General features: G+C 36.2%; 1 protein-coding gene across 1 annotated transcript; it reads right to left on the bottom strand.

Moving 5' to 3' along the window:
* Positions 1-53,174: 53,174 nt before the first annotated feature.
* Positions 53,175-131,613, bottom strand: SLCO4C1 (solute carrier organic anion transporter family member 4C1). The gene is made up of 13 exons (XM_041753871.1): positions 131,241-131,613; positions 127,538-127,801; positions 85,471-85,653; positions 80,828-80,924; positions 79,272-79,393; positions 77,814-77,932; positions 75,626-75,770; positions 75,027-75,222; positions 69,761-69,914; positions 67,274-67,464; positions 65,947-66,011; positions 63,917-64,054; positions 53,175-55,685 (listed from the first exon to the last, which is right to left on the bottom strand). Exons 1-13 carry the CDS (start codon positions 131,557-131,559, stop codon positions 55,525-55,527), a joined length of 2,154 nt encoding a protein of 717 aa, XP_041609805.1. The 5' UTR covers positions 131,560-131,613; the 3' UTR covers positions 53,175-55,524.
* Between the last annotated feature and the right edge of the window lie 12,566 nt (positions 131,614-144,179).

The raw sequence follows: 144,179 nt of genomic DNA, 5'->3' as shown, positions 1-144,179 counted from the left end.
ATTAAGCAGGGAAGTTGCAAAAAGGGATACACTGGCTTACTAACTAGCACTTCCACACGTATGAATGCACTTCAGACATGACTGGATCTAGGCTTTCCAACAAGGTCATCAAGAATCTGTTTCTTCCCTCGCCCCCATCTGTCACTTCTTTTTCCCCTCCTACATCTTCATTTTGAAGTGTGTTCTTTCCCCTTTGGTGACAAGTATTTATCATCATAAGAACTTTGTTAAATCAACGTTTCCAAAAATGACTGGATTCACCTGGCTTAGGTCACGAGCCCATTCTTCAATCAGACCTTGTGGATAGACAATGTGAGAGATTCTTACAGAGAGACCTAAGAGCACTAGGAGACGGTCATCATCAAAGCAGGGAAAAAGGAGTTGCCCGTGAAATACAGGTGTCCCATTATTTTGACAAAAAAATATCTGATGGATTAAAATGAACAAAGGGGATTAAATATATTTTTGGGAATTTTGTCACCACTTCTCCCAGTTTGTATCACATTCTTAGGCTCTGCTGAGGGATGTAAGGGTCACAGAGTGTCTCACATTTTCTCCTAAGCCTCTTTTATCTCTTAATATGCAACCCCTGGTAGCCAATTTTCCTCCAAGAATGAGCATGCCGGGGCACCTGGGTGGCTCAGTCCACTAAGCATCTGCCTTCAGCTCAAGTCATGATCCCAGGGTGCTGGTTCTTCTTCTCCCTCTGCCTGGGTCTCTGTCTCTACCTCCCACTCAGGCTCTCTCCCTCGCTCTATCTCAAATAAATAAAATCTTTAAAAAAACGAGCATGCCAATAAAATTTTTCTTCTCCAGATAAACTGTAGCTTGAATTTTCTACCTTACTCATTATCAGTTTTCTGTACAAGTGCCCTACAGCAGATACAGAAGTAAACATAGAAAAATTACTGACTGTAATTGTAGTCCTCATATGAGTTACTTGATTGGCAATTTGTTTGCTCTTTTCTATACGATTTCAAATATCCGGACAATACTGTCAGAAGCACTTACTGCCCTTTCTCTTTCTTGGCCTCGCTGCTAAGCTGCTGCTTCTGGTTTTATGTTAATGTTTGCATGATCACTGGAAAGTTTTCATTTTGGCCATCACTGGCAGTGTCACTACCTTATTGCATAGCAGCTTCCTAAAGTGGCCTGGAAGGCCTTATTTCTCAGTTATAATAAAAGAGGTAAAGTAACTTTGGCATTTCATATAATCCAATTTACCAAGATAGTTAGTTCGGCAAATCCTTAATGATACAACCATTGACAAGATTTAAGGAAGACATTCACTATACCATTTTAAACTGGTGCCTCAATATTGGACCACAGTGACTAGAGTGACTGCAATTAATATTCTTATACTGCGAGTAACAACTCCACTAGATTCCATTATATGCAAGGGAATTATAAGATGTGTATATTAAAGAATATTTGTATATTAAAGGTGTTATTTTAATAGTTTTGTTTAACCAATCGCAATTTTTATTTTTTTTATTTTTTTTTTTTAATTAACTTTTATTGGTGTTTAATTTACCAACATACAGAAAAACACCCAGTGCTCATCCCGTCAAGTGTCCACCTCAGTGCCCGTCACCCATTCCCCTCCAACACCCGCCCTCCTCCCCTTCCACCACCCCTAGTTCGTTTCCCCGAGTTAGGAGTCTTTATGTTCTGTCTCCCTTCCTGATATTTCCCAACATTTCTTTTCCCTTCCTTTATATTCCCTTTCACTATTATTCATATGATTAGCAATTCTTCATTTTTTAAAAAAAGATTTATTTGACAAAAAGAGAAGGAGCACAAGTAGGCAGAGCTGCAGGCAGAGGGAGAGGGAGAAGCAGGCCCTCCACTGAATGGAGAGCCCAATGCCAGGCTCGATCCCAGGACCCTGGTGCTTAACCAACTGAGCTATCCAGATGCCCCGCATTTCTTTTTTAATAATCTTTTTATTTCAATAATTTAAGATTTTCAACAAAGACATGGAGTAGACAATTCACATATGCCACTCATGTAGTTTCAAGACTTTCTTCTGTAGGCTGAGGTTCAGACTTGGAGAGCTTGATATAGACCTACACAATGGGGAAAACAGAACCCTTAAGCAACAGAGACCAGATGGTGCCCTGTAGTCCTCAGAAGCCATGTAGTTTTACAAGAAGGGGCAAGGTCAGCAGGAATAGAGGGATTACGTGACGATGACTAACGGAATCTGAGGTCTCCAATATATGGGAAACCAATAAGGATATACATCTACAGGCATCATCAAGACAAAAAGGGATAGTCAGGAGGCTGAAGGTAGGTACCCCAATAAAAGATCTTCAATTTTCACACCTGTTTTCAGATGTGGACCTACCGACTGAAGGAGAGGCCAGTTTCTCAGGAAGCAGCAGCTATCAAGACCCTGGTCAATGTTTATTATAATAATTTCCCCAATCCTTCTTCAAGGAGACCTGCGATCACTTACTGAAGGAACTAAACACTCAGGGAAGACCATGAAAACATATTGAGGATCGTTAGACGCAGGATTCAAACCAGTATTTGCGTATCGATGCACACAGGGCTCAGATCTGAACTCAGAAGCCTCATTCCAGAGGTTTCTGTTCTTAACTGTTACCCTGTATGGATTTTTGCCAAATGAGCAAAGAATTCTCCATCCTTTCCTGTCCTTGTTCTTCCCTCTTGTTTTCTCACCGTTTTTTTTAGCACCTTGCTCTCATTCTCCTTGATCCTGGTTTAAACGGCCATGTGGAGAACAGAGAAACTATCAGGCTTGAATAGTGATCTTGTTTCAAGCGTGGTCTTGGGTTTTTCTGTATATATTATTTAACTTTATATCCATTTATTGAGGTATAGGTTGTTTACTCCACTGCATAAAAGAACTACAAATCATGGTTAAGGGTTGAGCAAAGCTTTATGGGCTCAAATCTTAGCACTGTACCTTTTCTCTCAATAGAAATAATGGCCCCAAAGACTGGGCACTTTGGGATTCATTATTCCCATTTCCTAAGTCGTCTTCTTTTTTGAATATATATTTCATCCTAAATGCTTTATTTAAAATAAAGGTAGACTGAAACATTGCTCTTTCACTGCTTTGCCCAGAGCTGTGACCATCAATACCAACAGCGATCTTTGAGGTATTGTCCTCCTTAGTTCAAAGCATGAGGAAGACCGAAAAATGGCCCTATAGATGTCCATATCCACATTCCTGAAATTTGCGAATATCTCACCTTACACGTTCATCTAGGTAGGCCCTATAGGAGTTCTAAAATTCAGAGAACCTTTCCTGTGGAATGCAGGTAGCCTCTAGAAGGTGGAAAAGACAAGAAAATGAACTCTCCACTAGAGTCTCTAGAAGTCTACCAAGGCTCTGATTTTAACCCCATGAGACCAATGTTGGATTTCCAGTCTACAGGACTGTAAAAAAATAAATGTGTACTCTTTTAAGCCACTAAATGTTTGCTAGTTTGTTATAGCAATGATAGACAAATAATACAAAAGTTAAAAGGAAAGGTACAACTTCCAAGTTCACAGCACTGCCAGCAGTAATCACAGGTAGAAAAGGACTCATTTTTTTTTGTTTTTGTTTACCTTTAGAATAAACCAAAGCCAAAGAAGAAAATCTTACCAGCTAAGAAAGGGCATTAAGTGCATCTATTTATATCTGTATAATTATTGCTCCTTAATTCCATTGTGGAGAAGAATCCATTTCATGCTAAGGGTTCAGCTATCATTATCTTTTAAATTTGTCAAGGTTTGGATATATTTTTAAAAAACTGGAAGCAGGGGATCCCTGGGTGTCTCAGTGGTTTAGCGCCTGCCTTTGGCCCAGGATGTGATCCTGGGGTCCCAGGATCGAGTCGGGCTCCCTGCACGGAGCCTGCTTCTCCCTCTGCCTGTGTCTCTGCCCCTCTCTCTCTCTGTCTCTCTCTCTCTCTCAAATAAATAAATAAATAAATAATCTTTAAAAAAAACTGGAAGCATTATTCTTTGATTTTTATAATAAGAAACATCAGGATTTGCTTTTTTTAAATTAATTTTTATTGGTGTTCAATTTACCAACATACAGAAAAACACCCAGTGCTCATCCCGTCAAGTGTCCACCTCAGTGCCCATCACCCATTCCCCTCCAACACCCGCCCTCCTCCCCCCTTCCACCACCCCTAGTTCGTTTCCCCGAGTTAGGAGTCTTTATGTTCTGTCTCCCTTCCTGATATTTCCCTCTCTACCACAGAGTTACAAAATATGGATTACAATTCAATGTCAGGATTTGTTTTTAAATCAACTTCCAAAGCTGCTTACTAAGTGTATAAGGTTACTCAAAATACAGTAATGATACCAGGAGGAATTTCGACATGCATGGACACATTTATTAGCCATTTACCATTATTCGACTCTGATCTCTTTGAGTGTAATAGCCTTCTGCTGTCCTGATGGGAATGGATCCAATTGTACAGAGTATGTGTCAGGTCATTAGAGAAGCACTTACTTTAGCAAATTTTAGTGTGCTCTGCACTCCATTTCAAGCAAAAACTAAATATGCATAAACACAATTTTGTTCTTTATGGAAGCTTTTATATGATCATTATTAAAGTTTCTAGTTAAGGCCTCCTTAGGCTCTATAGTCTCTTAAAAAAATTAACTTCAGTAATTTGTGTGTCAATGTTATAACAACTTGAAAATAATGACGATGTATAGTCTCCCTCTGTTAATTAACAAACCAGTTTCATAAAAACAGCTCTTCTCTAGGGAAAACAAAACAAAACCTCATCCAGTATTTATACTAATTATAATTTTTTAAAACTGAAAGAAATCACATGCAATAAAAGACAAAAACACCTTTTTTTATTTTCCCTTATATGTGTATACTTTTCATTTCCTTTAAAAATGTTAGAATAAATTTTTATTCACAAAAGAGAAAATAGAAGAAATCTTGGTGGGAGAATTTTAAAATTTAGATCTTCCAGACAGAGTTATCAGCAGATGGAGATGAGAAAATCGCAGAAAACAGCTTTTAAAAAATAGATAATTCTGAGAGTTTCAATTTACTGATCAACTACTTTGCTCCAGTGTTAGTATTTTAGTCCTTTAATTTCATTTTACTTTTTTTTTTTTTAGAACACAAAAAGTTAGGTGAAACTATATCCAGCTTACGGATTAGGAAACTGATGTAGGATGTCGTAAAACATGACCCAGGATCACCAATCAAGTATTTCAATTGTACACTGAACATGCGAAGATACGCTCCAGATCTACTTGACAGCAAATACAATGTGCTTTGCACCATAAAACAGAAGAGCACTTCCTAGCAGTTTATGTTATGGTCCTTTTCTGTTATTTGGCAAGAGACAGACATTGTGCCAGAGTGATATAAAGTCTCCTTTTAAATAAGTCTTTTAAAATACGTAAGATTTTTTTTAATAAAATTTACAGAGCAAACAGGAACATAGGACATATGCAGATATGGTCAGAATTATGATCGTGAAACTCAAGAAATCTGGGTCACACTTCAATATGTGGTGCCATTCAAAGCACCCCACCCTTTAACATCCAGTGCTCTACACCAATCATAGTTATATGAAGTCTAAGATGGGGTCTGGCCTCTAACATGACACACTTCAGTATCAGACAACTTCACACCAAAATTAACTCCTGACTTGTCTTGACACAAGACATCTTTGAAAAACTAAATGTGTCCTAAGTTTGTAAAATTGTTCAGGACGCTACTGTCGACATTCAAAGAAATCAAACTCTGTTCTACCATTTGATATTTCTGCGGACTAGAAATGTTCAGCATTTTTTTGGAGATCCAGCATTCATGCTCTGCATTTCTATACTGTTCTAAACCATGGAATCCACAGAGGTCATGGACTTTAGATCCATGGGACCTTCCTCTTTTCATCTTAAGAAAAATAGATGAATTTCTTTTTCAGGGAAGGGAAATGGTGTATTCTTTTGATAAATATGACATGAAATATCAACTGACCCTTACATACACTTGGGATATGGTGTTAAAGTGCCTATCAGAGCTACTAAAAAAAAAAAAAAAAAATCAAAATAAGTCTTCAAGCCTTCCTAGGGTTACTTATAGTTTTGCATAAAATGCAAAAACTCTTGTGGGTTTTCCTCATCCACTAGGGAGTATACTCTGTGGCCCTCAATGCCACCAATGTGAGGCACACACTGTTAAACAAAGTTGTTCACAATAAGCTCAGTGACTCATCTACCACTGGGGGATTTGCCTGTTGAGTACCTAAGGAACCATGACTTTCAGCCTGAATCTTCTCACTGGAACATCACCTGAAAATGTTCCTTAGTCACAAATTTGCCTGGGATACTGATAATTCAATCTTAAATTATAGGCTTCTATTATGAAGTCAAGAATCTTTAGTTTTTTGAGAAGCACCCTTAATAGTCCCAAATGCACACCACAAACAGAAATAATAATTACTTCCTCTCTATTTCTCTCTCTTCTTCTCCCCCTCTCTCTCTTTCTCACATATACACACACATATGTACTTACCCCTGGAAGAAATAACTTCTAACAACCATGATAAGGAAATCTGATGCCAGGGTTTAAAATGTTCATTTTTCTAGAAGTTGATCACTTGACACCATTTAGTAAAATGATACCTGCATATTTTAAATTGTACCTGCAGATTCAAAAAAAAAATCAATAAATTACCAAAGTACAGCATTTCTTCCATAGAGTCAGTGAGTAGTACAATAATCCCTTATCTTAACAACTAAGTATACAAATAGGACATCCCTGAGGCTGACTGGATCATGTAACACCCAAGTTTCTGAAACCTTTGGAAAGACCAGAGGGAACAAGGAGATGTAATCTAGGGAAATCAAATAATTTCAGTCTCTAAGTGACTATTTTTGAGTAACTGTAGGCAAAGTACTAGTATGACCATAGATGAACTAGACCAACTTTCTGTCTTGTTTGCCTTTGCCACAAGTCTTCAGTGACTAAAGGGAATACTTGGAGATGCACAGGCCATTAGTATTTACTGAAGCCTAAAAATACCTATGTTTCTTCCTGTAAAACTAAATTTATCATTTATATAAATCCTATTATGGGAAAGATACATTCAAGTTCCACACATTCCATAGTCCCACTGTTGTCATAAAATACTTTCATTACTCTAGGTTGTAATATAAAAGTAGTGTGTTACGATTTCTGGGAATTTACTACTTTGAATATTAGTATATAAAATCTATTTTTTCCCTCATTAAATGATCACTGAAAAATCTTCAGCCAAAATTACTAATTGGCCTCACAGGATGCACCCATCTCTTTATTACAGCATGAATAACAAGACACAGAGTGTAAGTTGCAATTAAGACTACCAAAAACATTTCCTATTTTTAAACAATCTCAAATTTTTAACACCCCAAAAATGTTTATACTGTTTTAGTTGACATGCTACTCTTCCCCAAATGCTTAAGTGTGCTCCTCACCTATGAAGACTTTTTTTTTTAAACATAATCCAATATGGAAAGTGAAGAAGGAAATTAACAATTACGTATAACTGATGCGATGTCCCTTACTTTGCATCCTATCCAGAGTCTCAGGATTTAAAATTGTCCCATCATTTATATGCTCACTTTGATCATTTGATTAAAATAGTGTTTGCCAGGAGTCACTGGGTGGCTAAGTAGGTGAAGCGTTTGCCTTCGGCTCAGGTCATGATCTCATGGTCCTGGGATTAACTGTAAAAATCCCATTCTAATCAAACACTCAAATTACTAGCTTGCTTATATCAGTAGGAGCATAAGGATATCTATTTTACTCAATAGGTCATGATCCTTATTTTTACTATTTAAGTCTCAAATTTTTCCAGTTTTGACTTTTAGAAACCCATCAAAGCCAGCTCTCATGTACTTTCAATATATTCCCATTGTTCTTAAACACTTATTTTTATGGTTAAAAACAAAGTCCCAGTCTCCTCTGGTTTATCTCCTCCCCAGCCCTGGCACTTCTTCATGGTACTTTGGTTCCTTTCTGGTGGAGTGATGTTTAGAAATCAAGGATACTATGTTACTAATTGTCATTGGGGTGAAGTTGTTGTTAGTCATTTTCAGGGATAAGAGCTAGGGAACATAGGCAGGCGAAGACCTATACATGCATTTGTATACCTGTACATACAAACATACATATACATATTTCTACATCCCATATTGTGCTTTTGTCATCATTACTTTCACATATCCTATGAAACCAAAGTATTGTTACTTCGTCTTTTTGCTTTACTCATTTACTTTTTATAGCAATTAAGAACAAGGACATTACTCGTTCTTTTATCTCTGCCTCATTGCTAGCAGGCAGTATGGTCAGATTTTTTTTTTTTTTGTCATACTAATAAGCACATATCTCACTGCTGCTTGAATTTCAAATTTTTCAAATGATACTATTGAACATCTTTTCATATGCATACTTGCCATTCATATATCTTCTATTGCGTTCAAGCCTTTTGCTCTTTTTCTAAAAATTAGGTCATTTTCTTGAGTTTTAAGAATTCTTTACATGTTGTGGTTATGAATCTTTTAACAGGTGACTTACAAATATTGCTCCTACTCTTGTCATGTCCTGCTTGCAACAGTTGTCTTTTTCACAGCATTTTTTTTTATTTTGATAAAGTCCAATTACCTTTCTCTCTCTCTCTCTCTGACAACACATTTTAATTTGGGGTCTAAAATTGATCTTTACTTGCGCCCTTGAGGGTTGCATGTCTGCTTTTCTCTCAGAAACTAAAGCTTTCATTTCACGAGGGAGTGGAAGCCCCTAAAGCCTTTCACACAGTGCTGGTTGCTCTTTTCAGGACTTCATCACAGAGGCGGGCTTTCCTTAGTCTCCCCTCCTACCTCCAACCATTCTTGTGCGTACCTGTTGGAGCCCATAGGTAAGTTCTGAGAGTGGGTACAAATATTCCTTTTGTTTTCAGCAGAATGGGTTATCTTCTCACTGGTTGTCTACATTTAGCCTCTAGCAATTTGTTTCAAAGTTTAAGTGGATTCTTACATAACTATTAAGTGTCCAGGATCTCCCCCTCCCATACTGTGTACAGTTAAGACTATTCTTGGGTCCTATATCTCTAGAGGGACATGGGATTTTTTGTTTTTTGTTTTTGTTTTTTGTGGGGTTTTGGTATCAGGTAATTTTTCCTGTGACAAAAAAAGTTATGACTTTTTAGGTTTCTTTTTAGCTTGTTCTTATATTTTGTTGAAAGTAACCCACTGTTTCCAACTTTCTATACCCCAAGCAGAAGCAAAACTCTGAATAATCTTTTAAATTGTCTTTTCATTAAAAATCCAGCAATAAAGTCCTCAAAGGATCAAGTGTGCTATATAGGTGTTTGTATATGTATACATATGTATACATGAAAACGAGAAAAGTTTCCATTTTATTCTTACAGTAAGTTACAAAAAGGTTAATGAAGATTTTCAAAAACTAAAGTGTAATGCAATTTATTACACAATTTAGGCTAATTTCATAGTTGATTTATACATTGGCATTTTATATTAGATGCCAGTGAGCATAATGAGATATAAAATTACGAGACTGCATAAAGCTTGTGAAGAGGACAGGAATATATATCAAATATAAGTTACTGTTAAAGGAATTGCTGATTACCTGTCCTTTACCCTGGGCTATTAAAGATTAACGTTTTCAAGCATAACCTCAGAAAAATATAGTCTGGGGATCCCATCTCTGCTCGCTCTATATACTAAATGAACAAATAGCAATACTTAATGAATTTTGCTCTTCATTGTGCTTTCAGTATTTTGCCTCATAGCATAAATTTTATAGCTTTACCTAAGCCAACTACTGAAATAGAACCTCCCTCCAGAAACAAAATTCTTTTAAAAACATGCCAAAAAACCATAAAGAAATAAAAAATAAAATAAAAATAAAAATAAAAATAAAAATTATGGTGTCATCTCCTTGAAAATGCAGCCAATGATAACGTCAACACAGCATTGGCTATAGATGGCAGACCAGCAATGGGACTGCCCACTGCTCATATGCCAAGTAGAAAACCCAGTGAGAAAGACCTAACCATCAGAATAGATGGAAAGGTAAAATAAAGAGTAACATGAGCACTCAAACTTCTTATGTGAAGAATACAATATAGTAAAGGTATGCTTTGGGGTCTTGAATCATTCCTCACACAGATAAGTGGGATTCCAGCCTGACTTCCAGTGACAGCTTGGCATAATACATTCCATTGGCTAAAATAAGCTGTTCATCAGATCTATTTCATGGCTAACAACTCTTCATTGTGATCCCTCCACAAAACGCCAGTTTAAGTCATTAGAGAAAAACCAGCATCTTACCTCATCACAAAGGACTTTTAAGTATGGAAAAGTATGTGGATTTAGGATTATACAACAGTTTATCCAGGGTGACAAAGATCCACGTACAAAACCCACTGAAGGAGAGCTTCATTCTTCAACTCTCTTAAGTTACATAGAATTCATGAAATTTACCCTTTATTTTTCCAGTCTAGTTCCTACCAATCCTGTTTCTTTCAAAAAGAACACCTTTTGTCCAACTCTAGCTTTTAAACGGTCTCAATTTTCAAATTTTTTAGAGTCTATCAATAGACTCGTCATTCGCTGAGTTAATCCTTTCTCATCAGACGTGCATCTTCTCCCCATTGGGCTGCTGGCTTCTTTAGATGTTCCCTTTCTTAGAATCAAACTTTTGTTTTCCTCTTAACTCCCTAGATTCTCGATTGTCTGCCTCTTTTGCCTATCTATCCAAAGATGCTGATGTTTGAAACTGGAATGAAGTGTAGCCTAGATCACTGCTGAATGAATAGGAATGAAAAATTTTCCTGAAAGTTAAAGAGTTAAGGACTAGGATGGAAAGGCAGCCCTTATGGAGACCTTAGACTCAGAGATTGAGTTTACTTTGGTTCAATGATGGATATTTAATCTATTTCTCTCAAACCAGATGACTTCAATCTTATTACATTGCTAATCAAATAAAATTATTCAGAAATTGTAGTATTCACCAATTAGGCTATTGTAGTTTTAAATTCAACCCAGAGAAAAATCTTGTATTTCTATTATAACAATTTTACAGAAACTAAGTAGCCTTATTTTCCTGCAAACCCTGCCTTCAAACACACTGTTTAAAACCTATCCCATTTCATACATCTTCCAGGACTTCTGAGTCATTTTAAAGAATCAAAATCCACATTCAGCAACTAAGATTCACCTTCCGGTACTAAAAATCCTCATCTGGTCTAAATGAAAACTTTAACCTCCCATTCAACCCAAAACTTTCCTCCTCCAGCACAAACCTGAACTATTGTTCATATCCGTAGTGGGAGATATACAATCATCTTTCACTTCCACTGGACTCCTTTCCCCTCCATTTTCTGGCTTTTCTAGCGCCAATGAGAAACTTTGAGAAACCAGATACAATTTTATATTTACACTTCTCTGACTCCTACTGGATGACCTCCAATATTCTAAATGGTAGATAAAGAACGTAGTCTTTTTTGTGCAGGATGGATAAAGTTCCTTAAAAGTCTCATGAGGACTCGGGCCTTTCACTTTTTCTAGGTATAGGCTATCACACTTGACGTGAAGTCTTATGATCCATCCCTGTTTGACACTTGCAGAAGCATGCGATACAACCTACTTTTGGACTGTGACCCAGCAGGTTACCATCTATGGCTTTTAAAGGACTATCTTTGCCAGAAAGATTAAAGGACGAGGCAGTCCTTTTCCATTATGCCACTCAATTCATGTGGCTTCCTGGTTTTTAAGCATAATGATAGGTCTTGAATAAATGTGTTTATTAAAGATTCTCTTATGTGAATCTGGTTATTAAAGATTCTCTTATGTTGGGTGCCTGGGTGGCTCAGTTAGTTAAACATCTGCCTTCAGCTCAGGTCATGTTCCCAGGGCCCTGGGATGAGTGCAGCATCAGATTCCCTGCTCAGAGGGAGTCTGCTTCTCCCTTTCCCTTCCCCTGCTCGTGTTCTCCCTCTCTTTCTCTCACATTCTCTCTCAGAAATCTTTGGGGAAAAAAAAAAGATTTGCTCATGTAAAGAAAGTACAATAATGATAAAGGATTGATACTGGCATATTCTAAAGACGCAAAAATTGGTTATTCTCAAATATACCACTGTAGTAAATAAATGCATCATTGAACAGAGTCTGCCCCCTTTTCTTTGAAAGTATTTTATTAATGTTTATCTGTAAAACATCTAGAAAGATTGAAGTCTTCAGCTCTTTACAATCTAGATCTATCCTTCCAGGATACTGAAAACACTACCAATGTCAAGGAGAGTCTTCTTTGACAGTATTAAATGTAAACACACAATCACAAATTCCCCTTACCTACATTTACTCTCCTTGTAATTTTTATATATTTTACTTTGTAACATACCAGCGGAGACATTGAATGTCAGTTGTATTCAGAATAATGAATTTGAAATTGCCAGTGACAAAAGTTTCCACTGTCAACTTCTATTTACACACCAAAAAAATAGAGGGTGGTGGATTTTACAGACCTGACACGGAAGCTTTTTTATATTGCAGACTCACAGCATCGTACAAAGCAAAAATGCCAAATAATTCACACATGGGCAAATATACGCCGCAATAAGAGGAAACAAAATTTATTCATGCAACCATTTTCTACTTAAATGCTTCTTTGCACATGCTGGAGTTTGCCTGAAGTGCCAGACTCCACAACACCAGGTAAATATATAAATGCAATTTGTATACTAGATTGAATACGGTTAACAAATATTTAGCTTTGTGTTATTCTATTTGTTTGTAAAATGCTTACTTCAAAGAGAAGAAGGTCTTAAAAAAAAAAAAAGAGAGAGAGAATGTGGTCCAGGGCTGCTTCTAAGGCAGAAATGACAAAGGGTGGAAAAACAAAATCCCAGTATAGTAATCCTTCTCCCTACCCACACTACCCAAGTTGAAACAAACACTAGATACGTTTTGGAAAGGATAAACACACGCACACACATACAGAGAAGTGCCTGGGGGTTTCCTGGCATTCTCTATACCTCTTGTATGCTCCTGCCAGTTAACTCTCCAAACTTCTGTACTAGGTCTTTTTGGTCCAGGATGAGCATCTGAATAGAAAGCATTATAAACACTGCCCCCATGCCTTTTGCCTTTTTGTTTGGTTGGGCTAACTGAGAACCCAGTGGGATACTGAAGGGAAGGATAGAGCAGAGAGGTGGAAGGGTAGTCAGGATATTTATTCTTCAGCTCGCTCTCTGAGAAATCACCACAGATTGGCAAGATCTTCCACCCCCCACTGAAGGTCACAGCTTCACTCAAGGTGGCTCCCCTCCACAAGGTGGTCTTCTTCCAGGTTGTAGAAACCATTCCCTTTCCTTGTTTCTCTAAGTCAAGAGTGACAACATCTGTTACTCACTCCAGGATACAACCTTCAACCACTTTTAAAAATATTCCTTTTATTAAGCCATTATTGAGTCATCCAATTTGGGATGTGTCACGGTTTCCTGCTGGAACCCTGCCTGCCAGACATGCGGGTAGTCATTATAGCTGCTTCATTCTCCATCATACACTAAGTTGTAGGAACAATGCATGACAAGGGCACATAGGAATTGTCTAAATCAAGAAAGGAAAGAAGGAAGAAAAGGAACTAGAGAGGGAAGAAAGAAGAAACCTGGATTTACATTTACATTTAAGATTAACAATGGAAAGGCTTACCTGCTTTTATGTTCCCTCTTTTAGTTATTACCTGGGAAGAGCATCCAGACTAATTTAGTGAGTCTCTGTCTTAAATCTTTCCTCCAATATCTCACCTGGACTCTTTTTTTTTTTTTTTTAAAGTCCTTTTCTTTTTTTTAAGATTTATTTATTTATTTCTGATAGACATAGAGAGAGAGAGAGAGAGAGGCAGAGACACAGGAGGAAGGAGAAGCAGGCTCCATGCCAGGAGCCTGACGTGGGACTCGATCCCGGGACTCCAGGATCGTGCCCTGGGCCAAAGGCAGGCACTAAACCGCTGAGCCACTCAGGGATCCCCTCTCACCTGGACTCTTAAGATGGCTTTGACTGCTTTCTCCTTTTTGACTTTAGATCTACAATTCATTCTCTGTATAGCAATTGGGTTGGTTTCCCTAAAAATGCATACTTTACCCCTGCAGCTTTCAAGCTACTCCCAGGCTTGTAGGTCAAGTCTAAACTCTTGAATGTACCACATAAAATTTGCTATCTCTAGTTCCAACCATCCACCTTACATTTATCAAATTATTGACAACCCTCAAACCTTGTTCCAGGATACAAAAGATACCACATGAAACAGCAAATATCCACTGAAATTATATTTAGCCATTTTTCTTAAACAGGAAGTCCAAACAAACAAAAGGTACATATACTAGTAAGAAAGATTAGGGACTTTAAAATGTGGGCCATAGAAATAAGCTGAGGTTGAAGAAGGACTAAAAGAATAATTTAAAAATGTCTTTTGGATCACAAAATCCCATTATTCCAGATACAAGTTACTATACCAAAACTAAAATTTCCTTGCATGCTTAAATTTTTAGTTTATAATATAAAAATACAGTTCCAATTTAAGGGGATTATTTTTTCATTTAAATATTTTAGAATTACTTTTCTTCTCCCCCCTCTGTAATTACCTATTTCAGTGGAGGAACCCAGCTAATCCAAGGGGAAGCCCAATGGAATGAATTTGATATACCAAAAAAAAAAAGTTATTAAAGGAACTGTTTAGAAAAGCAATTAATCAACAGAGTAGGACGCACTTATTGTGTTGTTCTTATCATGATGTTCAAGCTAAACACCGTGCTTTTTGGTGCTATTTCACATATCTTGCAGAACATAATTATAGAATTATAGACTATCTACCCAGGATGGATGTCTAATCTCCAACAGATCACATACATCTTGTCCCATTTGTTTTGCTCCCCTTTCATATCCATTACAATGACTGTCAGTTTGACACAATTTTAGAACAAAGATTATAAGATTATACCTGGTTATCTATCACCCACAGAAGGAAAATGCAATGTTTCTCATCTCTATTATACTAGCCTTTTTTCCATCCGCCTTCAACATTTATAGCTAAGGAAAGGAGGTGCCAAATTGATAAGGTCCTATCAGTGAATACCACAATAAGACAGCTGCACACTTCCATGTATAAGCTTCTCATCTATTGGTTGTACTTAGGATCTTCTTGACTATAAGCCAATTTACACAATCTCAAGTCAAAAGGCAATTGTTCACTGTAAGAATGTTGAGCATGACTTTGCATTTTGCCATCAAATCGTTGACTAGGACCCCAAATGAAAATCAGAGGCTTTAAACATTCCCCATTTTCCTACAATTGACCCAATTATTCATCAATGTTAGAGGTTCAGTTCTCCCAGAAAGTAGATTCTGAGACAGAGTTTAGCACACAAGGTATTTAGAAAAGATCACTGCCAGGATGTCCAACTGTGGAAGCCAGATGAAGAATCAGAATTGAGCAGAGGAAGAGATCAGATTGCCATACAGGTTTTAGAGGCTCACCAGACTCAAGAGTCAACTAGAGCTAAAGGGATTCTTCGGAGTAAGCCTGCTTTAGGAACAAAACAAGCGAGCCTTTATACCTCTGTCTCTATCACTTACTGCATGTAAATGAACCCTGAAAGGACATGTCTTTGGGTGAGACACCTCTACAGCTGAGACTCAACCTATCCTAGATTCCCCCTCACAGCTCCTACCTCTGCTGGTCTCCAGGGCTTATCTGGTGACATGACCCAAACTCTCATTCCAAAGCAGATTAGGCCCCAAATTGGCATGCTGTTTTCAAACTAGAATTGCTTTAACTGTTCATTTATAGTTAAAACAAAAACAATAAACAACAACAAAAACACCACACAAGGCAAGGCAACAAGAATATATTAATCTGTTCAGGCCTTCCTAAAAGACTGTCACAGACCAGGTTTGAACAATAGATTTCATTTCCTATAGTGCTGGAGGCTGGAAACCTAAGATCAAAGTCCAGTAGGGTTGATTGATGGTGAGGCCTCTCTTCCTGGCTTGCAGACAGCCGCCTCCTCACCAGGGCTTCACATGGCCTTTCTTCTTTACATGTACAGAGATAATACATACTCTGGTAGCACAGCTCTTCCTCTTCTAAGGATACCAGTCTTGTTGGGTCAGGGCTCTTCTTAGGGGCTCAGTTAACCTTAATTACCTTTGAGTACTCTATCTCCAAGTGTAGTCATATTGAGCATTAGGGCTTCAACATAAGCCTCGGGGGAAGGAATACAATTCAAACCATAAGGAGGAAGACCCAAGGGGTACCTAAAGACTTTACATTGCCCAGCCCAATTGTGTATCAAAAGCCCTACTTCCTTCTGATGGTCAGGATTATTCCTGCCAAGATGTTATCTCCACCTCTCATCTATTAGTCTCTGGACATAAAAGTCCAAAGTGCCCAGCTGCCTGATATAGATTGCAATCCATTTGGAACCAGGCAATTACTGCTCACTAAGGGGACAAGGATATCCAGCCCTGAAGTCTAGAGTTGCACGGATAGGAAGCATCCAGCCCCACTCAGATAATTTTAAGTAAGAGTAACTGAGATCACTCCTGCTTCTGCTCTTTGTTTCTGTCAAAAATAAACATAGCTAAGCATTGGTTAAAGTGGTGAAAACAGATTGTACTCAGTAATGAGTGACAGGAGGATAAAGGGTTGAGCACAATTCTGATTTGTGCAAAGGTACTTTGGACATCCTAAGTGAGAATGAGGGAGGGAGAAGACATTATGCATATAAAACACATTTTAAAATTTTAGTCATGGGGCACCTGGGTGGCTCAGTGGTTGAGTGTCTAACTTTGGCTCAGATCCAGGGTCGCAGAATCGAGTCCCAAATCAGGCTCCTCACAGGGATCCTGCTTCTCTCTCTGCCTAGGTCTCTGCCTCTGTGTCTTTCATGAATAAATCAATAAAATCTTTCAAAAAATAAAAAACATATACCTGCATATCTCAAACTGCATGGTCCTAAATATATTCAATATTTCTCTGTAATGAATCCCACATTCTACAATGCAGATTCAAGCACCTAAAAAATAAATTTTTCATAAAGTAAAGCTCACCATGTATTCTCTGAGAAAAACAATGAGCTTTTGATGAATTGTTAAATGACTTAGCTATAAAAGAACAAGATTTATTGCCCTACAAAAGCTAACTCCTTGATGGAATTTACTCTGTCTTCATTTCACAGAAAGAAAAATAAAATCAAAGTGTCTGCTATTGTCCTTCAGTACCTGTCAATGTCATTTGAAACCTCATTATTGTGTAAAGGCCAAATGCATGGGGTTGCATCAACCATTACACTAAAGTATGTCAGAGGAGAAGAGACAAAATATGTGGTTACAGAATCCTATATTGCCCTAGCTTTCATCACTCTGGTCGGAAGTCATCCATCTCCTGAACCATGGCACAAATATTAATATGTTGAGGGATATAGTTTCTAGTTCAACTTAAGCATTTGCTTAAAGTGGATTCTGGGATCTCTAAAATCCTCTGAACTCAGTAAAATAAAGCTCAATAATTTTTTAGTTTAAATTGTTGCATTGCCATCTTGTGCCTGCAGAAGAAATTGATGATCCCTGGGAGCCTCTCCCTCTGCTTGGAACTTGGGTTATAACCACCCCCCTGACTTATGGGAGGATGAAAGGGCTCTGTTGCTCTGACTGGCAGCCATCAGACCTGATAGAGGACAGAAATATAAACTGGGGATGTGACTGCTGAACAGGAAAAAAAAAAAAAAAAGCATCTCCTAAATTAAGGGTAAAAGTAGAAACCAAGTGAAAATCTGAAAGGGTCTTGGTATGAAGGATCATGCAGTGCTCCATAGAAGACAGGGAAGTCACATTTGCTCAGGAGCCTCTACTGTTTTCTCTAACTTGAGCAATTTCAGAATGAATGCTTTCAATAGCGTAACAGATTGAACATCCAATTCATGCAGTTAGATATCAACTTTAAGCAGAAACCACTGTGAGCAAAGGGTCCCTGTGTGGCTGATTTGAGAGCTCCACTAAGGCCCGCATCAAGGCAACTACTACCTATTAGCTGCTCCACATATATGGTGTTTATTTCCAAAATTCTGTTCATCATGGAAAAATGCTACTGATGAAATAGTTCTTGCTACCCTTCAGCTAGTCCCAACCAAACTGGAAAACACCTGAATTGCTTATTAGCTTCAAAGTACCATTTTCCACTTCCTTTAAATCCCTAAATGTCTATAAATCTTAAAAATGCTACATGTTTTCTTACTACAATCTCCCACTGGCTTGAGATATGTGGATTTTTATAAACAGCCGAAATGTAGGTCTAGCTCCACTTCAATAAAAGATATCTACCCCCCTGTATTTATTTTATTGCCTGTTAACGGGTAGGTATTCAAGATTACTATTTGGGGAAAATGCACTGTCCTTATACACATGGATGCTCACTTTAGATGCTAGCAGAGCCATCACTCCATCTCAGATAATGGTCTACATTTGAATCATCTGTAATTGCAGAGTGGTCAGCAGATCTCTACGGACATTTGGAAATGCACTTACAAAATTGCCTTGCTCTTGAAATAGAAGGCAACAATAAAGAGAAATCATTTTCATAGGAATCAAGATTGTACTCAATTATCAATCCTCTGAATACTTATTTTAAGGAATCCTTGTAGAGACAAATATCATTTCAGGAATTTTTAACTCAAGGAAATAGAAAATAATTTATAAAGAAGAGCTATGTGGCAAGTCAAACCCTGGTTTCAATTTTAATTGACATCTTTACTCAGGTGCAAGAATTGATGAAAGCAACAAACTGGTGAGACTACTGGGTCATTGTAAAACTTGCAGTATAAAAAAATCTACAAAATGCCAGCTTGGGTCAAAGTTTAAGAAGCATTTGTGCACATTTCTGTTATTGTGTTGCAGAGGACCCAGCTTGAGTCTTTTGCTAGAAATCAGAGTTAACCAGGCCTGATAGATGTTTCCCGAAGGAGGTGTGCAAGCAGGTTAATTTTTGCACCCTGCACTAATCTTTAAGAGACACAGATGCATGAAGTCTTAGTCTATTCTCAGACTGGAAACTGGGCCGAATGGTAGGCGGGGCTGCAGGCATGTGTAATTGAGCTATTGTCATGACATACTAGACTTGATGCTAGTCCTAAGAAAACAGAAGCTTGAATCAGAAGATGAACATTCTCGGCCACTCTGCTAAATACTCATCAAAGCTCTACAGTCTGTAGCACCTGCCACCTGGGTCCCATTTTTGAAAGGATCAGAATCCAGGCTCTGGCATAGACACTGGCCTTGTCAAGGGGGGGCATCAGCTCTAGTGATAGACACATACCCATGCTTTTCACAACCAACAGCCACCACAGAAAGGGCCAGAGCCGCTGAGGAAGAATACAGCAGATCTTCACAAGGTAATTGGAGAGAGATGAGCCTGCTACCTTTTCTGCCCTCTCTTCCTCTTCTGAAGGGTTGGCACGAGCACCATAATGAAGAGCAAGGCTTCTAACATATAGCAGTAGCCTATGGTTATCTGGTAAGGTAAAAATCCAGGCCAGAGAAATCCCCCTACTACTAACCCATAGTCTGTTCCCTCCTAACTGCCTTATAAAGGTATAGAGTAGTTGGGTGCAGGTTGTTCACCTCAAGTCTTTACCGAGAGAAGATGGAGTATTGCCAAGCCAGACTAGCCCTTTGTGTTCTAATCTTTATGTATCAGCATAATTGAAAACTTATTCAGACTTCAGGATTTTTATTGTTGGTGATATGTATTAATTTGAAAGCATGCAGCTTAATTTTGTGATAATCAGTTGATCTCAAAGTAGAGGCTCTGAAAAAAATAATATGCATTTAATGTGACAGCACAATTGATGTGAAAATTATAATTGGTTAATGAATACAGAACACTTGGATAATATTCATTTTTATGACTACCTTCATGGGTTTCCTTCAATTATGTTTACTATCAGATATTCCTTTTCATTTTTAACTTCCATTTACCACAATAGGAAAAATATACACGTTAACTGGAACAAACCTCAGAATAACAGGAGAATATACACCCACAAGTGTCCTGGACAATTAGCATGGGGGGTATTGTTCCTCAAGGCCAACATTCTTGAAGCCTTACGAGAACCAGATCTGAAATAAGGTCACTCTGACAGCTCCGAGAGCTCTCAGAAAACCCAAAAGCCTCATCAATTTCTAGCTCTAACTCTAGCATCTTGCTTGTACTCTCCTGTACTCTCATGTTGCCTTTCCTTCAGCAGCAGCCTGAATTGGCCTGGCACGCGAAACGGTAAATACAGGAAGAATAATGAAGACAAGATTTGTCAGGAAGACAACAGAGTCAAAGAAATTTGACCTTTACTTCAGGGAACCACTAAACTAACATGCAAAGGCATGTGTGATTGAAGATTAAGAGTGATTCACCTATCCCAGGAAAGCTACAGAAGCCTATGAAACTCTCAATCTCTCCACTCTGGTCTGAAAGAACAGTCTCTTCCCCTCTATCCTCTCCACAAGGCTTAGTAGGCCACCTCATACTTTCCAAATTCCACATGAGCTAGCCCGACACTTTTTTTTTTTCTCCAAATTTCACTCAAGATACACTGTATTTCAGTAAGAACCATCCAACCAAATAGTTCAAGGAAGTAGGGGGATAAAATCTAAGCCTGGAAATTATCTCAGACTGTCTAAACATATAGACTGAAAGAAATATAAACTGAATTACAACAAAAAAGCCGATTTGGTTTCCATGATTACAACAAAAAAAGCAGAAACACTTTCTCATTTACATCTAATATAAATAATATACTTTTTTTCCCCCAATTAGATTTTCCTCATCTTTTTGAAAATACATTTCCCCTGGTTATTAAGAACAAGTAGTTTTGAAGACATCTGTAGCTCCTGAACATAATTAAAACTATCATTTCACAATGATTCTTACTGCATTTTGTTATCCATGCTTTATTTTATATCCATGCTTTTATTTTAATTGAATTCACTTAACTACATCTGTCATTGTTACCCACTATTTTTTCAAAATCTCTTGATGGCAAACGCCATGTTGTTGAGTCACACTGAGTTCATATAATCAAATCTGGAACTCTTCACCATTAAGCACAAATATTTAGACTACTCTTATCTCCATAATTATATTAGGATTGATGTCACTTTCCTATTTATTACTTTCTACTTCACATACTCAAGACAGTGTCACACTTTGTCCTGAGTGATGGACTAGAACATATTTCTATTTTTATCATTATTTAAAAAGAAAATATCCTAGATTGCTTTGCTAAGATTTTAAAACATAGTTCACAAATATTTTTAATAAGTGGTGCATTTTTATAGTCTAAGAAAAGTTACTTGTAATTTACTTTTATTAATGGCTACTATCAAGAATTAAACTTGTAACGAACACTGGGTGTTCTATGCAACTGATAAATTATTGAACACTACATCTGAAGCTAATAATGTACTATATGTTGGCTAATTGAATCTAAATTAAAAAGAAACTGCTCTAGCACATATTATAATAGATCAACAGAAAAAAAAAGATCAACAGAAATAATGTGTTGAAGTCAGGCTAGCTAAATTTAAGACTGATTTGCCTTATTGTTGATCTTCATCCTTGGAAAACAATTTCATATTCATAGAAAAAACCATTAGCATTAGTATGATAGAGAACTCTACCTTCTGTCTTTCCTGGTGTTTACCATAGTTTTTTAAATATAAATTCATCTATCTAGTCATGCTATTGGAAATAGATCATTTTATCTTCATTCCCCAATTATATCCTATTTCTCTCATACAACAATGATTGCCATGTTCACTTTACTGCTCCGTTTCTATTTGATTAGGCAGCTGTTGCTAAATTATCCTAATTCTCACATTCATCCTACACAAAGGAAATCAAAAGTCTTTTGAACTTCATTTCAAATGGCTGATACCATGTATAGTCCTATGGTTTAGGAGTCTATCTTTTCCAAAAGTGCAAATAATCTTTCCACTATTAAAATTTTAAAAATGACGATCAGCCTTACAAAGTCCCTGAGCAGACAAAACCAATTTAGTCACACAAAGCTTTATTTAGCTTATTTTACAAGATCAACTTTGACCTACATCATTGCTTGTTTATGCCTCTGGAAATTATAAGCAAAACTCAGACTGTTTCCAAGACTGAAATGAGGTAACCACGAACCAATTTTCTATCATTTAAGAAAATTCTAATATTAGATCCAATCACTGGAGAATCACCGCTGCTTTTTCACTATATAACCTGCTTTATAACAATATACATCTGAGCCTCGTTCCATATTTTGGTTTCAGGGCTTCTAATTGTGAACTGTTTTCTTGTCATCTGCACAATAAATTCTTACGATTATGACTTCACCTATTCCTTTTTTTTTTTTTATTCTTGAACTTTTGATACCACCTCCTTCAAAAATTCAGGTTTTAAAAATATCACTGTAGGATATCTACATCTAGAGAAGGAGAATTGGATTGTACCAAACCAACCTTACTAATAAAAACAAGTCAAAACTATGAAGAAAAAAATTTTAGTCTATTTGATGACATGAAGGACCTACAAAAGCTTTAAGGTATTTGTGGTAGATGAATTTCCAACATGTCCTCAGTTCTCCACTCCTCCCTCCCTTGGGCGCCCACCTCTTTGCAATTTGAGTTAATAGATCAACGATGGGATCTCTTCCAAAGATGGCGTCCCCACATACAGGTGGATCTGTGACTTGCTTTTAGCCAACAGAATGTACATGATAGGTTGTTCCAGGCTTCAACTTTTTCTCTTTTCCCTCATGGATCCCTACCAATGCCATGTGAACAGGGCTAGTGAATGAGACACCCAGCCTTAGAGCCAACCAACCTTCAGGAAGAGAACCATTTAGTTACTTGTTCTTGGTTTAAGATAAATGAAGAAACCCAACTGAAACAAAAGAAGTCCTCAGCAGCATCCAGACTAATGTACAAATCTACAAAATCAAAGTTACATAAATGTTTGTTATTCGATGCTGCTCATTTGCAGAGTGGCTTGCTTTACACAAGGGGCTAAAATATCCCAAGAAAAAAAGTACCACAAACTCAGATCCAGTGACTCCATCCCTCAACAAATAAAGGAGGAGTAAAGACATTCTCAAACAAAGGAAGATCAAAAGAATTTGTCGCTAGACCTACCGTTGAAGAATGGCTAGGTGCACCTGTCCTCTGCTTGCACCCCAGCTGCCACCGCACGCCCACCCCCGGCTCCCTGCATCAAGGGCCTGGGTTACCTGTGCACCACGGCCTCCCCCGTCAAGGTGACCAGAGTTGCCTCTCGCCTGTCCTCCCGGATGCCAGCGGGTAGCTTCTGCTCCCAGGCCCTGTCCCCCGGCAATGTGCCTCTGTGGCCCCCCTGAAGTTTGGTCCTCTGGCTGGGCCTGGCCTGCACTGCGAGCTGCCCCCGGTATAAGATCATCTGCATCAACGAGGGGCAGCTGCGGAAATATTGGAGATAGCAACATCTACTGAGGAAACAGGAATCAAACATAAATGAAAAAAATTTTCAAGCCAAAAAAATATAGAATTCTGTTGCCAAATAATAATAATAATAATGCCTAAGAGGGAATAATATGCATTGGGCTTAGTAAACAGGCTACTCCTGAACCAAAACACCTGTCACCACTGTAAAATGGCTTCAAGGCTTCAGTCCCATATTTCACACTGAATACTTCACTTTCTCTAATGAGAAAATATACCGTAGGTTGGCGCTAACTGCAGTCCTAGAGCAATCTCAGAGAAGATATCTAAGGATGTTGCTTTCTCACCTAAAGCTCAGGTCTCACAGCTGTAGATGAATCAAGTACTGGGGAAGTACAAAGTAAGTTGCTAAATTGTGATCATGGTCATTTGCTGTGAATCGAAATTAAAACCTGATTTTTACCCATGACCCATGACCCAGCTAAAGAATCCCACTCTAGACACATCAAACATAAGATCACTGCCAAAGAGAAACCAAAGGTCCACAGGTGAAGCTAGAACTGCTTCACAAACGATAGGTGTCTATTTAATGGACACTTTCCCTCCCATTCTCCTCAATTCCATTATCCTCTTCTTCCATTCAGGAAAATAAACAAGCGATTAGTGTAGTTTTCTTCCTCTTTAAACACATTTAATTTCTTCTCAAAAGAACTTGCCCCCCCCTTATCTCTTTTTGCTTAATAAATATAATTAGATACATGTTGACCATTTCTATGACCACATTATTAACTTCCTCCTGCCCATTTCATATCCTTCTAATTCTGTAGGCTTAAAAAAAATGGCAGCTATAAATTTTAAAGGTTACTCCCAACAATAAAATCATGAAAAGAGTTTCTAAATTTTAGGCTTTCAATTTATTCAAATCCATTTAATTAGGAAAAAAACTACTTTTTTTACAATGTAACATTCATTTTTGCCTTAACCATAGATGCTCAAGAGTAGTTATCCCATATTATGATTTAGCTGACCTTAGGTTGAGTAGCGTAAACTAGAAGTGAGTATTTGTATGAATGGAAAATGGTGTAACTTATAATCCAATCAAAAATATCAAATATCTATGAATTAAACAATGAAAGATCTATAAGGCCTCTATGCATAAAGTTACAAACCATCACTGAGTAGAATTAAGACATAAATGAGTGGAGAGATAAAACACTTGTGAATCAGAAAACTCAATGCTGTGAATATATTATGTCTCTGTTCATTGATTTGTAGATTCAATGTCATACCAATCAGAATCCAGGCAGGTCTTTTTATGGAAATCGTACAGAAATATTTCATTGTCAATATGTCAATAAAGCCAAATGACACACATATTCTCAGTCTCCCTTCTATGAGACAACTCATTTTTAGTTATGGAAACTGAATTCACATTAAGCACTAAATAAGCACGTATCTACTAGCTTTTTAAGAAACCCATTGACAGAAAGAAATGAAGTCAATGAAGAGATTCCTGATCTCAACCCCTTTGGATGGCTTTGTTGATTTTATAATTGTTTTAAATTTGAGAGGAATAACTAGTTTGTATGTTGTTGTGTTTCTGCATGGCCTTAGGCAAAAAATTAGAATCTGCAGGCCATTTATCCCTCTTTTGTGTGTGGTTTTAAAGCCAAGAGTATAAAATATACTTGGTATTTTGCTTTTCATAATGAAGAGAGGTGCAATCTGTGCTGAAAGGGTTAAGTTCGGGGCACATTTCACTACACATTATAAAGCACTTATGGGATAATAACCATTTCAATTATATCCAGTCAGGGAATAATACTCAAAAATTATTTTAGTAAAATCTCATTTCTATTCTTCCAAATAAGCAACTCTTTCCTTCTAAAGCCATGTTTTTCAAAGTGGAGTCAAAACTTTCCCTGAACATATGAGCTTTTGCCAAGGCACAGAACTCTGAGGCAGGCCTGTATCCTCAATTTATCAACAATTTGTATTCTTTCTGTCTTCTCATTTTGCATTGCTCTCATAGATATCCTTGTTGCTTTGCTTTTTTTTTTTTTTTTTTTTTTTTAGTTTCTCCTTCTCTCTTCTTTTATTGGTATTGCCTTACTATCTTTTCTCTCTGCCTTCCTTCTTGTCCTTCTCTCTACTCCCTCTCTTCTTCACATATAGCCACAAGTGTTATTTCCCTCATTTCTCTTCCGGATGGTTGTTCCACTGATACAGTGAGATGTTGGGAGCAAAAGGAAGCTACTCACGAACAAATAATGATAATTTTGCAGCAACAGCAGTTCTTATTATCCAGATAATTTGTGGTGAGCAGATATGGGCTAATATGCACATGGCTGGGCCCATAAGAACGTCTCACTCTGCAGTTCAAACAGGGCCAAGTGTTGGACAAGGTACGTGAACCAGACTATATGGAATCCTTCTCTGGTGATTTTTATGTTGCTGTTAATGGAAAAGACCTTATACCTCTCTCAGGATGTTCACTAGACAAAACTCCAGAGATACTCAAGACCATGAAGTCTTGAGGCTCTTAAAGTCTTCACCTGATTGGATGAGGCTCATCTACATGATGATGAGTGTTCTGCTTTCATTAAAGCCTACTGGTTCTAAATATTAATCATATTTTAAAAATACTTTCCTGGCAACATCTGGACTAAGGTATAACCACAAAATTGGGCATCATTGCATTGTCCAGTTGACATATAATATTAACCATTGCAAAAGTATGTGAACAACTAAGTGTTTACAGATGATTTTAGTTAAGACATTGATAAACTTTCTGAAATAGCTATTTGTATCATGTTTTAATGTGACTTAAAGAAGCATAACTGAAATACTAAATCCATGATATTAAACAGATTATCACAAAGAATAATTCCAAGGTTATTTAAAGTAAAAATAAATGTATTAATTAAGTAATAGTACAAGTTGCATGCATCAAAAATTTGAAGGTAGGACTAAAATGACTGAAGTTTGGAAAATCCTGGCCTAAGAATTGCTGGTACCATTACAGATGAAAATATCCTTTAATGTTAATAAAACTTGGGATGCCTGAGTGGCTCAGTGGTTGAGCGTCTGCCTTTGGCTCAGGTTGTGATATCAGGGTCCTAGGATCAAGTCCCTCATCAGGCTCCCTGTGGGGAGCGTGCTTTTCCCTCTGCCTATGCTTCTCTCTCTCTCTCTCTCTCTCTCTCTTTCTGTCTCTCATGAATAAATAAATAAAATCTTTAAAAAATAATGTTAATAAAACTAGTAGATATTTTCCAAAGAGTAAATTTTGATCAATGAAAGCCATATGCTAAAAAATACCATAGGAGACACATTCTTTGCAGTTAGAAATGACCAATGAGGAGAAAAGCAGAGATTGGGTATGGCTTCTGGGAAATATTTTGCCCTTTGCCCTTCCTCTTTTCTATAGCTTAGAAAAAGGCTACAACTTCAACAGCCATACTGTTCTACAAGTCAAGCCTAGGATGAAAGCTACATGTTAAGGGTGGCAAAATAGAAAGACAGAAGTAGCCAGGGGCCCTGTTGTTCTTGACACCAACATACTATTCTGTGGCTGCCCACCTCTAATTTCTTACACGTAAAGAAAGAAATAAACCTTCCCCTTATTGAAGCCACTTTAAATGGATTGCTGCTCTGGCTGCTGAGTGCATCCTAACTGCTACAGGAAGGTCTTTCAGGAAATTGAAGAAGGAAAAACGCTTAACCAGCTGGAAAGTTAGAATGAGATGTTAGAAACAGGACATGAAAACAACTGCTAAAATCAGTTCTAAAACTGACAATAGCTCAGGTAAGAAACTGACAATTTTTGAAGTATTTAAGACTAGTTGACAATGTTATCATGGTATTTTTTTTTCCATTTTAAGATTTAATCCTTCTTGAGTCTTGTTTTAGTTGAAATGTGGTATAGAAATGTGAGTATATCAGGCTCCCGGTGCATGGAGCCTGCTTCTCCCTCTGCCTATGTCTCTGCCTCTCTGTCTCTCTCTCTCTCTGTGACTATCATAAATAAATAAAAATTAAAAAAAAAAAAAAAAGAAATGTGAGTATAGCCCCCTCACAATCAATAAGCTTCAATGTTGCACAGTTCTGGGTAGGGACAAGCCAAGACTGACAAACTGCAAAAGGAAACATCAGAGGGTCTATATAAGCTAAAGGATTAAAATGCAAATTATGAGGACACAGTAAAAAAACTAAAGAAAAAGATCACTAAAGAAAAATGAACACTATTCTTCCAGTTTATGGATAATTTAATGACTGTTAACCTTTCATGGTCTTTACCGTTATGTTAAATTCAGAATAATAAAATCTGAATTCGGGCAGCCTGGGTGGCTCAGTGGTTTAGCGCCACCTTCAGCCCAGGGCCTGTTCCTGGTGACCCAGGATGGAGTCCCATATGGGGCTCCCTGAATGGAGCTTGCTTCTCCCTCTGCCTGTGTCTCTGTCTCTGTCTCTCTCTCTCTCCCTCTCTCTCTCCCTGTCTCTCATGAATAAATGTTTAAAAAAATAAATAAAATCTGAATTCACCAAATAGGCTTATTTATATTTTCCTAATGACTTCTTCACTTTCCATAATAAATTATTATGAATACTTTAATAATGAAATTTTCTTGTGTATGGAATATCAAACAAAATAAGTAAAATGAAATAATTTTAAATAAGTACCCACTGGACAATTGAAGAGTACAATACTTTACTACACACAGAGTGATTATAAGCAGTTTCTTAATTGGAAATAAGATATGAGGTTAAGATAACGACTCTATAAATGGTAACAGCCATGAGGACAAGCTATTTCAATACTAAAACTTCCTCCTCTTTAGTTTTTAAAGCAAAATATGTCCTCCTTTTTAAAGAGATTTCATTTATTTTTTGAGAGAGAGAGACAGCATGAGCAGGGGGCAGGGGTAGAGGGAGAGGAAGAAGCAGACTCCCTGCTGAGCAGGGAGCCCTACGCAGGGCTCTATCCCAGAACTCTTGGATTGTGATCTGAGCTGAAGGCAGGCACTTAACCAACCAAACCACCCAGGCACCCTTGTCCTCGTTTTCTATAATGTTTGAGATACTATCTTGCTGCCCGGGATTCAGTGCTTATCCTATACTTTGTTTCTCAGTTCTCTTTCTTTCCTGTCTGGTTGCTTCTCAGGTTCTAACCTAAGGAGGTCAAGGAGAAATACTTGAGAAATGAAGGAGTTTTAAGTGAGATGTATCATTTAAAATTATAGAAATAAAGAAAGTCAAAGTTCTTAGCACAGAGCTCTCAAAGAGGACCTGGAAGGAATTGAGAGTAGTGGAGACATCTTCAGAAGCTCTCTTTCATGGATTTCTTCACTACTGCCTGGGGCCAGATATCAGGATGATTCACCTCAATGATTCAAAACCTCATCAGAGATGGATTATCCTAACTTGTTTCTAGTGGAAAAACAGATCATTCAGGATAAATTGGAATGTGTGAAAGTACAAGAAAGTACAAGAATGTGTGAAAGTATAAGAAAATACTTACCCAAAGTAAGTAGATTGGATCAGAATCATTATTGCCATCAGAAGGGAGCCTGGTGTATCAGAGCTTTTCATGAAATGTAGACACAGCATCCTGGGAGTAATTGCGTGAAGCATTAGTCCTTATAGTGGGAAAGTTATCCTAGAGAAGTAAAAATGTATTGATTAAATATATATATTAATTGCTCACACTTCACATAAACTTTAAAGTGATGCCCCACCTTCACACCTTACTTGTCATATTTAAGTCCAGAAACCTTTTCTTCCTAAATGTAGCATAAACAATGTAGTATTTGTCCCCTCAACTCTATAACTTAAATCACTTAGAACACTGAAAATTATTATTGAATGGAATTTCTGTCTTAAATCCTACTAGGGTTTGTAGTAGGGTGTGTAATACCCGGAGTGTTCAATCTAAAGTTATTCAAGTCATAAAAAATAATCTTTCATCCTGAGTTCTCATATATATAACGTCAGAAGTTAATAAGTATCATCACAAATGACCCTGTCCCCTCCATGTTTATTTTTCTGCTTTGCCTTACTCATACATCTTCTCCTAGTTAGCTGAATTACTTAAAGTTCTTGTGGCACGTTATCTGACTTTGGCTGAAGTTGCTACAGTACTCAGGTGAGAGGCTATGTGGCCTAGGCCAACATGGCAGCAGTGGAAGAAAAATTGGGAGTTAATCAAGTTCAGGGTATCATTTTGAAGATCGAGATGACTTCATTGCTCATGGTTTGGTTGTGAAATACAAGGTATCATTGATGGTGACTGAGGGATTCTCAGGTTTGTGGTGGGGGGAAAGGGTTAGAATAATGGAATTTAATAAAGAGATCTATTACACATTCAAGTATAAAAGTCAAACAAGCATTTGATTACTGAAATCTGAGTTCAGGAACACAATCAGTATTTGAGATACAAAGTGGGGGATTACAGGTATAGCTCTGAGATAAGATCAAATCACCCAGGGTGTGAGTCTGAATAGAAAAAGAAAAAGAAAGTTGTGCAGAGAAGCACCAGGTGCTCCAAGATTTAGTGATTCAAAAAAGAAGAAGAAAGTGTATGCAGTATGCTACACGAGTGGCAAGTCTTTCAAATCACCATGGGTCTCTGGCCTGATGAGTAGAGTTTAACAGTAGTACTTGCTACAAGTTTAAAAAAAAAAAAAAAAAAAGGAGAAGAAACCAGAGAAGTCTGAAAAGGAGCGATCCATGAAGTAAGAGGAAAAGTGTGCAGGGTTCTGAAGAGTTGTACTCCAGAAGTCAAGTACAGAAAGTATTTCAAAAAGGGAAGATAAATCAATGGTGTTAAACATTAGCTCTAGAAGAGCACTCTGTGGATTGTCCTTTGGGCTTTGGAGATAGATATCATAAGCCTTTATACAAGAATAATTTCAGTGAAGCAGTAGAAATGAAGCTGATTAGAGTGGGTTGAAGAGAGACTAGGAAATGAGTAAACAGAGAGAATGAGTATAAAAAAAGAGACTCAGTATCTGTAGATAGTGGTTTTGATCCTCACTATAGCATAAAATTATAAATTACAGTGGAAAATAAGTGCATATTGTGGCTACCTCATTCAGATCTTTCCTAAATGATCTGAGTCACAAACAGGCATGAATAAAGATATTTACTACCCTCTCAGCACTGAAGTCTGTTATAGTATTCTATATAAATCACCCGAAATATAATTGAATGTCTACTTCCAAATTGTGTGGTACTATACAATTTAGAGTTGAGAGATAGAAATAGAGATAAAATAGATATATATCCGAAAGTGTGAAGAATGGAAAGAGAAGAGCTGAAGGAACTCCATGTGTGGCAGACACACAGTTTGAGCATTCCACATGGTTGCCCATATCACAGTGTTAATTCTTAAAGTGTCTTTCTTGTTTTTCACTTATCTAGATCATTCAGACTCATGATGTTTTACTTAATTTATTTGAGAAAAGGAGAAAGAATATTCATGTGAATATTTTAGCATTACTAGGAAAAACAAAATGGCAATCTACTCTTTTTTCAAGGGCCTATTTATTGGCATTTATTTATACAAGTAGGAAAATAAAAGCAGGCCATGTGTAACAAGTACCACATTTATTGAATATCTACTGATTTCTATTCTTTTTTTTTTTTTTTTTTTTAAAGATTTTATTTATTTATTCATGATAGTCAGACAGAGAGAGAGAGAGAGAGAGAGAGGCAGAGACACAGGCAGAGGGAGAAGCAGGCTCCATGCACCGGGAGCCTGACGTGGGATTCGATCCCGGGTCTCCAGGATCGCGCCCTGGGCCAAAGGCAGGCGCCAAACCGCTGCGCCACCCAGGGATCCCTGATTTCTATTCTTCTCTTCATAAGCTTTCTTCTCCTCCCAATCCCTACCTACCACCTTAAGAAAAGAAGCAGGGCAAATATCATTACAGAAAGGAAACGCTGACTTGATTTCTCTAAGCTTAGATGATTAGAATATTGTGTAAAATGAAAAGAAAGGATCCCTGGATCCCCAAAGTTATGGGTAACTAATAGTGTATGAAAGAATAGGGACAAATTGTCAAAACAAAGAATGAATGCCATATTATTATTATTATTACGATAATTATTATTACTACAAAGAATATCATATGATTATGGTAATTAATACCATATTTAATAACATAAATCCATATTTTTTCTCACAATTTCTAATTGAAGGGAAGGCAAGCGGCATGCAAGCATCCAGGTTCTCATCTGCAGATACTCTTAACAAATCCTTTAAATCTCACCATTAAATAAAGGATGATAACTACACTTAAGAGCTCCTTTTATTTATGGACATAGTTAATTAAAAATAAAAGGGTGCATTAATTGAGGATTCCATTTCCTAACATTTATTCCTACCTAATTCCACAGAGCATAATGTGTCTAATCATGAGGGGAAAAAAGAGAAATCAGCAGAACTTTATTTTTCAGTTTGAATTTGTATTTTCAAGCAACTTTGTTCTCATACATAAGGAAACACAGGTGAGAATATTTGTGTTGTCTATAGTTTACCCTTTTCAATTTCAAGGCTTTACCCAGCTCTTCAGTATTTTCTCACTAAAAGAGTTTTGCACGGTAGGAAAACAAAATCTTCTTGAAGCCAAGTCTTTGTTCTGTCCTTTGAAGATCATTAGTCAAGTAGAAAGATTATTTTAAGTGTGATGGGGTTGGGGTGGTGGGTTGGAAGAGCCAAATCTTCCAGAGGTTACAACCCTCCATACAGGGAAGTAAACCAAAGGAAAAAGGAATCAAAATAATGCAATTTTCTTCCTCCTGAGAGGACAGAAATCCTGAAGAGTATTTTAAGCATTTTTCAACATTTCCCACCTCTTCATATTTGCCAGTAGTGATAAAAGCCAAGAGAATGGATTGAGAGGGTGGTAAGAAAGTCAATTGGAGATTAGAGGAAGATAAAGAGGCATCTAGGGGGGAAAGGAGCATTTCTATTTCCATTCGAAATTCCTTGCCAGTGGCAGCCCTGGCCTGGTAATCCTTGATGTGATATAACTTCGTTTCTGATTTATTTTGTGAAGAGAAGTAAAAGTCATAAAAGGTAAATAGTGATTACAATTGATTTATTTATACAGCTGTTTCTTTCATTTGATTTATCAGGGGCAAAAAAGTCAAATGTCAAACGAGCTAGATGATTTCCTATGGTCCTCCACTTACCCAGGGTTTCTGTTAGCATTCAGAAAAATTTAAGATTCATTCTATTATTTCTAAGTATTGAAACTCATTTCCTGGACCATGTTTACTTACAGGCTGTTCAGAACAATTATTTACCGGATCCAAGGCTGCCTCATAAAGATACTTTCTGCATCTGCTTTGTGCAGGGAAGAGAGGGTGCGCTTTCATGTTACTGTCCCTAAAGTGTATACTTCATCATTTTTTAGTGGTTAATTTGAATAACAAACAGTCACTTAATCTTCTCAAATCTCCATTTCCTCATCTATTAAACCCACCTGAAAAGGTTATGTGGCCTCAAGAATTTAACATATGTGAAGACATTTGGACTGGTTTTAGGAACATAGCGGGTTCTGAATACATCTGAAATGTATTGATTTCATTAAGTGCCAACTAGGAGATTAAGTGATTTGAATTCGTGCCTGTCCTGGACTCTAAATTTCTGAGGCACATTGAAGCTTAGGTCAGTAGCAGACCAATACAGCACAACCAATAAGCTTTTTACATATTAGGATTCTGTCCCTGACAATGACTTAGGAGAGGTCCCTTACGTTCTTGTTCTTCCTGTCTGGGCCATCGGGAGCCTTTCTACCAGGAGCACGGAATTCTTTCAGCACTTTCTGGTCAGCACACCAGCACTGTTGGCAATACAGGAGGGACTGGGGTCACTGGGCTAGAAGTCTGCGTCGGCACCATGGATCCAATCCCCCATGCTCTCTTCTCCCCAGCCATGGTGCTCTGTCATCACTTAGTCATGATCTTGCTCTGTTGCTTAGGGAAAAATTAGTAACAGGCCACACATAAGCCTCACAGAAAATAGCAGGCTCATAATAAATACATCATGGAGCAAAGTGACTGGCATATAATGCCCTGGTATGGGAACTAGGTGGATAGGGGACACATTCACTAGATTTGTGTGACAAGGAATGCAATTTTTATGATTTGTTTAAGGCAGAGATTTCCACATCTTCTTTAAAAGAATAGGCAATATGATAAAAGAAATGTATGTTTTATGCTAGTGCTATGAGGACACGTTGACATTTCTTTCCATTTTCTGACAGCTGTTTTTGCAAGTTTCTCTATAATACTTCCATAAATCAGTAGCCGAGAATATAAAATTATGCGGTCTCCATAAAACCACAGAAAACCTTCTTTAGGCGACTAACTTCAATATTTTCAAAGTCTTTGTTTTATACATTTTAAATGTTAGTTTAAAATGTTGGTTTAAATTATGAGCAGTCAAAAAAAAAATATGAGCAGTCAACTTCCTGGTACTTTCAGCCTGCTCCATATATGGACCAAACCTGCTCCCATGATCAGAGACTTCCCTCATGATGCCAGCAAGTAGGGCAAAAGTCTGTGAATCAGAAACCTAGAATGTGCTAAGGGGATGTAGCTGGGCATCAGAGTATCTTCGCACAGTAAGAAATGCTAGAGTCCAAAAGACTTAAGATGATTTGAATTTGTGTGATTTACAGGCAAGGAACAGAATAAGTATAGTCAACAAGAAGAGCAATGTGTAGACTGTAAATCCAGTTTTGGTAGCACTGAGTATGTGATTTTAGTAGGAGAATCAGAAATGTGTGTCTGGGACTTGAGAACTCATTCAGGCAACTTGTATGCAACATAAACAAGAAGACAGGTTGGGAACAGAGAAGAAGTGACATCCAGGAATCAAGAAGAAAAGCCAAAAAATAAAAAAATAATAATAAAAAATAAACCTAAAAGTTTGAGGAAGAACCAGTTGTTTAATGGAATGTTATTTTTATTGGCATTGTGCTAGCTTTGCAATATTAGAATTTTTTTATCCAAGATAATTTTCCTCTCACATTAATTTGCCAAAAGTTTATGGAATATTTGGTTTTCCAATATTAAGTTTCATCCATCAATGCTTTAGGGGTGGCTGTATGAGGAAATTTACAAACTAATATTCACAAAAATAGATATATATTCCAAGACCTTAGTTTTCAAATATTGCTGAATAAATTCTTTGGCTTTCAGACACAGTACCCTCAGGAAAGCCTGAGAACAAATGTCAAAAAGCTTAAGTCAAAACTAGGTTTTATTTTAGTTAATTCCTAGTGACTGAAAATGAGATTTCATTGAAAACTAGTTTGTAACCTTAGTTATTTGTATCCACTATCATATACCCCACTCTAGTCCTTTGGTCCAAATGACTTTCCCTTGCCTTCGTTTAATAGAAAAGCTGTTTCAATAGTCACTAATTCAGAAGTAACCCGAAATAACACTGCCACTACAAAGCTTGCCATTGTTGGGATTGCAAGCATTGCTCTTCTTTTTTTTTTTTTTTTTTTTAATTTTTATTTATTTATGATAGGCACACAGTGAGAGAGAGAGGCAGAGACACAGGCAGAGGGAGAAGCAGGCTCCATGCACCGGGAGCCCGACGTGGGATTCGATCCCAGATCTCCAGGATCGCGCCCTGGGCCAAAGGCAGGCGCCAAACCGCTGCGCCACCCAGGGATCCCAAGTATTGCTCTTCTAAGCAGTGTCATACTTCAGGTCCGGGAGCCTTGTATTTTGTGAGTAAAGAAAATATGATGTAGTAAAAAAGGCATGTCAGAAATGCCCTAGCAGGAGGAAAGAAAAAAAAAGACTGTGAGGTCTTTTTTGGGAGATTCTTCAGGCTTGTCATCTCTCATGGTTGTTCCTTAGCAACAAAATGAACCATTTTTCTTTTAGTTGAATGTTAAAGCTTTGATATCTAGATATTAAATGAATTCAGCAGGTGATTTCTCATTTTCTCCATCTTAAAACTTAAGACTTGATAAAATGAAGGAGATTTTCAACTTTTAATGTGTGTGGGCCCTGACTATGGGGTCCCAGAGAAACCACACTTTGACATTTACCAGAGTCCGCAAAACCTCACAACATGGGCTCAATTTCTGCCCAGAGCACACATTGTACATCTGCTTCAGTAACAAATAACCTAAAAAGAGACATTCTGAACATAAAGATCAGAGTAAAAACTCCGTAGTTCCCCTAAGATTGGTATCAAACCGTCGGGTACCTGCTATAAGCTTAAGATAAGGTCTGTAACTTTCTGCAAGGTCTTTTGTCACGATGATTTGTAACTCTTCCTGTAAAAAGGGTGTGTGACCCTGCCCTAAATGGTCCTTTCCTGAAATACTTTGCGAAGACTGTATACCCTGGGCAGCTGTCCTAACTTGGGCTTGAATTAAACTCTTTTCCTTTTTCTTTAAAGTTTTTGAAAAAGGTGCTCATTTGCATAACGCTTAAGACACACATTAACCTGAGATGTGTTCCACGTGAACAAATCATAGAGTCTTGCCTTTCTGACCGAGTCTAATTGCTTGTATGCCGGCCTCTGCCAATATTCACTTTTCAACAAGAATACTTCTATTGCTGTGGTCAAAAAAATTTTCTTAAAATTCAAGATTTGATGTTTCCTGGAAAAAAAAAAAGAATGCGTGTGTGTGCACCCACACAAAAACTTGGAGTTATATATAACCATTCCATAGCAAATGTATCTAAAATACTTTTCTATAAACTCTGGAAACCACTGAGTTTGTATCTACACAAGATGAGAAAAACTTGGCAATGAATCAAAAAAGACTTTTTGCATTGCCCTGACTGCCTTCTTCACTTTTTAGCTAATTATTCTGGCAACATGCGCAGACATAGAGTCAGTATATATTCCATATTTACAGACAAATCCCAAATCTCAGAAGTCAGGACTTTGAACAAAGTTCTCCAGCAGTGTACTTCCTCTTGAGATGTATCAGTTCCTGGGCATCTTTTTCATAAGCACATGGTTGGAGTTGCGTGAAACAGGATATGCTATCAAAGGTGTTTCAAAATTTAAGAAATTGTAACCGAAGGAGAATTTTAGGCATTCCACTAAAATACCCACAAAACCTTTTGTAAGTCAGTGTTTTTTTTTTCCTGAAAGTAAAAAGTTTCCCTGCATAAATCAAGAAGGTTTTTACTTTAATTGAACCACACACACACACACACACACAAACACACACAGTTTGAAATATCAAATAGTTCTGAGAGCTTAATAAACACTCTAGTTTCTGCTAACACTGACCTCCTCCACCTACTCCCCAGGCCCGTATGCCAATCTACTGACCAGAGGTAACTATCTTCAAGTCTGTTCTCTGTTCTTTCTTATTTATTTACCTCTTTGTTACTAAATAATACTATTTGTTGTAAATTCGTTGTCAATTTTAGACGGTATCGATTAACTTCTTATGTAGGCAGATGGAAATATCACATGACTTTTGTTGCAGTGACATTGAAACCAGGGTTACATTGGTTTCAGGGGTACAACATAGTGATTCCACAAATCTACATGTTGTGCCATGCTCCCCACAAGTGTGGCTACCATCTGTCACCACAATGTGACACCATTGCCTATGTTCTCTATGCTGTGCCTTTCACCTTCATGACTTAATTCATTCCATAACTGTGTACCTCCCACTCCCCCTCACTCATTTTGCCCACCCCCACCCCAAAGTATTATTATATTTCTTATAATGTGTCTTGCCCTACACTCATTACCCACTGTAATAAATTTTGTTCGGCCTCTATTCAGTCATTTATGATTTGTATTATTACATGTTTCTAAATCAAGTTTTATAATTATGTTTCTATCTATATCAATATTTGTGATGGTGGTATTTTTCTGGCAGTTATCTCCTCTCCTTTCCTTTTCTTTTTATTTGTATGTTGCTTATTTTTCAATCTTGGGCTGTTTTATCCATCACTGTGTCCATCAGGGTCTAAAACACATTATTAGATTTTATATACCAGGCTCATATTTTTCAGTTCCAGTCTCACAAGTTAACTACGCTGAATTTTGTATGTTTGTTTCCTTATCTTCAGCTCAGCTCCTCATCTCTGCCTTCCTCTTTGACTAGTTAGGATCTTCTCTGGTTAAATTTCTCTGGAGAATATACCTCCCTTATTCTGATTATTTTTAAAATACCTAGTTGAGGCTATTAGAACCTACTGTAACAGAATTTTGAAACAAGTCAGGAAATGTAAACAATTCAGTTAATCAATTTAGATGAGTCAATTTTTCAAAAGCCTGCTTGATATTCTGTGGGGGAGAATGGAAGGAATTTCTTGGACATGCTCAGCTGTATAAATAATAACAATGATAGTATCTTTCTCTTTAGTTCTAAAATGTACTACCAAACACCATGGTAAGCACTTTTCATGAAGTAGAATTGAGTTAAAAAGCCATCTGTTCTGAATAAACATTAGGGTCCTCATTTAAATTAACAGGTCTAGGAATAAACCTCAGACACAGCATTTTATATATCATCAGGAAAATCTAATGTACGAACCAGGTATGGAATTTGAGACCACAAGAACCTGGATGTGGATATCAGTTCTGCGAGTTAATTGCTGTATGACGTGCTTAAATTGTTTTAGTTCTTTCATCCATTAGAAAATTATATTAATTACATCTTTGAGTAATTTAAGAATCATACCTGAAATATAAAATAATGATTACTATTTATTGAGGATAAACATGTGCCAGGCACTGAACTAAGTAGTTTTACATTTAGCTTTTAATATACATCCCAACAGTAAATGGCAGATATCTATCTGATTTAAATTTAAAAAATAGAAGTTTAGAGATGTTGAAGGTGCCACCCAAGATCACACAAACAGTATTTTGAGAAATAGTCTCCAAACACTGCTCTTATCACTGTAGAACTTAAATTCTTAAATACTACATTGGCGGTAATAGGCACTAAAGTACTGGCTATTTTTATTTTATTTAAAGAAGTTAATTGGATTATTGGGATCTTCGGCTAATTCCAAAACAATAAAGGGACCTCCTGTTACACTAGCAGTGTGTCCCCCAGAGGACTCCCCTGCCAACCATTGAAGCTTCTGGCTAAGATTGGATTATCCTTACTGTTAAGCTTCAGAATGACCAGTTCCTCAGTCAAGTTCTTATATGTAAAGCAATAGAACTTATCTGAATCACTCCTAATGGAGCAAGTCATCTAAACTCTCTGAGCCCGAATTTAAAAGAAAATTAAAAAATAAGGTTTGCCTAAACGATTTTAGTTACACAAAATCTCCATCAAGTTGCATGATTTTCTATCATTTGTATATTTTCTTTTCTGTCTTATTTTAAAAAATAGAAAAAAGTATGCCTCACAGAAAGCCCAGAAAGCCTAGAAGTTGTATCAGAGATCCCTTGGTGCCTACGTGTTGGCATTCAATTGATGCATTGGGGCATAACATTGACTTATCTAGCCTCAGGTTGATGCACTTCATGATAGACTGTCATACACATATTATTTCACTGTTCTTCAGTGCAATTTAAAAATATCTTTAACTTTTATACTGCACGAAATAATTTGTCATAGAAAAGTGATTGAAAGGAGAAAGTTCTAAATGAAAAACAATTTCATAACTAAATTTTTTTTCATAGCTAAAAATTTAAATCACACCTGCGAAATAAAACCACCTATAATACTTCCAGGTGATGATAAACAATTTGACATTATTTTTGATTCTAGAATCAATTGGGATGTAAGACATCTGAGGTTAAAAAATACATTATTTTGGAGTAGTTCAATTCAAGAGTAACCCAACATGAAAAAACCCACAAATTTTTGTGTTCTGATTATTATGCCATATCTGCTTATAACTGAAGTTTTACATTGTATTTCAATAAAAATGGAATATGGAAATGAACTGGTTATTCTTCCTAAGGATCTATTACAATATTTATTCAATAAGAAAATTTAATAATATCGCTTTGTCCCAGAACCTACCTTGTAAATGAATTCCTGCATATTACAAACTTTAAAAACCCAAAAGTTGTTTTTCTCATATAACTTTTTTTTCTCACATAACTTTTAAAAGGCATGAAAATCATGTGCACTTTTTTAAAAACTTAAAATTTTCTGTGTCATATTTGGATGTAGTTTAACATTTCAAACTATTTGTTTTATTTTCAGTTTTGTAAAGATACATGATTCAAGTTATACAATTTCTTTCAAAATTATACAATTTTGAAAGTTATACAATTATACAATTATTTTATACAATTTCTTTAGAAATTATACAATTTCTTTCAAAATTTGTCTAACAGATCTTTTCCTATTTACTGACTACCTTAAACTCATGTGTCTCTTGGTATTCTATCTATATGTTATTTTTCATTATTTATTTTTCAAGTTATTATTTAAATTCTAGTTAGTTATATATAGTGTAATACTGGTTTTGGGAATAGAATTTGGAGATTGATCTAATGCTCATCACGAGTACTCTTCTTAATGTTCATTACTCATTTAGCCCATCCCCCACCCACCTTCCTCCATCAATGATGTTTGTTCTCTATAGTTAAGAATCTGTTATGGTTTGCTTCCTCTTTTTTCCTTTCCACTATGTTCATTTGTTTTGTTTCTTAAATTCCACAAATGAGTGAAATCATATGGTATTTGTCTTTCTCTGACTTATTTCCCTTAGCATTATATATTCTAGCTTCATCCATGGCATTGCAAATGGCAATATTTCATTTTGATGACTAATATTCCATAAATATATATATATATATGAACATTTTGAACTCTTCCCATAATTTGACTCTTTCCGTATAGTTGATAATGTTGCTATAAATATCAAGGTGCATGTGGCCCTTCAAATCTGTATTTTTCTATCCTTTGTATAAATACCTATCAGTGTAATTGCTGGATCATAGGGTATAGGTCTATTTTTAACTTTTTGAGGAAACTCCATACTGTTTTCCAGAGTGGCTGTACCAGTTTGCATTCCCACCAGCGATATAAGAGGGTTCCCCTTTATCCACACCCTTGCTAACATCTTTGTTTCCTGTATTGTTAATTTTAGCCATTCTGACATGTTGTGAGGCAGTTTCTCATCATGGTTTGATCTATATTTCCTTGATGATGAGTATTGTTGAACAACGTTTCTTGTGTCTGTTAGCCATCTGAATGTCTTCTTTGGAAATTTGTCTAAGTCCTCTGCCCATGTCTTAACTGTATTATATGTTTTTTAGATGTTGAGTTTTGTAAGTTTTTTAATCTTTTATTTATTCATTCATGAGAGACAGAGAGAGAGAGAGAGAGAGAGAGAGAGAGAGAGGCAGAAACACAGACAAAGGGAGAAGCAGGCTCCATGCAGGGAGCCGGACGTGGGACTCCATCCTGGGACTCCAGGATCACGCCCCAAGCTGAAGGCAGACGCTGAACTGCTGAGCCACCCAGGTGTCCCGGGTTTTTTAAGTTCTTTATCAGATATGTCATTTGCAAGTATCTTCTTCCATTCCATAGGTTGCCTTTTAGTCTTGTTGATGTTTCCTTTACTGTGCAGAAGCTTTTTATCTTGACAAGGTTCCAATAGTTCATTTTTGCTTTTGTTTCTGTTCCCTCAGGAGACATGTCTAATAAGAAGCTGCTATGCCCTATGTCAAAGAGGTTACTGCCTTTACAATTTTGATGATTTCCTGTCTCACATTTAGCTCTTTCATCCATTTTGAATTTATTTGTGTGTGTGTGTGTGTATGGTGTAAGAAAGTGGTCCAGTTTCATTCTTTTGCATGTAGCTGTCCAGTTTTTCCAACACCATTTGTTGAAGAGACTTTTTTCCAGCAGATATTCTTTCCTGCTTTGTTGAAGATGAGTTGACCCTATAGTTGTGCGTCCATTCCAGGGTTTTCTGTTCTGTTCCATTGATCTATGTGTCTGTTTCTGTGCCAGTGTCATACTGTCTTGATGATCACAGCTTTGTAATACAGCTTGAAGTCTGGAATTGTGACACCTTCAGCTTTGCTTTTCTTTTTCAATATTGCTTTGGTTATTCGGGAGCTTTTGTGGTTCCATACACATTTTAGGATAGTTTGTTCTAGTTTCATGGAAAGTGCTGGTGGTGTTTTGATAGGGATTGCATTAAATGTGTAGATTCCTTTGGGTATTATAGACATTTTAATAATATTTTTTTCTTCCAATCCATGAGCATGGAATGTATTCCCATTTCTTTGGGTCCTCTTCAATTTCTTTCATAACCATCTTATAGCTTTCAGAGTATAGATCTTTTACCTCTTTTGTTAGATTTATCCCTAGGTATATTATGGGTTTGGGTAAAGTCGTCAATGGGATTGAGTCTTGATTTCTCTTTCTTCTACTTCATTATTGGTGTATAGAAATGCAGCAGATTTCTGTATGTTGATTTTGCATACTGCAACTTTGCTGAATTCGTTTATCAGTTCCAGCAATTTTTTTGAGAGAGTCTTTGGGTTTTCTACATAGAGTATCATGTTGTCTGCATTTAGTGAAAGTTTTACTTCTTTGTCAATTTGGATGCCTTTTATTTCTTTTTGTTGCCTGGTCACTGAGGCTAGGACTTCTAGTACTATATTAAGTAGCAATGGTGAGAGTAAACATTCCTGTCTTGTTCCTGACCTTAGAGGAACAACTCTCAGTTTTTCCCCACTGAAGCTGATATTGGTTCTGAGTCTTGTATATATGGTCTTTATAATGTTGAGGTATCTCCCTCTATCCCTAGTTTGTTTAGGATTTTATCAAGAACGGATGCTGGACTTCGTCAAATACTTTTTTTTTTTTTAATCTATTGAGAGGATCATATGATTTTTATCATTTCTTGTACTGATGTGGTGTATTTTGTTGACAAGACAGGGTGAAGGCAGGGATCTGATAAACACCTGGGACACATGAGGGGAGATTGTTCGCTCTTCTACAAGGGATTCCTGGACAGGGGCTGGCATGAACTCCCCTCTCCAGGGATGAGGGAGGGGCTGGCACCATTTTTCTCCACCACATCAGCACAGACTGAGTTCAGAGAGCAGAACAGCACCAACAGTGGAGGCCTCACCTGCTTACACCAAGTCCCACCCTCCTGTGCTCCACAGGTGCTTCTTCACTAGGGTAAGCATGCTGAGAGTCAGTGGGGTCTTTGGTTTTTATCTGCAATCAAGATAATCCTGGCCTCGTAGAATGAGTTTGGAAGTTTTCCTTCAATTTCTATTTCTTGGAACAGTTTGAAAAGACTAGGTATTAACTCTTTAAATGTTTTGTAGGATCCCCCTGGGAAGCCATCTGGCCCTGGACTTTGTTGAGAGATTTTTGATTCCTGATTCCATTTCTTTACTGGTTATGAGTCTGTTTAAATTATCTGTTTCTTTCTGTTTCTGTTTTGGTAGTTTGCATGTTTCTAGGAATTTGCCCATTCCTTTCAGATTGCCCAATTTTTGTTGGTATATAATTTTTTGTAATATTCTTCTATCATTGTATTTCTGTGGTGTTGGTCATGATCTCTCTTCTTTCATTCCTAATTTTATTTTGGGGATCCCTTCTTTATTCTTTTTTGATAAAACTGGCTAGGAGTTTATCAATTTTGTTAATTTTCTCAAAGAACCCACTCCTATTTTTATTGATCTGTTCTACTGTTGTTGTTTTTTTCTGACCATATAAACACAATCTTATTCTCTTCGTCTTATGCTCAAAATGCGTTATTCCTTTGAAATTTTTCTAAGATACCAATCTCAGATCTATAAAGGTGAATGACGTGGTTTTAAAAATATTGACAAAGAAAACTGTTTATCTATTCTTTCAATTTCCTTCTAAAATCACTTTATGTCCTAAAGTATCAAATCTATCAGGAAGATCATGTTATATACTACCGTGTAAAATTGTTTAGTCTTCAGGTAACTGATAGACTCATCAAATTCATATCCTATATGACTAGAACTACATTCAAACCTAATTAAAGGTATTGGCCTGCCATAAGGAATGGTAAATCAATCATCATATTCATACATTGGAAATCTATGAGGATGTCTAAACGCTGGGTTAGATATACCTAGAGAGACATTGACTATGCCCATGACATAATAAATGAAAGGGGGGAAAAAGAAGTAGTATAAAATTCTGTGTAACACAACTGTGTTTCCTAGTTTTAGAAAATGAAATAAGCAAAGATTGAGAAAGGACTGAAGGGATGGTAGGATTATTTGATTTGTTTCAAAAGTCATATAACAATGTTATACTTTTAACTAATATGAAAAAATATCAATAAACTATAATCTCCTGAAAGGAAAATTCCAGAACATTACTTGAACATAATTTTTTAAGTCTTACAACTTTTACCACTTAATTATGAGTTTTTTCTCATAATTTAACCATATTTCTTTTTTATCAATCATTTAAATTTTTTTTCTTTTGTAAGACTATGGAAAGTAGAATGAAATATTGAAATTTAGGTGCTGAATTTGACTCTCTGAGAAATCACATATTCTATGTTTGTTAAGTAATGTAAAAAAAAAAAAAAAGTATCATACCTACCCTAGGTACTAACATTGGCATTTTCCTGGCATGCCACATAATCCCTGTTAGATTGTTCTTCATCTCTAAAATCAATTTTTAAAAATGAGTGTGATACCTGCAGTCTGACTTTTAGAAGGTTGTGGTAATGTTATGGAATACAAATAATTTATTCAACCTATAAAAAAGGTGAAAATGTCTTTAAGTGTAAATCTATAATGATCATAATTTATAATATTTGAATAGGTCAAAATTTGGAGGAAACTTGTGTCTGGGATCATATTCTAAAACAAAGGCCAAAGCTTCAGGAAATATAATTAAAAAGAGAATCTCCTCTCAATAGGAGGAGGCAGAAAGAAACTACAATTACAAGTTTTCTAAAGTAACTGCTCAAAGAAAACAGAGAAAAGAAATTCTTTCCCTTGTTTTCCACAGGAAGCATTAAGCCTTTTATTTTCAACTTGTATTTGCCTTTATATATATATATATATATATATATATATATATATATATATATATATCCCAGTAGGCCATAACAAATTCACAAAGGTCCTGTGGAATATTTTTAAAAATTTTTAAGTTTGTTTATCTTTTAATAATCTCTACAATGTGGGCCTCAAACTCGCATCCCCAAGATCAAGAGTCAAATATAGCAATACTCAGTATCGTATTCTATATAAACTGCTAACTTGAGGAACTCAAAATCTTAACATTTGACTACACTATATTCCTTGAGATGATGTCATATATTTGCAATGGTAAGTTTTCAGCAATCACTACAATAAAAAGTAAATACCTATGAAAATCATTTTGAGATGAGAAAAAAAAGGATGACAGTGTCCAATCTGATTCAAAGGTTTGAGAAGTTGTGCAATGTCCAAAAGGTGCATAATTATGTCAATAAATGTGATTAACAGGGGATCTCTGGGTGGCGCAGCGGTTTGGCGCCTGCCTTTGGCCCAGGGCGCGATCCTGGAGACCCAGGATCGAATCCCACATCAGGCTCCCAGTGCATGGAGCCTGCTTCTCCTTCTGCCTATGTCTCTGCCTCTCTCTCTCTCTCTCTGTGACTATCATAATTAAATTAAAAAAAAATAAATGTGATTAACAATGAAATAAAAATAAAAGTTTTCCTTCAATATATGTGCTGTTTCTTTCAAGTAACTATTAAACTTTTCAGGAATAAATATTTATTAAATTTTTGGGCCATTTAACTAACATTGCTGGCCACTTCTTTGAGTCTAGGTGTGGCATGAAAAAATTACTGAGACACTAAGTTCATTGTGAACTAAGAAAGTTTGGGAACCCCTCCCCTGGACCAATACTTAATTTCTGCAAAACTACTGTGAAATATAGGAATGCAGTAAACTCACTTCAGCCTGTGCCTCTTATCTTCGTTACCTTAATGATAGAAAGATATTTGCTCCCTCCCACCACTTAAGTGGATACTCATTAGAATGAGAATGATTCTAATACTTTTTATCTGGGACAGATCTGGGATTGCACCAGATACAGGTTTTCTTTCCTCTCCCTATCCTCAGAATCCAATGATGTCTTGTCATAGGAATAATAGGAATCATTATTATAATGGGAATAAGCATTTTGTTCAGTTATGAGAGCATGAGAATGAATTTGCCACCAAAGTGGAAGCATCTGCTCCATAAAGGGCCAGACTTCCTGGACTTCGAATTCACTGAAAATTGGGAAAATGCTGGCAATACCTCCTTCATTTAAACAATTATTAATGTATAAGTCCAAGCAGGTGTGTGACTGGCAAAGATGATGACATTGGAAAAGCCTTGTCTTCAACTAGATAAGCACAGCCTATTGCATCTCCATTCTTTTAGGTTCCATATGTATAGATTGTGTATTTGCAGTGTAGCTCATTATCTAGGCATTAAAGAGAAAAGGAGAAAAAGGCCAAAAGGAGTTAACCTGTATGCCATTGTATGTGTCTGTGTTCTCTTATAAATACTGGATTCATGAACCATTGCCAATGAAGGTCATTCACTTTAACTGGAATGAAACACAATAGCAATGTAATTTCTTTAATCTCCTGTATGACTTTCCTTCCATGCATTACATTTCCATCCCTCATTTCTTTTGTCTCATTTCATGTCTTCTATTATAGTGGCTTTAATATGCTTACTCCCCAGTCTCTTATTGGCCCACATTCAAACCATTTACTGTAGGTAATTAGCTTTAGTGTGTCTGAGCCTGTGTTATCTCTGCCTGTTCCATTCACAGCAGCCTTTTATGAGTATTCTTCTTATATCAGAATTTAAAAGAGTCAAAATAGGATCAATGTCTATGAGGACACTGTGGCTTACTTTTTCACAGTTTCTAACAACTAATTGTTCTGTTATACTCTTTTGAGTAAGAACACAAATCATTGACAGATGCACTGTTTAATTAAAAAAAATAATAGGATAAGTCAGATCAAATTTAAGAAGGGCTACTTTATTACAAAGTCTCTAAATCCAAAATCAAATACCAAGCAACCACAAAGATATGCTATATAATAAATGCGCTCAGAGAGGCTCCAGGGCAAATTGAAATGAAATCAAAGAATTTGCATCCCCTTGACCACGACAGCCTTAACATTTTTCTCAGCTTAACTAAACATTAGGAAATCTTCTTCCTGACTCTGGGCCCCTGCCTTTACGTTACTGAGAACATTGAGAATACTGGTCATTAAACTTTCTCCTGGCCCCTATGAAATGTAAATAATTTTAGAAGCTTGCCTATTTTACAACCTAAGAGTGTCTTTCTCAAGACTTGGGAGCCATCCCTTTGAAATATAGTTATCTAGAAAGATAGCACCCCTATCCCCACCATTTCTGTGGAAGGATGGAAGTAGGCTCCTTGATCTGAGTTGTAAAACTTCCTCCTGTCGTGAACATATGATTTCACTTATATGTGGAATCTAAAAAACAAAACAAATGAACAAACAACAAAAACCTAGAAACAGAGTCATAAATACAGATGATAAACCGGTGGTTGCCAGAGGTGAGGGTTGGGGAGCATGGCAAAAGGTGAAGGGGATGAAGAGTACAAATTTTGAGTTATAAAGTAAATAAATCACAGGGATGAAAAGTAGAGCACAGGAAATATAGTGAATAATACTGTAATAACATTGTGTGGTGACAGATGATGACTACTTATCCTAGTGAATATAACTTAATATATAGAACTGTCCAATCACTATGTTGTAAATATGAAACTAGTCTGACACTGTCAACTATACTTCAACTTAAAAAAAGAGAGAGAAAGTTTACTTTTCCTTTGGTGAAAACCGGGTGGCAAACACAGATGGCCTATGATCTTTCTCTCCCCCCACCTTTTAAAAACCATACTGTCTTTTGTTTCTACAGAGTTGAGTTCAGACTGAGCTCTGGTCTCTCTTCCTTATTAGAACAACCTGAACAAAGTCTTCCTTTTCCGTGAAACTTTGCCCAGTGCAATTTTTGCTTTGCCACACTAATGCTTGATAGAATTATTTTTTAAAATATTCAAAACCAGGCAGCCCAGGTGGCTCAGCAGTTTAGCGCCGCCTTCAGCCCAGGGCCTGATCCTGGACACCTGGGATTAAATCCCACGTCAGGCTTCCTGCATGGAGCCTGCTTCTCCCTCTGCCTGTGTCTCTGCCTCTCTCTCTCTCTCTCTCTCTCTCTCTCTCTCTCTCATGGATAAATAAAAAAATCTTAAAAAAAATAAAATATACAAAACCATCAATCTAATCTCACAGGTTTTCCTAGGGCTTGTTCTGGTCAATGAATTGGTATTCTAAAACTGGAAAAGAAGAATTCAAGAAAAGAAGCATTTTCCTTTTCCAGTTTGTATCAGCAAGTTACTCACCTCGGATTATTAAATTACCATAGACTCATGAAAGAATGTTTGAAAATAAAAATTAAGCCAGGAAATGAAATGTAATATTTTATCACTCTTGATTTTTTTCCTCAATTCAATTGCTTCTTGACAATAAACAAAGGTAATGGAGAAATAAAAAGGTCATCTAGATCTAGACATACGTGTTGATTCTGCTCTCATGTAATACAACCCAATACATATTTATTGAAGAAATTTAAAACTATGCTTACATGTTACCTTTTTGTTGAAATTATAGCCATTGTATATAATATTTGTTGCTGGTTTATAGTCAATCATCAACAAGGGGATTGTTCATGGGTTTGGAGTAGGATAGCTGATGGGCTTGGAACACAAAGGCAGGGGAGGCTGGTCAGCTGGGTACAGACATTCATCAAAATGGAGAAACAAGAGTGGGAAGAAAAGAAGTGGAGGAGGGCTGGGGCAGAAGGGTACGTGGTGAGTTCAGTTACTGACAAATTGAGTTTTGACACCTGTGATTTAGCCCAAGAAAGATGTCCACCATGAACCTGAATATGGGGAGGCCGATCAGAGCTGGTGCTGGGCATTTGGAAGGCATGAGGGAACAGAAAGAATTTTCTACAGAAGGAAGAACCGTGAACTCTTTAGATGTGAAAGGCATGAAAGACAGCAGAGATTAATATATTCTACAGAACAGAGGGAAATTGATTGAGCAAGATCCTGAGAAAGATCAGAGGGGTTGGGAATGGATGAAGGAACCAGGTTGGTAGTTCACCTTGAAGAATGAAGATGTCTTTCCCACTGAGTTGAGATGAAAGACAGACTGAGTTAATTTGTAAGCAGGATGTAAAGAGATGTGAATAGAAGCTGAGAATAGTCTTAGTCAATAATCTCCCTCTTCTCTGTAAAGTATGAAAGCAGTATTACCTGTGGAAAATGAGGTTAGGTGCATAATCAGGGCTTCTAAACGTCTGTTCCATTACAGAGGGAGCTCTGACTAAACCAGTTTGAGCATGAGCTGTGCAAGTCATTTGTGATCCAGCATTGCTTTGTAACATCACGTCAATTCATCACTTTCTGAACCACTAACACAGCTGTCACCCTCCTGCAGTAAAATCCCAGATAGAGTTGTTGAGTCACTTCCATTGTGTGTTCTGGAAACAATTTGAACCATCCATATTATATTTCTTTGTAGATTTACTAACTGTAAGCGCTGGTCTGAGAAGTGGACAGGAGGGGAGGGACTATATTTCCATAATAATGATCAGTGCTATGCTTGACGCCAGCTCCTCTAGGAAAGAAAAATAAAATGCCTGAGGATAAAATCAAACTGTATTTTAATAAAACTGATTAAACACAGTTCTATTTACAAAAGTCCCTGAGTCTCTGAAGAATACAGAGTGCCGCTCACTGTGTCCCCCTATCTCTTTTGTCTCCTCATTGTCACCCAATTTTTGGACCTCAAACGCCTGGCATTAAGGATCAATACATGTTTCTGAAGGCTGAATGTTTGGACATTTTGTTTAAATATTGAATTGCTTTACTCATTAACTTTTCATATACTTATGCTCTACTTTGTCAATTAGATACTAAGTTTTTGAGGAGAGTAATTCTAGTGACAACAGGGCATATTAAAGCCCCAAATGACTTAAAAAGAAAACTCTAAGAAAGGCAGTTTTGTCAGAAAACTAGCAAATGGGTTTGGGAATTATACAGTTGAGGTCTCCTTTTAATAGATTTTAATTAATTCTATTTTGGTCTTAGGGAGACGGATGGGAGGAAACTGTAGTATAAGAGTGAACAATGTTAATCGTTTTAATATGCAAAAAATTCATGCTTAACAATGGAAAGAGAAACCTGGTCAAAATTTTGAAATTTATTTTTTCACATTTCTTTTCTTTTTGAAGGATCAATACTTTTTTGAAAGGTAACTTTAATAGCTGCTTGCTCTTTAAAAATAAAATATAGGTTAATATGAAAAATCCACTCTTGGTCAATATCTAGAGAGGAAACCCATGGAATCAGAAATATGTATCACCCGTTTATGTTTCTAAACGAGAAAAGACATCAAAATAGCAAAAGCTGAATCCACCAAATGATTCTCATTAGTTACCAGTTTCTCTTCTAACAGGAGATCTTTCCAATGATCTGCAATGAGAAAATAATTCTGGAAAAATTACGCAAAGGATATGAAAAACGATAATGAAAAAAATGCAAATGAAATTTTTACCAAAGAGCCAGAAATCCTCCTCCAACAAAAAAAAAAAAAGTGAAAAGGCTCCTAAAGCAACACTTTCACTGCGGTAGTAAAACCAATACCGCCACCTGCTGGTAAAAATATAAATTGTAACCCTGGAAAGAATTTAATTGTAACACTTTTTAACAGAGAAGAGCACATTTTTGTCTAGTGCGCCTCAAATTTACTACCCATTAGCTATAACTCCAGAAAAGATAATTTTTAGAATTGAAAGAGATAGTATAATCCCCATAAACAAAAATTGTGTTTTGGGTTTAAAAAATATACCTATATAGTTAAGCTCAGCAAATTCCAGTAAAAACAAGAATAAGCATGAGTTTTGGGAGCTACGGACACCCAGATTCAAGTTACAGTTCTGACACTACTCTCCTTCTGGCCTTGAAAACTTATTTCCCTTGGCTTTAGTCGTCTCAGGTAAGAAACAACTGGTAGGATTGTAATGAGCATGAACATGTAATACCATCTAGCACATTTCCTCATACCAAGCAGATTAGCAAAAAGCAGTATTTTCACTAGAATTACCTTGTCTTTGCTTTTTTTTTTTTATTCTGAAGCGTTTTGCAAGTAGGATTACCCAACTGTTTTGCTGTTTATGATTTTCAGACTTCCAAATTGCCTGTCAAAGACATATGGTACTGTCTGCACAGCATTTACTCATGTAAAAGGAAAGCCAACAATAGATTGATCTAATCTAATCAATGCAGAAGCAGGATGATTTTATAAGACAGAAAAAGAGAGAGAAGGGGAAAAAAGAGCAGACATGTTTGATACAGTGATTCATTTGTTCTTTTCCTTCCGCAAGCTTCTGCTTTGTTGACAATTAGCAAAGAGACAAGCTATTCTATCATTGGGAAGCCAGATGGGTGAGCTGTTTCCACGTTCTTTCGAAGACCTCAAGAACGTGGCTGAGGAGCATGTACCAGGATGTCTTTGTTTTATGTCTGTGTCTTCAGCATCTCCACTAAGCTATGTCAATTCTGCTCTATTTTCCTTATTAGAATTTCTCACGTTACAGTAACACAAGATGCCGTGCATTCAGCGCAACTACTGTTGGCTCTCTCCATGCAATACCCCTGTAGTGGGTATTACATGGACATCATTACTGACATAGCTGACCCATGCAGGAAAAGAATCTAGGAGTGTTCTCTGATGTTTTGTATCTGAAATTAAGAGCTGTACGAAAAATTTAAGAACAAGTAAATTTCTTACCATTGCTTTCTGCCCCCCCCTCCCCCAACTCACTTTACTCCATCCAGAGACATACTTCTAGAAGAAGCCCCAGTAGTATCTCAACCCTCAAAATTACCCCATTATTCGTTTACAAGCCAAAATTTCCTTCTCTAAGAGATCAAAATTGGAAATCAGGAAACATAACTAAATCACTGACAACAAAATGTGATTTCACATCCTTCACCCACCTTCTTCAATGTGTTAGTTTATATCAGCAGTTTCCAGCCCTGATTTAACTTTAGAAAAACCTAGGAAATTTTTAACAAAGCAAATTTCATTGGTCCTGGATGGGATTGAACATTGTTGATTTTTAGAGCTCCACAGGCAACTGCCATTTTAGTCATTGCCAACCACTCGGGTCCAAGCACTAGTTAACAGATTTCAAAAAGTTAAGGAATATGTTCAAGGGTTAGAGAAGAAGAAATATAGTAAAATCATGTTTATTTCCTCTAAGTAAAATGATACAAAAATAGTAAAATAATGCAAATGAGGTGAAAATTGCAAAAAAAAAAAATACCTGTTATTTATTCTTATCCCATTGCTACCTTTAAATATATTTTGGTGGAATTACTAGCTCTACCCCTTTGACATTCTTGGATAAATTCCATAGCTCTGTGGTCATTTTTACGTATCACAAAGGTCTCATTTCTCATGCTCCCACGCGTGCCCATGGAGTAAAGGAAGAGGAAGACAGGTAAAAAACCCTTCACCACCTGGACCTACTTATTTTTTTCTTGACTGATACTGACCTCCATGCCATCCATTACAGCAGGACTCCAAAAGCTGGCTTAATCATGGGGTGCAATTGTGGGTTCATATTGACTTCTTAACTGATCAATTCCCAGAAAGATTGATGCTCCCTTGAGTTGGTTTATTACTGACCTACCCACCTTGGTTGCTGACACTATCTAGCAGGACCTCACAGAAGGCAGATGCATGGACAGAGTCCCACGAACACTGCTCTAGAATGTCACGTTTTGTGGCACAGAAATTCTCATCTTCAGATGTTATGATTGAAGCTATTCCTCGGAGGCGTCCTCGCTCCGTATTTTGGACCCTGGGCTTAAGTCAGAAATCTAATTCTAAAATCTAAATCTAAATCTAATTCCTTTCCCCTCACCGTAATGGGGATACATACTCCATTCTGTTGGGACGGAACTAAGAAAACATTCAATTAGGGAGGAAACACCAGCCTACTTTCTTAACAACATCCTCAACACTAGCAAGATCCTCTTAGGGCATTCTCATTAGACTTGGAAGGACCCAGCAACAGTTGCCTTCAAACGCTGTTTCTAATACCATTTCTTTTTACAAATCAACTATCCCAGGGCCTAAGTTACATTTAGTAAAATGCACCATTTTAAAATATACAATTCAACAATTAAAACGATGACGGGATGAGCACTGGGTGTTATTCTGTATGTTGGTAAATTGAACACCAATAAAAATTAATTTAAAAAAAAAAGATAGGCTGACATCACAGAAAATGTGATGCCCTTTTGCAGAGGTGGTATTAACTATTTCTTTAATGCTAATTTGCCGGTTTAGATCACTTTTCTATGGATGTTTGATATGTTAACACTAGAGAAGTGAGTAAAGCTTACAGAAGTATTGTGTGTACTATTCTTACAACTTTTTATTAAGTCTAAAATCATTATAGAATTTTAAAAAGAAAGTCAAACTAAAGCTAGAAAGAAAAAATTAAAATGCCATTTCTTTGAGGATGATTTTTATAAGCTGTGAATTTCAGTAAAAAACACTAAAATGTTTTGGTCCAATTTACCCATGCAGTTTTTAAAAACAGATTGTCTTTTATTTATTTCTGGTCACTTACATATAATGTGTAAGTTAATGTTTATTGCTTTGGGTACAAAAACAGCTGAAGAAGCTTAATGTTTAGAGGGGCATTGCCTCTAAAATTAATGTACAAACTGATTTCCTTAAAAATATTGTCATAAGTGTTTTGACAACCCGAGGACTTAAATATAACCTTTCCAAAACATATTACTTTCACAGTATCATATTTTTGACAACCAACTATCTATAACTGTATCCTACTCCTATAAATCTTGTCTATCCTTCAGTCATACATGAAAACTATTGTATGGAACAATTTTAGCATATATTTCATAGTGAAGGTGGTTTATATTGAATTAAACACATATGTTGAGATACCAGAAATCACTGAATTAAATTACATTCACCAAGTTCAAAAGTACACTGATTTTCCCTTTCCCAACCACCAAGTGTGTGTGTATTCATAAACAGATACAAATCCTATTGAAAATCTGTGCCATTTAATAAGGTTAAACATTTAACAATCTAGTACAAATATTCTCATTTTTAAAAAGATACACATATGAATTTTATACAATTGTTTAAATTAAATACTAAAGGACAATAGAGCTAAAATTGTCCTTATATTTTTCAATTTACAGAGTTAAATCAATTGTATACAGTTCTTTCCATCTATAAGAATTTTACATTTGTATGTCCTACAATTAAGAAAATCTAAATCTTAAAAATAAGTTTTAAGACATATATCCAATTATGTACAAAAATCACTGGTCAATTTATAGATTCAAGCTTACTTTAAAAATCAAATAAATCGTGAAAAAATATACTATGAAAAATTTTGTTCTTAAAGTAGGATATCAATACATATAACCTAGTTGATCCAAAAGTATAAATAATGTTCATAAATTATAGTAGTGTCTACACTGCCCTGTCATGAAAGGAGGTATTCTTTGTAAATATGTATGAGTCTGACTTCCTTCAAGTGTTGAAATTATTTTCACTTTACCTATTTTCATTAAGTTTGTAAAAATATATCATCTTATAAAATTGAGTACACTGACTACAATGAAACTCTTCATAACTAAAAAACATTATGAAATGAATGCCAATTATTAAGCAACTTGCTCATTAAACTATTTGTATATATAGGGTGATTTTTTTTCTTCCCTCTAAATTAAATATGAACTTAACACTTCCCTTATTCAGTAAAATTCTTGACCAAGTAGAAGCTTTTTGTTGTTGTTCACTGATCTATTTCTTCCACATTCTGAGTCAACAACATTGGCTTAAATCTGAGCTAAAGAAATGGGAGTGTTATGTTATCCGATATGAGAAATACTTTATCTTTCAAATAAATGGATCAATTAAAGAGTTTTGTAACACTAATACATGCCTACCATGAGCAAAGCACTCTTTTAGATACTATTAATAACATACTAGGTGGCAAATTTTTAAGATGAGAAAAACTAAATTACTGAGTATATAAACACTGATCAACAGTTCATTAAGAAATCTTTCAAAGAAAACCAATAAAATGCACCTAAGCCATTAAAAAAAAAATCTTTTCATATGTAACTGGCACTTTACTGAATCTGGTACTTTGTCCTGGAGGACGTATAATTGAATAATACTGTCTTGGAATCATGAAAAGAAAGTGTTAAAAATAAGCAAGATCAGCAAATTACCTCCTGGAATTCTTGAGTAAAGTGAAAATAGGCATATACAACGCTATTTCTGAATTCACTATAGATTGGGACACAAAGAAGATGATTATATTTTAGTCGTTCTGTAAACCTTTGTAATAAAGGACAGACTAAGTGTATATAAATTTAAAAACAAAATGTCTAGTTTTAAAGTCATGAGTTTTCAGTAATAGTTCTCAAAAATCATCACGTAAATTTAATTAGTTTACATTTTTATACCATATATTTTCTAAATAAGCTCAAACTACTGGCAATGATAAGTAAAATAAAACAAGTTGCAAGAAGAATAGAAATATGATTATTTTTAAAATGTAAACTTTTAACTAATAATTGGCTTTTTTTCTAATTTAGTTTATTAGTTTGTTATTTCATACTTGGACAATGGGAAACGTGTGTGTATGTGTGCACATGCATGAATGCATGTGTATTCTGAGGTTTTTGGTGGGCTCTGAAGGCACAAGTCTGTTTCTTACATTAAAACAAAACAAGTCCATAAATGTACAGAAAACACATTTAATTATAAAATGCCAACTTTTAAAATATGATTGTCCATATTGGGTAGATAATGCTGCAACGGCAATGTGCACTCTTGGAAATGATGGCCAATTTTCCAGCTGTAAAACAGTCTCCTTTTTCTATTTCATCCTTCATTTCCTGCATTGTTGAGATCACATTCTACTGAAACAGTACTCACAACTGTATTCTGATTTTGAAATGATACATCTGTGTCTAATGGTGGAGGCTTATACAAAAAGACTGCAAACCCATTGAAGAAAATGGTGATAGTTTTACAAGTAACACCTAAATATAAAAACAAAAATTAATCATGCATTTAGGCCTTTAAGTATCACAAAAATTAATTCTGAGAAATTCTTCACAGAAACCCACTTTAAAGAGCAGTAGTAGATAGGCATTATAGATCTATGTTTTAAATTTTTAAAATTTTAGAAAGGTGGTATTCTTCAGTAAAACATTTCTATACAACACAATGAAGCAGGCTTTAATTTTCTTCCCAAACATTAAAAATGTACAATAATTACTCTTTTCTTGGTTATGATTGTACATTCTAATAAAGTAAGTATTGCATACAATTAAATAAATCTATGTTCCACTTCTAATTTTATTAACACATCATATGTATAAAAGTTGTAAGAAATGAAGTCAATGACAAAATAAAATAGCTTATAATATCCTTGAACCTAAAAAATGAGTTGTGGAATGATCAAGTCCGTGATGGAAAATAATTCTAAAAATAAAAAGGCTTCGAGGTTCTTAGGAGAAAGCCTCCACAAAATGTATCACATTGAATACTCAACCAAATTTAAATATTGACTAAAAATGTGAACCAATGAGATTCACTTCACAAGCTTTGTTTTCAAAGGACTGTGATTTTGAGCTTGGCTTTATGAAAAGAAACTATTTCTGGCCAGAGTATAAGCATTTAAGTGACAGCTGAATAAACTAAATGGCCTTGCAGTATAGTTTCTGCAGTACCTAATTTGTGTTACCATTAGTAATTTACTCAAAATGTGTATTTGAAAAAACTGGAATTCTCATTGAACTAAGCATCTATAGATTTACAGGAAAATTAATTACATAGATACTATCATGACAATGTTTTTAGAAAATTTAAAGGCATATATGATTTAGGGGAAAAAATCTCACATTCATCACAGAGTAGGAAAAGGAACAATTCATTATCTCTATCTTTTGGTCAAAAAGTATACACAAAACCAATTAAATAATTTTTAAATGCAAAAACACAGTGAATAAAGAGTGTTTCATAAGTAAAAGCGTTGGAAAGATTAATTTTGCCTATTCTAGTCAATTTTTTCCCTCCAATTATATTTTTGGATTAACATATTTATTTCTTCAGTGGGTATTTCATTATTCTATCATCAAAAATTCCGACATCATTCTCTGGGTTGAAACACATTAAGATTAATAAGCTATCTTGATACATATGCCAAAATACAATCATAATCACGATGAAAATCACACATTATGTAATAATACATACATGTATGTTTGTGTGTATGTTTATTTAGAACATGTTTTTTTCTTGAATTATAATTGGTGTATAATTTATATTAGTTTCAGATGTACAAGAGTATTTTGATATTTTTAAACATTATGAAATGATCACCATAATAGGTCTAGTGACCACCTGTCTGCATTGAAAGTCCTTACAATATTACCATTTTTCATCTAAATTTTATCTTATTTTTTTAAAGAGGGTGCATGGGGGTGGGACTGAGAGAGAGGGAGAGAGAGAAACTTCAGCAAGTTTCAGGATCAGTGCAGAGCCCAACAGGGGGTTCGATTTCATAACCTTGAGATCATGACTTGAGCCAAAATCAAGAGTTAGATGCTTAACTGACGGAGGCGCCCCTACAATTTTACTAACTATACATCTTATGCTATAGGTTACATCATGTGACCTATTTTATGACTGGAAATTTGCACCTTTTGTTCCTTTTCATCTATTTTGCCCATCGGCTCAATCATGCCCCTCTGTCAACCACCAGGTTGTTCTCTGTATCCATCAGTCTGTTTTGTTTTGTTTCATTTCTTTGGCTTTTTAAAATTCCATTTATAAATGAAATCATATATGACTTATCTTTCTCTACTTGCCTTATGTCACTTAGCATAATACCATCTAGGTCCATTTATGGAATCACAAATAGTAAGATTTCATTCTTTTTATTGCCAAGTAATGTTCCACTGTATATATAAACCACATTTTCTTTATCCATCCATCTACCAGTGGACACTTAGATTACTTTCAGATATTATTATAAAAAATGCAGCAGTGAACACAGGGGTACATACATGTGTTTTTGTTTTTATCAGATAAATTCCCAGAAACATCCAGATGTAGAATTACTAGATCATATGGTAGTTCTATTTTTAATTTTCTGAGGAACCTCCACACTGTTTTCCATTCCTATAGACAGTGCATGAGAAAGATCGTTTTTCTCCAAATCTTTGCCAATACTCATTTGTTCTTTTTGATAATAGTCATTCTGACTGGTGTGAGGTGGCACCTCATTGTGGTTTTGATTTGCATCTCCCTGATGATGAGGGGTGGGAAGCATCTTTTCATGTGACTATTGGCCCTCTGGAGGTCTTCTTAGGAAAAATGTCTATCCGATCCTCTGCCCAACTTTTAATCAGGTTGTTCACTTTTGTTGTTGTTATTGAGTTGTGTAAGTTCTTAATAGAGTGTGGATATTAACCCTTTATTGGCCATCCATTTCCAAGTTTGCCTTTTCATTTGTTGATGATTTCCTTCACTGTACAAAAAAGCTTTTTAGTTTGATGTGGACCCTTTGTCTATTTTTGATTTGGTTTCCCTTGCCTGAAGAGACATATCCAAAGAAATATTGTTAAGGTCACTGTCAAAGAGCTTACTGTCTATGTTTTCTTCTAGGAGTTTTATGGTTTCAGGTCTTGCAGTTAAGTTTTTAACATATGTCAAGCTTATTGTTGTGTACAGTGTAAGAAAGTGGTCCAATTTCATTCTTTTGCATGTAGCTGCCCAGTTTTCCCAGCACCCCATTTATTGAAGAGACTGTCTTTGCTCCATTGAATGTTCTTGCCTCCTTTATTGTGGATTAACTGAGCATATAAATGTGGGTTTACTACTGGGCTCTCTTTGGTGCAATTGTAAAAGGAATTGTCTTAATCTCTCTTTCTCATATTGTGCTGTTAGTGTAGAGAAATGCAAACATTTCTGCATATTAATTTTGTATCCTGCAACCTTACTGAATTAATTTATTAGTTGCAACAATTTTTTTGGTGGATTTCCAACATTATGTTGAATAAAAGTAGCGAGAGGGAACATCCCTGTCATGTTCCTACTCTTGGAAGAAAAGCTTTTAGATTTTTACTGTTGAGTATTATGTTAGCTATAGGTTTGTCATATATGGTCTTTATTATATTGAGGTATATTCCCTCTATACCTACTTCAGTAAGAGTTTTTATTACAAATGGATGTTGACTTTTTAACAATGTTTTTCCTTCAATTTCTAAGATTGAATTCTTTAAAATGTTGAGTTTTTAAAGATGTTTTTCCTTTGAATTCAGAGAAAAAATATATGTATTTTTTATCCTTCATTTTGTTAATGTCATGTGTCACGTTGACTGGTTTGTGAGTGTTGAACAAACCTTGCATCCCTGGAATGAATCCCACTTAGTCACATTGTAAGATCCTTATAATACGTTGCTGAATTAATTTTGATATTTTGTTGAGGACTTTTGCATCTGCATTCATTGGGATATTGGCCTCTATTTTCTCTTTTGTAGTATCTTTGTCTGGTTTTAATATAAGGGTAATGCTGGGCTCACCAAATAAGTTTGGAAGTGTTCCTTCCTCTTCAATTTCGTTGGAATAATTTGATAAGGATCCACATTAATTATTTAAATCCTTGGTAAAATTCACCTGTGAAGCCATCTGGAACTGGACCTTTGGCAGTTTTTTGATTATTGATTTAATTTCTTTTTTTTTTTTATAATTTTTATTTTTATTTATGATAGTCACAGAGAGAGAGAGAGAGAGAGAGGCAGAGACATAGGCAGAGGGAGAAGCAGGCTCCATGCACAGGGAGCCCAACGTGGGATTCGATCCCGGGTCTCCAGGATCGCGCCCTGGGCCAAAGGCAGGCGCTAAACCACTGCGCCACCCAGGGATCCCATTGATTTCATTTCATCACCAGCAACTGGCCTATTTTCTATTCAGATTTTCTACTTCTTCAAGATTTAGCCTTGAAGATTATGTTTCTAGGAATTTATCCATTACTTCTGGGTTGACTAATTTGATAGTGTATAATCATTCGTAATATTCTCTTATGATCCTTTGTATTTCTGTGGTGTCCATTGTAATTTTTCTTCCATCATTTCTGATTCTCTCTGTTGGGCTCTCTCTCTTTTTTTCTGATGAGTCTAGTTAAAAGCCTGTTGATTTTGTTGATTTTTTCTAAGAACCAGCTCTTAGTTTCACTGATCATTTATATTGCTTTTTTAGTCTTTATTTCACTTATTTTTGTCTTGATCTTTATTATTTTCTTCCTTCTAGGAAGAAAGCTAAACTTTGGGCTTTGTTTTTTCTTCTTTTTCTAGTTCCCTTAAATGTAAAATTAGATTGTTTGAGATATTTATTGTTTCTTAATGTAGGCCTGTATCTGTATGACTACAAACTTCCCCTTTATAACTGTGCTGCATTCCAAATATTCTGGAACATTGTATTTCCATTTTTATTTTTCTCCAGCTATTTTTAAAATTTTTCTTTTGATTTTTTTCTTTGATCCACTGGTTGTTCAGTAGCATGTTTTTAAATCTTCACATATTAGTGTATTTTCTAGTTTTCTTATTGTAACTGATTTCTAGTTTTATATTTTTTGTCAGAAAATATGCCTGATATAATTTGAATCTTCTCAAATTTATTAAGACTCATTTGTGACCTTGCATATGATCTATTCTGGAGACTGTCCCATGTGCACTTGAAAAGAATGTGTATTGTGCTGTTTTGGAATGGAATATTCTCTATATATTTATTAGGTCGATCTGATCCAGATAAGGCTACAGTTATCTTATTGATTTTTTTTATTTGGATGATCTATCTATTGATATAAGTGAGGTATTAAAGGCCCTACTATTATTGTATTACTGCCTAGATCTCCGCTTACCACTGTTTTGCTTTATGTATTTATGTGTTACTATGTTAGGTTTACAAATGCTGTTACGTTGATTCCTTTATCATTATGTAATGCCCTTTTTGTCTTTTCTTACCATCTTTGTTTTAAAGTCTATTTTATCTGAGTAAGTATTACTATTCCAGCTTTGTTTTCATTTTCATTTTCGTGGAATGTCTTTTTCTATCCCTTCACTTTCAGTCTTTCACCAGCTTTAGACTGTGAGTCTCTTACAGGTAGCATATACAAGGGTCTTGTTCTTTAATCCATTCAGCCACTCTGTCTTCTGATTACAGAAATTAGTTCATTTATATTTAAAGCAATTATTGATAGGTATGTACTTATTGCCATTTTGTTAACTGTTTTCTAGCTGTTTTGTAGTTCCTCTATGATCCTTTACTTATTCTCTTTCTCCCTTCTCCTGTGGTTTATTTTCTTTATTGTTATGTTTACATTTCCTTCTTGAATTTACTATAATTATTTTATGTGTGTGGTTATCATGAAGTTCACATACCACATGTATTTAACAATCTCTTTTAAGCTGATAACTTAATTTTGAACACAAAAGTCTGATACTTTTACTTGTACCCCTCATGTTTTAGATTTTTGATGACACATTTTATATATTTTTTAAGTTCCCTTAACTAATAATTGTATTTTAAACTAACTTTACTAATTTTGTCTTTTACCCTTATAATTTGCTTTATAAGAGGCTGATCTACTACCTTTATTATTTATTTACCTTAACTGCTGAGATTTTTATTTTCATGTGTTATTAGATGCCTTTCTTTTTTAGCTTAGAGAAGTCCCTTCAGCATTTCTTATAAGGTCAGGAGTGATAAACTTCCTCCTTAGCTTTTGCTTACATGGAAGACTCTTCATCTCTCTTTCAATTCTGAATGATAACCTTGCTGGGTAGAGTATTCTTGTTAATTTTTTTTTTTTTTCCTTTCAGTGTTCTGAATATGCTATTCCACTTCTTTCTGGCCTATGCAGTTTCTGCTGAAAAATCTTCCGATAGCCTTATTGGGTTTCCCATATATGTAATTTTTTCTGCTTGCTGCTTTTTAGATTCTCTCTTTATCTTTATCATTTTAATTATGATTGGTCTTGGTATATTTCTCTTTGGGTTCATCTTATTTAGAACTCTCTGGGACTTCTGGACCTGGATGTCTGTTTCCTTTTCCAGATTAGGGAAGTTTTCAGTCATTATTTCTTCAAATAATTTTTGTAGCCCTTTTCTCCCACTTCTCCTTATGGGGCCCTTAGAATGCAAATGTTATTCCACCTGATGCTGTTCCAGAAGTTCCTTAAGGTATCTCATCTTTTAATTCTATTTTCATTTTGCTGTTGTTTTCCATTGCTGTCTTATAGCTCGCTAATTCATGCCTCTAATTCATCTATTCTACCATTGAACCCCCTAGATTATTTTTTAGTTCAGTTATAACTTATGTTTGGTACTTTCTTATATTTTCTACCCTTTTTTTTTTAAGTTCTCACTGTGTTCATCCATTCTTTCCCCAAAATTGGTAAGCATATTTATGACCATTGTTGAACTCTTTATCAAGTAGATTGCTTATCACCATTTCCTTAAGTTTTTTTTTTTTTTTTTTTTCTGAGATTTGCTTTGTTCTTTGGTTTGGAATCTGCCTTCTCATTTTGCCTGTCCTCTCTGTCTATATGTATTAGGTATAATGACTACCTCTTTCAGTCTTGAGATAGTGGATTTATGTAAGACCCAACCACTTCATGTTGCCCAAAACCACAATATCCCCTGGTTACAGAGCCAGGCTCTCTATGGATGATATCCCTCATGTAGTCTGCATGTCCTAGCTACCTATAATAGGGACACAGCTGCTGTATGGGGTAGGTGGGGCTCAGGGTGCTCAGCCAGCCCCCAGGGTGCTCAGTTTCAGCTTGGTGGGGTTGGGGTGTTCACCTGATCCAGTTGCAGCTTGTCTGCTACATTGGGAGGGTGGAGCTCAGGGAACCTACCCATCTGTTTGCATCTTGGCTGCTGAATGAGGATGGGGCTCAGGAAGCTTCCCCATACTAGTTGTGAGGTAGGTGAGCTAAAGATTATTTGCCCAGTCTACTTATAGTATAGGGTGGACAGAGGATGCCCTCTGGTGCTATCAGGTAAAAGAAGTGCATGGAAAATGGCAGTCATTGATTCTGACACCATAAGTTAGGATGAGACTGTAAAAGTGGTGCCAATCAGGGCTTCTGTCTCTGGATAGAGTCCCTGTAGGATCCTGCCTCTCTAGTAGTCACTTTAAAATTAGTAAATGGGTCTTCTGTCTCATGATCTGGATGTTTTTCATTCTATTACTTTTGTGCTGGATCTCAGGATAAGTGGGTTTGCACATGAACCCTTTAAGAGCGGGACCTCTGTTCCCTATAGTTCTGCATTTCTCTTGGTATTAATTCCTATTGATTTTCAAACCCAGATGTTTGGGGATCTTGTATTTCTAGTGTCAGTCCTTTGGGTCAGGGTGCCTGTTGTGGGACTCAAACCTTTCATTCACTGAGGAAGTGCTCTTTATTTTTGGGATCCCTCTCAATTGTGGAGTTATGTCTGGGGCAAGATCGTACACAAAGCCATGTCTCTGCCTTTCCTACTTCAGTGTGGGTTTTTTTTGTCCTTGGTTATGGGGTGCTGTGTCCAATGTTGAGATCCTTTTCTTTAGAAATTATTCTCTATATAGTTATAAATATGTTGCCCATGAGAGGAGATGAGTTCTGGGTTCTCCTGTGCCACTGTCTTGAAACCTCTACTTCTATTTCAATTTAAATATATTAATTCTTTAGGTTGTTTTAAATTTTTAGATATTAACTCTTACAAAATAGATACATTGGTCTACTTCCTCAATCTTCATTGTCATTTATTGCTTAACCAAGACTATCCAAGACAGACCACGAAGGCAAAAAGGGTTAATCATCACAGCTAACCTGTTAAGCTATAAAATAATTTCTTACAACACACTTTAGAGCCAAAGGATACTTCTCTACCTCAGCTCTAAGTGCTTTCCAAAGCCCAGGTAACTAGAAGACAATCATTCCAGAGAGTTTCTCAGAATTGTCTTTTAACTTTTTGTAGAAGTTCAAACAAATTTTTGAAAGAGGTTGTTTAAAAAAGTGTATGTGATTTAATGAAAGCTAAAATGTTATTCTCTTCTACTTTAGACTGAGCCTTATAACTCATTAAAGCCTTTCATAACTTGTTGTGATAACTGATTTCTGCTTCATAATTATAGGATAGCATGGACTCAACATTACAAAACTTAAAAGTACTTAATTATTTCATCAATCTAAATTTATCAAGAAATCACCACTTACTTATAGCTACTAGCATATGGGCCATCTTGATGTTATTATAAATCCAGCAAGCTCCTTTAGCTCCACATTCATTAATATCCCACAAAATACATGTGCTGTCTATTGTGACACCAAATATAATTGGTCCAGGTATTGTGCCTAGAAGAATTATATGTGACATAAACAATCAGTAAAGATTATAGTCTATAGTTAACAGGTTGTTATATACATAGTTATACATATATCTTATAAAAATAAGACTAGGAATTAATCTGCCCATATACAAATCAATCAGGTTATATACAAATAAAAGAGATAAGAAGAAATACAGATAAAACACTCTAATTATATAATTACTATATAATTCTAATCAATTCAAAGTTATTTTAATAAAAAAATTGGCATATATTGGGTTAACACTTAGCTAAGTAAATATTTTAATCCAGTTTTTCTAATTTAATGAATGTGCCTTTGAAATTAGTTATTCTCCCTTTTTTTGATATTTATTTTAAAAAAAGAAAGAGAGTGAATGCAGGGATGGGGAGAGGGAGAGAGAAACTTTAGCAGACTCTTCATTGAGCTCAGAGCCTGACATGGGGCTTGACCTCATGACCCTGAGATTAGGACCTGAGCCAAAAACAAGAGTTGGATGCTTAGCTGACTGAGCCACTCAGGGGCACTAACTATTCTACTTTTAAAATATCAAAAGTATTGATGTATAATATAAGTGCTGAACTACAGCATATGTGTTATGTGTTATGTGTATGTGCATGTGAATGCATTAGAGTGTACATGTGTATGCACAAATGTACACACAATCGTACTAACATACCTGGGAATATATCTTAAATCACACACCCTTTCCCTCACATTAAGTCATGAGGCACTAAACTTTCACATATTTAAAGAGTTTCCAACTGTTACAAGTCAAATATATTTCTTAGACAAAGATTTTAACTACTGGAGCACCTGGGTAGCTCAGTTGATTAAGTGTCTGCCTTTGGCTCAGGTCATGATCCCAGGATCCTGGGAACTAGCCCCACATCTGGCTCCCTACTCAGTGGAGAGCCTGTTTCTCCCTCTCCCCTTGTTATCCCCTCTGCTTATGTACTTGCTCTCATGCTCTCTGTCAAATAAAGAAAATCTTAAAAAAAAAAAAAAAAAAAAAAAAAAAAAAAAGGTTTCAACTACCTCCAGCATGACCTGCAGCATGATAGTGTCAAAAGAGCACTGGTGAGAGTAAGGATATCACTTCCCAGTCTTATTTTCACCAAGAATTGTGTACCTATGAGGAAATCTCTAAATCTCTCAGAGCCTTAATTTATTCATCTGAAAATGGAGAAATTGGTCCAGATGATCTCTAATTCTCCTGCTTTTGCTTTTCGTTTTTTATAAATGATCTCAATATTATGTGTATAATATTGTAGGTATAATTATATAATTTTATGTATAATACAGTATTTCTGTCCTTCTATTTCTTCCTACATCTGGAACCTTATAATTTTTTCCATAAAATCTTCCATCAATTTTTGACTAGCCATAATATCTATGCCAAATTTTCATTAAAATATTTCAACTCACTAATTTTCATTGTTAATACAATATAATTATGTCCCAAATGGAGATAAATGCTGGGAGAAAAGGAATTACCATAGTTATAAATAAGATTTCATCATAATTTATGTTGGTAATAGGTTTTACATGAATAGAAAAAATTTATGTATTTTACTATGCTCTATTAAACAAGTGTTCATGATCTTATGTTGTATTTTAAATAAATATGATATACTCTTTAAAGTTATATTTGTAACATAATTGAAAACAACAGTTAACCAATCAGGTAGGTGAAAAGTAAAGTAATTATTTTCTTATGTGATACATAAATATACATCTTGAATATTAGAAAACAGCTTTCTTCAGTGACAATTATGTAGTTTTCCATGGAATTTAAATTAATTATTTTCTTGGCATACACCATAAATGAGTACACCAATAACACTAATGGACAAAAATAACCAACAGTCACCAACGAATTAAGAAAAATGGCATACCTAATAGTCGAAGCAGCATAAACTGTATTCCCAATGCTAGGGACCGTTGCTTGTGATGAACACACCTGGAGATATCAAATACATATTAAACCAAAAGCAACCGTATAGTATATTTGCTCTTTGAGCAAATTTATTTCTACGACAGCTTAGCATTTCTAGATTAAAGTATATGTTATGTCCATTAAATAAACTATTTGTAACAGCTTATATACAGTTCAACCTTTCTGGAATTGTAAAAGAAGAAAAATGTTATGTGACCTAACACACTACAAATAATACCAAAAAATAAAGTTTAACAAATATATTGAACATGTATGAATTGTAATATGTAAAAAAGAAAAGACATTTATTAATAAGACTTATTTTTTACTATCCTTTAAGTCACAAGCAAATAATTCCTATTCTAACTTACTGACTTTGAGACAGAGGTCATACCTATGATATAAGGTACAAATTTGGGTCAGTGCAAAACAGTTGCTGAGGCTTAATCTGATTCAACAAGGATTATTTAAGTAATGATTATCAAGATGAAAGCTACATGACGCTGGCACACAAGAGTTAGGAGATAAAAGAGATCAACATGCAGTTGAAAGGTGATATAGATAATTTTTCAAAAACAAAGTTTTAAAAAGGCATTTTCTCAATTCTCTAAATAACTTGTATGTCCATGTAGGATAATATTAACAGACTATTTAATACTGTTGGACAGAATTTCTAAAATTTCTATTTGACAAAAAAGTATGTGAAAAAGTAGTGTAAGGGAACGAAAACTGAAGAATAAAAAAGCTAGAGTTTGTTAGGAAAGACATAGATAGGCTGATGACTTTATGAAAAGGCAGAAAAAATATTTTTATCAAGTGATGTAGAAGGAGAAAGAGCTATTTGAAAGCTTAAAACACTGCTCAGAGCCAGGTGGCAGTTAGCTTCTCATCTAGTAGAGCACTGTTTACAGGAAGGCTGAATAAAATTCTGCCATTCTGACTCTGACACATGTGGAATGCACTTTATTTCCATCAAGCTTAAATACAGTCAAACAGCTTAAACTGAAGCCTCATGAAAGAGGCAGAGAAACTAAAATCAGGTATATTCCATGTAGGCAATATTAAGACATTTTCATATGATCATATTTAAACCTCATTCACCTAGGGTTCAATGAAGTAGAACTTCATTAGGGTAGAATCCAATGCCATAGAACTAGTGACCTTATAAGAACCAAATTACGATTGGAACCAATGGTCAGTATAAACCCCAAATGAATCCTTGAGTCCATTTTCTATTCACCCAACATAAGTCTTAGGAACAGCAAATTTCACAATATAATATATACCTTAGGATGGACACAGTTATAGGAGTACCAGCCATAAATGTAAAGACAATTGTAGCAAACAAAATGCCAAGGAATATAGGCAAGTTTGCACAGCGATTTTCACATTTTCCAGCTTTAGCTTCAAAATCAAAACTTGCCAAAGTAGGTGTTATTTCTACATTCCTCTCAATACAGGAACAGTTGTGATATACCTAGAAATAGTAGACAAGAAAATATTGAAAGTACTTATCTTGAAAATATATATTTTTAAAATATTTATGTTAGAGAAAGAGAGCGTGAAAGGGGGAAGGGAAAAAGTGAGAAGGAGAGAGAGAATCCTCAAGCAGACTCCCCACTGAGCACAAAGCCCAACATGGGGCTTAATCCCAGAACCCTGGGATCATGACCTGAGGTGAAATCCAGAGTCAGTAATTTAACAGATTGAGCCATCTAGGTGCCCCTCTTGAAAATATATTTTATCATTTTAAGTGATCTCTATACATGGCAAACACTTTACATAGTCTTGATCTATACATAATAAATAATGCTGGGAAGGAGTAATTAACACTTAAAAAATTAAGCAAAAATTAAGAAAATAAGGGGTCATATTTTATGGCCTGTATTTGAGTTTTGAGTTCATTGTCTCAAGTTGTAACCTATTATTGACTCTTGACTTATGAAATAAATTGACAAGAATAAACAATTACCAGGTCTCACATTCTAAACTACTTTTAATGGATCATAATTGTTCAAATAGTTTTCCATTATAGAAGACAAAGAAGCAGGGAGAGTGACAATCTATTTACACTAGTTTCAAAGGACAAACACTGTAATTTTAACAAGTGCACAGTAACATAGACTAATACATCATAATTCTCTGGGGGGAGAAAGTCCTACTTTCAACTAAACCACTATAACTTTCTGAACTTTCTGTAACTGCGTTACTAAAAGCAAACTGTGTATCTTCTAGGATGACACTTATGACAATCAAAAACTTGAAGTTATTACTTCATTATCCAAAAGGTTATTTTATATATAAGCATAAAATATTAACTATTTAATATATACATATTTAATTAATAATATAAAGTGTTAGAAGGAAACATGTTAAAAGATCACAAGTATAACTTTCAAAGGAAAAGAACTGAGAGTTTAAGAAGTTCATTAGGCATAACTATTTTTTAAAGATTTTTTATATCTCAATTCTATCCTTACTATAAATCTTTTTACAAGTCTAACTCCTCAATAAAAGTCATATTAAAGCCAAAGAAGTCAAATGAAATCATTCTTTTATTATTCTGAAGGCCAGAAATCTTTTTTTTTTTTTTAGTGCTAAAGTCAGTCTAGGGTCCTGGGATCGAGTCCTGCGTCAGGCTCCCTGCGTGGAGCCTGCTTCTCCCTCTACCTGTGTCTCTGCCCCTCTTTCTCTCTCTGTCTCTCATGAATAAATAAATAAAATCTTTTAAAAATAATAAAAATAGTAAAAATCTGTAAGTTAAGTAATATGAAAAAATGTACATTGCTTCTCATATTCTCACACCTGCAGGAAGGAGTGACAAATATAGTAGGAGTACCTAACTGTATTTATTGCACATAAAATCATTAAAGATATATGTATATGTGTACACACACATACACAGATTTATGTGTGTATGTATGAACATGCAAACGTGTATAACCACACGTTATAACCAACAAATATATCCATGTTGGTTTTAGAAGAAATCTAAAGTAATTTTATGGATCATTCCAATTATCTATTTATACTTATTTACATAGAAATCTTTTCCTGCAATCTTAAACTTCTCTTTGTATGGGAAAAGGAATGCCATTTCATGATTCTACATTTCAAATAGTCAAGATTGTGCTCTTTTGTCATGTATTTCTGATTTATCTTATTTATTGTGATCCCTTATACTATAGCATGTATGTATTTCCCGCAGGTCTTCTCAAAGTTATCACATTATCTATTAATGTATAACATTATGTGCTACCGATAATTTGAATGTCATTTTCCCCCAAAATTCTTAAATTTAGCTAACATGAAATCTTTAGATTGTAGATGTAGTACAATAAAATTCTATTGGACTCTCTTAAACCATTTCATTTTTTAAAAAATCCTATGTAGGTAAACTAATATGCATTCTAATCTAGAATTAAAAGTAAATTTGTATTTGAGAATTAATTAATTTGGCTGAGAAAATTAAAATATAAAAAGGTAAATAATATTTCACTCTTATTTCACTCCACTTTGCCTGAGCTCTACCCTCTTAACCAATTTAAAGCATTCAATACATTATTGTTGACAATAGGCACAATGTTGTACAGCATATCTCTAGAGTTTATTCATCTAACTTGACTAAAACTTTATGTCTAGCTTCTGAATGGTCCCTCCTGGGCAGCAAGGAAGAACTAGAACCACTAAATTCCACTAGTGGGATAAAGATGGCCGTCCATAAATATACAAAGACACTGCCTCATTAAAGTAAAGCAGAAGACACGTGTTACCTTTGGATGTCTTTTTGAAGTATAATTTGCACAACCTGCAAAGCAGGGAGAAAAATACTGGATTCCATCTCCTCCGCAGATAGGATAATAATATGATCTCAAGCAGTGACAATTGCTATTACAAGGAGCGGTCAAGTTTCCCAGTTTTCCTGTCCTGTTAACAAGAAATTAAATGAGGGCAAATTATCTGTATTGTAACTTTTAATGAACAGTTCAGAAGCCTTGCTACATCTTCCATTCAGTCATTTATTTACTCACTTAACACATATTTAATTACTGAATGAGTAAAACAAATGTCTGTCTTTTCACGTAGAATTTAATTTCTTATGGGAGAGAGAGAGGAAGTATGAGCAATACTTGTATAACGCATGCCAGTGATTAGAAAAACAGGCAGAGAAAGCAAATAAAGCAAGGTTTCTCATTTGGTACATTACTTTTTTTTTTTTTTCTTTTCTTTTCTTTCTTTTTTTTTTTTTTTTTTTTTGTACATTACTCTTTCAAGGGGTGGTAGGGAGGAGAGTGCTGATTTTGTGGATTGTAGGATGCTTAGCAGCATCCCTGGTCTCTACCCACTAGATGCCAGTAACACTCCCTCAGTTATGACAACCAAAATTTCTACAGACGTTGCCTAATTTCCCTGGGGTGTAGGCAAAATTTTAAGTCTAGAAGGATGAATAAAATAATGGTATTCAGCATACTCATTTTATCAGTGGGAAAACTAGGGCCCAGAGAGATTAAATCACTTTTCCTGTCTTTGCCAAATATTCCTGGTTCCCAGACTCAGTTGTGTTCCAGACTGCCTCTTAATAGGATGCAATATGTTTGTTAAGATAAAGGGTTACCCTAATCAAAGATACTTCTCGAGTCCCTATTTATTCATTCATTCAACCAATAAACTGAGCAAATGCTAGGCTGCATGCTAGGTATCAGGAATACAAAGCTGAGTAAGGTAGTTGCTGTCCTCAAAGATTTCACAGTCTAGGAGTAGAGATGGACACAGAAAATTATACACTAATATGGTGAGTGGTTAAAAGTTTTTGCAAAATACACTTTAGAAGCATGGAAGAAAGGCAGGCAAAATTTGAGTGAGACTCTTTAGGAGCAAGGCACCTGGGTGGCTCAGGGTTGAGCATCTGCCTTTGGCTCAGGGTGTGATTCCAGGGGCCAGGGATCGAGTCCTGCATCAGGCTCCCTGCAGGGGCTTGCTTCTCCCTCTGCCTGTGTCTCTGCTTTTCTCTCTGTGTCTCTCATGAATAAATAAATAAAATCTTTTAAAAAAGAAAAGAAATAAAGAGATAGAGACAAAGACACAGAGAAAGGGAGGGAGGGAAGGAGGGAAAGGGAGGAAGAAGAAAAGGTGGGGGCAGGGGGAGCAGAGCAAAAGGGATAATAAAACCCCTCCTCATAGTAACCATGAAGCTAACACTCCTGCACTGGGAGGTCAAAATCAGTAAGTGAGTGATTTATCTAAAGATTAGAAGATAATAACCACTATGTTGGAAAATGATGATATTTAAGGGGTTGGTGGAGAATCAGGAGCTCATTCATGAAAGAAATAGACTGAAGGATAGAAAAAAAAAATTGGCACTGAGGCGGACACTTGACGGGATGAGCACTGGGTGTTTTTCTGTATGTTGGTAAATTGAACACCAATAAAAATTAATTAAAAAATTAAAAAAATAAAAAAATAAAAAATAAAAATTAAAAAAAAATTGGAAACAAATCAGTCCAAGTTTGAAGGAAAGGTGATCAGAGTGTAAAATCTAAGTAATTTGTCACTCTGCCTTGAGTCTCTTCTAATCTATTCCATAGGCTGCTGCTCAATTTTTTTTATCAAGCACTGTTTTACTCGCAAAAGAAAGCATTCAGGACTACCTATACCTAGCTTACAATATAGATATAGGAGTACAGCGACTAGAAAAATACTACCCCTTCAATTCTAGAAACAGCCTCTACACGGTTTTTAATTTAAATTTCCCAATATATAATTCTCATACTCTCAATAAGTGACTATTGAAAACATGAAAACAGTATGATACAAACTTCTCTTCAAGAAACAAAGAAATGTAGCATATATCCCTTATTATCAAGCCTACATATGCCACTTAAGCCTATATATTTTATAAACCTTTACTGCAAGAGGTAAAGGAAACTATTTTTAGGAAAATAGCCAATGCTTGCAAAGTATATTAAATGGACTTAATATACATAGTATTTTAAAAATGAATAAGTATTTTAAATTTTAAAATTTTTGAATATTTAAAAAATAGATATATGCACACATCTGTCTATATGAGCAATGTGTATATGACAAATAGAATTCAAATGCTGATTTCTTATTTGAATCCAAACTACTCTATAATTATGCCTCTACCATAAGCAAAGATTTCCCTAAATGTATTACAACATCCTAATAGGTATGCTTCTTTAAGGTGCTGTTTCAGATAAGAAAAGAAATTCTAGCTATAGACCAGACAGAGAAAAAATATTATGTGTACTTGGTACAGTATTTCATATTTTATGAGATTCTAAGTATAAAGTAAAACACAAATCACCATTATTAGCACTGATTAACAAAGCAGACTCAAATTGCCTATATCGTCAAGGCAGTAAAAGAACCATAGGGATTTTTAATAACTAATAGACTTTTAGAAATGACAGTCTCCTTTCAATTGTTGTGCCCACATTAAACATTTAAGAATGAATTCATGTAACATATTATAAATATTATTAATATCCACTAATCAGTATTGTTGATCTTAAGTTTTTTATGTATATCGTTTAACAGGGTTTTAATTAAACTTATCAATAAGCCTCACTAAATAATTCATAGTCAAAAAAGCTGTTTCTAACCACCTGTGATTACATGGCATGGGGAAAGCCTACAGCAATCTACTAAAAAATGCTCCATTTTCATAACTTCTTTCACTAACAAGTTATTTCTTGAGCTTCTTTTTTTTTAAGATTTTATTTATTTATTCATGAGAGACACAGAGAGAGAGAGAGAGGCAGGGACACAGGTAGAGGGAGAAGCAGGCTCCCCACAGGGAGCCCGATATAGTGCTTGATCCCAGAACCCTGGGATCATCATCTGAGCCGAAAGCAGATGCTCAATCACTGAGCCTCCAGGAGCCCCATATTTCTTGAGCTTCTTAGTCTATTCTTTATTCCATATACTACTTTTTCTTATACGCGTTTTTTTGTTTTTAAGATTTTATTTATTTATTCATGAGAGACACACAGAGAGAAGCAGAGACACAGGCAGAGGGAGAAGCAGGCTCCATGCAGGGAGCCGGATGTGGGACTCGATCCCAGGACTCTGGGATCAGGCTCTGAGTCAAAGGCAGATGCTCAACCGCTGAGCCACCTAGGCATCCCAATACACATGTTTCTTGAATGAGGCTACCCATAATATGTACATTTTAATATGCAGCACACAGAGCTAAAACTGAAAATTTGGGGCCACATACCCCTCAAACTAACACCTTCTCACTTGTCTTCCTTCCTGTCCATAGACTAAGGACAATTTATCTGGTAGTAACTCTTGTTTAAGGTTAAAAAAAAAAAAAAAGCAAATAGATTCACATCTGCATCATTCATTTTTCACGAAGATTAACAAGTGTTAACCTATCCAGAACTTTCTGTTCTTCTAAAAGGAACATAAAAAAAAAGTAGTTCCTCGGGATATGTTTGGGTGAAGTTTGTAGATATTAAAGTTAGGTCTGCAGAGCTTACCTCTACCTACCTTTCAGCATCTCCAGAAACTTTGATTTACAGTTACATAACCTAAGTCTCATTCAAACTGGTTCCTGAACCTAGCCTTTACTTTCTAGCATTTATGGCTAACATATTCCCCCTCAGCCTTTCTCTCTTCCCAAAACTCTTCGTATCCTTAAAGGATATGTAAGCCCATACTCTTCCTGAGTCTAATTAAAGGAAACTGAAAAGCCCTCCTTTTGAATTTCATAGCCTTTTGTATGTCTCTCATTACCTAATGCATTGTTCATTTACCATTTTGTTTCCCCCATCTCTCCTGCTACATTGTAAACTCATTTAGAGCAGGGATTTTGTCATAAAAGTCAGCCAGAAGATGTAGTCAACAAATGTGAATAAATGTAATAGAAATGAACTTAGCATTGCTTCAGAATGCTCAGCAACTCATTAATGTAAAAGAATGACAGAAATGAACAGCAATTGCAAATCATAATTGTTACTGGCAAACTCATGCAAACAAAGTACATTCTATTTAGGTTACCTGAATGTCATATTCTAAAAAAACTGTGGAGTCCTTGACCTGGATGGAGTACTGGCTCCCTCATCTGCCTCAAACACATGTAATGAAACAATGAAAGCAGCAATACAGGCTATAAATGCATCACAGTGCAATGCCAACCTGCCTGATCACCTAACTCACAGTTTGGGATTTCAAAACCAAACAAACAAGGCAAAGAAAGATAAAAATGATCACATCAGTTACAGGTAAAAACATGTTTATGAGTCAGAACAACAAGAAGTCATTTCTTTCTCTCCAATAAACATCCAATAAACATGTGCTTCTAAAATAGAAAAAAAAAATAAACAAAAAATAGAGTAGAAACAATAATAATTAGTATAACCTAGGACTAGTTTCATTTAATTTCTCTCCTAGATTATTTTCAACCCACCTAATACATGAATTTCACCATAGGAAATCACCTCTATTTTTCAAGACTTTCAATAGCAATATAAGATAAGAAATTCCCCCCTAGGATGTGAATCCCTTCAGCACAAAGATTCCATTATACTAATCTTTGTATCCCTCAACATAGTATCCAGGATAGATATCCAGGATAGAACAGATGTCCCTTAATTATTCTCTGAATAAATATCCAACATTTAATAAGATGTCAGTTATTTAAACTACAAAACAAGGGACACCTGGGTGGCTCATTGGTTGAGCCTCTGTCTTCGGCTAAGGGTGTGATCCCAGGTCCTGGGATCGAGTCCTACGTCGGATTCCCTGTGGGAAGCCTGCTTCTCCCTCTGCCTGTGTTTCCGCCTCTCTCTGTGTGTCTCTCATAGATAAATAAAATCTTTAAAAATAAATAAACAAGCAAACAAACTAAAAAAAAAAAAAACTATATATCCTTACATAGGAGAAAGCCTTCCAATTTAAAAAAAAAAAAAGCCAATCTTTCATTAATTTACTCAAGAAAGCATGTACTCTGAAATATACACATAGTTTATTACCCTGACATTAATATCAAAAGCACTGAAATATATTTACCCATTATATGATTCAGACACACCAGCAAATGGCTCATTTTCACAGTTGGCATAAACAAATACAAAACTCAGAGCAAATGCAACTAAAGATGTAAGCAAAGCAAACTTCATTGTGTTTTTACATGTCATTTTGAGTTTTGAAACAAGGACACCACCTAAAATCTGACCAAGAGCAGCTCCAGGAATTAAAACAGCCCCTGGTGAGAAAGAAGACACAGAGAGTGAGAAAACATACATGTGTACTCAGTTAACTCATATGAGAATTGGAAAACATCAAAAACAAGCACAGTATTAACATATGAATATTATTTAGCCATTTAGAAACACCTGAATAAATGATATAATGGTTATGTCAAGAGATTAATAAAATTAATGTTTTGAATATTAAGATTGACAAATATGCTCTTTAGCTCTACAGCTTCTGTATTTCTCATTCATAAAACAGACTGTCAAATGTCAGAAAATTAGAAACTTGTATGAAACTAATATAGTAAATTTTAAAAAGAGGGCTATCAAAAATGATAGACTATTCTGATAAGCATTTAATGTGGCAAAGTAAAATTATTAGATTAAATTCGAACAAAGAAGAAAATGGTTTACCTGCAAGGGTGGCTGCAAAGCTGGAAGACAATCCAAACTGATTTTCTATAAATTTAGGTAAAAATGTAGCAAACCCAGTAGTAATTAAGGCTTCTGAAGAAGTTGAAAGAACTAAACACATAAAGACAGTATTCCCCATCAAATTCTAAAGAAAAAATATAGTTCACCAAATGAATAACTATGCTTATATTATAAAATGTAGCATTAGAATCAGCAGCATGATGAAATGGCAAATTTTTAATAAATACAATATAATTATAAATTTCAGCATTTTCTCCAGTACCAAAGCGTAAGTACAGAATACTAATAGCTTTATATATACTACAACGAGAACATTTATACATGCAGCACCTAGAGAATTGATAGGTGATTCATCAAGAGGGTGACTGTGCCTTATCATATGCAGCGACTGGGTAAAGAAGGTAAAAGCCAGCTTGGAAAGGTTCCCTTTACCAGTCGATTATAAATCTCCATACATTAAATCTATCCCTTGCCTGATTTGTTGTAGTGTGCTCTGAATTTCCATGTCTAGTAAGCGAAGAACTCAATTACAAGTACAGATGAGAATGGTCTCTAAGTATAAGATCTGTAGTGTTCCATGAGTAAAGGACTCAATAGTTAAGAACCTTACATAGTAATAATTTTAAAGAGAGGTCCACATTGCTTGGTCTTTGAGAAAAGATTCTCAGAATCTTTTTTAATCTATTGGGGGAGAGAATAGAGATTAATTAGGTCAATTTAATCTAACCATAAAGTTAAAATCAAATTATAGTTCTGGAATATTAAATGCAAAAGAAATTTCATTAAGTCAAACAAAATACACACATGCACAGATCCACATAGACGAGTCACAAAAGGGCAAGATAAGAGAGTTTTAAATCAGATTCAGATGATCTAACATAAGAATAACAATAGTGACAAAAGGAGAAAAAGTGCCCAAATGAAAACATTCAATACTTTTTAAAAAGGATAATAGCAGAAAGTATTTAATCAGATTAAAAAAATAATGGATTCCTAGCAAGGATTAATGAAAAAAAAGATCACCTGACAAGGATTAATGAAAAAACACATACATAGAGGCATAACCTAACAAATTGACTGAAATTGCAAATAAATGAAAAAAATTTATAAATTTGCAGATGGAGATGAAAAAGAATCACATTGACATGGAACTTCTTAACTACAATACAATTAACCAGAAAAGAGCAAGGTAACACCCACAGATTTCTGGGACTAAAATAATGTGATCCGAAAGTGTTCATCCAGTCAGAAATATCATTCAGTATTCAAGGATACTTAGATGGCATCTTGTCTGAGGAAAACTAGCAATATAATAGTCTACCCAGAGGGTTCTGAATCGGAATCAAGACCATGAAGCATGAAACCTTGAAGCAGGAATTTTAAAAAGCAGTGGTGAGTTAACGCTTGATGGTAATACACACAAGAATTTATAAAAGAAAACAGAAGTTGGAATTAAAAATCATGAACAATCTCAGCAAAACACAAGATTGTGCCTACCTGGGAGAAAACAGAGAGTTGAAAAGTAGGATAAATGGAAATAAGAACATTTCAGGCTTTCATTTGAGGAGGAAAATGAAAATAATTGAAAGGTAAATAATTTTCAGATCTTGAAAAGGTAAAATTATAGACTCCTGTATGTACAAAATTTTTATGATGCTATATGGGAAGAATGTCTTTCTTAGAAGTACAACAGAATAGACCATACCATTTGTTTCTTTAACCTCAAATACAAACCAAGTAACCACTAACTGCCACTTCATTCACAAGGGAAAAATATCGGTTTGACATTCTCAAATAGGTATTAACAATTCAGTGATAACCAATTGATCCACTACATTAGGGAAATGGCATAGAATAATGATGGGCTGCAGTCCTAAGGAGGAACCACTGAATATTGATATTGCCAAGAAGATAACTCATGTTCTTTCAACCATTTTACCCTGGAATAGCTCTCATTTACTCCAAACATAATAAAATTAAATCTGAAGAGTTATTTATTTATAAAAGCTAGAACCATAGTAAATAGGCAAATGAAAATGAATTGTGAAATATTTGTCTGTGAATATGTATATATTTACTCGTGTTTATGTAATACATACATACATATATCTACCTATTTAAATGTGGAGGGTGTGCGTGTGTCTATGCATATACAGTGTTATTTTACCTTTAGCGCAGTTGGAAAATCTTTCAAACTTGTTCCAAAATTCTCCTCTGTGTCTTTTAAGGAACTACTCTTTTCCTTATGAGTCTGGCAAGTTCTCTCACTATGAAGTTTTGCTGTACCTAAAAAAAAAAAAAAAAGTAAATGTACTTGTTCTATCACTTCATTTTTCACTTTTTATTTTTTCATTATCTTTTAAATTTTTTTCATTCTCATTTTTTAAATGCTTACTTTTTAACTGACACATATTTCTACAAATATACAAATTCTGTAACGTAAGAAGCCAGTTTCTCTCTGTCAGCAAAATTGCACAAATATCTATGTATGTAATTTGTCTGTCCTGAGAGCTAGTATTATTCCTATTGGCTAAGGAGGTTCCAGCAAGTCTAATATTAAGATGAGACACTTTTGTTCCAATGACATATTCATTCCCTTTATTTAAAAATATCTCTTAAATTCTCTTCTTCCTCTAGAATGGATCTCTTTTTTTCATCCATTATATTGAAACAAAGTATGTTTGAGGCTCTTTCCCTTTACTCTCTTTAATATACTTTGCAGATGAAACATTTACCATGTATTACCATATCCCTTTGATTTTTAATAATGGCACCCTGAATAAATCTGAGAAAAAAGGCAATATATGGAATTATAAGTTGGATGGTCTAGGGTAGAAAAAAAAAAAAATCAATGAATTCACCTACTTCTACTCTGCTCACTTTTCTTTTGCCCATTCCGAAAAATTAATCATCTATCCTTCTGCATATGACAACAGAAAGAACTATTTAACCTTCTGCCTAGAGAAAAATATTTCAACAGATAATGTATTTGAACTATATGATTATATAGAAGCAAAATTTTACAAAGAAAGGAATGGATATTCTTTTCTATTAACCTTTTCTTTTTAGGAAACTAATATTGAAATATGGTGATAATGAGTATACTACAGTATTACTTTGATGACAAATGAAAAAAAAAGGTACTGGTACTCTCATCAACAAATAATATCAATGACTTAAGGCAGATTGACTATTGGTGAGTGAGGAACTGAACACAAACTAATAGTTTGAAAGATCTCGTATCTTGCATATACATAAAGCAAGATTCCAGAAAACAGACAGGAAACAAATTTATTATTAAGTATATTTATAATAATATATTATTACTCATATTACATATTATTATAGTATTATATATGTTATTACTATGTTATTAATATATATTATTAAGTATATAAATATAGTAAGAAAGTGAATACATATAGTTTTATTGCTTTTATTAATTGGAAATAAAGGAAAACCATGAGTATTTCGATAGCTACCCAGTATTTCCTAAAGACAAAAATATCCAAAAGTTTGCATAAGCAGACAAATGAAATTCTATAAAACAATGAATTTTCTAGGCATCTTACAAATTATAAGCAACCCTTGGCCTAACAATTGGTTTTAAAGAAGATATGTTTACCTGGTAAATGTTTCGGAAAACATAAAAAAGGTATTATCAAAGACCAAGCAAAGATCCAACACAGAAGAAATCCGATCCACCATGCCCCCAGCCATCGTGGATCATCTTCAGAGATACCTATGCTATGTGATAGAAAAACAAAATATAAAAAAAAAAAAGAAAAACAAAATATAAAAGTTAACTCTACCTTGTTCATTAAAATGCAGTTATGATAAGTATATACTTTGCAATTCAGCACATATATAGGGGAATAGTATTATAATATCCAACATTTAAACTAAGTCATTGCAATGAATCAGACAACAGACAGCAGGCATAAATGAGAGCTATAATGGCTTACAAAGTATTTCAAATGGCAATGTGACATAGAAATGTAAAATATTTAATAGTAAATATAAGTATGCTAAATATCTGGAAGCATACATAGAATTTCTGAACATTCTTTACCTAACTTTGGCTAAGTTTTTCTTCTCTACTATACTGAGTACATCTTATAGCAAATCACTGATCTGTGTTAAAAGTCCGTACACTGTGCTTCAATTAAGGCATTCATTTAAGCGTAAAATTCCTTTATTTAATTAATGTATTTATTAAAGTATAACTGACTTACAATATTATATTAGTCTCAGGTATGTAATACAGTGATGCATTATTTCTATATATCACGTTATGTATTTCTATATATTACAAAATGGCCAACACATTACCTATCACTGTATTTATAGAACTGTTTTTCTTGTTTTGAGAATTTGTAAGATTCACTCTAAACAACTTTCAAAAATGCAGTCCGATATTACTAACTATAGTTTCCATGTTGTATATTACACCCATGACTTAATTATTTTAAAATTAGAAATTCGTACCTTTTGACTCCCTTTACTCATTTCACCCATTCCCCCACCTACGGTAACCACAAATTTATTCTCTGTATCTATGAGCTTGTTTTTTGTTGTTGTTCGCATGGTTTTGTAGATTCCACATACACATGAAATCATATAGTATTTGTCTTTCTCTGACTATAAAGTTCTTCTTAAAATAATTTATTAACAGTGTTGTACAATGATTCTCATAGTTGTATATCAATCGGTTTCTCCCCAAACACACCAACCCTAAAACTCATGTAATTCTCCACTGAAATTAAAAACTTTTCTTAAAAACCCAGCTCTCTGTTTCAAGGACTTCCTTCATATCTTTTATATACTATCTAAAATAGTAAACTGGGACTAACAGCTCAAAGAACAAATCACATATCTATAAACACATTTTCAGGGGGCCTGGGTGGCTCAGTAGGTTAAGTGTCTGACTTTAGCTCAGGTCATGATCCCATAGTCTCGAGATGGAGCCCCACAGGGGGCTCCCTGCTCCATGGGGAGTCTGCTTCTCCCTTTCCCTCTGTCCCCCTCATTCCTATGCTCTCTCTCTCAAATAAATAAAATATTTTTAAAAAATAAAGTATAACCACATTTTCTTATTCATTATACCCAATCACATAGGAGTGTACAGTTTTAATTCCTAGTGGTAAATGAAATAAATAAAAGAAAAAGATATTGCCTTGCCTTTGTCCCATATCCACATCAATATACAAGGTTAGCAGCTGTCCTCCCAACACATAGCCAATAGCAGGGCCTAATATTGACATAGAATAGCCAATTCCTAGAAGAACAAAGACATTGAAAATGGTCAACTGTACAACTTCGTTATGAATGTCTTACAGTAGTGAAGAAATATTTTACTGTAGAAAAATTGAAATGATTAGAATTACAACAAAATTACACATATTTTCAATAAAAAATACAATTTGGTACCATTTGTTAAGTAAGGAGCTTGAAAATATTTTTAAAAATAAATATAACTATAAAATATATTTTAAATGTAAATATATATGTAATTCAATGTAAAAGTTGTTAGACTATAATAATAATTGCAATAAATCCAATAATTACATATTCATGGAAAGTTACATATGTTAAATAGCAACAGAAGTAGTACATCTGCTATTACCCTTCAGGGATGATGATAATAATTACTGTTTATAATTGTTATGTAAGAAAATAATGTGAAATGAGAAGTCTTTTCTACTCCGTACACATTCCAAACGCAATATGTATTTTGCACTACAGCAGCTGATTTTAAAACCTGGATGTGATGATTAGCCGTTTCATAAAAGTAAGCCATTAATTTAAAGTCCCATACTTAGTGAATCTTCCATTTCCACTTGCAGCAGAATTAAATTGACCTTATTTCTCTCAGATATTTAAAATTTTGCCATGCATTGTAACATTCAAATTTTTGCAAAAGATTATGCATATGTTAGTATCTTCATATATTACCACCTTCTGAATTTTTTTATTAACTACTAAGATTTTCATTCACATACACAAAAGAATGAATATATCATATCCAAAGCTAAGCATATGTCAATGGCAGAAATGATTTATGTCCTTGACCAAGTCTCCAATGTAGAGCTCATGCAAAATGATCTGAAAACATAACTTTTGAAGGACCACTGAGTCAAAATTCTGAGGAGAAAGATCTAAAGAACTGGGACTGATATTTTTCCTGAGTGTATTTGCTGATTCTACAAAATACACTGGGAAGGTTAGCAATCCTTGCTAGTCTCCAGAAAAGTAGGGAAACCAAAGTTACAGCCCAGGATCTCTAACTTGGAAGTTATACCTTATAGACTTTGCCCACCCTACATTTTATGTTGGTACCAGGAGGCCATACTCTAAAAGTAACAGTGAGTTAGAAGTTAGACTTGCCCACAGAGTACGTACAGCTTTGCTTCAAATAAACTCAATCTGTGAAGTTAGATAAAGGGAATCTCAGATTCCAGGGTTCCCCAAATACATCAGAGATAGGGAATTTATGAAAAAACAAAAAGGAAGGTTTGGAGAAATACTGTCAAATAAAACACCTTTGTCAAAGTTAAAATGGAAGAGATACATGGCAGATTACTCAGGACTAAACTGAGGATTACCACACTGGAAAATCAATTAAGTCAGTATATATTTACCAAGAAGCACAAAAAAATAAAAACAAAGGATAAAAAAAATACAGAAAAGAGTAATATATGAAGAATACATTTTTCAAAAAAAGGCTTAGCATACATGCAATGGGAGTCCTAAGAGAGGAGATAACAGGAAGAGGTTATATTTGAATAAATAATCATAGGAAATATCCTAAAGCCAATAAAAATATCAAAAAATATATTTATGAAGTCATATAAAATCCATAAAGGTTAAATAAAAGGAATTTTGCACCTATACACGTGATACAAACAAAACTGATGAAAATCAAATGCAAAGAGAAAAATCTTAAAATGGCAAACATATAAGAAAGAGTGGAAGTGAAAAGACAAAGAAAGAGTATTTTCAAAGTACTGAAAAAAAAAATCACTAGCCAGCTAGTCATATTCCTGTGAAAATATTCATCAGGGAAAAGGATTAAAAAGAACATTTTTAGTTAAAGGATTCTAGAACATTTGTGATGATCAAGTATGTGGTAAAAGTACCGATTAACATTAGAATTTCATAAAATCATGTTTACATATAAGGTCATTAGTAGATGAGAAATAAAAGAGTATATACCCAGGAAGTTAATAGAGAGAAGAAATGAAATAATATTAAATTAGCCAAAAGAAAGAAAAAAAAAGAGCAAGAAATAAGGACATAGAGTAAATAGAAAGCATAGGAAGCACATGTTAAGATGAAAGATTTAAACACAAAATGACATTAAATGAATTAAAAAGTTCAATGAAAGAAAAAAGATTGTTAACCCAAGGAAAGCATCAAAGAAGTAGAGGAATAAAGAGTGACTGCCTGGAAACATTTGTGAGGACAGAGATGTTGCATTAACCACTTTTTAAAATTTTTTCTAAAAGGTAGCAAATTTTGACCTTTTTCATTTTGCCCATTTTTGCATTGTTATGAATACAGTGTGTCTCATAGAAGAATGTATAGAAGAATGTATGCCACCAGTAATAGACACTGTTTTAAAAGAAAGAAAGAATGGAGGAAACATTTTGAAAGTGAGGGAAGTAAGAATATATAAAAAGAAAGGATTTTGTGCAATAAAACCTATATATCTGGTGAAAAACGTAGTTATCTGAAAGTGAAAAAAATAAACGTATATAAGATATATAACTGTTTGTATCTTCCTTAATGGAAAAATAAAATTAAGATTAAGTTTCCCAGTTTTGTTACTTTTTTTGCCCTTTACTCTCAAAAACTACCATTTGATGAGTTCCTACAGGATGGGAAAGAGTTAACACAGCAGGCCTGTGACTGCTAACTTCAGAAAGACCTGTTGGCAAGGTTGGCCCTTAGCTGGCATTTGGGATTTATTGAACTGCCCAGAGGGATGCCACCATTCCATAACTAATAAGGTTAGTGTGCCTACACTGTACAATGTGCTTTTGCTGACACCTTGTATTCCTTTTAGGAATCTAGAACTTTGATATATGCAAGGCACAGGGTCCCTATATGATCAACCTCCAGTGAAATCCTTGCTCACTGAATCTCTAATGAACTTGTAGAAAATATTCCAAACTCATTGCTGGCAGGATCAATTGCTAGCTGTATGGCTCCACTAGGAGGAGCTAAATCTTGGAAGCTTGCACCCAGTTTTTGGCTGTACTTTGCCTAATGCACCTTATCCCCTTGCTGATTTTGCTTGGTATCATTTTACTATAATAAATCATAGCTATGACCAAGAAAATATCTAAGTCAGTCCTCCTACAGATTTATGGAATCTGGGATGGTTCTATGGGCCTCTACCCCACCAACTGTGTTTAAATAATTTTTGAGAAACTTCCTATTTTTGTGCTACTAAAACATAAAGATTAGAGTTGTCTTAGAAGTACTGATCAGAAGAGGACTTCAGAAAGAAAATCTGTTGAACTGGAAGAGTGAAAAGCATCTTCACCAGCTAATTGCAAAAAAAAAAAAAAAGCACTCTTAAATTAGTAAATACAAGAAAAATTGTACAGATGAGCTGTAACTTACAAGGAGAGGGAATCAGACCTTGCAGAGAGACTAAGGCAAAACGAGTAGAGAAAACAAGTAGAAGTGTAGTGGTTTTCACATTACAGAAGAGCCTAGGTAGATCTAGTGGTCTCTATTAGGGCTACATTGAACATATTTGACTTCCAGAGACTATGGCAACAATCCTTACTACAGACTGAATGCTTGTGTCCTCCCAAAATTCCATTGTTGAAACCTAATCCCTAATGTGATGGTAGGAGGTGGGACCTTTGGAACTGATGACATCATGAGAGTGGAGACTTCATTAAATGAGATTAATGCCCTTATAAGAAGATGCCCCAGAAAGTCCTCTCTTCCCATCTGTCATATGAGGACACAGGAAAAAAGATGAATGATTATGAAGTAGTAAGTGCGCCTCACCAGACAATGATCTGTGGGTAGATACCCTGATCTTGGACTTCTCAGTCTCCAGAGCTGTGAGAAATAAATGTCTGTTGTTTATAAGCCAAGCGGTCTACAATATTCTGTTAGAGAAGACTGGAGGAACTAAGACAGTCCTCTACATTAGAATAATAAATTATTAAAATGAAAACTGATAAAATGAAATGTGAAACACATTGATTTAACGAAAGGCCATGCATAACCTAGTGAGCTCTACGTCGCAAGAGTATTAGAGAAGGAATTTAAGAGAAACTAGAAACTTATATTACCAAACATTAGATTCCCTCCCCCCCACCCCCAACAAGAATTAAGCCGTATATAAAAAGAATTCATCTGAAATGAAAAACTCCGCAGAATTTCTGGGTGGTTTATTTTGTTGACTCTAGTCAGGTCCATGTAGGATGTGGTAAATCAGGTGGAGTGGCACAGCTCCATCTCCCCACCCTGCGCAAATTAGCCTAGAATTCAAGTAATCTGGACAGCCTACTGCTTGGATGGCACTGCCAAGAAGGCTAGCATGCCCAGAACAGGAAACAGAGCAGGATGTCAACCAAACTCATAACCACATTCAACTGAAGGACATGTGTCAGTAAATAATGAAACAAAATGAAGAATATTGCTAGACCGAATATTTACTGGGAATCTAATGGAAATACCTAGGAAATTACAACTAACTTTTCAACAAGCATGCATTATGCTTTTATGTATAAATTAAAAAGCAATAAAATGAAATGATCCCAAAACATTGATACGTTAGGAAAGAGAAAACTTACCTATGTAGAGCGAAGACTTGTGTGTGGGCACAGAATCATCAATAAAAGCTGTTCCCAGAGTATAGAGAGGAGTTCCCCCAGTTCCCAGCAACAGTTGGCCCAAGATGAAGACATACAAGTAGTTAGAAAGCGAAGAATTTGAAGAGGTACAACTGCTTCTATTCCTTGTTGTTATGCAAGTATCTTTGGGGGGGAAAAAAGTAAATTGTGAATTTACAGAAATTTAGCTAACAATTGAAATATCTATTTTTATGAATTATACTTGCCTAACAGAACCTTATATTTCCTTCAATCATTTCTCTTTGATTAAACTATTCTTAAAACATAGACATTACTAAAGAAAATTTTAGAAATACTACCATGTTAAAATTTAGACAGTGGAGAACAAAATTGAGAAACATTACTTTAACAATCAAAATTAACAAGTTTTGGGGATAAACTAACACAAACACGATTTGCTAGGGAAGGAGTTTTCAGATTAAGGGGAAAAAAATCCAAAAAGTAGCCTTTATTTTTCTTTCCAAGTCATAAATATAGCATGACTACCATACCAAATTTATCAACCAATACCTTGAACACATGTGAAAAGTTTACTTAGGTTATAGGATATTTTGGTTAAAACAGTAATTTCTTAATATTCACTACAAAGCCATAATACTTGAAGTTATGTCCAGTTATTTTTTGAAGTCAAATTATTTTATTAAGTTTATTTATAGAATATTCTTCCGAATATCATCAAAAGAAAAATGGTAACTTTTAAGTTTTTATTAAAATCTTTTTAAAAACCACACCCGAAGGCTAAATATTATAGTAAACCCATATTGCCTAAATTCACCTGATAATATTAATGAATAAAGATGCTTGTTAAATATATATTCACAGACCTTTCCCTTTGAAGCTAGAGTTTCCAGGAAACTGAATTTTAACAATAGCTTTAGCTGATTCAATTTTCATTTCCTTAATATCAGATCAAGATTTATTACTTCCTGAATGATGAGATGAGTAAGACCCTCAAAGCACAAATCCTGAAGACTCTTAACTGGTCCATGGCCATGCAATTTTTAGATGCAAATTTTATGCATATTTATTTTATTTAAAAACTTAAAATATGCCGTCTAATTTTGTACATATTCATATTAAAAGAGGTTGATGAATATTTTAGCAGATAATTTGTATTTATAACTGGGCTAAGTCTGTATTATTTGTCTTACACACCCAGCCATGTCAGACATTTGAACTGCGATTTTTAGCTTCAATATTCACTTTTTTTGGAGGTAGTAGATTAGATTAAGAATAATCTCTTATTATTTGATACGTTGCAAAATTAAACATACATGCATTTTTTTATTTCTTCTTTTTTTAATAAAAGATAAATATATTTTGTAGTAATCCAGGAAATATCTTGACCATGTGAGTATTCTGTGGGGTTTTGATGTTTATTGTTTCCCAAGGGAAGTAATCCATGGAGTAAATTTTAAATAGCACAGAACAAGAGAAATATAAAACTCAACTCTCCTCCTTCTTGTCTTCTCTACATGTTCTCCATGTAACTCAGATGGGGGTAATGACCACTGTTAACACTTCCTTTTATTTTTTTCAGACATGTCACACATTTACATGTTTTACATCCATTTGCTCTTTTTACACAAGCATGGTCATACTGATGTAGGAATGATTTAGGGGTGGGCAGGGCTAGACAGGGAAAGATAAGGGAAAGGCCCCAGAGTCAGGCTCCTACCCATCCCAGGAAAACAGAGATAAGACAATAAAAACAGAAGAAAAAAAAAAAAAAAACTGGCTCCCTAGCTCCAAAATGTTAGGGAGTATCCCCCTTTAGTGGCTCCTAAGTAATCACAGAAATCCCAGATATGGGAAATATTATGGAGGAGATATTAACTCAGAGAGAAGGGAGCACCTTGTTTGGGCTCATGATATGTAGAAGGACATCTTGTATGTTACTGTGAGAGTTACCAGTCCACCATGTTTGTTCTAAATATCTACCCTGATATTGACAGAAATTTACCAAGTTCCCCGAACAGTTTCCTATAAAAGACAGACCATAAAAGCCCTCAATGGCCTCCCTGGCAGGACCCCTCTCACTCCTGAGACCTTTCTCTGTATCTCTGCTTAATAAACTTCTATCACTTTGCTCACTCTCTGTTGTCCATGAGATTCATTCTTCGACTCCATGAGACAAGAACCAAGCTCTCCAGTATCATTTTGGTTCCCAAACCCGGGACCACTCCCATCAAAGGGTGAGTAATGGGGACTCTAGCCTTTCTTTCCTGGGAGACGTCTCTCCCCCCTTAGATGAACTCTTCTAGTAACAAACAGCAAAACCCGACGACACCTGTTGGTCAGCTTAAAGGTGAACAGCAGGGCTGCAGTCTTAAGACTCAGATGAGAGGCTTCTGGAGAAAGGTTTGGTCAATCCTCCTTCCCCAAAGGAAGGGAATGTTGGCCTAACCCTAATCAGTTCCACTTTTCATTTTCTGGCTTTCTGAATCGGCTTTTCCCCACCTCAAGGACTTTGCTTACTGTGGGGCCATGCTTACCAATGGGATCTCAGGTATTGGAACAGAACCGTAGCAAAGGTGAGACAAGGAAAACTGAAATTGGCTAATGATCAGCCTGACTGATGAGGCACCCTGGGGCTAGAGATGCAAAGGAATCTACATGACCTATGGATGAGGGCTCATGCAACAGAGGTCTGAAGAGTAAGGTCATTCATTTATAGAATTCCCTGCTAGCCTGATGTTCATCCCAACGGCACACATAAGGACTGGCAATCCAGCAAACTGAGCCTGCCCTTCGGTTACCACTGGTGGCCCTGGGGTCTCTGAGACACGTAAAAGGATGGAGAAGCGGCCCTGGGGGGTGGGGGGTCACACCCCAAGGGAAGCCTCATTCACAAGCAACACACGCCTCCCACTGACAGACTCTCAGTGTTTTGCTTGCTTCCTCAGCCTTCTAAAAGGAATACAACCAATCATCATATGGTTTCACTCATATGGGGAATATAAGAAATAGTGAAAGGGATTATAAGGGAAAGGAGGGAAAGTGAGTGGGAAAAATTAGAGAGGGAGACAAACCATGAGAGACTCCTAACTCTGGGAAATGAACAAAGGGTTGCAGAGGGGAGGTAGGTGGGGAGATGGGATGACTGGGTGACGGGCACTGAGGAGGGTACTTGATGGGATGAGCACTGGGTGTTGTACTATATGTTGGCAAATCGAACTTCAATAAAAACAAATTTAAAAAATAAAAATATTTTAAAATTTCAAGCGAAAATATTTCAAATCCATATGATCCTGTTATATATATATATGTATATATGTACATATATATGTATGGAGGCCAGACATTTTATATATATATATATACATATATATATATTTCTGATAAGCAATATGAATTTATTTAACTATTTTGGAAACAAAACCCCCCCAAATAATGCCTGAACCCAAAAGGTACATAAAAATGGCCAAAAATATTTTAAAATAATAGATCTGAAGATCATTTGTAGTTTTTTCCTCATAACATGAATGCTTTCAGCAGGACAGTAAATTACAAACCATATCAAATCATGTTAAGGCAGATGATCAATCTGGCTGCATTTGTAACTACTCCTGGGAAAGTAATCATGTTGGAGCTGTTCCTCCCAGCTATTTAGTCAGTTGGTCTAGGAAAGGGCAGTCCTGGAGTCAGCAGGTGAGGAGCTGGGCTTGCCTGTCTTGTCACTGCTCATTCTGCTGGCCCTCTGTGACAGAAGCAGACACGGATCCCTGGCCCTTGTTGACATCACTGATGCACACCCACTGTCCATCACATCCCTGTCCCTCTCAAAAAATAAATAAATAAAATAAAAAGAATATCATCATTTGAATGATTTAGCTCGCTAAGCTCTATGATTAGGTCAGGTTTTTTTCCCAGAAGATCCAGAGAAGGCAGGAGGATTAGGTGGCAGGTGGGTAAAAGTGGCCTGATCCCTCCTTATCCCAAGCCATTAGGCCACTCTATAGCCTTGGGTAGGCAGCAAACAAGGGACACGTTGGTTAGGTAAGAGCTGACTTGTAGGGACGCCTTCAGTGGTCACCTCTCTGTAACAGATACAGGGTAAGAGATTCCAACCAGGATTCCAAGATGGGAAACAACCCATCCTCAGCAGAGACGCCTCTGGATTGTGCTCCGAAAAATCAGGAACAATTTGAGCCACTGATGCTGAAAACGACAGGTATGGGGTAAAAGACTCCTGCCAGGATCGCAAGATGGGAAACAAACCATCCTCCGCAGGGACTTCTGTAGATCGGTACTGCAAAATTGATTATTTTCCCCTTGTAAAAGTGTTCTAGTGTTTTCCACAGGTTAAAGTCGGCGGGTTCTTCAACGCAAGCTAAAATAAGATGTGACCTTCACAGCAAGGCATGGTCTCTTCTTCAGTTCCCAAGGACTCTCTCCCTTGGGTCCTTGCCTTTTAACTCACTAGAAACAATTTGGATTGCAAAATTTAAGGAAGGACTGATCTCCTGTTGCACTTGCATGGCCTCAGTGGTACCCATCAGCTAGATCTTCGGGCAGGCACCAGGACCCCCACCTAAGGGCCTCTAGCAGAATGTCTGCCTGGGCATGTGGCTAGCAAACTCCCTCCTGACATGTTGGATAATTATCTAAATAGGTCCCCAAATAAACCCAGGCTGCTGGAGGAAACACAGGCCCTCCCTCCAGAGGGGATGCTGACTCCCTCACTGCTCCTCCCAATACAGGCTACTCTTAGGGGTACATGGGGAGCTTCTCCCTCATACATTTCCCAGGTTAATGGTGATAACAGGAGCCACCTGTGGTTAGTCTACCTCAGGATGGGGACTTTAAGGAATATTCCCAAGCAGATGCCAAAACTCTCTTTGTTTCGGGGAAATTCCCGGTCTTCTCTGGCCTCACATGGACCACCTCATTCCACTTGGCGGAAAATCATGGCGTTGGCTCATCTATCCAAATGGATGAGCTTTAGAACTGGGAATCCTTTTCCTCAGCTCAACCTTCTAGCTGCACTTTGCCTCTTCTGTCTCCCCTCCCTCTGCTCCTGTTTCTATGCTCCTGGCCTGCATACACCGCTCACTTCAGATTTCCCCACCAGTGTCACAGATAAAACCTGCCCATGGGGTCTCACTGACTTTAAGTGTGGGCCTAGGTGAAACATATTCAGTCTTTAAAGCTGAAGTTCATTGGGTTTAAAATAGGCATCTTTAAAGTTATCAGCATTAAGTATGAAACTTTTATTCTATCAAAGTTTGATAAAGGTCACATAAGCTCGGGTTATGTGTTGCAATTTGTCAGCAAAAGATAACTTAAAATGATGGTTTTCATAGGTAATTGTTAAGATAGCTTTCAAAGGTTTTGGTAACCTACTACTTTAAAGTTTTGCTTTTATGGTAAATGAGATTGAATTCATTGGACATTTAGGTCTTTTCAAAATAGGATACAGTGCTAACACATTAGTTACTAAACACAGGTTTGTGCTTTTGACTTATTGCAGAGAAACTAAGGATATTTGAATCTGTTGGTAAATGTGCTTTGTGCTTGATAAGTTCATTAGTTTGTCTTAGTTTTGGTATAACAGTTCAAGTGGTTACTACTTAGTTTTCACTGGAAACTAAAGTTTCTGCTAAATGTAATTAAGACTGATGGAAAATAAAGGAAAATCTCTGCATGCAGAAAGGTTGGACAAATCTAAGAAACATATAGGAGATGGGAATGCGTTTTTGAGAAAGGTAAAGGAAGATAATTTTGTCCTAAATAAGACTGGTTGTTTGAGAAGAAGTAGCTTGGGACAAAATCTGCATGCACAAGAAAGTTATAGGTTTATGAAGGGTAATCTTTGGAAAGGAATTTTAAGTGTGGATAAGATTGAAATTGAATTGAATTTTAAGTGTGGATAAGATTGAAATTTTAAGTGTGGATAAGATTGAAATGAATGGTTTTAAAAGTACACAGGTATAAGATAAAGTGCTTTCTCTCTGTTAAAAAGACAAGTTTTCTTAAATTGTTCAGCTCTTGATAAGAAAATGTAAGCAGTTGTTTTCTCTTTGCCAACCCAGAAACACCAGTTTCTATGTTTTGCCTCTATCAGCTCTTTAACATCCCTAATCCTATTTAGGCATGTGCTTTAAAACTTTCTAAGGTTTTAACAAATGTCCCAAGATTTAAATTGGAAATGGAATCTTTTACTCATTAGGCCTTTTATTTGGTATGTTAAGTTACTCTGAAAGTAACTGTTAAACCAACCATAAGCCTTAGGTTACATTTGGGCAAATGCTCTAACTATTCCAGAGATGCAATTCCTACAGTTTTAATATGTTTTAATATAAGGTCATCCCTTGATATTTAGATCATTGAAGTGTTATATGTTACAATTAACTTGAGTTTCCTTGTCAAGTGCATCATGATTATTAACTATGTCCATTTCTAAGTTTTTGTCATTTATCATTGTTCTCATGCTCTTGGAAAGTGAATTTCATCTTCAAGGAGGTTCATATAAAGGATCTTTAGGATGAATATACGTTTTAATACCTTTAAGATCAAAGCTGAAATGGCTAAGGATTTCCAGAACTAACTAAAATTGCACTCAAATTAAACAAGAATAGTAAAATGGGACTAAATAAACCAAAAGGATGATTATAGTTTTGTGACTCTTGTTTGAAACACTACTGGTTCTCTAATGTTTGCTCTCCCAGTTTAAAACTTTCCCTTAAGATATCTGATTTACGTAAATATGAGAAAGTATTTATTTGTAAACATTCAAGTGTTAACTTTTCTCTCTACGTGAACCCTCTGAAATCCAAAAGGTCTCCGTAAGTATTCTTTCTTCCATGGCAATCATAGTCATTTTAAGTTCAATAAGAATCTGTTTTTGTAACAGGACACCTTTGGAAGTATTGGTTATTTTACCAAGGCTTTGACTGGAATGTCATATTTGAGAGACAAACATAGACTCAGATATGACTAAACAGCTCTAGGGAACTGAGGTTGACTTCATGAAACCTGGAGCCATAAAACTACTTGGAAATGTTGGCCGGGTACCTTGCTTACAGAGTTACCAGCAGCCTCACCAGGTGAATAAAGAATGTCACTCCCTGGCAGGTGCAGGAACCTCAGGATACTTTGGGGACCTCGTGAAGAGGAATCTGCCCAAATCTACAGGTATTGTAGGTAGGTCTGATGGCAAGTACTTGGCTTGGCTTCTGGCCTTAAAGGGCTACTAAAAATTCAACCTAAAGATTCCTTATAAAAAATTCCAGCAAAGCAGATTCTAAAAGATCGGTACGATCAATCATTATTCTGCTGAGCTTATGTAAATAATTAGGCAAGTCTGTTAAAACTGCTCTTGTTTTGCAGACAGGTCAGTCCTGACGTGGCTACTTCTGATTAAAAATGAGGGTTATTAGAGAGAGAAACTGTCTCAATCACACATCTCTGGATGTTCAATTATAACTCTGATCATTTTAAGTGAATGATGTTTGCCAAATCTAGACTACTTGAGGTAAACTTCAGAGAAATAGCTTTTCTATTTCTGCACAATAGCTCAGGTGTAGATAATCTTTATGGCTTTTATTCTATGGGAATACTAGGATCCCATGGGTTTATGATTAAACAAAAATGGAATCCCTGGGGCGGACCTGGTGGCGCAGTGATTTAGTGCCGCCTGCAGCCCAGGGTGTGTCTCTGCTTCTCTCTCTGCCTCCCTCTGCCTGTGTCTCTGCCTCTCTCTCTCTCTCTCTCTGTCGCTCATGAATAAATAAATAAAATCTTTTTTAAAAATTTTTAAAATATGGAATCCCTCAGCAATTGTATATACAGCTAGCACTTTGACCAATTCTATATGGCTGGGATGACAAAATCATTCCTTTAAAGCCAGAACATACCGCACTGCATGGGGTTAACTATGGACTTGTGAAGATAATGGATGATCTCACTTTATGATTGGATTGGATGATGGACTTGGGGATGCCTTTATTTCTTGACAAGTGTTCTCCTACTTGCAAGTGATTCCTTGTAATTATAATACTTACTGTTCAGGCTAGACCTCAAATCAAGAGGGCTTTTTGATGGTTGTCTCCTTTAGTCATATTTATCCTATAAGCCACCTCTACTGAGATACAACTGCAAACAAGGGATATAGCCAAGCATACAATGGCCCTCCTGGTAAAAAGAACCTCAAAGCTCACTATGGGACTTGCAGGACTTTAAATAGGAGGACTGCAATATAAAATAAGCAAAACTTATTTTGCTTGCTAAGCAGGGCTGTAAATAATACTTGCCAGGCACTGGATACACTCAACCAAAAATTAAATGAAGTCAGTGAAGGACTTCTCAAGGACCACACTGCTATCGACTGTCTATCGCTACACCGTTTGGGGTGTGAAGAGTTTCCTCACATGTTGTTTTAAAATTACAGATAACTCTTGCAAGGTGTTCCAATTAATTGGGGACATTTGTGATACATTAAAAGGATAAAAAGTATCCACTTTTTTGTTGATCTCTTCAACAAAATTGGTAATTGAAGATCTTAAGTAATGTAATCACAACTTGTTTTATGTTTATCCTTTTGCAAGTGCTGAATTGTTGGATTTTATCTTTTCCTCTGTGTTTGTTGGCGCCTATGTCACTTCATGCCTTCTAACATCTCTCAAGAGCCATTCTGTGGACCTCTTGACCAACCCCTGAGAATAACTCCTGTCTATGCCACCCTTTTTCAGCCTGAAGTGGCCAGAGCAGTCATCATCCCATTCCCTAAGGGCAGTGAGGGTTACTATTCCAGGGGGAGGAATAATGTAGGAAGGAGTTAGGGGTAGATGGGGCTAAGCAGGGAAAGATAAGGGAAAGGTCCCACAGTCAGGCTCCTACCCATCCCAGGAAAACAGAGATAAGACAGTAAAAACAGAAAAAATAAACCAGTCTCCCTAGCTCCAAAGTGTTAGGAAGTATCCCCCTTTAGTGGTTCCTAAGTAATCACAAAAATCCCAGATGTAGAGAAATATTATGGAGGAGATGTCACCCAGAGAGAAGGGAGCACCTTGTTTGGGCTCATGATATTTAGAATGACATCTTGTTATTCTGAGAGTTACCAGTCCACCAAGTTTGTTCTAGATATCCATCCAGATATTAACAGAAATTTACCAAGTTCCTTGGTCAGTTTCCTACAAAAGACCATAAAAGCCCTCAGTGGCCACCTTGACAGGACCCCTCTCGCTCCTGAGAGCTTTCTCTGTATCTCTGCTTAATAAACTTCTATCGCTTTGCTCACTCTCTGCTGTCTACAAGATTCATTCTTCGACTCCGTGAGACAAGAACCAAGCTCTCCCATATCAATACTAAACATACTATTCTTAAACCCAACAACTTCCAGTTTTCACTTATGTCCTGAACATCTTTGATGTTGGAATTTCACTGTATTTCAATTTCTTTCTTGGCACTGCCATACATTTCACAGCAAAAATGTCTTATGATTTACTTATTAATACACAACTTATATTTGATCATTAATATCATAAGGTTTATCATTATCATATGTACATATATTTAGGTCATTACAAACATGTTGTGATAAGAACTTCTAAAATTTCCTTAGCATATTTATGCAAGCTTATCTACGGTACAATTTCTAAAAAGTGAAACAATGGGTCAAAGTGTATAAATATTTATATTTTGTTCCTGCCAGACTGCCTTATTAATAAGTTAAACAACTATGCAATCACACCAGGAACACAGAACTTTGCATAATTAAATTAAATTACTTCTAATCTCTCTGGTTCAAAATATAGGCACACTCGTGTGTACATTCATTTGAGCATTTTTTTTAATTCAAGTTTTTAGGGTCATGAATACAATTAAGCATTTCTTATGTGTTTATTGCCACTTATATATACTTTCTGTTAATTTTTCAGATTTACTTCATAGGTTCTGATTTTGATATCTGATTTATAAAAGTCTTCCCTTCTCCAAGATTACATATAAATTAACATGATTTTATAAAAACATTTTTCTTACTTTACAAATGTTCCTAGAACAATGAAAGAGTTGGGGTGCCAATCCCTGCACAGTCGAAAATACATGTATAACTTTTGTCTCTCCTAAAACTGAACTACTTATAACCTGCTTATGACAAGAATCCTTACTGATAAACAGCTGGTTAACAGCTGGTTTTTTGTATGTTACATGTATTATATAATATATTTTTACAATAAAGTAAGCTAGAGAAAAGAAAATGTTAAAGTCACAAAGAAAATGTATTTACAGTACTATACTATATTTATCGGGGAAAAAATCTGTATATATAAGTTGACCCACACAACTCAAACTCATGTTTTTGTTTTTCAACTGTATGTTTAATTCATATGTAATATAGTTTAGTGGGAAAACACTGGGATGCAGCCTTCTGTTGGATTAACCAAAGAGCATCTTTTATTAAATTTCTTGAGCATGAGTTTATTTTGGGGTATTCAGTCATATGTCATTGATCTTTATAGTCCTTCTCTGGCTCAAATCTCTTGTAATTACTTATAACAGTTAACACCATATCATTTTTCCCAAGTAAACAAGGTCTAAGATCTACTTATGAAAACTACTGTATCCAATATATTACTCTGTGTATTATTTCTGAATAATTTCTTTCTATTGCTTTTCTTAGAATTGATCAAAAGAAATGACATATCAAGCCACAGAAAAGCTCGGGTGAACCTTAAATATATATTACTAAGTGAAAGAATCCAGCCTGGGGAGGTGGGGTTAAGACCACATAGTAGGAGGAGGACCCTATGCTTGCCTCCTCCCTGGGACACAGCTAGATAAATATCAATTCTGAACACCCAAGAAATCAATCTGAGGACTGAGAGAATGAACTGTACAACTAAAGGGAGAGAAGAGGCCACAAGGTGGAAGGTAGGAGGTTCAGAGATGAGACCTGAGCTGGGGATGAAAAGGATCACAGGTGTTGCACAGGGGAGGGAGCCCTGATCATGGAGAATGAAGGGTGGGGGGAGAGACAGTGCAAGTGCACACAGCATTCGGGGGATCACACTTCCCCAAAAACAATAACTGAGAAAATGAGAGGGGCTAATCATTGTGAGTTTTTACAACCAGTGGAACTCAAAAACTGGAATTTTAGAATTCCTTGCTATGGTCAGTGTAGACTGGGGCAGGCATAGTGGTGCTCCTGTGGGAGAGGGCAGGGGCCTGGGAGCAGACAGCGTGAAATGGGGATCCCCTGGGACACAGTGGACACAGTCCCCCTCTCAGGGGACAAAGGAGCTGGTGGGCACCATTGTGCTGCCCAGTTCCTTAGCATAGGGGCAGAGACATGCCTGCTGAAAGCAGCTAACCTGAATACCAGCCTTTTGCTGTGCTTTACTCTGAACTCCAAGCTCCTGTGAATTGGTGCGACCGCCCTTCTGGGACAAACTGACACCAGCCACAGGATGGTAAGACCCTCGCTCAGAAGCCCAGCATGATCTGTGCTTAGTCAGGTCCCTAAAGTTTGGACTTTTGAAATGCAGCTGGCATGCCTGAGATAAAACACTAGTGCACTGTGCTGCTGGGAGGGCAGACAGTCTGGACACAGGCAGGATGGAGGCAGGGATCTGAGGGATGCCTGGGACACATGAGGGGAGATTGTCCACTCTTTTGTGAGGACTTCCTGAACAGCACTGGGCACAAACTCCCCTCTGGAGACCAGGGAGGGGGCTGGCTCCATTCCCCTACCTCCACCCCACCCCTGTCAGCTCAGACTGACCTCAGTGAGCAGAACAGATCCAACAGTGAAGGTCTCAGCCCCTTACACCAAGCCCTACCCCCTGTGCTCTGCAGGTGCTTCTTTATTAGAGCAAGTGTGCCTGAGAACGAGAGCCACATGAACCTAGCACCTCTCCCCAAGAAGACCACCAAGAACCTCCCATAGGCACCAAGTCTACTGATCAAAGAGTGCCACAAGGCCTCAGCTCTAGTGGAAATAGGATCTGGTTTCTTTCAGCAAGTGGGCCACAGCACATGTAGCTAAAACTTGCCACACTCTAGACAAAGTCCAATACTCCCCCATCTAGGCAAGGAGAAACTCTGCAGAGAATTGACCTGAGAGAAAAAAACAGCCGAAATACAACAGCAGAGTGCACACAGCACACACCAGAAACACGCCTGAAGCGCCAGGCCCTGGAGGTTACAGGACCTCTTCTTCATGACTCGATCACTCTCAGGAGCAGGAAACATAGCAGAATAGAGTGGTATGATAAATTCAACATTCTGAATGGGGAAAATATGCAGCCAAGATTACTTTACTCAGTAAGGTGCTCATTCAAAATACAAGGAGAGATAAAGTTTCCAGACAAACAAAAACTAAAGTTCATGATCACTAAACCACCCAGCAAGAAATATTAAAGGGGACTCTTCGAGTGGGAAAGAAAGACCAAAAGCAACAATGACTAGAAAGGAACCGAGAAAATCTCCAGAAACAATGACTGGCAGGTATCACAATGGCACTAAATTCAAAGCTATCAATAATTACCCTCAATGTAAATGGACTAAATGTGCCAATCAAAAACACTGGATACCAAAATCAATAAAAAAAAAACAAGACCCAGCTTTATGTTGTCATAAGAGACTCATTTTAGACCTAAAGATACCTGCAGATTGAAAGTAAGGGGATGGAGAGACATTTATCAGGCTAATGGACATCAAAAGAAAGCTGGAATAGCCATACTTATGTCTGACGAACTAGATTTTAAACCAAAGACTGTAACAATACATGAAAAAGGGCATTATATCATACTTAAAGGGGCTATCCAAAAAGATCTAACAAGTGTAAATATTTATGCCCCCAACTTGGGAGCACCAAAATATATAAAACAATAACAAACATAAAGAAATTCGTTGATAATAACACAATAACAGTAGGAGATTTTAACACCCCACTTACAGCAATGGAGAGATTGTCTCAGCAGAAAATCAATGAGGAAATAATAGCTTTGAATACACACTGGACCTGATGAACTTACCAGATATATTTAGAACATCTGATCCTACAACAGCAAAATACACATTCTTTTCAAGCACACGTGGAACATTCTCAAGAATAGATCACATATTAGGTCACAAATCAGGCTTCGATCAGTACAAAAAGACTGATATCAAACCGTGTACATTTTCCAACCACAACGATATGAAACTAGAGTTCAATCACTAGGAAAAAATTTGGAAGGCCACAAATACAGAGGTTAAAGAACATCCTAATAAAGAATGAATGGGTCAACCAGGAAATTAAAGAAGAATTTTAAAAATACATGGAAACAAACAAAAATGAAAATATGATGGTTCAAAACCTTTGGGATGCAGCAAAAGCAGTCCTAAGAAGGAAGTGTACAGCAATACAGGCCTACCTCAGGAAGCCAGAAAAATCTCAAATACACAACCTAACCTTACACGTAAAGGAGCTACAAAGGGAACAGCAAATGAATCCAAAGCCAGCAGAAGGGAAATAATAAAGATTATAGCAGAAATAAATAATACAGAAACAAACAAACAAAAAAGAATAGTAGATCAATGCAACTAGGAGCTGGCTCTTTGAAGGAATTAATAAAATTGATAAACCGAGCTTTTGCACAGCAAAGGATACAGTCAACAAAACTAAAAGACAACCTACAGAATGGGAGAAGATATTTGCAAATGACATATCAGATAAAGGGCTAGTTTCCAAAATCTATAAAGAACTTATTAAACTCAACACCAAAGAAACAAACAATCCAATCATGAAATGGGCAAAAGACATGAAGAGAAATCTCACAGAGGAAGACATGGACATGGCCAACATGCACATGAGAAAATGCTCTGCATCACTTGCCATCAGGGAAATACAAATCAAAACCACAATGAGATACCACCTCACACCAGTGAGAATGGGGAACATTAACAAGGCAGGAAACCACAAATGTTGGAGAGGATGCGGAGAAAAGGGAACCCTCTTACACTGTTGGTGGGAATGTGAACTGGTGCAGCCACTCTGGAAAACTGTGTGGAGGTTCCTCAAAGAGTTAAAAATAGACCTGCCCTACAACCCAGCAATTGCACTGTTGGGGATTTACCCCAAAGATTCAGATGCAATGAAACGTCGGGACACCTGCACCCCGATGTTTCTAGCAGCAATGGCCACAATAGCCAAACTGTGGAAGGAGCCTCGGTGTCCATCGAAAGATGAAGGGATAAAGAAGATGTGGTTTATGTATACGATGGAATATTACTCAGCAATTAGAAATGACAAATACCCACCATTTGCTTCAACGTGGATGGAACTGGAGGGTATTATGCTGAGTGAAATAAGTCAATTGGAGAAGGACAAACAGTGTATGTTCTCATTCATTTGGGGAATATGAATAATAGTGAAAGGGAATATAAAGGAAGGGAAAAGAAATGTTGGGAAATATCAGGAAGGGAGACAGAACATAAAGACTCCTAACTCGGGGAAACGAACTAGGGGTGGTGGAAAGGGAGGAGGGCGGGTGTTGGAGGGGAATGGGTGACGGGCACTGAGGTGGACACTTGATGGAATGAGCACTGGGTGTTTTTCTGTATGTTGGTAAATTGAACACCAATAAAAATTAATTAAAAAAAAATTGATAAACCGCTAGCCAGACTTATCAAAAAGAAAAGAGAAAGAACCCAAGTAAATACAATCACAAATGAGAGAGAAGAGATCAAAACCAACACTACAGAAATACAAACAATAATAAGAGAATATCATGTAAAATAAATGCCAACAAATGGAGCAATCTGGAATAAATGGACGAATTCCAGAAACATAAACTAGCAAAATCAAAACAGGAAGAAATAAAAATTTTGAACAGATCTATAACAAGCAACAAAACTGAATTACTAATCAAAAATTTTTCCAAAAAACAAAAGTCCAGGGCCAGATGTCTTCCCAGGGGAGTTCTAACAAACACTTAAAGAAGAAGAGTTAATACCTATCCTTCTGAAACTGTTCAAAAAAAAAAAAAAAAAAAAAAAAACAGAAATGGAAGCAAAACTTCCAAACTCATTCTATGAGGCCAGCATTACCTTGATTCCAAAACCAGACAAAGACCCCGCTTTTTAAAAAGGGAATCACAGGCCAGTATCCCTGATGAACATAGATGCAAAAATTCTGAATAAGATCCCAGAAAACTGAATCCAACTTTTAACATAAAAATAACTATTCAACCATGATCAAGTGGGATTTATTCTTGGGCTGCAAGGGTGGATCAATATTCACAAATCGATCAACATGACATACCACATTAACAAAATGAAAGGATAAGAACCATGTGATCCTCTCAATGGATGCAGAAAAAGCATTCGACAAAGTACAGCATCCATTGATAAAAAGCCCTCCACAAATTAGGGATAGAAGGAACATACCTCAACATAAAAAAGGCCATATATAAAAGACCCATAGCAAATATCACCCTCAATGGGGAAAAACTGAAAGCTTTTCCTCTAAGGTCAGGAACAAGACAGGGATGCCCACTCTCACCACTGTTAGTTAACATAGTACTAGAAGTCCTTGCCTCAGCAATCAGACAACAAAAAGAAATAAATCGACAAGGAAGGAGTAAAAATCAATTCAAATCGACAAGAAAGGAATAAAATGTTCACTCTTTGCAGATGACATGATATTCTATGTAGAAAACCCAGAGTCTCCACCAAAAAATTGCTAGAACTGATAAACAAATTTAGCAAAGTCACAAGATAGAAAATCAACATACAGAAATCTGCTGCATTTCTAGACACCTATAATGAAGAAGAAAAAGTAATCAAGGAATTTATCCCATTTACAACTATACCAAAAACCATAAGATATCTAGGAATAAACTTAACCAAAGAGGTAAAAGATCTATACTCTAAAAACTATAGAACAGTTGTGAAAGAAATTTAAGAGGACACAAAGAAATGGAAAAACATTTCACGCCAATGAATTGGAAGAACAAACATTATTAAAACATCTATACTACTCAAGGCAATCTACAAATTTAATGCAATCCATATCAAAATGCCAGCAGCATTTTTCACAGAGCTGGAACAACCCTAACATTTATATGGAACCACAAAAGACCCTGAATAGCCAAAGCAATCTTGAAAAAGAAAAGCAAAGCTGGTGGCATCACAATTCTGGATTTCAAACTCTATTACAAAGCTGTAGTCATCAAGACAGTATGACACTGGCACAGAAACAGACATGTAGATCAATGGAACAGAACAGAAAACCTGAAATGGACCCACAACTATAGCGTCAACTCATCTTCGATAAAGCAGGAAAGAATATTAAGTGGGAAAAAAAAAAGTCTCTTCAACAAATACTGTTGGGAAAACTGGAGGACAACATGCAGAAGAATGAAACTGGACCATCTTACATCATACACAAAAATATATTCAAATGGGTCAAAGATCTCAATGTGAGACAGGAAACCATCAAAATTCTAGAGGAGAACATAGGGTGGCAACCTCTTTGACCTCCGCCACAGCAACTTCTTACTAAACACATCTCCAGAGGCAAGGGACACAAAAGTATCAATGAACTATTGGGGCTTCATCAAGATAAAAAGTGTCAGCACAGAAAGGAAACAATCAAGGAAACTAAAAGTCTACAAAATGGGAGAAGATATTTGCAAATAACATATCTGATAAAGGGTTAGTATCCAAAATTTACAAAGAACTTATCAAAATCAACACCCCAAAAAACAAATAATCCAGCTAAGAAATGGGCAGAAGACATGAATAGACATTTTTCCAAAGAAGACATCTAGATGTCTGACAGACACATGAAAAGATGCTCAACATCAGTCATCATCAGAGAAATACAAATCAAAACTACAAAGACCTCATACTTGTTAGAATGGCTGAAGTAAACAACACCAGAAAAAAACAGATGTTGGCGAGTATGCAGAAAAGGTGAACCCTCTTACACTGTTGGTGGGAATGCAAACTGGTGCAGTCACTCTGGAAAACCGTATGGAGGTTTCTCAAAAAGTTAAGAACAGAACTACCCTAAAATCTCACAATTGCTCTCCTAGGTATTTACCCAAAGGATGTGGAGATACTGCTTTGGAGGCATACATGCCCTATATTTATAGCAGCAGTTTCAACAACAGCCAAATTATGGAAAGAGCCCAAATGTCCATTGATTGACAAATGGATAAAGAAGATGTTGTATACATATACAATGAGATATTACTCAGCCATCAAAAAGAATGAAATTTTATCATTTGCAGTGATGTGGGTGAAGCTACATGTATTATGCTAAGCAAAAGAGAAATGCTTAGCTTATGCTATGCTAAATCAGAGAAAGAAATATTGTGTGATTTCACTCATCTGTGAAATTTAGGAAACAAAACAGAGGAACGTGGAGAAAATATAGAGAGGCAAACCATTAAGAAACTTGTAACTATAGAGAACACACTGAGGGCTGCTGGAGGGGTGGTGGGTGGAGGGATGGGGTAAATGGGTGATGGATATTAAGGAGGGCTCTTGTGATGAGCACTGGGTGTTTTATGATAAGTGATGAATCACTGATTTCTAGTACTGAAACTAAAAGTACATCATACATTAAACAGAATTTAAATAAAAACTTGAAACATTAAAAAAAATCCTGCCTGAAAAGGATGCATACTTTATGATTTCAAGTATATGCCAATCTGGAAATGCAAAACCATACGCATAGTAAGGAGACAAGGGGTTCAGCCGGAGGGGATGAAGCTGAATAGAAGAAGCACAGAGGATACTTTTAGGGTGGTGAAATTATTCTAGATGATAGTTTAATTGCTGATATATGACATGAAGCATTTGTCAAAATCCAACGAACTCTGCAGCACAAAGGTTGAATATACACAATTTTTTGAATAATTCAAGAAAATCAAAACTGTCCAGAATGAAATGGAGAGCGTGACAAAAAGATCTGACTACAATACAAACGTATGAAACCACCTCACTAAAGAAGGCAGAGGGAAAGATGCTGACCTATGTACTATTGAAATGAGTGGAGACTGCAAGACTGAAGGCAATAGAAACTGAACATAATCACTGTATTCTAGATGATAAGGTTTTTTTCCCATTTTCTAATGAAAGAAACCAAGGACCCTTGGAGAAATGGTTGATTCTAGAACTGCAGCAGGAAATATACAGAATAAGCCTGGAGCATTTCATAATGTCAGAAAGTATTAAAGTGCTCAAAACAAACAAACAAACAAAAAAACCCCACAATAATGGAAGTTTGTCAAAGGGATATAGGAGCCAAATGAAAGAACTCCAGGTAACAAAAGCTGGAATAATTTGAGCACCAAAATTAAGTAGCACTGGATTATAACCTCAACTATAAAATGCATGCTTATCCATTTGCACTGAAAAAAATTATTGAGTAAGTAAGTAAATGTGGGAGAAGAGACAAGTTTCTATCGCAGAATTCCAAGGAATTTATATAGATAGTGCACCTTCAGAGGTGGGGCATCACAACCCTCTTCTGAAGTGTGGGGTGCATCATGACCTTCCCCCAAAGAGTACAGGATGGAAAGTTGGAATAAAAAGAGTGAGTACACATTGGGTTAACCCAACAAACACTACCTCAAGGTGATCAAGGTCATCATCCCAAGTGGTACGTGATGTTGATAGTGTGTACCCTTGATATGCTGTGATGAAAACGGCATTTTTCCTGTGTGGTCTTCCCTCCCAAACACCCATAACCCCAGCCTAATCACAGGAAAAGCATTAGTTAAATTCAGTTGAGGCATATTCTACAAAATATTTCACCAGTACTCCTCAAAACTTCCAGTCATAAAGAGAGAGAAAGAGAGAAGTCGAGAAATTGTCATAGCCAACAGGAGCCAAGGCAGCATGACAACTAAATGTAATGGGACATCCTGGATCAGATACTGGAACAGAAAAAGGGCATCAGAAAAAAGTTAAGGCATCTAAGTGAAGCCTGAATTTCAACTAATAAGTATATGAAAAAATAGATGATATACCAATATTAGTTCATTATTCATAAAAAGTGTAGCATACAAAGTAAGATCTTAATAATAGGGGGATATGGTTGTAGTATATATGGAAACTCTCTATAATACCTTCACAATTTTTCTGCAAATATAAAATTGTTCTAAATATCAGGTTTAGTAAAAAAAAAAAAAAAAAAAAAAACTTAACTACAGAATAAAACAAACTACAACTAAAGCCTTAAACTTTCATAAAAATTAAAAATAAAAATGTATAGTAACAATTTTAATTAAGTGATACTACTCGAGACATAAGAACAGACAGAAAGAGGCACCTGGGTGTTTCAGTCAGTTGAGCATCCAACTCTTGATTTCAGCTCAGATCATGCATGATCTTGGGGTCTTGGGATCAAGCCTCGAGTAGGTCCAGGTTCACCAGGGAGTCTGCTCAAGATTCTCCCTCTCCCTGTGCCCCTCCTTCTCCCTTTGTCCCTCCTTCTCCCTCCTCTATTTCTCTCTCTCTCTCTCTCTCTCTATCCCTCTCTCAGAATGAATAAATAAATCTTAAAAAAATAAACAGAAAAACTTAGAACAAGAGACTTCAATTTTCATCTTTCTCACTCCAAAAGAGCAAATTATTAAAAGTAAACAAGGATAAATAAGACCTACACAGTATTATTAAAGAGATTTGTGTTTAGGAAAATATGTCAAAATTTATTCTCCGATTAAACTATGCCTTCCATTTTTAAGTACCAAGGAAAATTTTTTTTAAAAACTTGACCATATATTATGCTTCTAAAATATCTACAACATAGTCCAAAGACTAAATATTAATAACATTCTATGACCAAAATTAAATAAAAATGGAACTTAATAACACAACAGAAAATGAAAATGAACACAACACAACCTAGAAAAAATGGAATTCAAAACACTGAAACTATTAAATCATTTTGGATCAAAAATTTTGGAACTATGAAAATTTTCAGAAATGATGACACTCGAAAGAATACGCATCAAAAGTCATAAGCTATAATTAAAGTAGTACTTATAGGAAAGTATCTCATTCAAACAGAAAGGAAATAAAAATTTAAAATATATAAAAATAAATCACGCATTAGTTACCCCAACACTCACACAACTGGAGTAAGATGAACTTAGGATAGAATATCTGTGTAGGAAATAACATGTAAAAAAATATCTAGAAAAAAACACTGAAGAGAGTAAACAATGAAGAGGCCTCTTTAATTATAACAATAAAGAATTAATGAATAGAAATCTGATTAATGAAATAAAAAATAATAAAGTGAATAAAACGTAAATACCTTGAAATAATCAGTAAAATAAACCACTAACATATTGAAAAAGTAGAAATCCCATCAGCATAAACAATAAATGAAAAAAAAGGAAATGAACTATAAAGTGATGACTATTTTTAAAATTCATAAGAGACTAATTTAGGGCTGATTTCTAGCAAATAAATTTGAAAATCAAAATAAAAAAATGATTCATTCTCAAAACCAGATCATTTCAGAGATGAATTTTACCAAAACTTGAAATATTAAATAATTATAATAATGACAATAGCTATAATAATAATGTACCTAATGCTACTTAAAATATTCCAGAATATAGAAAAATGACTAGAAATTATAATATTTCTATAAATTGAGTACAAATGGATACCACCACGAAACAAACTCATAGACCAATCTCATATCTGAATATCAATGCAAAAAAATAATATAATGACAAAATCCAGCAACATATTTATGAAATATAGGACAACTTTTTAAAGATGCATGGTAGGAAATCTATTCAGAAAATTTAACATATTTGATCTAACTAGAAAAGTCAAAAACAATCACTTTCACAGATTTTAAGTAGACATATGACAATGTCAACAACAAATCATATAATCAACATAAGATAGTAATAGATATTTCTCTAATATGATCAAATATATGGGCATATGGCCATAAATATATGGGCATGTATGTATAAAGTGTACATGTGTACAAATATACACACAAACATACTGCTAAAGTCAGAAGTAAGATAAGGATGCTCACCATCTTTGCAACTTTTCAGCATTGTTTTAGAGAGGGGGAAAGAAACTTAAGGCCCACAAATCAGAATCAAGAGGTAAAACCATCTCTATATGCAGAAATCGTAACTGTCTCTCTGGGACAATGAAAAAAATCAACGGAAACACTATTAAAACAGTAAGAAAACAAGTAATATATTTATAAATATAAAATTAATAAATAAAAGATCAGTAGGCATCACATATACAAGTTAGATGATGAGATGGAAGGATAGAAAACAATTTACAATAGGAAAAATAAATTGAAGACACTTAGACATAAATGTGAACATCCGATGGGAAGCTTACGGTCTACCTAGTATCACAGCGAAGCAAGTGCAGTGAGGCTGAACAAAAAATACAGCTTGTCACAGAGGTGACGTGCCAGGGAAAGAGTCTACCTACATTTGAACAGCAAGCTCTGGGTGTGGGAAGAAATTAAAAACTACGTCATGATGAACATCCATCTGCAGCGGAGAGAATCCCGACTTGTCCAGAACAGGGTGCCAGTCCCTATGCTGCATTAATATTATATGAGAACTCCAAGGTGGTCCCCGAGATCCCCCATCCTAATTCACTTTTGATTCTGTTACTGTGGTGAAGAGTTTCCACAAGGAAAGTAATCAGGTAATCAGGTAACTTAATCAGATCAGTAATCAGGTAACTTAATGAGAAGGGAGATTATCTGGTTGTGTTCAATCCAATCTTTTTTTTTTTTTTTCTATGAGCCCCTTAAGGCGTGCAGGTTTTCTTGCTCTCGCAGGAGCATCAGTCATTAAAGTCTGAAGCCAAGGAGGGATTCTGTGAGCTGTTGCTGGTTTTAAACATGGAGAAGACCACATGCCAAGGAATGTGAGGAGCTTCTAGAAGCTGACAGCAACACTCAATGATGATCATCAAGGAAACAGAGATCCCAGTTAAACAATCCCAGAAAACCATCACTTCCAACAGTTTAATGAGCCTGGCAAAAGGATTCTTCTCTAGAGAGCCGCAAATGGGAATGCAGCCAGTGACACCCCAAGTTGCAGACTCTGAGCAGAGAGCTCAGCTGAGCTATGCCTGCCTCCTGACCCACGGACACAGTAAGATAAGATATCTGCGCTGTTTCAAGTTAAGTTCGCATAATATGTTATGCAGCAATAGAAAACTAATAAAGCACCTTACAAAAAGTTAACCAAGACATCTTACAAAAAGCTGCCTCATTCGAAGGTGAATAATAACCAAAAAGGAAAGGCAAAACACATGGCAGAGCGGTCTCCAGAAAAATGACATTATGATGTTGATTTAAAAATTACCATATTGCCATAGTTTAAAAGTGATGACAACAATCGCTTCTTAAAATCAAAGACTGAAAACAGGGGATCCCTGGGTGACTCAGGGGTTGAGCGTCTGCCTTCAGCCCAGGCGGTGATCCTGGGGACCCAGGATCGAGTCCCACGTCGGGCTCCCTGCATGGGGTCTGCTTCTCCCTCTGCCTGTGTCCCTGCCTCTCTCTCTCTCTCTCTCTCTCTCTCTCTGTCTCTCATGCATAAATAAATAAAATCTTTAAAAAGAAATGAAGGCTGATCAATAATTTAAAAAGGCAAAGAGCATCTCAGGAAAAATTTGATGCAGAACTTTCAAGACTATTGTCTTATAAGGTTATTGGATTTTAAAGACGAAGAAGACTTATTTGTATGGTCTAGAAAAAAGACAGTCACTTATTAGAGGAAGTAAAAAAAACACTTAGGCGGCATCAGACTTCTCTAGAGCAACATTAATCTTATAAAGCAAAGGAATGATTTAAAGAAAGGAATCAATGAAAGGCAAGGTGACTCATAAATCTTATACTCAAACTATCATTCAAGTATTTAGACAGACGACAAATATTTAAACATATTACAAATCTCATGGAATTAACCTTTCCTGAAGACAAAAACTACTAGAGGGTTCATTTCAGCCTATCAAGAAATATTTCCTTCTGAGATGCCATGGAGACCTGAAGGAGACCATTCATCGTAATGTTAAATTTATTAATTTGCACCTGTCATAAAACAGATTTTTAAACAGCTAGGCTTACCTATTACGTGCATTCTGCAGTATCATTAGTTGAGGAAAGTAAGTGAACCTAGAATTTCAACATCTAATGAGAAATCTAAAAGTTCTGGACAAAATACTTCCCACACTGATTTAAAAGCATGTGATTTGACAATACACCACAAGAGGGAGCGCCTACGCTGTTCGTAAACGGAGTGTTTCCAATAAAACTAATGCTCAGAACTTGACGTAATGGACAACCAGGGTCCAGACCTACCCACTACCATGTGCAGAGACTAAAGGCAAAAGGGAAAATGAAAAATCTCTATACCTAGCTATTCATAAGTTAAAGATAAAGCTCAGCCCAACCCACCTTCCCCCTTCAGAGGCCCAGAGCCTACTCCTTCCCAGGCTTTTACCTTCAAAACCTACAAGTTAAGAGACCGTGGTTTCCTCTGGGCCCATCCTCTGCCAAGGGCAGGTCAGAAGGCTGCAGTCTGCAACGAGATTTCACTCCGCCAGTCACACTTTTTTTTTTTTTCTTTTTGAATTTCTAGGAGGTACCCACATCTCCTGAGAAGCAGCATGATTTTCTAAGGAACCCAGTCTGCATAAGTACCTGCGCCAGGTACTCTGAGGTGGCTAACATGAAACAAAAACAGCTTCTCTACCTCCCTTCCCAGGGAATGACTAATTTTCTTCCTCCCATGCCCCCCACCTCATCCCCTAGTGACTGCCCTGAAGGAGAAAGGGAAGCTGCTTTTCTTTAAACTTGGCCAGGCCTGAGTCTAAGCAGCATCTTTTGGCCACAGTATAGTTCATCCCCACATCCCCCTCCTACAACTTCTCTTCACTAATCTTGTTACCAATCTTTCCACAAACCCTTTTTTTTTTTTTTTTTTAAGTTTCTTTAAAGAGAAAATCAAGTTATGTTTGAGTTTCGGTGTCTGGGGGGGGGGTTCCCTCTCTGCACGTGGCTCTGGGCAGGGGCCTTCTTGCCCAGGGCTAAGGGCAGCTGGTAGCAGAAGATCAGAGAAAGCAGCAAGACAAATACTCTTCCTGAACGTGAGGAGCCACACTCTCAGGTGCACATTTACCTTGCCTGCCACAAGTGATGTAGGAACAGGATGTGAGCCAGGTGATAGAGGGACTTCTTGGGCTGCCGCTGTTCATAAAAATTGAGGGTTGAGGGGGTGGCAAGATGTTGCCCAAGGAATCCCGGACAATTCAGGACTCTATCTTTGTGGGAAATGAAAAGATCAACCTGCCTAGGATGCTAGCTAGCCTGCTCACTCACCTCCTATGGGGAACCGGAGTCAAGACAATGATTCTCTAAAAGAGCTGTAACAGCATCTACGTAAAGATGCTGGAAGCAAAAAGAGCAACCAGGCATATAGTATAGAAACGAGGAAAGTGAGAGAAGTAAATGATAAACACAGGAAATTTTAATCACATAAGGTGGTCGAAGGAGATAATTTAAGTTTCTAAAGAAAAGACTCTAACATTATGGAATAAAATACTCAAAGATCTAATTTTTAAAAATGGGGATACCTGGGTGGCTCAGCGGCTGAATGTCTGCCTCCGGCTCAGGGCGTGATCCTGGAGCCTCGGGATCGAGTCCCCCATCGGGCTCCCCGCGGGGAGCCTGCTTCTCCCTCTGCCTGTGTCTCTCATGAATAAATAAATAAAATCTTCTAAAAATAATAATAATTTAGAAAATGCCCCTAACATCTAAAAATATGTATGGAAATCTATATACTTCAATCTCCATAACTGGGTGCCAAGAAAACATGGCATCAACAGTCGTCACCAACACATAACTTGGACTGGACTTTAAAGAGACACTCCAAATTGCACAGACCTATGGACTTTTGGCAATATTCTTTATAGAGAATGCCAACACTATAATATACAAAGTATTACAAGGACTTGGAAATGACTTCAGAATACACAGGTGGCCAGAGGTTACCTGTGTACTATGGGATGGATACGAAATTCCAAAAATGTTAGTGAGCAACTTATGAATACACAAAAGGGAAACAACTGGAGTTACAAATATGAATAACACCTTCTGACAATATGCTAACCTTTCACTAAATATATCCTTAATTATTCAGACTGGATTGTTCAGGAGAGAAAAAAAAACTATATAAACAAATACTGTTATACTTTCTGGTGCTTCTCAACACTCAAGGCTTTCACAATCATTTCCTAACCTAATCTTCACAACAACTTTCTTTAATCATTTTTAAATGAGGAAACTGAAGCTCAAAGTCACTGCTGTGCACAGGTAGGTTTTTCTAACGTAACCCAATAATCCGATTCCTAGTCTTCTAATCCCCCAGTGTACGCTCCATGATCTCTGAGCCACAATTCAAGGAGCTGAACTATCACCCAGGGAGCTATAAAGCAAGATTTCCCCAAGTATATTTTATGGAACCCTAGGCTTTTGAGCATCTCCGTGAACTCTGGGCTTCTCTGTCAAATTAGCGAAGGCAATAAATACCTATACTCATTTATTATTTCCTCCTCCTAGAAAGTAATAAGCATACATTTATACATAATATGATAGAGTTTTCACAACATATCATATATTTAAGTTACCTTTTTTTTTTCTCCATCAATGTGCAATATCTAGTAGAACAGGCTTATAAAACACACTTTGGAAGAATACTGGTTTCAAGTATGGTAAAGGGGCCAAGGGAATACAAAAAAACCTTAAGTAATTAAAATGTCTTTAATTTAACCCTGGCATGGATAGACTTAAAACTTACAGAGTCAGTTTTATCAGTGATCTCTTAATGATTCCTATTGCCAAGATTTAGGATTTTGCCTTTCACCCCTCTCATTTCTTCTCACCTTTGGGATGAACATCCACTATCACAAATGTAGAAACTGAGATGAGATGCCTGGGTGGCTCAGTGGTTGAGCATCTGCCTTTAGCTCAGGGTGTGATCCCAGGGTCCTGGCATCGAATCCCACATCGGGCTCCCCACATGGAGCCTGCTTTTCCCTCTACCTATGTCTCTGCCTCTCTCTGTATGTCTCTCATGAATAAATAAATAAAATCTTTAAAAAGAAGAAGAAACTGGGAAGATGACTCCCATTATCAATTTTAAACTTCCAGTGTCTCTCACGCTCCAGAACTGTATTTCTGATGTCAAACTTCTACCTCAAATGTCTAAAATAAAACTCATCATCATTCTCAAAACACCACCTTCTTTGATTTCCCAATATCTGTTTATACCATCTGTTTTCTAGTCATCAACCTTATAACATAAGAATCATTCAACATTATATTCCTTGCCTAAAAGGAATATGGCCACATCATATGCTTTTCCTAATCATACCCATTGTTCAAGTCCAGCTCAAATTCCACTTCCCCTGACGCCCAAGGGAAAAGCTTTCTTCACTTACTACTATCCTTCTCCAGTCTGTGACTATGTACTCTGAAGTTCTAACTGCCTCAATGACTCACCAGGTTCTCACTAATCATGCCTTACTTATATTTGATCCTCATTTATGTTAATAGCAATAACAGTAATATTTACTGAGTGATCATCTTATGCAAGATCCTTCCCTATCATGTATAATCGAATCCCTAGAAACGAACTACGAAGGAAGTACCATTACTTTTCACATATTACAAATGAGCAAAATCAGGATTAGATTAACTGCTTCCAAAATCTCTAAGACTAAAGAGCCTAATCTTTTAACAGATTCATCGCATGGTTAATGGTGACATAAAGCGAATTGGTTACTTAGATACTTTGGAATGAAAATTCAAAAAATTTCTATAAGGGATTCTATTAAGATGAAATAAAAAGACAAAAACTTTTAATATCATTTCTAACAGCCAATCTACTTATCTTATCTAAGATAAGTAGATTGTGTCTAAGATTGTATCTAAGATACAAACCCCTAACCTAAGTGGCCATAACTCACAAGATAAGAAAAGTAGAATCCAACATACCGTGAAAGTCATAGGAATGACCACAAATGCATAAAACCTTTTTTAAAACATTAGAATATTCTATGTATAATCTCATACCAAGAAATTAGAAAATGTCTTAAAATAAAAATATTAGTTTAAACTTATATATAAAATTTGTATGAATCTATGACTGAAATAAATTGAAATGGAAATCAAAAGTCTACCTCTAAATGTCTTTTCTGGAGAATTGACATCAAAGCTCAATCAAAAATAATCAACCCTGTGTGTTAAACGGTTTCAATATAGAGAAGAAAATATAAAGCTTCCCCAGTTGTTATAAAGTACTAGCACTACTTCATTTCAAAACAGCAGTCATTTGGGGGCACTTGGGTGACTCGGTTGGGGTCAAACTCTTGATTTCAGCTTGTGTTTTGATCTCAAAGTGGTGAGACTGAGTGCTTGGCCATGAAGGTCCGCTTGGGATTCTCTCCCTGTGCCCCTCCCCCTGTTCTCTCTCTATCTCTCTCTCTCTCTCTCTCTTTCTCAAATAAATAATAAAACCTTTAAAAAAAAATAGCAGTCATTTATAAGGAAAAACTTTAAGTCAAAATATTTTTTAAAGACAAATGCTAGAAAATATATATGGACTATTTTTTATGTATCAGCTAAGATTGCAGTAGAAGACAGACAAAAGGGATAACTGACGGAAATTTAACATTTTTTTTTCTAAAGGAGAGTTAAAGGAACAAACAGTAGGTTCCAGTATCCCTAGGCAATTACCAAAACAGGGCAAAAACTATAGTGTAGTTTTAGGCACAGCGACTTCTGCACCAACTCTAGTGGGGAACAGAGCAGGGAAATAAGCTTTACAACCTCTTTCTTTCCAATAGGCAAACTCTCATTGGCTAAACCCAACTAGAAGCCAGGTGGCAAAAGTGCCAAGGCAATGTAGTCCATGGGGTTTATGCTATTAAACAGGTTGATAAAACAAGATGATAAAATGATTGACAGACCTGAAAGGACAAACAGATCATATCCAGCATTGTCCATTTTTTTTGTTTTTCTGGTAGCTTAGCATTCATTTTTAATCTTTGTCCAGATAGAAAACATCTCCAACACAAGAAATCCACAAGAACCTATCACCAAAACATCACCCTGGGGTAATGTCAATCCAGTTACTCTCCCACCTGAACCCAACGCTGAAATGTTGGTAATCACCAGTGGTCTTCATATAATGGGCAGAGGAAGACAAGAACAATGGGACAATTAACAAGCTCTACAGTTCTTCCTTCCGTAGCTGGTCAGAAAGCCTGAGTTGACAAACATCGCTTGTTTCCCATCATCCAGGTTGTGTACCCTTTAGTACCTGCCTGTACCTCAACTGATCTGGGGCTTTACACAGCATCTGCAAGTCTTCAGCTGCTTTATCTCTCTCTGGTTGCCATAGTTATCCTTTTAACAAGTACTATTGGGTGTGAGAGTGTTAAGAAGCACCCAAATGAATTCCCTCAGTCCAAAACACATTTTTTTTGGATACTGTATAAAAAGAAAGAACGCAATATCCCTTTAGTAATCTAATTTCAGCCAGTTCAGTGACCATATTCTCTTCCTGTTGAGTATTTAAATAGTTCTTTAAAAATATAATTAGAGTTGTCTCAGCTTTAAGGGAATAATGACTGAGTTATCTGATGGAAGCTTTCATCCTGTGGGGACTAGGACTCAACAAGATCAAGGCAGAAAGCCAAAATTCTATAAATTTCTAAAAATTTCAATACAGAAGGAAGAGGCACTAATCCCTTGCCACTTCCTAGCTCCTTACTACCCTATGCGTTATAGCTATAAAGGATGCAGAGTGGTTTCTGTCTTATTTAACATATATACCATGTTCTATAGGGAAGAGAATTTTATGCTGCAAATTATAATACAATGGACATCATTCCAACAAGTCAGTAGTTTCTGGGTTTAGGGCACACAGTAAGACACACAGATGAATTTCATAAAAAAGGACTTTCTTAATATACTTCTTTTGTTGCATGTAAGTTTCTTGGTCAGAAGTGATGTTGTATAGGATATAATAATGATGAATAGAGCATTTTGTAAGGGAAACAGTGTTGAGTGTTGGTAGAGGCTTTGGGGGCAATGAAAAGAAATTCACATCTGGAATATACAGTTGAGTCAGGAGGATAATTTGCAACCAGGAAACATACATTTTAACTGCCTTTGGGAATATTTGTTGCCCTGGAGAATACTGGCATATCAGAAGCTCTCAGAACTGGCCCCTATAGTTAAAAAATAAATCAGTCAATCTGTAGTGGGAATAGCTAGCGTAGTCTTGAGGAGGGAAAGGCATGTTTTTTAATCCATGCTTACGTCATTATGGCCACTTTTGACATGGTACAATTCCACAAGACACTGAGTGACATTCACTATCCAGACCATCTTTTCTTCCTGAGAACTTCTTCCACAAAGGATATTCTCAAGTGAGCATTAACAAGTTGCAAAAACATCTTTACATTCATATACAAGGCAATCAGAACAAGGAGCATGCAAATCTGAGATGCTTGCCTACCTAATTACTTGTGCTTTCCAAACCTACTTGTGGGGGGCTTTGGTTTCTGTCCATGGGACTTAGAATTTCCCCACTTATAACATGTCAACTCGGTCTCTGAAACTTACTTGGGTAATGGAGCCAACCTTGCCTCTGAAGGGTAGCACAGCCACATAGTTTCTATCCAGTACAAATTATATCCTACAAGTCTTTTTGAATTTGCAAAAAATAAGGGTTACCATAAGAATGTAAGATTCGGCACATGTGTGTGGCTCAGTCCATTAAGCGTCCAATTCTTGGTTTGGACTCAGGTCATAATCTTGGGATTATGAGATCAAGCCCCGTACCAGGCTCCATACTCCACGCAGAGTCTGCTGGCGATTCTTTCCCTCTTCCTCTCCCTTTGCCCCCTCCCCACCTCACTCTCAGTGTATTGCTTTCAAATAAATATATAAATAAATACATAAAATCTTTTTTTTTTAAAGAGTATATGATGAATTAAATTTCATAGCAAAATATCCTGGGTGTTAATTCAATTCATTAAAAAAAAAAAAAAAAACCTGAAAAAGTAGCTACTGAAAATGATGAACAAATTATAACCCTGCATTCCCCCCCAAAAAATCAGTCTCATGTAGTAATAGTAGTACATAATATAAAAATTAAAATTAAAACCTGACAAATACAAAATATATATGCTCTAAATATTATAGTAATAAAATTTTTTAAAGAAATTAAGAATAAGTGCCAAAAATGAATTTGAAATGTCAGAATATAACAAATTAATATGAAAAACAATGGACAGAAATCATAGACTAAAAACAGTAATAAATGAAATTTAAGTGCTACATGAGGTCTAGAGAATATGTTTCAGTTTGCAGTAATCAAAACTCTGTCACAAAAACTGTATCCTGGAAAATTTCATATTTAGCAAATGTAATAGACTTAGTCATTATGTCCTCTTAATACCACGGAGTCTCTTAAAAACTCAAGCAGGTAAAATACTTTTTATTATAACAATTAACTGCTTTTACAACACTGAAATTGGAAACATGACCAGCTTGATAACAAAATGAAGATAATAGGAAATATAATCTACAAAAAAAATGGCATGGCTACAGATAATTGTTCAAGAAATAAATGTTTTTCACATTATTCCCAGAGACTCCATGAGCAATTCAGTATTACTCAAGATCCTCAGAATTATTTCAATGAAGAAATCCTGTAAGTTTGGTTTTTTATTAACTTTTTGAAACAGTTCCTTCTTCCCATCTGCCCTCTTTCATGTGATGGGCTCTTCGGTGCCTTAGAGAGTGTCCCTCTCAATTCAACAAGTATCTACCAACTGTCTACCCAATGCCAGATAATATGCTGAACAATGGTGCATTTCTCAATGCTGAAACTCTTTTTTTAAATAATACATTTTAACATGCTACAGAGCTTTATGGGACATTGCCTTTCTGACCTCTTCCAATAACTCAAATAACAGACAGTAATGACATTGTGGGTGGCCAGTGGGTCTGTGCAAAGTATTCTGGATGGAATGAAAGGCGATAGGATGATTAGAGGTGGAAGAGACAACTGCTTCTCATCCAAATCATATAAAAGATAAAATTCAGAAGTCTTCTCTGAGCAACAAAGGTCAATTAAAACAGACTGTGGCATGGAGAAAAACAAGGCTCTGGCCATACTCACTGTTAATACCCATTAAATGAATTAAGATAGTACCAAGCAAATACTTTTAATTGGAAAATGTAGCTTAGAGAGAAGTACCTAAGGGTATGGCTCTCCCATTAGTCCAATATGCTTAATTAAGTCCAGAGAGAGTCATGAGGTTAAGAAAGATAAGACATACAACAAAACTAGGAGTGTGGTAATTGGCACATATACCTGAAACAATTAGACAACAAGCTGGTTTTTAAAACAGTTATACTACCAAATGAACCACTAGCCTCTTCTCGGGAGAATATGACTGAATGAGTATGAAAATGACCATTAGCTCCCAAATTTCTATAGGTAAGAAATAGGCTACTACAGATTCTAACCATCCAAGGAGTATATTCTCCATTTGCCCTCTTCAAATATAGCCAAAGACGATAAAAAGGACCAACAGAGAACACTGAGACGCTCCCAAGAAGCAGGTTTACTCAAGGAACAAGCATAACATCTTCCTAGTGGGATCTCAAGATTTCTCTGAACTAGTGACTGCTATGTATTTTCCCCTTTCCAATCAGTCTGATTATTGTGACAAATACATTTCTTATGTGTTTGGATTATTAAAGGAAAAAAATTAGTGCTAGTGCTAACAGGAATATAAAGAGAGTCAAAATTCAAAATATATCACAGATGAAAAACTTATTAACATTTAAAAAAAAATAGAAACCCATTAGGATCTAGTACTAGGTATAGAATTCTCAGACTTGACAACAAAAATGAAATCCATCAAAGGAAAAATTGATAAACTGAACTTCAAAATTAAAACTTTTGGTCTTGTGAAAAAAAACCCTGTTAAAAGTAAGAAAAGATAAGCTACATATTAGATGAAAATATTTGCAAATCATCTATCTGACAAAGATCTAGGACTTAGAATACATAAGCAGCTTTCGAAATTCAACAGTAAAAATTAAACTATCTGGTTAGGAAATGGGCAAAAAACATGAACAGACATTACATCAAGGTTAAACAGATGGCAAATGAGCATGAGCAAAGATGCTCAACATCATCAGATATCAGGAAAATGCAAGTTGAAGCCACAGTGAGATTTCATTGCAATCTATCAGAATGGCTAAAATAAAAAATAATAACGGCATCAAAGGATGGCAAGGATGGGATCACTCATTCTTTGCTGGTGGGCTATAAAATGGTATAGTCTCTCTGGAAAATAGTTTAACCGTTCTCAAAACAAAAACAAAAACAAAAACAAAAAAAAACTGAACTATTACATGACCCAGTTGTTTTACTCCTGAGCATCCAACCTAGAGAAATGAGAACTATGTTCACACAAAAATCTGTACAAATGTTCATAACTTTATTTGTAACAGCCAAACAACGGATCAGCTAAGATGTCCTTTCATAGGTGAATTGTTAAACAAACCATGCATAATACATCCATAAAATGAACTACTTAGTAATTAGCAATAAAAAGGAATGAACAATTGATAAACACAACTCCGATGAGTTTTTACAGAATTATTCTGAGTGAAAAAGCCAATTACAAAATGTTATATACTGCCCAATTACCAAAATATAGTAAAATCTTTAAATGTAACAATGTTAGCATGAGGTAATTTACAATAAAAACCTTTTTAAATATAAATACTCAACTTTATGAGAATGGTTAAAGTTTAAAATGGAATGTTATGCAAGAATAAGAATGCTCAAAGGTTACAAATTATACAAAATATATTAACTCTATAAGAAATAGGCACACTAAAAACATTAACATTCTCAACATTGCTTTCCTTGAGAAAAAATAATGAATTGCTTTTTCCTCTATTTCTTAGTATTATCCAAATTGTCCGCAATGATCCATATGTCTTCTCTAACCAGAAAAAATGTGTTAATAAAAAACACAACAAAAGAGGGCTGATTAAATAGGCTATTTATAAAATGAATATAAAAGCATAAATATTTTGCAACTGTTTTTTAACATAACCATGTCCAATATATATTCTTAAACAAAAAGTAGGTATTTAAAAATTCAAAATGATGTTTCCTTAAAATGTACATTTAAATGCATAATGTATAAATGTGAGTAAGATGTATAAATGTTGGTAAGACTATGTGGATGTGAGTGTGCATGAGTATGTGTTAATGACTGTGTAATTTAAGCGTGTGTATAATATGTGACTATTTATGAATATGTGTATAAACATATATATACATTAAGAAGGCTAAACAATATCAGCAGTGGGTAATCCTAACTTGTGTTATGAAAATTTACTTCCTTCCTTTCCAGTTGCATTTATGCCATTTTCCCCCTTTTATCCCATTTCTTTTTGGTTTTGTTTGGTTTTAATATTCTGAAGGGCTTGCAAAGGATGTACCATGTTTAAAATTAGATAAAAAATTAAGGATAAAGAAGCACTTTGACTATTTAAAAAATAATATTTTAGTATAGTATTTTGAGTAGATTCATTTAAGCTGAGCTATACCAAATTTATTTTCTTACCACCTAAGAATATAGCTAAAACACTCCCTAAATATATTATTTTGGAAGTGTTGAGCCAGACTTTAGAGATTTACCAATATCAAGTGACACTGACCAAAAAAAAAAAAAAAATAAGTATCATTTTGAAAAATTTTTAGTTGTTCATATGATTTTGTAACTATCACTGCTAATAACTAAACAAACCAAGAAAGATAGTTTTTTGCTATCTTAAACAGTTCTCAAAAAAAAAAAAAAAAAATCTTGAACCATTACATGACCCAGTTGTTTTACTCCTGGGCATCCAACCTAGAGAAATGAGAACTATGTTCACACAAAAATCTCCATTACTTAAATAGCCATTACTTAATAATCATGAGATTATTATTATTCATTGCTACCATTTAATGAGCACTTACCATGCACCAGGCACTGCTTTATCACTGTATGTGTACAGTCTCCTATGAGGTAGGAGTTATTATCATCATCATAATTTATAGTAAAGCTTATCCAGGGCCACACAGCTCTATCACACCACATTCAAGCAAAAATTTAAATTCAGCTTTGACCCTAATATTCCTGCTCAACTGCTGCATACTTCTACTCAATGTGATGTGCTCATAGTATTAAAATAAAGGGAAAAATACATTAAAACACACAATGGCTAATTGATGCATTTTTAAGAACAGTGACTTAGAAAATAGAATTTCCTCATTTCTTTCTTGCCACAAACCACATTCTTACCAACCTTTCTGAGGAAGCGACAAAAAGCATTGCTTAATAATTACCTCCCATACAGTATACCAGTAAGACACAACTATGCCTATGGTCGACTTGAATGCCTTATCAGAGCATTTCCTTTTATTTTATACATGAAAGCAAATAAAGGTAATCACTACTAAATAGTCTATCAAATCACTCTGCCATTTTAGCATCACCTTAGAAGCATGGTAGCTACACAGCGAAATGAACAGTTTAGCAAGCAATTAAGACAAAAAACAAAAGTAGAGTATCAAAGCATTGTGTTACTATTTCTGAATATGCTTCTCGTTTTAGCTTCCTTTTTCCACACTGCAAATTTTTCAGATCCCAAATCTCACCCATAAAGACTGTCAATGCTTTGCCTCTGATACCTCTGATAACACAATTCCCCCCAATTCAGTGGCCAATGAAAGAAAGAAAGAAAGAAAGAAAGAAAGAAAGAAAGAAAGAAAGAGAAAAACTCCCCATTACTCTTTTGGCCCAGTTTATATTAAAATGTGAACAGAGCATCCAAACTGCCTCTATCTGACATTAACTACTCTTACTGCCTTCTGTGGAAGGGAAGTCATTAGACTCCTACTATGCTTTCGCTGAAAGGATCCATTCATTCATTAATATATTTGACAACTCAACAAACCTTTGTTGAACTCCTACCATCCAACACAGGCTGTGCTAATGCTGGTCGTAATGAAGTTTCTAAATTCAACACAGCCTTCCAAAACGACATAAGACAGCATGGAACAGAATTCCCAAAGCCTGTTCTCCAAAACACTTCTCTGGAGCAGAAAACATAAAGTGAGCAGTAGAAGCAGAGTAAAGGAGGCAAGCGTTAACAGTGGGGTCTTTTGGTACATATCACATCCTCTAGCTAAAGATTCACAAACTGCATCAACTTTTACAGAGATGCATCAGAGACACTTAACTTCCATTTTCCCAAACTCATTGAACCATGGAACATATTTTTAATATATTTTAAATAGCTTCAGAAACTGTGCTCTGCAGATCATACTTGGGAAATGCTGAGACATTATATTCTTTTGCTCAAGGGCATGCACTTATAAATCTCTATCTACAAATTATAGCTCTGAGCAGAAATGAGTTTGTGCTAACATGTCACTGACACATGCCTTCCGACTTAATTTTCTTAGTTTCCTCTATTTTAGAAGTGTGGTCATTTGAAGTCCAACAAAACTGGATACATTAAAGTATCTAGTATTCCATGACAGTTGTGAGACTTCTATTTTAAAGGAATTTATAAAGCAATAATCCTGAAATGAAAAGTAACCTCTATGTCCACAGCTGAGACTTTACAAAAATAATTAAGCACCAATTTGGACATATGTTTCCTCAAATGGACTGATAACCTGGGTAGCTTTAAAAAAAATAAAATAAAATCCTGAGTCCTCCAGACTTGCTGAATCAGGATCCCCAAGGGGCATTAAATGATGGTAGCAAGCATCCAGGGTAACTCATATAATCCAGGAAATTTGGGGAAGACGAAAGTGCCTTGAATATTAAAACTTGTGCTAGTTTCATCTGGAGCACTGACTACCCCTAAAACTTAATTCTAGCTCTTTTATTGTATGTATAGAATTTATAACTCTTTTGAATCATTTGTTTTATTACATCATTGTATCTCTAAGATATCTTTTTGCTTTTTATTCATTTGTTATAATAAAATTGAAATATAAGAAAAATAAAACTGATTTTTTATAAGGAAGAAGGAATATTAAGAAAGAAGGACACTCAGAGGCTCAGTGAAATTAAAGTACACTGTATTAAGTTAGCGATTGTAAAATTAGAAGATTCTTGGCCCTATGTCTTCTCCAATCAAGGCACGTATTCCATATTAAAAAAAAAATCCTTATGAAAGAAGATAAAATACAAAATAGTAACTAAAATTAAATCATATATTGAATCCCAAGCTAATTATTTTCCTAGCTCAACATTTTAATAGTCACCTTGCTTAGCAAACATCCTTTGGTACAGAATTCTTCCTGAAATACCAATCTAAAACATTAGAAATTTAGTGTTGAAGCAAATGGAAAGTGTTGAGAGCTATCTTTTCCTGAGGGGAAGGAATGGAAAAGAGAAACGTGAAAATAATACAACTTAGAAAAAGTTATCCAATTATTGGTCAATAGGGAAAAAGAGTTTCACTGGACTTAGTAATTACTTCTCCGTAATTTCTAAGTATTTACTAATGACCCCCACCCTCGCAAAGTCTCAAAGAGACAAAAAGATTATTGTCCATAACACCATTAAATTAACACTCATTCACAAGGAATTAAAAAGTGGTTGGATGAAAACAAAATGTTATGTGGTAAAGATCTACTTTCACATGTTTACAATACCTGAAAGTTATATTAAAACATGTTATAACAAATTGATATATCAAAAGTGAATGTCAAATATTATTTACTTGAAAATATTTTATGACACTATTCTATTTTCAGGCTACCATATATAAAAATTAGTCCTGAGAAGCATTTCTCTCAATTTTAATTCTTCCTCTTTTTTGCAACCAATAACAACCAAAACTTCCTTTGATAAATGTTATTATCTCCAAAGTTAATCACCCCAACCCTTAGGTCATCATAAAAGTTTCCCTTAAAACAATACTTTCCTGAACCTACTTAAATTTATTTTTTACAGAATAGAAAATTCAAGCTATTTCAAACAACTTTTCTACCTTTTGCTGACTCTTGACCTCCTTTTGTGTTTTTCTCACACCTGTGGAAATTATACATGCTTATCATATTTCACATTTTGTTTTCCTCTACTTACCAACTATATTATATTACCTTGATCTCCTCTTACAGAGATGATTTCATCCAAACTGAGCTCTGACTTTTCTCAAGTTCAAACAACAACAAAAAAGCACATAAAGGAAAACACTAACTCTCTCAATGTCCTTTTCAAATTAAATTACATGTACGACTTCAACTAATAAAATGATTTCTTAGTGTGAGGCTTTTTGGGTTATTTATTTTATATTACCTAACAAGATTGCACATGCCCTTGTTTCTAATTTATTTACAGAAAGTTTTCAACTCCTTTGTTTCCTTTTCCCACTGATCTCCAGTTTTCTTACACACTCTTCTTAGACTTGAACAAATCACTAAGAATTTTAGTTATAGAGTCTAAAATATGCAAAGGTGGATTAACTTTTTTGAACAGACAAGTTACTATTATTTTTAAAGATTTTATTTATGTATTTGAGAAAGAGAGTTGAGGGGAAGGGAGTACAGAGGGAGAGGGGCAGAGGAAGAAGTACACTCTACTGAGCAAGGAGTTGGATGTGGGGCTAGATCTCAGGATTCTGGGATCATGACCTGAGCTGAAGGCAGACGCTTAACCGACTGAGCCACGCAGGCATCCCACGTTATTATATGTTTTTAAGAAAAGTACAGATTATTATAATGGCTATTTAAAATTGGGGGGAAATGGTTTAAATTCATAAAAATAATCATGCAATATGTAAACACTTCAAAATGAATAAATTCATAAAAATATTGAAACTGTTCAATATAGTTAATAAACCTATGAGAAATAAAAATTTAAAAACATTAAACAAGGCATAAAAACTACAGTTAGTTTTAGCTATTATTGAACTCTCTATGAAATCAGTATGAATCACTCACTTCACAGCTTGTCCTAAGGTTCTACATTGTAAAAGCACGTATTTATGATATTTAGCATTTCTTCTGTTTCCAAATACCTGGGTTCCTTTCCTTTAGATATGTAATGTGGTTTCAGTCCTGAGTTTTGTATCTGCTATATTGTAAATACCTACATATTAAAGAAAACCTTCAAGGGAAAAAAATGCAAAAATTCAAAATAGCAAGGAGGCATTTTTACATATTGACTCTGAGAGAGTTCCATTGCTTCCTAAAAGTCAATGTGGCATTATCTACCAAAAATTAGAATGAGGAAGCCCTTCAAACCCAATTTGAGCGCTTCTAGGAATGAAAACTAAAGAGTAATTCATACACTTATATAAACATGTTATGTTCAAAAAATATATTACAACATATATATAATACGCAGTTCACACTAATTCCAAACCTGATTTCTCAACTTCCACCCCTAATGCCATTCTTCTACATTCTAGTGAATGGCCCCAGTTGGTCAAGCCAAATACCAAGGAGTCATTAATCACTCCTCTTCTGTAATCAATCTACCAAAAAGTCCTATCTCTTTGTCCTTGAAAATATATTGAGAATCAGCCACTCCTTTAGATCCCTACTGATACCAACCCAGTCTGACTACCTTTATCTCTCACCTGGACTCTAGTTAAAAAAAAAAAAAAACAACCAAAAAACTCCTAGCTGATTTTCTCCCATTTACTCTCATTCTTCAGAACAAAAGAAGCTAAAATGATCATTCTGAAACATAAGATCATGCACTTTCTTATGGAAAACTTTCTCTTTCTCTGGGCTCCTGGGCGGCTCAGTTCATTAAGTATCTGCCTTCTGCTCAGGTCATGATCTTGGGGTCCTGGGAAGAGCCCTGCATACTAGTAGTCAGTAGTTGAGCTCCCTGTTCAGTGGGGAGTCTGCTGCTCCCTCTCCCTCGGCCCACCCTCCACACACACACACCCCCACCGCCGATCCTGTGCTTCCTGCCCTCTCTCAAATAAAAAAAAAAAATATATTTTTTAAAAAATAAAAGGAAAACTTTCTCATGACTTCCCACTGCACTTAAAGGAAAATGTTAATCCCTCATGCTGGTGTCTACCTATCTCTTTAAATTCATCTCATGCCATGTCCTCCCCTTGCTTTGGTCATGCTGGCCAAAGTGATGATTCCTAAAACCTACCAAGCTCTTTCCTCCTCCAAGGCCCTATATTATGCTTTTCTCCAGCCTGGAAAGCATCTTTGAAAAGTGGGTCCTCGTTATGCAGTTATTATCACAACGGCCTTCCTTTGTCTACGTATCTTCCCTTTTATACCCTATTACTCCATATTATTTGTTCCCTTAATCTTCAAATATCTTGTTTATTTGCTTATCAACTTTGTATTTCTTCCCACTACTGCATAAAATCCTAATGGCATGTAACTGTTTTATTGTTTTATTACACCATGTACAGTCTGTATCAATAAATATTCATTGTATGAGTTTTGATTTCCATTTGCCAATGATAAGCTATTATTTAAATTATGAGTCTAATGTAGACTAAAAACCTCACATATTAGCCAATCCCTCTATCTAATCTACTTCAAGTAAAATAATAAAAAATATCACTAAGACATATCAAATGGAACTTAATGAAAACTTGCAGAGTACAGCATAATATACTAAAAGTTTGTGACCTGGTTTTAGCAATCTTCCTGGCTTTATCTCTAGCCCCCACTCACACACCTTAATTTGTGGTCATTTCCCATTGGGAAATAGAAATTGTTCAGATTAGCTGCAATTCAAAGTGTGTACAGCAAAGACATGAAGCTAGGAAGATTGCTGAAGGAAGATCAGGCTTTAATACTCGAACAGGTGTTATGTTTTTGGTTAGAGTCAGAGATTTTATCAAAGTTCATATAGTTAAAGAACAAGTAGGGCATATGATCAACCGCAAGAGTGAGGACTTTGATTTAGTACAAAGATTACCACGTAAATGCTAAAAACACGGTATTTTCGCTATCATGGAATTGGTATCATGTTTCTTATGTGACAGACTCAAGTTTAGATTTTACTTTACTGTTGAATTTCAGAGGTGTCTTACTAAAACCTAGTGTGCCTTGTTCCTAAAACTACCTCCAATGAAATTATGTGACATTGGCATTACAAAATCTTGTCCGATCTTAGATAATGTACTAGAATCTATAGAAGTTATCTTTCCACTGATAACATACTTTCCTTATCTCATGTACTCCAAAGTCTACCACACTTTGAAAACACCCTCTACTGGAAAATAAATAAATAAATGAATAAATAAATAAATAAATAAATAAATAAAATTAAAAAAAAAAAAACCCTCTATTGGTCCTATTTGCTTGCATATTCTATTTCCAAAATAAAGTCAGCTTACCTAATAAGCATACTCCCAAAACCACGTTGCATAATTGTTAAAAATATTATTGTTAAGTTGTTAAAAATATTTTCCTATTTGTTGTCATTCTATAATTTGGAAGTTGGTCTTAGGAATGTTAACACTTTAGGGGCACCTGGGCATCTGCCTTTGGCTCAGGTCGTGATCCCATGATCCCAGGGTCCTGGGATCAAGTCCCACATCAGGCTCCTCCCAGGGAGCCTGCTTTTCCCTCTGCCCACGTCTCTGCCACTCTTTATGTCTCTCTCATGAGTAAATAAATAAAATCTTTAAATAAAAAGGAATTTTAACACATTAACATGTGGAGGCCGAGAAAAATTAAGGCCATCCCACCTAAAGTTTACCATTAGCACAAGTACAGCCATCTTAGGCCCCTGTGAATAAGAGCTGAACTTTAAGGGGAAAAAGTGCAGAATGTCCTCAATGTCCTCGGCAGGTAATCCCATATCAGAAAGACAACAGAGCCCAAGCCCATGGTAGAAAGGGTAGAAAGTCCCATCTTAGAATTCTTCCATCCCTTCTGGAGGTCCCCTAGACCAGCCTATAAAAAACCCAGCTGTAACCCACTTCGGGATCCAAGTCCCTGCTCTGCTGTGTCGGATACACTTGGACCCAAGCTTGAGCTTGTAAATAAACCCTCGTGTGTTTGCATCGGTGTCGGCTCCTTGGTGGTTTCTTGGATTTGCGATCTTGGGCACAACAAATATTAGTTTTCAATATTAAAACTCACAAATGTAACAACCTTAACCTTTTAAAAAGAATGCCTATATTGCGGCAGGCCTCAATTCTCCTTTCTTCTTACCCTAAGCCTTTTCTTCACTTACCTAACTCCTGAAAAGTTCATTTTATAGCTCTCTTTTTCTCAATTTGCTATTAATAGTCCCAGGAAAGACAATAAAAATGTTAAGGACTTCATTAGCATATCTCTCTGGCTCTATGTAATTGTTTTCCCATTAAAAATGATTCTTTGGCAGGGAGGAGGAGTAGAAATACAGTCAAATTTCCTTTTGAGTCTTTGAATAATGTACTTCTCAACTAACCAGAGCAACACATTAGATAACTCATGAAGTTCTGAGTCTCTAAACTACAGTCATAAGTACAGCTAGCTTCAGTTTCTAGGGAAACTTAGTTCTCCTATAAATTTCACCTCTCCTTAACTCAGGAATCAGGAATCAACATGTCCAGGGGCAGACCTGTAAGCTCAGCAAATAAAACCACAAAGGGGAAGTCTATAGGTCTTAGAACCCCAATGAGGTTACAAGCACAAACAAAATCGATCATTGCTTTTTGAGGAGGACTGTGCGTAATTTGGGGAATGAGTATCAAAGGATTAATAATGCGAATAAATTCTGAATAATGCATTCTCGATAATCTCCTATTTTACACAATTCACATCAAAACAAAGCAGTAAGCAGTGGAGGAGAGGAAGTCTGTACCCTACTGACCTGTACAAAGTAGTTGGAATACAGAGTTAAAAGCCTTATTTTACAATACTTCTTACATTAAAACTAAAACAAAACAGGAACTTACCTTCAAAAAAAGACCCCAATTGGTATCTTCCACTAAAAAATTTTGGCATTGAAAATACAAGGGCTCCCAGTCCTATCATAAAGGATGCAAATGCAAGCCATCTTGGTTTGTGTCCTCTTTCGCCAAAGAATGACACAAATAAAGATAACAAACAGAATGAGATATCATAGCTTGATGATATCAGGCCCGTCAGAGAACTCTTCATTTCATAGCGCTTCTCAATAGTGGAAATGCTAATATTTACGAGGCCATTTACTACAACACCTAAAAAGAGAGAAAAGAAAACATAAGTGGGTGATTTTTATTAACTTTACCATATGGGTTACAATTTTTAACACAGCATACTAACATTTGGTTGCAACTGAAGTTTGGCTATGAATTTATTTTGATTTTTTTGTTGTTGTTGTTAATGTACCAATTCTGAAAGTCTCAAAGTTTCAAGGCTAGCAATGCAAACATACTTCCTTAAAAATCAGTTTGCTTTTAAATGGTATACTTGTGAATTTTCAAGTGTCCATAAAATCGATGCTTACCACATACTAAATTGTAGCTAAGTTCATTTTTTCTCTATATGACAAATAAAAAATCATGAATCCAGTTCACTAGAGAGACTCCAAGAGTAGTATACTCTCATACACCTCACCCAGAAGAGTATAAAAAGTTCAAGGGACTCAAGAGGTCATTAAAGTAACGCCCAATTGTGTCCCAGGTTGTTCAATTATTAAACATGTTTATATATAACTAGAGATGCTTCACTTAGTCTTATGAAAGGTGAAATTGAGCTCTCACACCTCTTTTCCTCTAACACTTTTATAGACATGAAAATTATAGTTTAAAAGATCTGAGAGCAAAAATAAACACACGCTATCTAAGAGTCATTTCAACCACTGGCAGTCTAAATCATATGCAAAAAAAATTAAAAATATACACTTCATTGCTAATTACAACTCTGATGGAAAATACAAGGTACACAAGGTAAAGCTGGAAATCTAACTGTGAGTGGCTTAACAAAAATATCCCCTCCGTTAAATTTACAGGAGTTTAAACATCATTATAAATTGAAAATAAAAAGCATTGGATCAAAATACAGTTTTTAACTAGTTACCCATTTACTTAAGAAGATATCATGCATTTTCATTCATTCCTTAACAGAGTACACACAAGCCATGATTTCTATATCCTCTTTAAACTTTGCTTTATCAAGATTGTAACTGGAATATATGTCAAGAAAATTGATATAATTAATTCTAAAAGTCCTAACAGGATTTTACTTTTTTTTTCATGATTTTGCTTGTATGCCAGTTTAATAAGTCAAAAGCCAATTTGTGATTCTTGAAATTTAAAAGTAAAGTGTCTAATGTACCTGGGAATGGCATGCTTATGAGATAAATTTACCTAAGATTATGAAAATCACCTCCTCCCCACCCCCACCCCCCCAAAAAAATCAACTCTCCAACACACTTGCTATACTGATTACAGGTCCATCATGAAAAACTCAGGTATGATAAAACTTCTCTAAGTAAACTTATAAACTCTTGGGGGGGGGTGGGGATAGCATTTTAAGCCTAAGCATACCACTCTGAATTCTATGTTACAGAAGTTCTAAGAACTCTCCCTTTTAAAAAGGAATTTCATGAAATATTGCATACTACATGTCTCTATTGTACATATATGAAAATAGGACGCATGTTAGAAGGTAAGGTGCTAAGAGAAATCCTGTTTATCTTTGAGAAATTCTGAGTTAAGTAAACTACCCTGACACGTTTGGGGTTTTTGTTTTTCCCCAATCAAATGCTTCTTAATATACCATGGAAATGGACCTCCCAAGGATCATGTCTGAGAAACGTGGTAATGATCCAAACTTAAATGGTAATAATTCAACTTTAAACTGAAACAAGAACTTATTGGGTCACCTTCATCTAGGATTATGCTTCTTAAATTGGGAGCCTCTGGGTAGATGCAGCTAGTGGCTAAGGGGCACAGTTTTCTAGGAGTGCCAATAACCTTTGCTAATAATCTTATTTTATATTACATGGAAGTGCTCTGGAACAAATCATGTATTCTGGAACACAGAAATTTAAGAATATGTTTTAAGGTAAGACAAAGTTTACGTGTGTCCAACTTCTTTGAACTTTGCATTCCTTTGGCACTGAAATGTCTCACCACAGATTTTGGACAACTAAGACCAAGGCATTGAGAGAAGGCGAACTTGCGTGGGGACCAGAGAGGTGGAAAGGGAAATAACTTCTTGGCTCAAAGCAATCGTTGGCAGAAGAGCTGCAGTTGACTTGCAACCAACGTTAACTTCCTTAACCTATATGTGCAATAGCGAGGGGCCCTGAGTAAGGGGAGCAGGAATAAGAAGAGAGAGAATGTATTTAGATTTACTCTTCTGTTAATCTTTTAAAAAGAGTGTCTCCAAAAAATAATAAAATAAAATAAATAAAATTAAATAAAATAATGAAATAAAATAAAATATAAAGTAAAATAAAATATAAAATAAAATAAAATAAAATAAAATAAAATAAAATAAAATAAAAAAGAGCATCTCCAACTCCTCCCTCTCCCCAAAACTATTTCCCGGATGACTTTTCTTCCAATCAGCTCTGGGTAGCCTCTTTAACCAAAAACTTTGAAACTAGGGTTCCATTGACCCAAGAAAATCTACAGGCCATCAGATTCTGAGTTGCAGCATTTATTTCCTTCAGGGTGCTCCATCTGGTACCCCCTCTCCTCGGGTCTGTCACCTTAGGGCACCTGCCCGTTTCTTTCTTTGACCCCGTGCATCAGGCAACTCAGCAACACCTGCACCTTCTCGAGGCTTTCTTTCCCGGGAGCCGCTCCTCCTCTACCACTCACTCCTCCAAACCAGGTGTAGACCGCAAACTCCCAAGGGTATAAACGTGGACTTTATCCGTCACTCCCAAGGGACCCTAAAGGAGCTCCCGGAACAAAACAGATCCTGCCCAGCTCCGCGTTTCAGAAGCCTCGCCTTTCCGCGAGGTCTGCAGCCTCTGCTTGAACATCCCGGGGCTGCACCTGCACCTGCACCTGCACCTGCACCTCCGCTCACGCCTCAACCTAAACACTCGCGAAACACGAACGCTGCCCCCGAGCCCCTTCCCCAACTACCCTACCCCCCCCTGCAAATTGACCCTTCCTTTCCAGAAACAATAGATTTACACACACACCCAAAATAAGTAAATAAACGAATATCCCTTTAGCGAGGAGTTTTAGCTAAATCGATAGGCGGCCGTCGCACAGAACGGTTACCCCGAGTGTAAACCGACCATTCCCAAGCCGAGGCTCCGGTAATTTCGACCTTCCTGGAAGGAATCGAATCGGGGAAACTGAGGTAGAACAGAAACGCAAAAAGGGGGGAAAAAAAAAGTCGTACGGCCAGTGTGAAAAGTAGCTACTGAGGAAGAGCTGCCCCGGCTGGCGCCCCGCCCGCTGCACTTCGGTGGCCGGCGGCTGCAGGTCCCCAGTCGGGGCTGCCGCGCACCTGCCCCCGCCCCGCGCACCTGCCCCCGCCCCGCTCACCTGCCCCCCCACCCCCGCGCACCCGCCCCCGCGCACCTGCCGCGCGCCCCGCACCTGCCCCCCGCGCACCTGCCCCGCGCGCCTGCCCCGCGCGGACCTGCGCCCCGCGCGCCCCCTCGCCCCCGCCGCGCCCCGGCCGCCCCGGCGGCGCCCGCACTACCTTGCGTGAGGGCCAGGAGGCAGTAGTAGAGCAGGAAGCCCGGAGGCGTGTTGCAGCGCTGGAGGCTCCGCGGCTGCAAGTCCCCGCACCCGCACGGCCCCTCCTCAAACTCGGCCAGCGGCTCGGGCCCGGGCGCCTCTCGGGAGGCAAGGGGGCCGGCGGCCGGCGACGGGGGCCCCGCGGGCGGCGCGGGCGGCGGCCGGGCGGTGGGCGACAGGTCCGACACCTCCACGTGGGAGGGCGACGCCGGCGGGCGGCGCGGGGGCTCCGGGCTGGAGGCGACGAAAGCCGGGTTCTCGATGCCGCCGCCGCCCTGCATGGTCGCGCCGCGCTCTCCGCGGCCCCGCGCGTCGGGGCGCCCGAGACACCGGGCCGCTGGCTCCGCCCCCGCGCAGGTGGCAGCGCCCCCGTGCGGGCCCCGCCCCGCCCCGCCCGACCTAGGCCCCGCCCCGCCCGAGCTAGGCCCCGCCCCCGCCCCGAGCTAGGCCCCGCCCCTGCCCCGAGCTAGGCGCCCCCCCTCCCCCCCCCCCCCCCCCCCCCCCGGCAGTCCGCGGGCCTCCAGAGCCCCCTCCGCTGCCGCCGTTGCTCCGGGAGATCCTTCCAGAAACTGTCCCGCGGGTCCTCTTGGCGGGCCCCCGAGCCGGACTGGCGCTGCGCCGCCCGGAATCCCGCGCCCGAGGCAGTGCTGGGGACTGGGCGCTCCCCCGTCATCCTCCCTGGAAGCAGAAATCCCCACCCGCAGCCTCGCCTCCCCGGGGTCCGGGACCTCGCAGCGTCAGCCGGTCTGATGTGACTACCCCAAAACTGAAGATCCAGAGATTCTGAGTCCCCAAAGCCTCCACATACAGGGTATGCTTTCTGATGTAGACTGCATAGCTTAAGGTCAGCAAAGCTGATGTTCACGTGATCATGGCTACCTGTGGAATATATTTAAAAACACACTGGGAGCAACCTCACACCGTTAGGCAGTAGTTACAATCCATTCGTTCTTTCACTCATTCATTCATCAAAAAATGGTAGATCAGGGAGGGGCGCCTGGGTGGCTCAGTCCTGGGGTGGGCCTTCGGACTCCGGTCGTGATGTCAGGGTCCTGGAATCAAGCCTCAAGGCGGGCTCCCTCCCTGCCCGGCGGGAAGTCCGCTCCTCCCTCTCCCTCTTGTGCTCTCCGGCTCTCTCTAATAAAAAAACAAATAAATTTTTTAAATGATGGTCCGGCAAAAAAGCCTCATTGAGTTTGAGCAAAGACCTCAAGGGGATAAAGGGGGGAGTCCCATGTGCAGAATAGAGTGGCTGGGGTGAATGAAATGGTTGGAGAACAATAGCAGTTGAGGCAGGGGGAGGCATGCTGTTGGTGAAGAAGTGACTGGGGTAAACCTCGGAGGCCTCATAAGGACTTTGGCTTCCATGGCCAGTGGAACAGGAAGGTTTGAAACCAAGGACTGACATGATCATGACATGATCAGGCTTTCAAAGGACCCACGCTCTTTGCTTTCTAAAGATATACCGATATATTTAAATATATTAAATACTAAAGTAATATATTTTAAACGAAGACATTTTTAAAACTGCATCAATATCTCAAGATGTTGATCTTACCCTAACTGAAATGTTGATTGCAATAAGGGACATAATATAAGTCACATAAATTTCCTTTTTGCTGGGTAATCAGGGCTACACACACAAAGCTGTTATGTTTCATAAGACTGCAGAGTATTAAGGAAGCTACTTCCTCAAATCTAATTATTGATTATAAAAGGAACTTCAAAACAATGTGTCTGGACTACCTTTAGCAAAGTTGAGAGGTCTCAGATGCTCCTAGACACTTTACATGCTGAATTATATTGTTTTCAATACATAATACTATTATTCATTTATAAGGGTCCCTTCATTAAAAGATTACTTCACTAAATATTAATCAGTGAAGTTCTGGAGAGAGTTTCCAAGTTGTGCTGTCTTCATTTAACACCTGGCTGATTGCCTGTCCAAGAAGCTACTTCTAGATTCAGTGCTAGTACTTCCTGAATAGCCACGATTGGGTAGTACATGACGATGGTATCCATTCCCAGAGAAGAGAATACAGTGATGGAAAGGTTACCCCTCATCCTAAACCAGGATGTGCTTATTTCTTTTTACTTTAGTCCCTAACCTTGTTTAAAATAGTCTAGAGGAAGGCTTTCAAGCACCATCACTTAGTTATGAGATAAACTAGAATTCAGAAGAAAATACACAGTGCATGTTACATGATATCTACTATTTTGTGAAAATTGTATTTCAATTATATCTGTTTTATTTACTGAGCTCAGGGATCAAGATAAAAATTACATGTATCTTACTTTGAACAGATATACATCCTGTCCCTAGATCCCTGACAGTCTAGACTGGCCAAGAACATAGAGATGGAGTAGAAGTAGGAACTATTATTTTTTAAATTTCTTCTCTATATTCCATTATGTTTTTAAAGATTTATTTATTTATTTATTCATGATAGACAAAGACACAGAGAGAGGAAGAGACGCAGGCAGAGGGAGAAGCAGGCTCCATGCCTGGAGCCCGATGTGGGACTTGATTCCGGGACTCCAGGATCGCGCCCTGAGCCAAAGGCAGGCGCTAAACCACCGAGCCACCCAGAGATCCCCTCTATATTCCATTATTAATCCTTACTAGAGCAATACCTATTATCGACATGTTACATATTAAAGAATCTATACTTCCAGAGAGGATTGGTAACTCTCCTAAAGTTATACAGCTAGTAAATGGCCTGACACTTGTGCAGGACCTGAACTCAAAGTTCTCTCAGTCAGATACCCTCCTCAACCTTGCATTTTCTCTCTTTGAATTGCTACAGCCTATCACTGTCCGGTAGAATTTTTTCTAACAGTTCTAAGAGGTCAACAGTCATGTGATCTGATGTTGATAAGGATCGGAAGACTAAGTCTGCTCTGAACTGCAGATATTCAGATTTTACAGATATGCAAATTAGGCTTGATATGGAATCTCCATAGCCTTCTATTGTAAAAAGTTTCCACAGAAATGGACTTGAGGGATGCCTAAATGTGTAAATATATGTATTATCACCATTTCATCTATGAAGTAATTTAAACAACCAGCAAATTTTGCTTTGATGAAATATCATTAAACACAGCCATGGCTTAAGAACTCTTTTGCAGCTTTGAATTAACAAATTCAAATACACTACCAAAATCAAAGTAGCATAATCATCGTGCACTTAAATTCATCCGGAGTAAGGAGAAATCTGCACTCTTGCAGTGCTAGAGAGTAGAAATTTATTTAAAGATTAGTGAAAGTGCTGTTGCTTCATCTTAAATACTTCTTGCTCTTACTGAAAGTGTTATCAACACCACTTTCCTGTTCCCTTACATCTTTTGTGCTGCAATGATGGAAGGAAGGGGGTTCATGTTTGCAACAAAGACAAAACGAAGCAGAATAAATTTGTATTGATTTTTTTCCTTATAATTCTGTGAATAGTTGTTTTTTAATTCTTTGGTCAATATAGGGTAAAGTCAAAATACACCATGTTAAATTTCAGCAGGTAATTAATAAATTTCTATTCTTTTACTGGATTTCATTTGCTGAATTCTTAAAGGGTAGAGAATGGAATAAAGAATAGTATCCAAATTTTATGGTAAAGCTTCAACAATGTACACAGGAGCAGATGTCCTTGCCTAGGGACCATTCTCTGGAATGTGCCATAGGTCTTTCCCTTCAGGAATTGGATAACAACAAGATAAAGTGGCTTCATGACAGAAGCTATCAAGATTATTCACTAACTCCCCTTGCCCTGATTCCATGCCTAAAAGAAATCTTATCATTATATGTTGGCCTTCCAGGTAGATATACCTATAGGATGGAAATATACTAATATGCCTATATTGAGCACTTTACCATTTTTCTTTCTGTGTGCTTTTAATAGTCTATTAGTTCCCTTCCAATTGTAAACTGGATGTAAATCCTTTAGTAGTAAAACACTATGATGTTCACAGAATATTAAAATTATAGAACCTTGAGAGAGCCTGAATACAAAGATGGTCAAGTGCAGATTTTATTGAGGTGATTAAAAATCCCACTATTAAGGACTTATTAATACCACTGGATCTTATATTTATTAAATAAAAGAAATGGCACAATCTAAGAGATCTTCTTAGTATTATTCATTTGTCTTTTTTATTTTAAATGCCCTGTAAAATGCATAATTAAATCATATCTAAGAAAAAATTTAATGCTAAACTAGATTATTTTTAAGACTTTCTGATTGCAGTCACACAGAAAGATACATTTATGTTTCAAAAATATTACAATTATATTTTCTTTAGTAATAGTAATCATAAATCTATGGAAAGATGAATATCCATAAACATGTATGATTATAATTTTAAAAAGGAAAACATGTAAACATTTAATACTATAATCCCATAAGAAAGATAACCCAGTAAGCAGTGAAAAACGCATACTAGTGTAAACTTTACTGTACAGTATCGTTAAGCTTTTTACTGATAAGTGATTATTATTATAATTTACTCAAAACACTGGGAATTTTATAGGAGGATATTTATGATACAAATATCACATTCGGTATAGTGACAATGGCATAGTTGGGTTTATATATAAATCAAGAAATGCTTTAAACTGAAGAAATTATCCTATAGCAAATGGACAATTAGGGTAATATTATAAATTATATTTCTTTGCTACCCAAGATCTGATTTTGATGCCAGAAAAACAGTCTTCAATATTATGATTTTATATAATTTGCATAATCACAATGTCATTATCATGACAAAATACCAGCTTTACCAAATAGAAAAGCAGCCATGCTGCCACTCTAATCCCGTCATTCCTATAATTTTACCACTACTGTTTCTTAACAAAGTAGATGATGGTGGTTATTAGAATTTAGATTTATGGAACTACAAGGGACATCAAGATGTTATTTGTTCCAGCAGCCTGTTTCTAGGCAGATTAATGTTAAATGCACCTAAAAGCTCGATGCAATAAGAAGCAGGAGAAGGCCAGTAACAGGTGGAGTGATAGTGGTAAGTGAGAATATTCTTTCATAGTAGTCTTTTTACAATTTGTTGGTAGTTGGTAGAGGTCTAGTATGAGGTTGAGAGAGTTAGCAGGCTACTGTTAATTGATAAAATAATGTAAATACAAATAAGAGCTTTAATGAACAGAGCTCAAGTTGTAGACATGAATAAAACAAAGCAAAACCTTTAAAAACCTTTACATTTCTACTTTATAGCTTGTGAAAGCTCTCAGAGCATGTTCCTAAAGGACAAGGACAACGATTTTATACCCTACACAAGAGATAAGAAAATAGAAAATTTCTTAAGTGGGCATCAGAGAAAATTCACAGAATCAAAGTGTCTTCTTTGATTGAAGAGAAGACACAAAGATCTCCATACTTCAACTTATCAGAGGAGCGGAAATTTTGCTAGACTAGAAAGAGAAAAGAATACTAAAGAACTGCAGGAAGTAAAACTTCTGAGGCAGTGGTGAAACAAAGGCATATTTGCAAGAAAAAAAATTTAAATGGGCATTAAAAGTACAGCCAGGGGAGGGACTTCCATTTCCAGACAAGATAGAATAATAGCAGAGACCAGATTTAACTTCTATTTGAAATACTTAAAAGAAGAAAAAAGTAGATGAAGGAAAAAAAGTTTCAAGACACGTAGATTTCAAGTAATAGAAAAAGTAGTCTTTAAGAGACAGGAAGTGAACTAAGTGAGCAATTTACTGCCTTGAGCAAGTTTTCAAGTGACAGCGTGGGAAGGGTGGGGCTGGAGGTGAAATGTGCAGAAAACCCAGCAGATTCTGAGTTGAGGAGACAAAATTGAAGGTTCAGAGTCACCAAGATGGCTAAAATGTGTAAAACAATACTAGAGAGGAGAAAGTTGCAGAGTTGCTATGCAGAGTGTTCCCTCAAATATTCAGCACAGTACAGATAGCATCTTCATATGTAGAAACCATCCTAGACCACAGAGAGATTCATATGAAGGGGTTAGCGAGACAGTGGCCAATATTCAGAAAAGAAGGTAAAATAATGAAGTTTTCAGACATTAAAAGCAAAAAAAGAAAAGAAAACTGGAATAATGTAATACCCAGACCCCCCCACACACATACACACACGTTAAAAGAAGTCCTTCAGGCAGATGGAAAATGATACCCTGTGAAAATAATGATTTATAAATCATACAAAGGAATAAAGAGCACCAGAAACAAAATGTAGTTCAAGATCGATAATATATGTGATTTTTAAAATTATTTCTGTCTCTTTAAAAGATAAATTGCTTAAACAAAAATTTTAAAGCATTGTGGTATTCTTAAGTTATGTAAAGCTAAAATGTATGACAGAGGTTCAAAGGCCAGGTAAAGAGAAATGTAAATACATATATACATACATACATATATGGAAGGATATTATTATAAATATTTTATATCTGAAATGACATATTTATACATTTATATGTGCAGTAATATGTCAAAGGTAGAATATTAAAATGACTTGTAAGTCCTAGAGCAACTTCTAAAATAGCAACAATAAAAGAGCCGATAAGGGAGATAAAGTGGAGTGATAAAAATATTCCATTAATCCAAAAGAAGGCTGAAAAGTGGAACAAAAGGAACAAAAATGGATAAGACAAAAAGAAAACATGGAACAAGGTGATGATTTAGGCCAAACTATATTAATAATTACATTAAATGGAAATAGGATAAATGTTCTACTTCAAAGGAAAAGATGATCAGATGTCACATAAAAAGCAAGAGCCAATTACATACTGTCTACAAGAAATACACTTCAAATGTAAATGCTAATAGGCTGAAAGTAAAAAATTGAAAATGATATGTTTACGCTAATCAAAAGAAAGCTGGAATTACTGCATTAATAGCACTCCAAGTGGACGTCAGAGCAAAGACTATTATCTGAGATAAAGAAGGTTTGCTTTGGCCAAGCAAATAAATGGACCGTGTTGTATTTTAACTGGAACATTCATGAGTTCACTAAGACGTTTGTTGGTTAGAACTACTTTCCTTTCTTAGAACTCCTTGACTGAATAGACTCAAGATTTCTCAGGCTTCTGATATCCTGTTTAGCTAAACTCTTGTTCTCTATAAGCGTCTAAGGCATTTAAAGTACATGTTTGCAAAGAAGGAAAGATTCAGTTCTGGGATGTGGGTGGAAAGTGAGAAAACAAGAATGTAGCCAGATGAGGAGACTACCTGCTTTTGAGGTCATTCAGGGAGTGGGATGAATCATAAAACAGTAAGGCATACACAATTGTACACCAACAAATACTCTCCCAAATAATGTACCTGAATACAAAAGGTATATTGAACAAATGCCGCGCAAGACTTACCAAAGGATAATAAAACAGTAAGTGTGGTATGCTAAAAACATGAAGATACTGTAAGCATAAACATTATTTGGTTACTATAATGCATGTGTCATACATCCAAGCATCATAGCTGGTATCAAAGCTTTGGAATCATTTACGCATTCTTTTATAATGTCCATGGTTCTGAAAATTATACCCGTATTTCCTTGTCAAAAAAGAATTAAAAAGTCAAGAGTAAAGGCAAACATCCTAAGCTAAAACTCAACCAGCAAATAAAATTGCTTGTGGAACACTTGGAGTGACACAAGACAATAGAAGACGATCAGGAAAATAGTTTCCCATTGGCCAATAGGTACCAATCTGTGGCTGTCCTAAACATAAACACTACAGACAATTTTAATAGTTCTCCCCCAACATTTTTTCAGTTATTATCTAAAAATTTAAAGAGAATGGGATCTAATTATTATTATTATTTCTGGTTCTTATATAATAGGATAGAAATACTGTCTCTTTTTTTTTTTTTTTGAATCCTAGAAAAGTAAAGGCCAGTATACCATGTTAGATGTTTTGAATAAAATAGATTTGATCAGAAAAATACAAAGCTGGCATTGTCATATAATTTTCACCTCATGTGAAGGGTGTATGGAACTTCCTTGCACTATTCTTGCAAGGTTTCTATAATTTTGCAGTTAGACCAAAATTTGTAAAAATAAGATCTTGTTATTACCTTTCATAAAACTCTCCAATGCTTTCCATCATACTTAGAGTAAAATGAATGATGTTCTTCGCATGGCCTACAAGGTCCTATATATTTTAGCCCCTGCCTACCTCCAACATTAGTCCACGGCACTTTATCCCTTGCTAAATATGCTTTAGTCATGAGGTTCTCCTATTTCCTTCACATAGCAAACTCTTCTCCACCTTGTGGCTCTCGAACTTGCTTTTCTCTCTTCCTGGGATGTTACTTTCCAGGATCTTGTAAAGCTGATGTTTTCTGAGCATTCAATCCCAGCATAAATGTCATCTCAGGAAGGCTTTTTCTATTTGACTGAAGTAGTCATCAGACATGCACACAGATACACATTCTGTGTCACCTTGTCCTGATTGCTTTCCTTATATCATTTGTTATAATTCACAAATATTTCCTTTAACCTGTTTATTATTATCCTCCAAAACCAGAGTTTTGTATTTCCAGTTCTATCCTAGTAAGAGTTCCACGAACATTTGTTGAATGAGTCAACTTGAGAGCCACAAAACAATTATTGTAATAATTATCATAATAGCTACCTTTCATCTTGACAGAAACATGTTGCGTCATTTATGTACATTATTGCATCCTTACCTTACCCACTACATCTTTACCTTACCTACCACTGTATGCCTGCATTTCCTTTCATAGTATAATGTGCAGTTTCTGAAATTGCTCTCAATGAACCCTGTCTTCTGGTACTTAGGCCATTATGTCATCCCCATCCCTTGTGTGTACTGGCTAAAAGTAACAACTTGTCTCCAACATACAAAATATTCCAAAAATGGAAGGGGTGAAATGATAAAAAAAAAAAAAAAGGAACTTTGCTGGACTGAAACCTGGTTTATACAAACTTGACCAAATCATCAAGGTTAACAATACTGGCGATATATAATGACATCATGTATCCATGATATGATCCAAAGGAAAGGGAAGATCACCTCTGTGTGAAATCTTTCCCATAATGTAAAACTTCAGCATAATCATGAAACAATATCAATTAAACCCAAATTGAGGGACATTCTACCAAAAACCACCAGTTATTCAAAAAAATTTCAAGTTCATGAAACGCAAGGATAGAATGATCACAGATCAAGGAGACTAAGGAAGCATGACAAAACACAATGTGACATATCGAATTAGGTCCTAAAATAGAAGAATATGGGTGGGAAAACTTGTGACATCAGAATAAAGTTATAGTTTAGCTTTTTAAAAAAGTATTGAGATATAGGGTGCCTGGGTGGTTCAGTCAGTTAAGCATCTGACTCTGGGTCATGATCTCAGAGTCATGATCTCAGGGTCCTGAGATCAACCTCATGTGGGTTCCAAAGTCAGCAGGGAGTCTGCTTGAGATTCTCTCCCTCTCCTTCTCTCTGCCCTTCACCTTCTGTTCGCTCTCTCTCTCTAAAATAAATTTAAAATGTTTAAATTTTTAAAAATGATGTTGCCTTTCAGCCAGAAACACCATCTTCCAGTAAGTCGCCAAGATGACTAACACAAAGGGAAACAGGAGAGGTACCCATTGTATGTTCTCTAGCCCTTTTAGGAAACACTTAGTTGTTCCTTTGGCTTCATATATATGAATCCACGAGAAAGGTGATATTGTAGACATCAAGGGAGTAGGCACTGTTCAAAAAGGAACACTCCACAATGTTACCATGGCAAACGTTACCATGTACAGTGTTACCCAGCATGCTGTTGGCATTGTTGTAAACAAGTTAAAGGCGAGATTCTTGTCAAGGGAATTAATGTACATATCAAGTGTATTAAGCACTCAAAGAGCCAAGATTGCTTCTTGAAGTGTGTGAAGGAAAGTGACCAGAAAAAAAAGGAAGCAAAAAAAGTATTTGGGTTCAACTGAAGTGCCAACCTGCTCCACCCAGAGCCACATACTTGGTGAGAACCAATGGAAAGGAGCCTGAGCTGATGGAATCCATTTCCTATGAATTAATGGCAAAATAAGTGCAAAAATTAAGACTTTAAGCCTACAAAAAAAAAAAAAAAAAAAAAAAACCTGATGTGATGTCCATTCTGAGACTAGGCTATAGAAAACTATTTTGCTTGTACTTACTCTGTGGCTCTTTTAGCTTGCTGCTCTAATGAAGCAAGGTCTATGATGTGAGCCCACACGGACAGGCCCACATGACAAGGAACTGAGAGTTGCGTCTAGTCAAAAGTTAGTGAGTCACTGAGGCCCTTGGTCCAACCTCCCTCAAAAAACTGAATCCTAATGACAACCATATGATAGATAGGTGATGTCACTCAACAGCTGAGCAGGAAGTCTGGATCACAGAGCTCCACAGGGCAGCAGTAGCTTGCAATGTTTTATACCTACAGAGTGTAACTATGGCAAGACGTAGTTTTCCATGATATGCAAAGCAAACCAGCTCAAAATGAATAAAAATATGTTTACTTGGGCTATGCTAAAAACATTGGATGTGTAAAAATTTTAGTTTGGCACCTAGTGGTCTTTGGGTTGATAAGCTCCCGGGCTCTGTGAAGAAATATACAACCTACAGTCCACCTTCAGTTAATTTACGTAACAAATTCACACTGAAGTTCTTCTATAATTAACTGGATCAAACGGCAACAACTTGCCTTTAAAAACTTCCAGGCTAAGATAAAGTCATAACTCTTGGTTTTTAGAGAACTCTCAACTTCTAAAGAAATAGTTGTTCAGGCATATGAGAGGCCTAAAGCTCTTTAAGAAAAATGCTGGCTCATCACCAGGCATTACAATAGACCCTGGTTCAGGCACTTTCATGAAAAGATGGGATTACCTCTAAACAAAAATAAAACACCATCTTTAATGTGAATAACTGCATCTTATTCTGCTACTGACCACGACCACCATTCATAAAGAAGGTATGGCTTTTTTTTTTTTAAGTTTTTTCAGGAAGATACCCAGTTTTCCTTTTAGTCTGTAGCCAGAGAGCACAATTTGGAATTGGAAATCTTGTGTGCTAAAGTGTAGATAGGATGTAATAGACCATGTAGATAGGATTTAAAAGACGATCTTTTAAATACTGTAAACTCTATCTTTAAGCCAGAATTGTAGAAATCAGAGAAACTTAGTCCCTGATCTTTACTAAGCTATAACTTGGAATCTGTATTTTTTTAAAGGATAAACTATGTCCTATTGCAGTAACAAATTGCCACTCAAATTGTGGTGGCTTAACATAATAAAAAGTTTTTGTGTAGCTTCACTATATGTTCAATAAGGATTTGAGAGTGGTTGCTCTACGTATACACTCTGTGACCCCGGGGTGATCAAGAACCTACCACTTTAGTTGTACCATCTGAACCATACAAGCAGAAGAAAATATTCTGATCTGAAAGAGACCCATTGCACTTTTGCTCACATTTCATTGGCCAGAATGAGTAATATCTAACTTCGAGGTGACCGGAAAATGTCAGCGAGGGGAAGAAATACAATATTTGACGAAGATTATATCTATGATAGTGTCATTCCTTTAAGTGTTTTTGAAGGCTGATATGGATAGGTATGATTAGTTTCCTATAGCTGCTTTAACAAATTACCACAACTAGTGACTTTAAGACAATAAAAATCGATTATTTTACAATATGAAGGTCAGAAATGCAAAAGGGGTTTTGCTGGATTATAATTAAGGTGTTGGCAATCTTTGTCTCATAGCCCCCCCTCCCTCCTATCTTCAAAGCAAGAAATAGGCAGTTCGGTGTTTCTCACATCACATCATTCTGACAGTGATTCTCCTGCTTCTCTCTTCCACATTTCAGGATCCTTGTGATTACATTTATCCTAGAAAATCCAGGATAATCCCTCTATTTTAATTAGAAGGATTATCTAATTAGAACCGTAATTCCATCTTCAGCCTCCAGAGATCAGGAGATAGATGTTTTGGAGGAGCCATCATTTTGCCTACACAATAGGATATGAAAAACACTTGTGCAGCTTTAACATACCTGCTATTTAAAATAATGCTTATTATATTATGCAATGACTTTTATATAAAATTCACATTTGAAAACTTTAAGAACATACTTCCTTTTATTAGTTCATGAGAGTGAAGTAACATAAGATGTTTTCTTTTTAGTCTTAGAGACAAGGAAGAAATAACTCAGTAATACTCATTTCAGTATCAGTTTCCAGAACAAGTAAATCCTGTTTTCCTAAGGAGTCCTATAAGTTTTTTCTCCTTAAAAGAGAAAATGCTACTGGCTGTCTCCAATGCTTTAAGAAGCAAGAAGTGCTAAAAATCACATTAATCAAAAAACAGTAATGATGTCAGCATTGCTGAAGAAAAATTATAGAATACAGAACACAAGTGAAGGGAAAATAATATTGAACATTATTCTGAAGAATAAACATTTTCTTATATTTTATTTACAAACAGAGAGAGAGCAAGGCATCTATGTACTTGGAAGAAAGAAAATTTAAAGGAATAAAAGAGAACCCTTTCCCTTAAGGAGTATGACATTTACTTAGAGTGGCGAAGTCATACACATGAAGGCAAAACTAGCTACACCCAGCATGAAATAAGTTATGTCAGGAAGAAAAGGAGGGGGAAATGAGTAATTATATGGGAAAAAATAGTCTTATATGTCAGGAGTAAATTCTTTATAATAGATTTTAATTTTAGAGCTCTGTTTTAGGTTTATGACAAAAAAAATGAGAGGAAGCACAAGATTTTCCATGTAAACCCTAGCCCCTGTCCTACATTCACATGCGTAGCCTCCTCCATTATCAACATCCCTCAGCAGATTAGCACATTTGTTACAAGTGATGAAACTACACTGACAAATTATTATCACTCAAAGACCATAAATTACTTTAGGTTTACTCTTGATGTATAT

The sequence above is a fragment of the Vulpes lagopus genome, chromosome 4 (assembly GCF_018345385.1).
Source record: "Vulpes lagopus strain Blue_001 chromosome 4, ASM1834538v1, whole genome shotgun sequence".
Lineage (NCBI taxonomy): Eukaryota > Metazoa > Chordata > Mammalia > Carnivora > Canidae > Vulpes > Vulpes lagopus.
Note: the sequence above shows the minus strand (reverse complement) of the source record. Positions and strands in the feature narration are given on the sequence as shown.

What these genes read in the sequence shown, in the direction of transcription:
- SLCO4C1 (XM_041753871.1), bottom strand. Translation starts at nt 131,559, where the DNA reads ATGCAGGGCGGCGGCGGCATCGAGAACCCGGCTTTCGTCGCCTCCAGC. An exon ending in GATGTGGATATGGGACAAAG is followed by an intron (nt 79,394 to 80,827) that starts GCAAGGCAATAT and finishes TCTATCACATAG; the next exon opens with CATAGGTATCTCTGAAGATG. An exon ending in ATTTTCCAACTGCGCTAAAG is followed by an intron (nt 75,771 to 77,813) that starts GTAAAATAACAC and finishes TTTTTTCTTTAG; the next exon opens with AATTTGATGGGGAATACTGT.